Genomic DNA, 115,886 nt, shown 5'->3' with positions numbered 1-115,886 from the left:
TCTATTGAATTTGTAGTTGCATGGGCTGCTCTCTGACACTGGTTACTGACCTGGAAGCTATATTAACGTTAGGGGAGGTGGTGTATGAGCATTAGAGGTATCCTTGCAAGGAAAGACTTGTCTTAACTCAATACGTCTTTTTTTTTGCACACAAGAAAGTCAGTGTTTGAGTCTTCTAAAATCTTCCTATTTCCAAGTTGCAGAGTACCATTGATTCCTAAACAAAGACCTAATTTTTGACTCAGAGACGTGGCAAGGTAGTGAATCACCATTATAATTTAACAATCTTCAAGATAAAATTATCTCTCTGATATTTAGATTTTGCCCAATTATTAAGATATTTGGGTGTTTCGTTAAGAATGGAAGACTCTAGTCTCTTGAGCAGAGACTATAAAGGCCTCAGATGATCATTTTTACTTTTATGCTCTTTTCTTTAACACCTTCAACACAGTTGGAAGCAGCCGATATTCCCCAGAGTTGTTGTGTTTTTTAAACCAAATGCATGGTTCAGTGGTAGAAAACTGGGCTGATCCAAGCTGTTTTCAGGAAACACTTCATTTCAGGTGACCTATTTCATATTAAATAATCTCTAGATCCTGTCTTCAAAACTAGATCAGATAACCTACCCTGGATTTTCTCCTTTTAGGGTCTGTGAGCTGCAGACACTTTTGTGAAAATGATTGCAATGAAAAGATAGAGTTGTAGATGGGGAAAATGTTTTGACTAATTTAAGCATAGTGGTATTTCATATGAGAATTTAAGTTACACACATTTGAAAATTATAATGGAGTCTCTTGGCTGAGCTTTAAAAAAAAATAGCGTTTAGGCTAAACGGGGAACTGCTACCTCTCCTAAAATCAGAAAGATGTTACAGTAATTCTCCATTCTCTAGAATTATCAGGAAGCACCTTTGTGATGATTTACTTTTGTTCTTGGGAGTGTGAGCCCGTGTAGTCTTGGAACCATCAATTAGAATGATGGCTTTCTGATCCCAAAGTCATTCGTTCTGAAAACAATATTTTTCATAAATTTGAAAGTGAGAAGTTTTGATCTTGCCATTCCCAAGTAACTCTCTTAATAAGAGGCATCAGCATGCTTCAGTGTCACTTTCCAGTGCTGAGAGTCATCTTTGAGTTCTCCATTTGACTCCCTACACTCCAATTTAGCTGCAGTTCTCTTGGCTAGTCCTATGAAATACATCCATGGCCTAATGACTTCTCACCACTACTACCACTCATCCTGACAGCATTCTCACCTAAGTCACTACCTTTTTTCTCTGGATTAGAGTAGCCTCCCAATTTATTTGCTCACAAAACCTATTTATTCTACACGGTGCACAAGATACACCCCTTTGAAATGCAAACACAATCATGTTATTCTCTGGTTAAGTTATCTCATATATTCCTATCGCATTTAAAATTAATTCAGAATAATCCCCTGATTATCAAAACCCTACATGCTCTTCCACAATATGGTTTACTTCCAAGATATCTCTTCAACTTTTTTTTCACTGTACTGAATTGGTGACTAATAATCATATTTTTGTTTTTGCACAAAAAGTCTTGACTTGTAAATTTTTCAGTTTCTCCTTTATCCACAGGTAACTCTTTCCTCATAAGGCGAATTGCTTGTTTCCTTGAGTTCTGCTCTCAAAGATACCCTTCATTTTCTACCTAATATTAATAACTTCAATCATTATTCCATTACTATGCTCTATAGTGTATACAATTTCTGTTCTTTGTCATGTTATTAACTAAATTATTTATTTGTTCCAGTAACGTATTCCATAAATATTGTACACATAAAAATTATGTTATTTTTATTGCTGTATGCTCAGCTGCCCAATAACAGTCTGAGGATTAACATATTTGTTAAATGCACAAATACGTTCTTTCACAAATATTAGTTTAATAATTTTATATTAAACTCCCTCTATACTTACAGTATGAATTAGATAATTGAGAATAAACATTCCAGTGGAAAAAACTAAACAATTTGTTGTAAAACATCCTTAAAAGCATCAGAAAGTTAATACAGCAATGAAGAATTACAGGACCAAATTAAGAATGGTATGGAAGCCTGTTTGTGAGGCTTATGTTTGGGTTATCTCTTTACTTAGAGAGACTATAAATCTCAAAAGAGGATTAAATGGAGAAATAACCATATCAACTCACATGGTAAGGGTATTCAAACATCTCTTAGTAATGGAGAAAATTGAAAGAAAAGGAAAAAGAGAAAGGGAGAAAGAGAAACAGAGCGAAAGGGATAATGAAGGAGAGAAAGAAGAAGAGAAAGGAAGAGGAAGAAAAGTAAAAAGGAGGAGGAAGAGGGAGGAAGGTGAAAAGAAAGAATGCTAAAGTTTTCAACAACATAATTTATCCTTCTAGAATATGAACGTTGGTCTATTTGATGATGTCCCACAGATTCCTTAGTCTCTGCTCATTTTTTATCTGTTTCTCAGAGTCAATATTTTCCATTTTCTTATCTTCAAGCTCATGACTTCCTCTGTGTGTGCAAATATACTCTTAAATCCCTCTGGTGATTTTTAAATTTTTATCATTGTAGTTTTCCACTCCAGAATTTCTGCTATCTCTGTTGATATTCCTACTTTTTAATATTTTTTCTGAATCCTTTATTTCTTTGTTTATGCTTTCCTTGCGACATTTGAGTATAATTAAGAGAGTTGTTTTAAAGTCTTTGTCTGGTAAGTTTGAAGTCTGGGTTTCCTTAGAAATATTTTCTGTCAGTTTGTTTTGTTCCTTTGAATGAGCCATACTTTCCCGTTCTTTGTATGCCTTGTAACTTTTTTTGAAAACTGGGCATTATAATAATTATAATTACTATGTGGTTACTCTGTAAATCAGACCCTCCCCTACAAACACAGTAATGTTTTGGGGTTTTAAATTTTCTTTACTTATTATATTGTTAAGGATTTTTTTTTTAGTGAAATTTTCCAAAGTGATTTACAAAACTGTTTGCTTTATAAGGTGTGGTCACCGAAGTCTTTTTGTTTCCTTAACAAATGTTAAGCTAATGTTTTGACAGTGATTTTCTTGTATGTCAGGAAGTAAGCAAAGAGGCAAATACAACAAAAACAAAAAGAAAAACAAGTAATCATTGTCCAGCAAAATATGCTTCTAGGCCATGCAGACTGGCTTTGTGCTGGGTTCTTTAAAGCCGGCACAAAGTGTGTGTTCACTCTTGCACTGAGTGAAGTTCAAGTTCACTCTTGCACAGAGCTTGCACTGAGGGGAGGGATCGGCCAAGGTAAAAGTGTAGGGTCTTCTTATGACATTTGTCAGCATGTGGCTTAACCTATGCATACATGTGACTTTCTAGACTCTCCCATGTACGTGAATAATTTTGAATGTCTTAGTTTTCCAAATACTCTTCTCCAACTTTTCTTCCTGTGCTGAAGGTGATCTACTATATGTGTAAACTCTAATTTTTGCCCTAAGCATCTGTGGTTTGTTAGGTCTCCTTGCAGAGTTCCTTGATAATGTCCATTCCTTATCTGTTCTGTATTCTAGCAACACAGAAAAACAAAAGCCTTTCATGAGTCCTTTAGGTATCCCCCAGACCAGTCAGAACAGACACATAGTAATTTGCGGGTAAGATCTTCTCTTGTTCCTTTGGACCATAGACCAGTGTTCCTCACTGGGAACGTGGGCTTCTGACACTTCAAAACTGCCAATTTGCTGGGGCAAAGGCAAGCTAAAAATGTCATAAAGTTTTCAAGTTGTCTTTTTCTTGAGTCTGCTTTCACTCGGTTGTTGTAATCTTTTGACTGTTTTCCAGAGTTTTGGCAAAGTTTATTTGGACAGTTTCTCTTAGTTGTGTGATGTTTCTGTGGGGAAATGAAAGATTGCAGCTGTCTCCACTGCCATTTTGCTGATGCTCCTCTTTTGTCAATTTTTGCTTCATGTTATTATGCTTTGTTATTAGTTCATGTATTAGTTTCCTAGGGCTGCCATAACCAAGTAACACAAACTGGGTGCCATGAACAACATACATTTATAGTCTTATAGTCCTGGAAGCTAAAAGTCTGAGATTGAGGGGTCAGCAGGGATGGTCCCTTCAAGGGCTATGAGAGAAAGCCTGTTCTGTGCCTTGTTTCTCGCTTCTGATGGTTTAGTGGCAGTCTTTGGCATTCCTTGGCTAATCTCTGTCCTCATAATCACATGGTACTCTCCCTGTGTGTATGTCTCCCTCTACTCAAATCTCTTCTTTTAATAAGGACATCAGTCATATTGAATTCAGGCTCATCTGATTGTATCTTAACTTGATCAGCTGCAAAGAACCTATTTTCCTAATGAGGTCATATTCAGTGGTTAGAATTTCAGCATCTATATAAAGGAAACAATTTAGCTCATATCTGTGCATACATGATTGTAATAGCTATGTCTTCCTAAAGCGTTGACCCCCGTTTTACTACAATATAATTTTTAAAATTCTATTCACATTTTTAATAGTCTATGTTGTGTGTTATGAGTATAATGAGTTCAGTGTTCTTATGATTGCTCTTTGCATGATATTTTTTGTCATCTTTTTACTTTCAATCCATTAGTATCCTTGCATCTCAGCGTATATTGGGATCACTTGTTTTAATCCAGTCTGACTATCTCTGCCTCTGGAATGGATTTTAATCTGCTCACATTTAAGATTATAATTGGTATAATTCTATTTATGTCTGCCATTTTACCGTTTGTTTTATATATTTCTCAAATATTTTTCTTTATTGCTTTATTTTGCAATGAAAGAATATTTTCTAAAATAGGGAACTTTAGATTACTAATGAATTATTTTATTATATATTTTTGAGAATTTTTGTTGTTGTTGTAAGTTTACCATATAGGTATATGGAAAATTAATTATTCAAATCATCTTCCAATTTATACTAGTAAACTTCTGGTAATACATAGAAACATCATTCTTATATAAATCTCTTTTATTTCCTCCATTTTAAAGTATTATCACTTTACACATTACATCTATTAAAGTTACAAAGCCAACAATACATTTTAGTAATTATTACTTTACCATCTAGAGTGATTACCTTATCACAATACATTTTTCTTCCAACTACCTCCTTTTTGATGTTACTGGAAAATATGTTATAGACGTATTACATTTCTACATGTCAAAAACTCAGCAATACATTATACACATATTATTATTATTATCATTGAGACGGAGTCTCCCTCTGTCACCCAGGCTGGAGTGCAGTGGCACAATCTCCGCATACTGCAAGCTCCATTTCCCGGCTTCATGCCATTTTTCTGCTTCAGCCTCCCGAGTAGCTGGGACTACAGGCGCCCGCCATCACGCCCGGCTCATTTTTTGTATTTTTAGTAGAAACGGGGTTTCACTGTGTTAGCCAGGATGGTCTCGATCTCCTGGCCTTGTAATACGCCCGCCTTGGCCTCCCAAAGTGCTCAGATTACAGGTGTGAGCCATCGTGCCCGGCTATTATACACATGTTATTTAATAAACAATTTATGATAAAGAGAAAAAATGCATTTTTACTGTCTTTTATAATGTCAATGTTACCTATACCAGTACTTTTTTAAAAATGTGGATTCAAGTGACTGTCTTCTGTGACTTGCTTTTAGCCTTAGGAATTTATTTTAGCGTTTTTTTTAATGTGGTAGGTCTGCCAGCAACAACTTCAGTTAATATTTCTGTTTATCTGGGTAAGTCTTTGTGTTATCTTCATTTTTGAAAAATAATTGCTGGATAAGGAATTCGTGGCCGAGAGTTTTTTTTCCTTTGCATCTTTTGAATATATTATTCTACTGCCTCTTGCCTTCCATTGTTTCTCTTAAGTCAGCTGTTAATCTTACAAAACATAGGTGCTCAAAAAATAAACATGTGCATGAATATTTACAGCAGTAATATTCATACAGTCAAAAAGTGGAAACAATCCATACGCTTGTTGACTCATAAATGGACACCTAATTTTCAGCTATAACAAAGAATGAAGTACTTATATATGTTATAATATGGGTGAAATTTGAAAGCATTATGTTAAGTGCACAAAAGGACAAATATTACTTGATTTTATTCACATGAAACATCAGGAATTGGCAAATCAATTGGGATATAAATTAGATTAGTGGTCGTTAGGGCTCAGGGAAGCAGAATAGGGTGTAACAACTTTATGCATAATGGGTTTTTGGAAGGGACATGATGAAATTGCCCTGGAACATTGTGAATATACTAAAAGCAAGTGCATTGTATGCTTTAAAATGGTTGTTATTAATTTTATATTATGTGATTTTTACCTTAAAAAAGAAAATAGCCTTACTCTATACATAATAAACTCAAGATATGTTACAAATGTACATGTGAAATCCAAAATATTATAATATTTAAGGAATAGCTAAGTAGAATAACATTGAAATTTAACATAATGAAACATTTCCTTAAAAAAGAAAAAAGCACAGTAATTAAAAAGGGAAATATATTTAATATTTTTTCTCTCCATTAAGCATGCCATTAACTGAGTAACAAATCAAGCTGCAATTATGTAAACTACATTTTCTAAAACCATAAAGAAAAGAAGAAATAAAAAGGTATTTGGGAAAAAAATCCAAAGGTACAGTCAACTACACAAAAAAAGCTTAGTCTCATTAATCATTATGAAAATGCAAATGGTAACTGAAAGAAGATAAAACTACAATTCAAAGAGAAAGCCTAACATTTCAACCCCCCAAAAAGTCTGGGTTTTGGAGATCTGGGATGGAATAGGGTTCCTAACCTGACAACAATGAAAGAACCAAACTAACTTCAAAGTCATGACTTTATTTTTAGAGCAACCAGGTTGCCAAGAACTGAGTCAAAATGTGAGGGAAAACAAGCACCTGCAAGGAGAAAGAGGACAGATGCACTTACATAGGACAGATGCAAATAGACACCACTATGACAAGTAAAGCTGGAATAATCAATAAATTCCTAAAGACAAAGTGGGGCTGGTGAGATTGGGAGACCGCTGACAGTTGCAGAAGTTGGGAAAGATCCATCATCTTGAAAACTTTTTCCCCACAAACCCACTGTGATCTCTCAAGCAATTGGTAAGGAATCCAAGAGAGTCTGTATATGACACAGATCAGGGAGAGCAGAACACTTGGGAGGTGACCAGGTCTTGGGGGCCGAGCCCTTATGAATGGGATTAGTGCCTTTATAAAAGAAGCTCAATGGAGTTCTTGTGTGACTTCCACTGTGTGAGGACATAGAAAGAAGGCACCATCTATGATCCATGAAATGGGCTCTCATCAACACTGAATTTGTGAGCATCTTGACCTGAGATCTTACAGCCTCAAGAAGTGTGAAAAAAGAAATATCTGTTGTTTTTGAGTCACCCAGTTTATGTTATTTTGTTATAAGGGTCCAAATAGACCAAGATATTCCACTTAATATGTAGGGGAAGGCAACAAAAACTGCCACACTTAGAATACTCCTGATGCTGGGAGTATGAAAACAGGAAAAACAAAACAAAACTGCTCTTAAAGGTGAAGGAGGAATATCACTGAGCTCACCAACACAGCCAGGAAAAGAACAGAAGTGTGAGAAGGCTACATTCCTGAGACCCTGAGAAAATGTACCTGCATAAGACTGAGATGAAATTGCCTACTCTAGTTATGATTGAAATCCCAAAAAGAAAAGAGGAAAAAATAATGGAGCAAAAGAAATATATTTCAAAATAACTGCCAAAAATATTCTAAAAGAAGTGACAGAAAATCAAACTTCAGATATAGGAAACTCAGAGAATGTCAAATAGAACAAAAAGAAATAAGAATTCCATCTTGAAAAATCTTTAAAAAATCAAGTCGAAATTTTATATCTTGCTCCAAATATATAGAGATATAAATAGGTTATCATCAAGATATGGAGAAAGCCATATCATGGAAACACTAAAATAAGGCTGTGGAAGGACTACATTGATATTAGACACAACAGAGTTCGGAACAAGAAATAGTATCAGAGATGAGAGATAATAGATAATAGAATAATCAATTCTCAAGAAGATGTAAACATCCTACTAATTAGGGTATGCAGCTAACAACAGAGCCTCCAAATACGTGAGGTAAAACATGAAAGAATCAAAGGTGAACTAGAAAAATCCAAAATTATATTTGCAGACTTCAACACTTTTGTCTTAGTAATGGAAAGACTAGGCACAAACTCAGTAATCATGTGGAAGATAAGAACAACAATATCACCAACAAGACATCCAATCTTCAATGGCAGCTACTCTTTCCTTTCAAGTGAAAAAAAAACAGTATGGCATATTCTCTAACAAACACAGAATTTCTAATGTTTGCGGTCTTCCTTCTTTCCATCTTCCTTTGTCTTCTCTTCCCTTCCCTTGCCTTCTTCCTTCCTTTCTTCTTTTCCTCTTCCTTTTCTTTTCTTTTTTCTTTTCCTTTCTTTCTTTTCTTTTTTCTCCTTCCTTCTTTCCTTCTTTCTTTCTTTCCTCTTATTCTTCCTTCCCTCCTCCCTCCCTTCCTTTCTCCCTCCCTTTTCTTCCTTCTTTTCTCGTATTCTTTCTTTCTTTCTCACGTTCTTGTTTTCTTTCCTTTTTTCTCCCTTCCTCCCGCCCTCCTTTTCTTCCTTCCTCCCTCCCTTCCTTTCCTCTTTTTCCTTCCTTCCTTCGCCTCTTTATTTTCTTTGTTTCTTTGCCTTCCTCCCTTTTACCATTCTCTCTTCCTCCTTTTCTTCCTCCCTTCCTCCTTTCTTTCTTTCTCTCTTTCTCTCTTTCTTTCTGTTTCTTTCTTTCTTTTCTTTCCTTCCCTCTTTCTTTCTTGTGTTCATGTTTTCTTTTTTCTCCCTTCCTGCCTTTCTCCCTCCCTCCCTTCCTTCCCTCATCTCCTCCTTCTTTTCTTTCTTCTTTCTTTATTTCCTTCCTCTTTTTCTTTCTTTGTTTTCTTTTCTTTCTCTTTACTACAATTCATATTATTTTTAAAAAATTAAGAGAGGGAGACAGAAAAATAAAGAACGCTTTAATCTGCAGGTAAATAGATTATGTCTGCTGCAGGCAAAAGAATGGCCTCCCCAAAATTTTCATGTCCTAATTCCCAGAGTCTAACATACAAATATGTTAGGTTGCACGGCAGTGTGAAATTAGATTTCAAGTGAAATTAAGGTTGCGGAAAAATGATAGAGAGATTGTCTTAAATGGGTGGGATCAATGAAATCACAAACTTCCTTATAAGTGAAAGAAGAAGACAGAAGAAATGCAACCTTGGAGGTGGTGGCATGAGAAATTACTCAACATCACTGACTTTTAAGATACAAGAATGAGGACCCAGCGCGGTGGCTCACGCCTAATCCCAGCACTTTGGGAGGCTGGGGTGGGTGGACCACGAGGTCAGGAGATCGAGACCATCCTGCGTAACATGGTGAAACCCCATCCCTACTAAAAATACAAAAAATTAACTGGGCATGGTGGCAAGTGCCTGTAGTCCAAGCTACTCATGAAGCTGAGGCAGAAGAATCACTTGAACCCGGGAGGCAGAGGTTGCAGTGAGCTGAGATCATGCCACCGCACTCCAGCCTGGGTGACAGAAGGAGACTCCATCTCAAAAAAAAAAAAAAAAGAAAAATAGGATATAAGAATGAGGTCATGTTCCAAGGAATAAAGGTGGCCTCTGGATGCTGAAAAAAATCAAGTAATAGATTCTGCCACATAGCCCTCAGAAAGACTGCAGCCCTGCCCAAAACTTGATGTTAGCCCTGTGAGTTTCATTCAAGTCTTCTGAACTACAGAACTGTAGGATTAACGGTCACTTTATTGTAAGATATGAAGTTTGTGGTAATTGGTTACAGCAGCAAGAGGAAGTTTATATTGTAATTGTATCATGAAAATGAGAACCATAATTTACAACTGCTTTTAATACTGCACTTGGATGTTTGAAATCACGTACGTGGAAATGATCTCTATGTGCATGAGGGAGGATAGCAAATTGATGCCAAAATAATGCAAATGCAAATCTTACACACATTTCTATGTAGGTTTCATTTAATCTTTGAAATTAAAATGAAATTAAAAGACTGTGATATTTTGATGAAATTAGACTAAAATGAACAATAACAAAATAAGAACTCACTTATATTCTTTATATGGTCAATAAAGAAGTGATAGTGGAAAAAAACAAGATCAAATGAAGGTGATGATTTAGGAAGCTGGAAAGATAGCTGAAACTACAAAATGGTATATAACCAGTGAACACTTAGACACACTGATTGATGAACTTCAGCTTTAGCTTGGTGAGAGCATAAAATGAGAGCAGCTGAGGTTTGCAAATTTGTAATCTCCTTGTGGAAAAACAGGGGAAAACACATCTCAGCCTAATAAGATTTATCTACTAAGGAGTCTAGACTTGGTCCATTTGTCCTTGTAATTCAAAAGCTAATTCAAATACTGATTTGATGTATTGTGTGAACAACCATTGCTGATTATCATCGCATATCTGGCATTCTCTTTTATCTGATATCTAAAATATTTGGTAATCCCTGGACTTTCTCTTTTCAAACCCAGTACGGTTTAATTTGAGTCTTAGAACAGTTGTCTTTGAGAAATTCTTCCCTCTACTGCATCTGTGAATGGGCATAGCATGGTTACATACATACTGTCACTCCATAGAACATTTGTTAAATTAAAGCCAAAGTTTAAAGCAACAGCTTTAACTCACTGGTTTTACTAATGTTTTCCTCCCCAATAGCCACAACAATATTGATACCCTCACACCTTTTAACATAAAGCTTGGTGTTGTCTATTTTTCAGGTGTTGTCGTCTATATGATCTCAGTATTTTAAAAATCAGCTTCCGGCCCATATGGTGGTTCATGCTTGTAATACCAGCAGTTGAAGAGGCTGAAATGAGAGGATTCCTTGAGCCCAGGAGTTCAAAAGCAACCTGGGCAACATAGCAAGACCCAGTCTCTATCAAAAGTTAAAAAAATAAAAAGTGGGCATGGTGGTGTGCACCTGTTGTCCTAGCTATTTGGGAGGCCAAGGTGGAAGGATTGCTTGAGCTTGGGAGGTTGAGGCTGCAGTGAGCAGTGATTGCACCACTGCACTCCAGCCTGGGCAAAAAACCAAGACCCTATCTCAAAAAATATATATAATAAAAATAAAAATCAGCTCTCATTGATTTCTATGTAAATATGCACAGGTGATGTCCATATAGACATAAATAATAATATTTCTGACAATGGGTCCATATGATCTTCAACATGTAAAATGCTTATCTGTGTAATTGACTGGTTAGTCTCATTAATGAATGTAGATTCAATTCTACTTTCTTGTTCTAGATAAATTATATAATCTAGCTTTTCATTTCACTTATTTACTGATAACAAGAGGAAGAATGACAAGATATCTATTTTGGAAAATTACTCTGGTAGGAGTAAAGATGAAACAATGATAGAATTGCACAGAAAACTAGAAAAAAGTATGGTCTTCTGATATTCTATCACATCACATACTAAAGGCCTCATAAAACTCAGATATTTTATCTAAAAATGTTATTTTCATCATAGGAATGATCAAAGCATGAGACTACAATTGTATTAAAATGTGCTTGTATCACAAGCACTGGTGCTAAAAAGGAGGGGAAAACATCATTACTGATATTTTCAATGTATGTTTTACTTTTCATCAACATGAACCTCAACTTGATATGATGCAAATTGAAGGAAATCACCCATAATTCCATATGAAAAAGGCCTGTGATATTTTATGGGAAAATAAACAGAGAAAATGCTAACAGAAACCCTATTAAGCATGAAGCTTTATGGAGCAAACACAAATCCAGTGGTGAAAGATACACACTCGAGTTCTCTTTGTTGTCTTGGAACAATACGGTTTAGAGGTGACTGGCGGGTGAGGAGAACATATGCGAGTTCACCAAAGAGAAAAGCTGAATGAGGCAATGCCTCTTCCTGACCATATCTCTTACTCAGATAACTATATAATTTATTGTCCAGTAAAGGGAATATTAAAAAATCATATTAAAAGTCATGCAGTGAAGTTGTCCAGGGAAATCAAGACTTAACAGTCTCACTCTGACAATAATGAACAGGGGGATTCCCTCAAGATAGACTAGGACATGACCCCACACTGGCAGATAGTAGTATCAGAAAAGAACCCATGGAAAATCTTTACCTTATGCTTGAGGTAGGGACCAGGCTAAAGTGAAAGCCAGACATAAAATTCTATCTAAAATAAATCCACAATCGAAGAAAATATGTGGTGTACAGGCATAGAATGTCTTTACTGGATCATTGAAATAGTAAGATAAATTCAACTTTTTACATTGTTTTCTTTTCCTCCAGTTAGGGCTTGAGGTTTGTCTCTGGAGAGTGACTGTGAATTGGAGCCCTGCCTTTCTGGGGTTCTGGTCAGGGGGTTGTGGATGCTTAACATGTGCCTTTCACAGGACACTTCCTTACCCCAGCAGTGGCCAGATGTGCATCCCACGACCAAGCCTCCCTCTCACAGAACATCTGTTGAGACTAGGAGATGCCTGGTGACTGTTGCCTGACCTGTGTCCTGTGTATTTCTGACAAGAGCCACTCTCAGAGACCCTGGCCAGGAGGAGAGTTAGGTTCCAGTGTAGGTCAGCTCAGACCCATGGAGGCCACAGAACCAAACATGGGAAATCACAGAAGTAGGTTTATTACTCACAGATCCAGAGAGAAGAGGGTAGCTGAGAAGAGGGCTTAGCTGTGTCCCCAGCCAAATCTCATCTTGAATTCCCACATGTTGTGGGAGGGAACAGGTGGGAGGTAATTGAATCATGGGGGCAGGTCTTTCCCATGCTGTTCTTCTGATAGTGAATAAGTCTCACAAGATCTGATGGTTTTATAAAGGGGAGTTTCCCTGCACAAGCTCTCTTGTCTTGTCTGCTGCCATGTGAGACGTGCCTTTCACCTTGCACCATGATTGTGAGGCCTACCCAGCCATGTGGAACTGTGCGTCTATTAAAACTCTTTCTTCTGGAAATTACACAGTCTTGGGCATGTCTTTACCAGCAGTGTGAAAACGGACTAATACAGTAGCACACCTCATAGGGCTGAACAAAATGGGGAAGATGAGTGGGGAGCAGGAGAGAGAAAAGGGGTCTGTGGGACTCCAGCCTTTATTCGGCCCAGAACATTACCCAAATAAGTTTTCCACGGGGCACTAGTCTGTGGGGTGAGTGCCAGCAGGCACATTTCTTGACTCCCGCTGCAACCGAGCAGGTCACTCTGGCGTGTGGGGGCTGTCCATGTGCGCTGTGAGGTCTGTGGGGTGAGTCAGGTAGGTTGTATCCAACGGTTCCATAGCTGGTAGTCACCAGGAGGAGGCAACTGTGTAGGGTCAATATCTAGGCCAGCCACACTGAGGAACTGTGAGGGTTAGAATTGGAAATTGTCAAGGGAATCTGAACCCAGCTACCATATGAGAGAGTTCAACTTATGTTCAATGTGAATGCCATGGCAATATTAAAAGGTAAGAATTCGCTCCATACGTGCTTGAGGTAAATAGGAGAAACCTAGAATTTATGTAAACAGTGAGAAGATTGGATGCGTTTTCCGTCACATATTTTAATACTAGCAGCATATTATATATGTCAATCCATCAGGCATTCAGAAATACATGCTTATGAAAATTTTTTGCACCATCAGACAAAAGACAAGGGTAGAAGACATTTGTTACCCTATAAACACTAGTAAATTAAAAACAGAAGAACCTTTATGTCCTAACATATCTGTGTTGTGAAAGGCTGCCCTGCGAAATACGGGATATCTTAAACATATTTTAAAAATCATAGGTGTCAATATTTTTTAGAAATCCATTTAAATTTTCTCTTGCTATTTTACAATGCCTATTTATTTATTTAGTGGTTCTGCTGATTTTGATGTATATCCTAAACTTTACATTTTCTTTAAAGGATATTTTATACAACTTTATGTAAAAGTTTCAGTATCTTCACATTCTCTCCCTGTCCTTTTGTTTTGGTCTTATATGGTGGTCTTGAGTCTTTTCTCTGGCTTTTCAAACCTAGTAAGACTAAGAAACTAAAGTAACTTTGCCCGTGGTTTGGTAATGCCTTCCAAAGCACATCCTAAGCTCTCGTGCATACAGGGGTCTCCTTTGAGCTCTGTGCTTTTGAGATCCCATATACCTAAATTCCAGTACTCCAAATCAGTACTGCTCAGTTTTAGTTACTAAGTTTAAAAATGTATTTCAATAGCAAGTTACTTTAGTGCACTCTTGCTTCTTTCTTGACTGCTTGTATACATGTATATTCCTTTAAATGAATCCTGGAATTTATTTAAAAATTTTAAATTATACTAATGAAACTGTATATTGTTGTGAATTCATAAGTGAATTTGGAAATAATTTATCTTTATGATACTAAATCCTTTTTATCCAAGAATAATATGTGTCTTTATATTTATTCCAGTCTATATTTATATCACTGAGTAAATATATAGAAATGTAGATACATACAGCTGTAGTTATAGATACAAATATAGATATAACATGTTAAATCTATATCTATCCCATATAACATATATACATGCTATATATGTGTGTATATATATATATGTTTATGTTATTAAAGAGCTCCCTTAAAATTTTTCTTTTATTTCCTATATAATTTTAGGTCGAGCTTGAATTTTCCTTGTACAAACAAGCAAATATTTATACTAGTTTTAATACTGATGTTTAGACATTGTATCTTATTTTAGCATTGAATATTTTCACAATTATCATAAATATTATCTAATATTAATAATGTACCTGTTAAAAATATTTAAAATTTTACCTTTGAATTATTTTATTGTTGAATTAAAATTCCTTTAATATGATAGTAAATTTCTATTTTATGCTTTCTCTATGCATATGCAAATTAATCTACCCACTTCTCTATCTCTATATAGTAACATATGAAAATCAGGCCTCTCTTCTTCTAATGGACATACACACGTTTGCATATAGAATATCAGACTCTTTACAGCATTTAAAATCTTTACAGACATGAATATTGCCTTTTAACAAATATATTCTAGCATGTACTGAGAATCCCCTATTTATTTTTAATTTGGGCTAATCAATATTATTATTAATATTATTGGATTACCAAATTTGGAAACACACTTTCATCCCCAAGGTGGATATTTGTTTTATTTTTTTTTTGCCAATTTCTTGTCTTACTGTTTCAAACATTGTTGGATATTATTTTTATTTTATTTGGCATTTTAGTATCAACATTTGTAATTGATGTACTCTACATATTTTTTCTTCAATATCTAGTGGGTTTTATAATTACTGCTACATTGGATTTGTAGTAGACATTGACAAAAATTATTCCTGTATGTTTTATAGCTGTATGAAGGAAACTAATATATTTTACCCCTAAATATATTTCCTTGATATATTTCAAAATGGCTATTGAGAAGGGCTGGGAATGCAAACTTAGCTGCAAAGCTGTCTTGGGGAGATTTGCATCGGTAGAGAATCTGCCTTGATGCAGCCAGGCTTTCTCTGAGGTCTGCCCCCTTGTCTGGATCTAGGAAAGGTTAACTGAGCATCGGAGGTCTCCAAAGGTCTGAAAGAAACATTTTCTGTCTATTCTTTCTGAGGACTGCTCCCAGTGAGGTTTCACCTATGTAAAAAGTCCACTGTTGCTAGCCAGGGTCGTTTTCTCACATAACCTTTTTTTTTTTTCCTGTGATCCAAGACCCCATTCTTTCTGTAAACTTCATGTGGTAGATAAGCTTCTGCACGCATCGTGTGTCTGGGTCTTCGTTCTAATGGCTCCAGTGTACACACATTGCAGAAACCTGTATGCCTTTTCTACTATTTATCTGCCTCCTATTAGTGATTTTCAGGGAAACTTCAGAAGGCAAAAGGGACATTCTCCTTTAGCCCATTCTCAGACAAAATCCCCCAACATTTAACTGATTCCTAATAGCTTAAAATCACTCTGACAAATCCATATATTTATAACCTTTTCTTCCCTCTATGATTTCTGGTCAGCTTGGGTTTTGTTTTTCATTCCATTTACTTCATCCTCGAAAAGATCTATTTTACGTCTATTTATTCTCATTTATGGACATTGAGAAAAGAAAATAACTTTCATGTGAGAAATGCAAGTCCTTTTAAATAATCAGGCCCAGAGAGATATTCAAATGAGACAGCAGTTCTGTCCTGCTCCTCTTTGAGCTGTGTGTTCATCTAGGCTGCTTGCTGTTGCCACAGTAGCTATTAATTAACCAATAACGCCACACCAGATAGTATAATCCACACCCAATAATAGTGTAACAGTGTATAGCCAGTCACTAATAAATGCTATTTCCATAAGCCAATGAGAATTTGTGACAAACCTCTTTGCATCATCCCACTTCTGGACCCTTTTTTGCCTTTAAGAAACTGCTTGTTGCAAAGCTCCAAAGGGAGTTCATATCCAAGGATACTTGGGTCTGTTTCTTCCAGGCAGCTGTCCTCATTTTGGCTTAAGTAAACTCTTTGAATTACGTTTTGTGCTTCAGCCCCTTCCACTTAGATTAACAACATGGATTTGTGTCACCATGTACGGCAATTAAAATGTTCACACTTTTCCCCCCGAGGGCACTGATGTGTTTTCCTGAGCACTTGGAATAGCTACGTAGTGTTTACTGTCTAGATTATGGTTTCTCAACCTTGGTGCTACTTACCTTTAGGACCAGAGGATTCTTTGCTGTGGGAGGCTGCCCTAGCAATGCTAGGTGTTTCGTTTGACCTCTAAATTTCACACCTCCACCAGTCTTGACATCCCCACAATAACACTAGACATTGACAAATGTCTCCTGGGGAAAACTCTCCACCAGTTGACAGGCAAAGTTCTGGAAATATTGGAATTGTCAATTGAGATTTTATGTTATCCAAAACAAGTATTTTTCTTTGTTTTCAAACATCTACTTCCATCTACTTATCTATTTATTTTTTACTTTTATTTGTAACTTAATTCCATCAAGGAGAGAGAGTTCATTTTCTGTTATGCTAAATTTTTGAAGAATGTATTGATTTTTTATGACATGATATATGGATGATATGTAGATATTACATGTTTGTATTATCAAATTTCAGGGTGATAATAAAATAAATACTTATAATATTTATATTGTCACTGTATATTAGTTATTTTCTTCCTTCACTACAGGAGTTTTTCAACCTATAGGCTATTTTTCAATTCTAAGTTATCCAATAGATTTTGAAACGTTATGATTAAATATCTACTTCTCAAGCATTCATCTTTGCAAATGAAACAATCCCAAGCTCTTATAATGCACATCATATAAAGGGCAGATTAGTCAATATATGGTTCAGAAATAATTATGTAATATTTATAAGAATATTAAAAATTTAGATCCTTAACTCAGATAAGAATAATCCAAATTAAAATTTGATTTTATTACATAATTTAAAATGACACCAGAATACTAGTAAAAATGTAGATAAGTTTATATAATCTTTTTTAGCTGTAGGACTTTATTAGCATAAATTCAAATACAGGAACCAAAGTAAGATTGAGACCTATAGTCAAAGGTTAAAATGTACACATTATAGGGGCATGATTAAACTAATTTAAAGCATGATAACATGGAGAAATATTGCAAAACATACATTTTACTGAATTAATTGTTAATATCTAATCATTATGTGAGAACAAAATTAAAGAGTAGCTACACACGCACACACCCACACACAAGTGCAATATTGTCAAATAAACGATGTTCAGCTACACTAGAAATCACACCTGTGTTTCCTCCACAAAAAAGATTAAAAATCACAATAATATTTATTGTATATATGGAGGTAAAGATACTGAAAATATTACCCTAAAATACATTGTTTTTTGAGATGGAGTTTTGCTTTTATTGCCCAGGCTAGAGTGCAATGGCACAATCTTGGCCCACTGCAACCTCAGCCTCCCAGGGTCAAGTAATTCTCCTAGCTCAGCCTCCCAAGTAGCTGAGATTACAGGCATGCACCACCACACTCGGCTAATTTTTTGTATTTAGTAGAGACGGGGTTTCACCACGTTGGTCAGGCTGGTCTCCAACTCCTGACTTCAGGTGATCTACCCACTTCAGCCTCCCAAAGTGCTGGGATTACAGGCGTGCGCCTGGGCAGCTTTTTGACATATTTCAAGATGGCTGCTCGGAAGACTGGAGATAGCTTCTTCTACAAGAATAGCTGAAAAGCTGTGTTTGTTGGGGAGATTTGCATTTGTAGAGAAAATCTGCATTGATATAGACAGTCTTTTCCTGAGATACTCCCTTGTGTGGGTTTAGGAAAGATTAACTGAGCCTGGCACGTTTACATTTCTAAAAACCATTTCCTATCTATACTTCCCAAGAGGAGGGCTGCTCCCTGTGAGGTTTCATCCATGGAACAAGACCACCTCTGCTACCAGGCTCCTCTTTCTTCCTTGTCATCACCTGTCTTCCGCAAAGCCTGATTTACCAACCTACAGCTCTGTGTTTTCTGTAACCTCAAGACGGCATAGGCGTGTTGACTACCTTGCCTTTCCTGGAGTTTTTATATATATAGTATATATTTGTATATCTATTTATAATATACAAATATGTGTATAGATATATATATTATGTAAACTCCAAGTGCATACTTGTGCACATATCTGTAAACCTTTTTTTCCTGTTAATTTGTACATTTTTGGTTTGTTTTATAGACTCAAATAATTAAAGTTTCAAGGGAAAAATTTAAACTTTCCTATAGAGAAAAGACAAATATATATGTGACAAATAATATTTAGAGTGTAAGACGCTTTTTAAAGGTATATTTGCAATTTGTGTCAAAACATTTAAATATACATTTGTTATTTTAACTATAAAATTTCAAATAATTTAAGCCAAATACATAGTATATGCAGATAATTTAGCAATATATCTATGTAGCACCTTACTGTGCATTACTGTAACCAGCCGTCTAATATAAAGAATTAATTAAGGTAGCAGCTGCTTTTCAAAGAGCGCATTTTTTCACAGACCTATTAAATAAGACAAATAACATTTAAACTTTATTTTTAAATTTGCAGAATAGTAGTTTTCAGCAGATGGTTTATTTTAGCAAATTCCATCTTCACATAGTGCTATGCTTTTATGAGTTCCAGCTGTTAACTGATAATATTTTACTGCTGAAACTATCATGTGTGATATAATTGCTCATTATGTGCCTTAAAACACAAGCAATATAATTATTTTCAACTTGGAGCAAATTAAAATCTTATCAGCAATTTAAAAACTCTAGAGTCGTCTTCTTCTGGTTAATTATTTTAAACTTGTATTTTTCTCTTTATGTTTTTAGTGAGTTGTCTTATCAAGGAGAAGAACTCAAGCTGATTATTCTTTTTTTTCTCTTCCATCCACCTCGCAGGTGTGTTAATAATTTCATTTATCAGAAAATGTTCTTTCATATCCATCTTACAAGATGAGAGACCTTTTAACATCTTCCATTCGGATGTGATACCAGTAATGGAAAATATTCCAGCTTCATGAATATGGTGATACAAATAGTTATCCGTCTAACCTCTTTCAGTGCCAAATGTTTACTTTACTCAGTGAATTACTCAGTTGACTGGTAATTTCTTCTGAAATCACTAATGAGAGGATCAGAGTTCTGGCTGTTGTCTGTACCTCATATGACTCCCAGTGCAGACAATTGTTTCTATGGAGCACAGACAGTTGAAAGGATTGACTTCCTGCCTAGAATAGTTTCTGCTGTGCGTCTTATCCTTCTTGGGGAGATTTCAGATTATCTGAATTGCTTTTCTATCTTAAGAAAAAACGCAACAATTCTCCCCCGGGAGGAATGTAAACTGTAGTAAGTTAGCAGAACCAATCCGTAAAATTTTTACGTTGTTTGTTGCAAAATGCAGCGTTGGTGTCTCCATCACTAACCTTTTCTATCCCTCATTGCTCTTTCTTTGACTGCAATAGGATACCTGTAGGCAAATCTGTATTCCCGAGACAGAGTGCCCTTTTGGTGAGCTATAAGCACACTCAATGGTAGGCTGAAATACTAGCTTTTATCTATGGCGAAATGGAATCATATAAGTGATTTTTTTAAAAAGGAAATTTAACTCTTGCTATTGTTTGAATGCTTGCCCCTTCCAATCTCATGTTAAAATTTGATCCCCAATGTTGCAGGTGGGGCTTACTGGGAGGTGTTTGTTCATGGGGTTGGACCTTCCTGAATGGATAATACCCTCCCTTACAAATCTAAAGCTATCCTCACTCCTCGGTGCCCTCAGGAATGAGTGTACCATTCTTTATTCATGTATAATTCCCCCACCCATCCTTTTTGAGACATTAATTACATGTATGTTACACTGCTGCATGTTGTCTGACGTATCAGTGAGTTTCTGGCTTTCTTATTTTAGTTTACCCTTGTACTTTAGTTTGTAAAGCTTCTATTTTTTTTCTATAAATTTTCTAATGTTAGGGTAAAATCCATGACATTCTATCTCATGGAATTTTTATTTCAAATATTTATTTTTCATCTATACATGTCACATTTTTCATTTTATAACTTCTATTTTTCTGCTATGTTCAATTTTCATTTAAGTACCTTGACATATACATGTATTTATCTATATGTATTTATAAAATATATTTACTTTAAGGACCTTGAAATTTCCTTCTTTTCTGTCATTTATAAATGACTTATTTTTATCCTGTTAATATATATCTTAATTTTATATATCTTATGGCTTCTTTGCATGTCAGAGTTTTTTTGGGGGGGTATTTTGATGTTATGCTATTGAATATCTAGATTTTTATTGGCTACCTTTGAACAGTGTTGTGGCAGGCAGTTCAGTAACTTCAGGATGCGTATTTGTCTGTTGTTGTTTTAAATCTTCTCTTTAAACTTTGTGGAGTTAGTCTAGAGCCATCTGTAATTTGGAGCTAAATGAGCACTGTCACTAGGGCATGAACCTCCAGTGGTCTTTACTGAATATCCTGGAGGTACAGAGGGGATTCCCTTCTCTGATTAGAATTTGGAATATAAAGAGAAAAGAGAAAAATAGAAAGCTATGCAAAAACACGTGCATTAAAATGAATTTTATGTGGGCTTTTTCATGAAAATGTTCCTAAGGTATTTTATTTTTTTATTGTGGTAAAATACACATAACATAAAATGTACTCTGTTAACCATTTTAAGTGTACAGTTCAGTGGTACTAAATATAGTCATAACATTGTGCAGCCGTCCCTACCATCCATCTCCATAATTCGTTTCATCTTGTAAAACTGAAACTCTATACCCATTAAACAATACTTCCCCATTTCTTCCTCCCCCCAGCTTCTGGCAACCATCATTGTACCATCTCTATAATGCTAATCAAGCATAGTGGCTGTTTTTCTTGCTTCCTCTAGTCCGCAGGTAGCATACAAATGTAATAAACTACTTATTCATGTCACATCTATTTATTTTCTGCCTTATACCAAGCTTGTGGGATTCTCTTAAATACAACATTTTTATACTTACACCTATGCAATACCCATTAGCATCGCCTTCCTAAATCAGGGGAAATTGAGCCTCTGTAAGGTGGAGTAACTTCCTAAGATGTAAAACTCAGCATTGAAGTCCGTATACTTCAATATCCCCCCCTCTTCTCATTTGTCTTTACTGCCTTTTATGTATGTGTTAAATGTTCAATAAATTCTCTTTTTTAAACTGAATTGAAGCCGTGGAGCAGTGTTTTGTTGAACAATAAATATGATATAGGACACTCTTCCTCCCTTTCATTTATGATCCTGTTCATGAAAAAGAGAAATTCTTTCATTGTGCTAGAAGCTTAAAATAATGAAAATGCCACTTTCTACATTAAACAGAAACTGAAGGGAATCAAGGTGAATTGCAAGAGACATAGAAAACAAGTGGGAAAGAAATCTAGTATAATTTGCCCTTTGTGTACCTTTATTACTTAGCGTTTGAGTAAATGATTCCCCCAAATATCTTCCCATCTTAATTCATGTCTCTAAAGTAGACATTTATGTCTCACCTTGTCAAGAAGGGCAAACTCTAACATAAACATTTCCCAAAAATGCTTCCTGCTAAAACATAAGCTCAGTGTGGCTAGAAATGCAGCTCACTTCATAAAGATTAATTGGTAGCTAATTTTGCATGCTGTTCTCTGAACTTCAGTGAAACCTGTCCATCAGGCATACAGGGAATGACGGAAAAGGTGACAACAGAAGATGAATGCTATGTCACTAATCTTCAAAGATGACAATGTGCAAATCGGGACAGCCATAGAAGCCACAACCGAAGGCAAGAAAAGATGACTTGACGCCCTGCGAAGGTTACGTTCAGGTGGTTTTTAGAGGAACGTAATCCAGCTTAGAGGAATGTAATCTTTCTAACCATTTTGCAGCGAACGAACAGAAGTTCGTGTTTGCTCTCCAGCGGGATTCAGATGCACACGCCCAGTATGGGCCGCGCAAGGTGGAGTGAGCAGCTGCGGGTCGCTCCCCACTCCCACCTGGCTCTAGGAGGGCCCTGCGGAGTTGGCCAGGGAACTGGGCGTGGGCGATACTAAAAAAACTGGTGAGGTCCCCTCTCCGCCCAAAGGGGCAGCCAGCGATGTCAGCCTAGAGCCCTCCGCCACTGCCTGATACCTCAGCAGCGCCGACGAGGCCGACAGGTGCCCGCCCAGCACCGCGCCCTTGGTGGGAGCGCAGCCGTTGGCGCAGTCCTCCTGATGCTGCTGCTATTGCTGCAAAATTGTCCGAGCAGCAGCGGCGGCGGACACTTGCAGCAAAGGGGCAGCGGTTTGGGGATGCAACAGGCTTGATGGTCGCTGGAGCAGGTGGCAGTAGCTCCACGCGGTCGGGGACAAACTCTGCGCAGCCCCTGTACCCGCTCCCCTGACCCCTTGCATAATACTCTCAATGCTGAAAGAGAAGCATCCGCCTCCCGGTGGCGACGCCAGACCCTTGCCCTCCTCCCAAGGCTGAGGACCAAGTGAGGGCTGCAGCACGGGAAGGGTGCCGGGGTCGCCAGGTCCGCGCCTTCTGCTTTCTTCGGTGCCCCGGCATAGACGCGGGCCGAGAGCAGTAGGTAGCGAAGAGGATGCGGGTGCAGCAGAGCGTAAGGGCGTCTCCCGGGGGCGGTGTTGGGGTAGGCCCCCGGGACTGGCTGCGGCGGGGCAGGGGCCCCAAGCAGAGGGCCTGGGTGGGGGTTGTGCAGGGCGGCGTGTGCAGCAGGTAGAGGGAAGGGGTGGGGCAGGTGGGCTCCCGGGGTCAGTTGGTGGCGCTTGAAACGCTTCCTACGCCGGAGAAAGCTGCCATTGTCGAACATGTCCTGGGAGGCGGGGTCCAGGCTCCAGTAGTTGCCCTTGCCTGGGTGGCCCGGCTCGCGGGGGATCTTAACGAAGCAGTCGTTCAGCGAGAGGTTGTGGCGGATGCTGTTCTGCCAGGCGGGGAACTTGCGGCGGTAGTATGGGAAGCGGCCACTAATGAAGGCGCAGATGCCGCTGAGCGTGAGGCGCTTGTGCGGGTTTTGCAGGATGGCCATGGTGATGAGCGCGATGTACGAGTAGGGGGGCTTTGCCGGCTGCCGGGCATCTTCAGAGGCCGCCGCAGACCTTGGCGGTGCCCTGAACTTGGTGCCAAACTCTGAAGGGTCACTCGGGCCGCCGCCGCCCTCGATGTGCTCTCGGGGAAGCGCAACCCCGCCCCACCGGGCCACCTGCAGCCCCGGCTGGAGCGACTGCTCTAGGAACTGCTGTCTCGCCTCCTCCTCCTCGTCTTCCACCTCGTCTTCATCTTCCTCCTCTCCCAGGACATCGATTTTACCGTCTTCCCCATCGGAGTCCCGGAGGCTGCGCTGCGGTGTGGAGCGAGGGCGCTCAGCTCTTGGCAGGTTCATGGAGGAGCAGGTGCTTCAGTCGCAGGGGATGTGGCGGCCGATCACCTGGCCTGGGGCGGGCTGAGCTGGAAGCCTGGGATGAATGTTGCAAGAAGCAGGAACGCTAGTGGTTACCCTTTGGGATGTTTTCGTCTGCTTGTTTCTACTCCTTTGCAACAACGTCCGGCAAAGATGCCTTTGCCTTTTATAAAAGCTTCTTCAAGACCATGTGTGGTGGACTCCCCCCTTTATAACCCTTCTTCCCCTACCTCGGAGCGGTGCCACTTCCTCCTAACGTAGTCCAGGGATGATGGTCTTCTGGGCAAACACTGTCCGGAGAAAAGCCCAGGCCCCTCCTCCTCGCACCCACCTGCCACCAAGGAAGATGCTCTACTCATCCGGTGCAGCCAGACAGTTGGCAAGCCTTTGCACGGGTTCTGTTAAGGCGCATTTAAACCCGCGCAAATAAAAGCGAGGTAGGAAAGTATGATACTCAACATTCTATGACCACCTCGACATGCAGCCTTCCCTCCTGGAGAAAAGAAATGGTGGGGCAGGAGGCTGAAATGTACACGGTTGTTTGTAAAGGAATGTGTAACCGTAAAAGTATGTTTTTGTGTTTCACAGCTGGTAATCACCCATTTTCATTGGTAGAGTCTGTCCTTACCCAGAATGGTGAGCTGAATTATATTTAAGGTTCTGACAATATTCCCAGGCTTCAGGGGGGTGTTGCTTTGCTCCTTCTACCTTCCTTCCCACCTCCCCAAGATGCTCTCCCTGACTCAAATTTTCAGAAAAGGTCCAAATGTCCCAGCACTAAATTGTGTAAGTTTATTCAGGGAAGGCAGGAGAGCTCACACGGAGTCCTCTGTCCCCTTGTAGCAATGGTTCTCCAATTTCTTTGAATATTTAACCACAGAAATACATTTTATATAACAATCTTACACATACAGACATAATACATAACTAAGATGGGTTTCACGAAACAATATACTTACACTATAGTGATGACTGATATTTCCTTTTAAAAAAAAATGGCCATAACCAACTAAGTTGATTTCACACGTACCAGTATGGGCCCAGTTTGAAAAATCCTGTTCTTACAAAGTGGCCCCACATACAAGAAATGCACCCACTCTATAAGGGCTTCTCTCTCTCCCTTTCCTCCTTCCTTTCTTCATCCTTTATAACCAATTCATTTTTAGAGACAGGGTCTATGTTGAGCAGGCTGGCTTTGAATTCCTGGGCTCAAGTGATCCTCCCGCCTCAGCCTCCTGAGTAGGTGGGACTACAGGCGTGCCACTATGCCTGGCTCTGGCTCTGGCTCTTCATTCTTTTTCTCCTTTTTTTTTTTTTTGAGACGGAGTCGCTCTGTCGCCCAGGCTGGAGTGCAGTGACACAATCTAGGACCACTGCAAGCTCCGCCTCCCGGGTTCACGCCATTCTCCTGTCTCAGCCTCCTGAGTAGTTGGGACTACAGGCGCCCGCCACCACGCCCAGCTAATTTGGTTGGTTATTTATCTGGGACGGAGTCTCGCTCTGTCGCCCAGGCTGGAGTGCAGTGGGGCGATCTCAGCTCACTGCAAGCTCCGCCTCCTGGGTTCACGCCATTCTCCTGCCTCAGCCTCCCAAGTAGATGGGACTACAGGCGCTCGCCACCACGCCTGGCTAATTTTTTGTATTTTTAGTAGAGACGGGGTTCACCGTGTTAGCCAGGATGGTCTCGATGTCCTGACCTCATGATCCGCTTGCCTCAGCCTCCCAAAGTGCTGGGATTACCGGCGTGAGCCGCCGTGCCCGGCCTCTTCATTCTTTCAGAAATGTCAACATTAAGTGCTTTTACTGTAATAAAACTTGGGACTTCAATGAGGCAAGAAGGGGCTGCAGTGTTGCCTTTAAATCAGTGGGTCCTCATTCACTATCTGCACTGGGGAGGGGCAATATGACAGCACAACTGTTCATCTCACTCGCTCCACATCCTTAGAAGTAACGCGATTTTTAGATTGGCTTCATGAAAATTAGCTCAGAGACTAAAGTAGCACTACAGAGGAATAAAAAAAAATATTTGTTATATAAATAAGGCTCTTATTAAAATACTAAGTAAGATACTATGCCACGGTATATATTCATAATTTAAAACCCACCTACTTGGGAAAACTTTGAGGTGCCATCTAATAAAAAATGCAGCATGAAAGAATATTATGCCCTTGATAGTCACATAGTGTCTATAATTATGACAATGAATGTTCAGTGAGAAATCAAACGCCAACTGCAAGGGCAAAATATAATAAAAAATAGCTTAAAGTAGCTAGTGCCTTCAGGATAAAATCTGGAAAAGAGCTTTCTTGCTGATCTTTTTTTGAAACTTTGCTGCTCCTGAAGTTTTTACCCTTTAGGGCTCCTCAGTTTATATGAAGCTTGGAGGACAAATAACAGACAGGTTTGAGCCTAACAGATTTGTTTGAATCCCAAATTTACCAATGACTGCTTGTGTGACCTACTAAACTAAGCTCCAGGAGGGCCAGGCCAGGTGTCTTATTCAACCACATAATCCCAGACGCCTCCTCCCCAGCGCCCCCCAGCATGTGAGGCAAATTTCCTCCATCAGCATAGGAATCGGATGACCTGGGAAAGGGAGTATTGTTAGTTTTCCTAGCGCCAGCTTCAATAGGGATTGGGGTTATTTAAAAATACAAGAGAAAAATAAGGAGGCGCTCAAAAACAAAACACAAAACCCACATTGATGGGGGTATGTCAAAGGGGGGAACAGGAGATAACTGAAAGAGTTCCCAATGGTCAAAGCTGGGAAAATTTGAGCAACAAAATAAAGTAGTATTAAATTGTAACCCAAAGTATAAAATATTCGTGTCCACACTGATAAACATAAATGATCAAACTAATAAAGCGAAAGGGACAACTGTCCCTTGCAGAAGAATTTCAATTAATTATGTAGACCACTCCCAAGAAAGTACACTACAACTCCCCATTCCTTTAGTGTGGGCTGTGCATAGTGATTTCCTTCCAAAGAGCACAGTATGAAATGGGGGAGAAGAGTAACTTTACAATGCAGAAACCTGACAAACACTCCTTCAGCCAGGTGATCAGGTCGTCAACATCAACATCAATAACAGTCATAACCTTTTATTTCATGTCATAAAATGGTGACACTTACTTGTGTTAAAAAAATTTAATAACAATGTAATCATTATATCTCTGCAATCAGCTGAAGTTCTAAGAAAAAATGACGATGTTGAAAGTTGTATCATCATTATTATAAACTTTCATGTTCAGTATATGTAAACTCCAAAGCCAATTTCAAAAGATATTTTTGTGAAATACCATTCTTTAAAAAAAAGGATATTATATATAATTGTATGAATGTTAAATGTTTTACAGTACTGATTTGCTACATTTTATGTATGCTGTAAAACAAATACCATTTTAAAGTATATTGGAATTCGTAACTAAAGTAATAAATAAATGCTTGAAATATACCCAGTAGAAACTTATTTTTATTATCCAATCCTTTTGATAAGAAATGCCACTAGTGTTATGTACAAACTTGATCTTCTTTGAAATGTGTTGTCCACTGCTTTTCTGTTTCTGTCACAGTAGCTATAAACAGCTGTTTAAGGATATCCTTATCTAAATTTCTGCCTGCAAACAAAACAAAATATGACGTGATTACATTATGCTTATTAAAATGACACAGTTCACCTATCAATTCCAGTTCATTAAATGCTTTATGGTGTTTAGAAATTTACAAAAAGAATAGTAATTGAGTGATTCCATCTTTAACTTTCCAGGTCAGTACATCAAAGTCACATTGGTCCTTGGATTAACCACTTTTCTAAAACTGAAGAAGAACAAAAGTCCTAACAAGCTTTTACGAACGTTGTAACATGATAAAGATGAAACATTGACCACAAGCTTATTTAGTTTTAAAAGAGGACCTGAATGGTTAATCTGTTTAAGTGGCACATGATATCCCTTTCAAATATATTTTTCACTTTGTTTTAAAACTGTGAATCCTTTGAGACTTACCAATGAGGACCAATCGATTTGTTCTCTCAGTGTCATCCTTCCAGCTCACTGGAGTCTCCTCCAGATCATAGAGCTCATGGACACCCTGGACAATCACTTGTTGTGATTTGTCTTTGATTGACACCAATCCCTGCTCAAAGGAGAATTGATTGAACATTGATCAGCCTCAGTTCAAACTTAAAAGCAGAAATAGAGCATCAATGTTAATGGATTAATTACTGATATTCACTTAAAAAATACAAACTCTTAAGCTGAGAAAATTATTTAATTTCAATTATTTGTGAATTACAAGAAGTTTCTTAATGTTTTTAATTTTCAAAAAAGGTTTCTGTGTATTGTTTTTTTTTTGAACAATCCCCTTTTCTAATGATAAAGTTAATACATATATTAGGATGGTTTTTCAGTGTTTTTTATCACAACCAAAACCTGAAACAAAATGATGAAATATGTATCATATCCTATTGATTAAAGATTTTATATAATGTTTCACAGTTTTAGTGGGAAAAGTTGAGAAGTTAAAGGAGTTTGGTTATATTAAATAATTTGTTTTAGAAATGGGTTGCAATCAATGAACAATGTTGAAATAAAGAAAAACTATTATATTTATCTGAATATGAGCTCATTGTGTATTGATTTGCAGAAATGAGAAACGAATTATCTGATAAACTGGCTCCTATGGGGATGAAATTAATTTATTTGAAATAATATTCTTAATTTACCAAAAACTTTGTGTACACTTGTGAACACACAAGAGTAGACACTCAACTGACTGGTTAAGCATACACTTTAGAATCACTGCTTCCTAGAAGAAATACCTTTCATGACTTAAATACCCAAATATCAAGTAATGTGAGTGGGTTTCTAAATACAGAACAAGAATTCTTCTAGTCCTTTGTAACTTTGTTTAGAGTATGACAAATGTTTAGTGTCTGCTAAATGCATCAGGAAGCATAATGTTCAGCAGAAGTGAGATTTGCAACATTATTTCTCTGTACTTGGGAACAGAGAGCAGAAGGTAACATTTCAAAGCGCACAGGTTTGTTCTAGCTGCAACCCTAAAGAAAGTTGTGCAAATAAATCAAGCCTTATGCAGTGATTTCCAAAGCTCCTTTTCAGTCATGAAAATAATAAAGAAAAATGAAAGTAGACAAAGATGATTTGTACTAAAACCAGTGTTTCTGTTTAAAACCAAATATAGTTTTTATAACAGCCAAGAAAAGGACTTTGTCCAAAAGTCTGCAACAGTAAACTGTACCTTCAGCCTTATGACCTCCATGCAGTGATTGTCCTTGTTTCTCACATTCTTTTCCCACAGGAGATTCTGTATCAAGTGACATATTTTAATAAGACCAACCATCGCTAATAGCAACAACTATGTAACAAAACCATTGATAAATCATTAATCAGTTAAAAATTGCATTCACCTGAATAAACATATTAAGATGTTCTTCCTTTGCATTTCCTGGTACTTCAAATGTGATTGTAACAATACTCTGTAAATCAAGGGAAATAATAATAATTCTTTATAGTAATAACAATGTTTTTTAAATCACAAATTTTAAGATGAAAAGGAACATATTCATGGAATTTTACATTGCTTAAACCATATATATTAGGTATTATACTTTCCTCAGCATATGTGCTGTTTTTTTTGGAATTAGCAACTCCATTTCCTACATTCTGCACAGGTACCAATGGATTTAGTATTTACACAAACTACTACCTTGTATTTTAAAAAACTCACTCAAAAACCCTGATGAAAGGGTCCTCATTATTTAATTCATTCTTTCGTGGATTCTCAGCAATAAGAATATATGTAACACATACAATGTACTCACTACACAGGGCCAGGTACTTTTGCCTGAGTCACCTCATTTTATCTTTTGACTTACTCTTCACAACAATCCTGGGGAGTGAAGATAACTATTTCATTTTATAAATTGGGGAAAATAAGGGTCAAAAAAATAAGCTACCCAGAGCCAGGAATAAAACTCAAAACCGAAGTAAATTTGTTCTCTTAAAAAAAAAATACAAAAGAAAGGCTTGGCTTATCTTTAACTGAATAAGCATGTGCCAAGAGGAGAAGAGTTCTTAGCGATGAGAATGATAGGATAATGCCCTCTTTGGCTTTAGTAAGGGTGACATCATCATGTATTGAATATTAACTTTAGGATTTATTTTTCTTCTTTATCTTGATAAATCTCTCACTGTCTACCCCAAAGAAACAGAAGCTTAACATTTCCTGTAACAGGTCACCTAATTAAAACCCAAACCTCCCTTTGCCAATATAACCCCAAATTTCAAACTCAGAGATGAAAATACACAAGGGCTAAGCATAACATTATAAAAACATACACCTCACCTTGGAAAATAGAGGCTCAAAAGCCAAGCTCAAAATGAATTTAAAAAGGTAGAAAATAATATACTAAAGCACATCTTTGAATAACTTCCTAGAACTGCGTATCTGGCCTAGCAATTTTACTCACCATTACATAATCATACAGGCTTACAGCAGAAAATACAAAAAGACCAAAACTATTTTATAGTCCAAACTCAAGAGAATCGCTAAAGTATTAAAGACCAATTTAGGCAGAAACATATGAGACATTTCTTTCTTTCCATAGGTTACTGGGGAACAGGTGGTGTTGGTTAACTTCTTTAGTGGTGATTTGTGAGATTTTGGTACACCCATCACCTGAGCAGTATACACTGCACCCAATTTTTGTCTTTTATTCCTCATCCCCTTCCCACCCTTTCTCCCTGAGTCCCCAAAGTTCATTGTGTCATTCTTATGCCTTTGCATCCTCATAGCTTAGCTCCCACTTATGAGTGAGAACACAGCGATGTTTGGTTTTCCATTCCTGAGTTCTTTCACTTAGAATAATAGTCTCCAATCTTATCCAGGTCACTGCGAATGCCATTAATTCACTCCTTTTTATGGCTGAGGAGTATTCCATTGTATGTATATATATCACAGTTACTTTATCCACGCATTGATTGATGGGCATTTGGGTTGGTTCCACGTTTTTGCAATTGCGAATTGTGCTGCTATAAACATGCGAGTGCACGTATCTTTTTCGTATAATGACTTCTTTTCCTCTGGGTGGATATCTAGTAGTGGGATTGCTGGACCAAATGGTAGTTCTACTTTTAGTTCTTTAAGGAATCTCCACACTGTTTTCCATAGTGGTTGTACTAGTTTACATTCCCACCAGCAGTGTAGAAGTGTTCTGGGTTCACCACATCCATGCCAACATCTACTATTTTTTTGATTTTTTTATTATGGCCATTCTTGCAGAAGTAAGGCGGTATCGCACTGTGGTTTTGATTTGCATTTCCCTGATCATTAGTGATGTTGAGCATTTTTCCATATGTTTATTGGCCATTTGTATATCTCCTTTTAAGAACGGTCTATTCATGTCCTTAGCCCACTTTTTGAGGGGACTGCTTTTCTTGCTGATTTGTTGGAGTTCATTGTAGATTCTGGATATTTGTTCTTTTTCAGATGTATATATTATGAAAGATTTTCTCCTTCTCTGTGGGTTGTCTGTTTACTCTGCTGACTGTTCCTTTTGCTGTGCAAAATTTCTTTAGTTTAATTGAGTCCCAGCTATTTATCTTTGTTTTTATTGCATTTGCTTGAAATCCTTGCCTAAGCCAATGTCTAGAATGATTTTTCCAATGGTATCTTTTAGAATTTTTATAGTTTCAGGTCTTAGATTTAAGTCTTTAATTTATCTTGGGTTGATTTTTGTATACAGTGAGAGATGAGGATCCAGTTTCATTCTCCTACATGTGGCTAGCCAATTATCCCAGCACCATTTGTTGAAAAGGGTATCCTTTTTCCACTTTACGTTTTTGTTTGCTTTGTTGAAGATCAGTTGGCTGTAAGTATTTGGGTTTATTTCTGGGTTCTCTATTCTGTTCCATTGGTCCATGTGCCTATTTTTATAACCGTACCATGCTGTTTTGGTGACTATGGCCTTATAGTATAAGTTTGAAATCAGGTAATGTGATGCCTTCAGATTTGTTCTTTTTGCTTAGTCTTGCTTTGGCTACGCGCATGTGTATGTTAAACCATCCCTGCATCCCTGGTATGAAACCCCTTGATCATGGTGGATTATCTTTTTGATATGTTGTTGGAATCAGTTAGCTAGAATTTTCTTAAGGATTTTAGCATCTATGTTCAAGGATATTGGTCTGTAGTTTTCTTCTTTGGTTATGTCCTTTCCTGGTTTTGGTATTAGGGTGATACTGGCTTCATGATTTAGGGAGGATTCCTTCTTTCTCTCTCTTGTGGAATAGTGTCTTTAAGACTGGTACCAATTCTTCTTTGAATATCTGGTGGAATTCTGTTGTGAATCCGTCTAGTCCTGGACATTTTTTTGTTGGTAATTTTTTAATTACCATTTCAATCTCCCTGCTTGTTACTGGTCTGTTCAGGGTAATTCTTCCTGATTTAAGCTAGGAGGGTTGTATCTGTCCAGGAATTTATCCATCTATTTTAGGTTTTCTAGTTTATGCATGTAAAGGTGTTCATAGTAGCCTTGAATATCTTTTGTATTTCTGTGGTGTCAGTTGTAATATCTCCCGTTTCATTTCTTGAGCTTATTTGGATTTTCTCTCTTTTCTTGGCTAATCTTGCTAACGGTCTATCAATTTTATTTATCTTTTCAAAGAACCAGCTTTTCGTTTCATTTATCTTTTGGATTTTTTTGTTGTTTTGTTTCAATTTCATTTAATTCCGCTCTGATCTTCTTTCTTCTGCTGGGTTTGTTCTTGTTTCTCTAGTTCTTTGAGATGTGACCTTAGATTGTCTGTGCTCTTTCCAACTTTTTGATGGAGGCATTTAGGGCTATGAACTTTCCTCTTAGCACCACCTTTGCTGTATCCCAGAGGTTGATAGGTTGTGTCATTATTGTCATTCAGTTTGAGGAATTTTTACATTTCCATCTTGATTTCATCTTTGACCCAATGATCATTCAGGAGCAGGTTATTCCATGTATCTGCATGGTTTTGAAGGTTCCTTTTGGAGTTGATTTCCAGTTTTATTCCACTGTGGTCTGAGAGAGTGCTTGATATAATTTTAATTTTCTTAAAATTTATTGAGGCTCATTTTGTTGGCTATCATATGGTCTATCTTACAGAAAGTTCATGTGCTGTTGAACAGAACGTATATTCTGTGGTTGTTGGATGGAATATTCTGTATATATCTTTTAACTCCATTTGTTCCAAGGTATAGTTTAAATCCACTGTTTCTTTGTTGACTTTCTGTCTTGATGACCTGTGCAGTGCTGTCAGTGGAGTATTAAAATCCCTCACTATTATTGTGTTGCTGTCTGTCTAATTTTTTAGGTCTATTAGTAATTCTTTTATAAATTTGGGAGCTCCAGTGTTAGGTGCATATGTTTAGGATTGTGATACTTTCCTGTTGGACAAGGCCTTTTTTTCATTATATAATGTCCCTCTTTGTCTTTTTAAACTGCTATTTCTTTAAAGTTTGTTTTGTCTAATATAAGAATGGCAACTCCTGCTCACATTTGGTGTCCGTTTGCATGAAATGTCTTGGTCCATCCCTTTACCTTAAGTTTATGTGAGTCCTTATGTGTTAGGTGAGACTCTTGAAGGCGACAGATAGTTGGTTGGTGAATTCTTACCTATTCTGCAATTCTGTATCTTTTAAGTGGAGCATTTAGGCCATTTATATTCAATGTTAGTATTGAGATGTGAGGTACCACTCTATTCATCATGCTATTTGTTGCCTGTATACCTTGTTTTTTTTGGTTTTTGTTGTTTTTCTAATTGTACTTTTGTTTTATAGGTCCTGTGATATTTATGCTTTAAAGAGGTTCTGTTTTGATATGTTTCCAGGATTTGTTTCAAGATTTAGAGTTCCTTTTAGCATTCTTGCACTGGTGGCTTGGTAGTGGTGAATTCGCTGTTTGTCTGAAAAAGCTGTATCTTGCCTTCATATATGAAGCTTAGTTTTGCTGAATACAAAATTCTCAGCTGATAATTGTTTTGTTTGAGGAGGCTGAAGATAGGGTTCCAATCCCTTCTGGCTTGCAGGGTTTCTGCTGAGAAATGTGCTGTTAATCTGGTAAGTTTTCCTTTATAGGTTACCTGGTGCTTTTGTTTCACAGCTCTTTCTTTCATCTTAACTTCAGATAACCTGACGACAATGTGCCTAGATGACGATCTTTTTGTGATGAATTTCCCAGATGTTCTTTGTGCTTCTTGTATTTGGATCTAGGTCTCTAGCAAAGCTGGGGAAGTTTTCCTCAATTATTCCCCCAAATATGTTTAACAAACGTTTAGATTTCTCTTCTTCCTCAGGAATGCTGGTTATTCTTAGGTTTGGTCATTTAACATAATTCCAGATTTCTTGAAGGCTTTCTTCATATTTTCTTATTCTTTTTTCTTTGTCTTTATTGGATTCGGTTAATTAGAAGACCTTGTCTTCAGGCTCTGAATTTCCTTCTTCTACTTGTTCAATTCTATTGCTAAGACTTTCCAGAGCATTTTATATTTCTATAAGTATGTCCATTATTTCCTAAAGTTTTGATTGTTTTTTATTTATGCTATCTAGTTCATTGAATATTTCTCCCCTTACTTCTTGTATCTTTTTTTTTTTAATATCCTTACATTGGGCTTCACCTTTCTCTGATGCCTTAGCTTAATAACCAACCTAGTGAATTCTTTTTCAAGTAAGTCAGGGATTTCTTCTTAGTTTGGATCCATTGCTGGTGAGCTAGTGTGATTTTTTGGGGGGCGTTAAAGAACCTTGTTTTGTCATATTACCAGGGTCGGTTTTCTGGTTCCTTCTCATTTGGGTAGGCTCTGTCAGAGAGAAGGTCTAGGGCTGAAGGTTGTTGTTCAGATTCTTTCGTCCTACGGGGTGTTCCCTTGATGTAGTACTCTCTCCCTTTTCCTATGGATGTGGCTTCCTGAGAGCTGAGCTGTAGTGATTGCTATCTCTCTTCTGGATCTAGCCACCCAGCAAGTCTACCAGACTCCAGGCTGGTACTGGGGGGTAGTCTGCACAGAGTCGGGAGATGTGAACCATCTGTGGGTCTCTCAGCTGTGGATACCAGCACCTGTTCCAGTGGAGGTGGTAGGAGGGTGAAATGTACTCTTTGACGGTTCTTAGCTTTGCTGGTTTAATGTACTATTTTTGTGCTGGTTGGCCTGCTGCAGGGAGGTGGCACTTTCCAGAGAGTGTCAGTTGTGGTAGTATGGAAAGGAACAGGTGATGTGTTGGGCTCTAGAACGCCCAAAAACATGAGATATTTAATCTCCACTGTTACTAGTAATAGAAAAAGCAGAAAAGTGCTTTCTTGCTTGATAAGAGAAGTGCAAGCAGACTAAAAAAAGGTTCAAATTGAACTTGCAAATGTGAGACTTTTAAAAGTACTTATTTTGTCACAGCAGTCAAGACACTAACAACCACCTAAATGTCCAGGACAGTTGAATGGATAAAATAAATGTGGTAATATACATACAACCAAATATTATGTATCCTTAAAAAAATCCTGTCATATACTACAACATGGATGAATCTTGAGGACATTACACTAAGTGAAATAAGCCAGTCACAGAAGGACAAATATTGCATGAATCCACTAATATCAGGAGTCTAAAACAGTAAAACTCATCAAATCAGAAAGTAAAATGGTGGTTACCAGGGGTCAGAGGGAGACGAAAATTGGGAGGTGCTGTTCAATGGGTATAATTTTAGTCATGCAAGATGAAAAGTTCTAGAGATCTGCTATATAACAATGTACATACAGTTAACAATACTATATTGTACCCTTAAAAATTTGTGGAAGAAGGTAGGTCTCACGTTAAGTGTTTTTTACCACAATAAAAAATATACAGTCATGGATACATAAAGAGAAATGAGCTGTTGGGCAATTTTGTTGTTATACAAACATGATAGTGCACTTACACAAACCTAGATGGTATAACCTACTACACACCTAAGCTATGCTGTATAGCCTGTTGCTCCTAGGCTACAAACCTGTACAGCATATATGTTACTGTACTGAACAGTGTATGGAAATAATAACACAATGGTAAGTATTTGTGTGACAGTAATTTTTCAGCTCCATCGTAATCTTATGCAGTCTGACTAAAACGCTGTTATGCAGTGCATGACTATACTTATTTTTAAATCTTAATAAACATACTCTATTTTAAAACTATTTTTATAGCATAAGGTAATAATAATATGCATTTTTAAATGACAATTATTTTATTTCTTCATTAAAGGAATCACTACAATACCTAAAAGTCCACATAAAATATACAGCAAAAGGTTGTCAAATGAAACATAAATGTCAGTTAAAAAAATTAATTTAGTCTTCAAAAATGTTTAAAATGTATTTTAATGCAAGTTGGAAAACTATATTGAGAATGTCGCAAAATACAACTCAAAATTGCTTTATTGTTAAAGATTTTAACTGAATAAATTTTTTTGAGATGGGGTCTCACTCTGTTGCCCAGGCTGGAGTAGAGTGGCACAATCATGGCTTACTGCAGTTTTGAACTCCCAAGCTAAAGCAATCCTCCCACTTCAGCCTCTCGAGTAGCTGGGATTACAGGTACATGCCACCATACCTGGCTAATTTTTTGTATTTTTTGCAGAAATGGGGTTTCACCATGTTGCCCAGGCTGGTCTACAACTCCTGGGTTTTAAGCAATCCACCCACCTTGGCCTGTCAAAGCGCTAGGATTACAAGCATAAGCCACCACACCCAGCCTAAAGATTTTTATAATGATTTTTGCTTTTATCAGGTTAAATATGTGACTTAATATTTTTAAGGGGTACAATAAACTCCAGTATGAGACACAAAAGGCTTTAAAAATTAAGATAACGCATCATGGGGCTCAAGAAGGATGATCTATATTTTGGAACCAGATGTTTTCCTACACCAATAAACTCTTTTCACGTTAGAAAAACCCTGAAAAAATCTGTAATTCCCAGTGCAGAAGATAAGGGTCACAACTCATAGTTGGTTCTAATAATAAACTAAACATTCTTTGTCACTTGGGTTTTCTCATCTACCTTCCCATTCTCCAAACCCAGGTGTTCCTTATGGGGAATAAACAAAGAATCCATGAAAAATAGATAACTGCATTAAAAATTCAGGGATAGAGCCTTAATAACACATATATACTAGGTCCTAGGTATTACCCATTTCAGACTTTTTTTTTCCAGTTTTTGTTTTGAATCTAAAATTAACTCCTTTTTCCATGTATGCTGACAGAGAAAGAAACAGAAAAGTGAGGCAATAATTGAGAAAACTAAAGCAAAATGAGGAATTGCCTCTAAAATAAAATTTAGGAACAACTTACTCAGGTTTGTTTATTTAGTCTGTTTCTTCTTTAACCCACTGGGTTATTTCTCCATTTTCTACTCTTTTGCAAACAATACCTAACATACAATAACTTTTATATGTTTTCTTCATCCAGAACACTAAGCCCCCTAATGTGCTTAAACTCAAAATCTGTACCTTCACACTCTATCCCTCTGTTCTTCTTTGCCTGTATAATATCTATACTATAATATCTGGCCACCAGGGACAACTGAATATATGGCATTATCATCCAAATCACTTTGCCTTCCCGATTTTTCTATTTCTAGGTTTCTCTAGTCAATCTAGGCTTGTTTCCCATCACCCCTTCTTTTCTTTCTGATCCATAATCAGTCAGACAGGATATTCAGGCAAGTCTACTGGTGAAACAGCTCTGGATTTATCCCATTTCTAGTCTCACTGTAACCAACATGTTTCAGGCCCTTATCACACAGTATCTTCCCGCATGGTCTCCTGACTCTAAAGTCCAATCTAGCTTACATAACACTCCTAGACAGCACTGCTTGAGTTCTCTTTGTCTAGCAAATTAAAACCTAATACCTTAGACCAGGATTCCAGTACCAACTCTCCACTAAGACTTCTGTACCAGAGACCTACTCATCTATAAGATTCTCACCTTCTCATTTTTAAACATCCGTATTGCTCTTTTCCTTACTTCTTCCCGTCAAAAAAAATCCTACCGTCAAAAAAAATCCTACCAGTTCAAGGTTATTTTTTGTTAAGTAAGTCAGAATAGCACTTACCCCTTCTTTGACTAGGAAGGGGCAAAAAGGAACTCTTTACAATTTTGGATATCTTTTGTATCTTGACCTGAGTGGGAGTTAGAAGGATATGTGTTTGAATGTGCATATAGACAGATATATAGGTACAAATATATGTAAAAATACATTGAGGCCGGGCACAGTGGCTCACGCCTGTAATCCCAGCACTTTGGGAGGCCGAAGCAGGTGGATCACCTGAAGTCAGGAGTTTGAGACCAGCTTGGCCAACATGGTGAAACCCCATCTCTACTAAAAAAAAAAAAAAAAAAAAAAAAAAAAAAAAAAAATTAGCTAGGCATGGTGGTACATGCCTGTAATCCCAGCTACTCAGGAGGCTGAGGCATGAGAATCACTTGAATCTAGAAGGAGGAAGTTGCAGTGAGCCAAGGTCACACCACTGCACTCCAGCCTGGGTGAGACTCTAGCCGGAGTGAGACTCCGTCTCAAAAAAAACCAAAAAAACAAAAACAAAAACAAAACCCAAACATTGAATTGTACACTAAAATTACACATTTGCATGCTTTACTGTATGCAAATAAATAAACCAAAACCAAAAGAAACAAATGAAAAACTATCCTCATGAAGCATTTGATGGGGTTCAGGACATGCTATCCCAAAATATGGCAACTCAATATTTGAGAAAATGGCAGAATCAGGAAGGTCACTCTCACCTTCTCTCCTGAAGCAGGTCATAAAACCTAGGAAAGATTTTCTGACCTTCCGCTGATGCAGGTCATAAGACCCTCATTTAAGAGGTGCCCTCTCTATACACAGAGGAAAAGAACATCCTTAAGTCTGAATATGAAGGGTCACAGAGAAAAATCTGAGCAAACAGGCCTTGCTAAGTTCTTCCCAGTTTATTATTAGATCATACTGTTTTATCTAATTATGCTTCTCCATTACTATCCTCTTCCATATCATAACTAACAGAAAACATACACAGGTATGTTTTATGAAGGCTCCTGTGTCAAGTAAAACTTACTAAATAAATTTCTATGTTGAAATTTCTCTTGATAGTTGGTCTTCTGTTAGAGAGACCTCAGCCATGAATCTAGTGATAGGCGAGGAAAAGATAAATTTCCTCCCTTACACCTCAGATCCACTAAACCAAATGAAATTGTTCATGCCTCTGAATCCCATAGCCCTTTGGCTGTGATACTATTTTTCCCTATGTTTATATTATCTAAAGCAGGACAGTGCATCAGAATCTCCTACAGAGGCTACAAAAATATAGATATGCCCTATTTAGTAGTAAAGTGACATAATGTCTGGAATTTGCTTTAATACACTACACCAAGGGCAATAGGTACATAAAGGCTCATTATACTATTCTACTCTTATGTACGTTTGAAATTTCCTATTAAAATACATTTGTTTTTTTTAAATACTCCAGGCAAAAGAAATGTTGGGAGGATAGGTGAAATAAAATCAGCTAAATGTTGATGCCATTTAAACTGGGTGATGCATACAAGGAGTTTACTTTACTATTCTGTTTATTCTTTTATATCTTTGAAATCTTCCATAATAAAATGTTAAAAATATACATTAATATACACATACCCAAGTCCCAATCCTGGAGACTGAGGGGTGAGAACTACTGAGTTATCGAATTTTTTTTAAAAAAGCTCCACATGTGATTCTGATTTATACCCCATTTGAGAAACACAGCTTTTCATTCTTTTAACAAATATTCACTGAGTATCCACCAAGCCCTGTACTGAGCAATAAAGATTTTATATTTAAGGAATTTATAGACTAATGCAAGGCAAAAGCATTTCAACCAAACTACAAGGCATCATAACTGCCACAATAGGGGTTCATTCGAGATTCTATGGATGGAGACACTGGCTGCTCCAAATGTTCATGGTAAGTGAGTACTGCGTTTTCTTCATCTTTTCATCCCTATGATTCTTGGCATCACGTTCTTTACCCAGAAGCTCAAATGTGCTTCATGTTCAACTATATGACAGATACCGACTATCATAAAGAACTGGGTTTTTTTTTTTTTTTTTACCATAAATTCTATCTCCAAGGACTTGTATTTCTCTCATTTATTCATTTTAAAGATAAGTGAAGAGGAATATCCTATTAACAAAAGTTTCACAGGGAAAGGTGCCACAAACATAGTAGCAAACCTGCTCATAAATATGAACCAAAATGAATACAAATGCAAGTAGCTGTTATCTTGGCCCTATTACAACCAATAGCAATTCAAAAATTGAGTGATCACTTGAGAGAGAGGAAGGAAGATTAGGCACACTGCTCACTTACACATCCCCCACTCCACCCCTCAGGGTTTTAAGAGGAACAAAGAAGTTATCCTAAAGCTCTACGATCTATGATCTGCTTAACAGAAACGCAGGTACAGTAAAATTATATTTAAATTGTTCCTAGCATCTTAGATATTTACCTTAGGGATTAGAATTTTAGAGCATGAAAAACATCTTAAGGAGTTCAAATTTATAGTGCTACCTGAAGGTGAAACTCCAAGTCAATTTTTATTTAAATAAGCCATGCTTATATCAGACCTTTCCTTAAACAATTCAACATACTTAAAAACAGACTGCCTATAGAACCCCCAGGCTGCTTTTAAGGAGTAATCCCTATCAGAACTAACCAATATGCTAAGCAAGCTACAGAATGGAAAGGCTAGAAAGCATGATTTCCTCAGATTCTAAAACAAATCTGGTTTGATGAATTCCTATTATGTGTTAAGAAATAGAATTAGACTATGTCAAAAGCATTTAAGATTCCAAAAATTATCAACACAGTTCAAAAATACCATTTTAGAAAAAGTTTATAATAAAATAGTCCTAAACATAGCCTATCTAGTTAAAGAGGTCCTTTAAAAACATTGATTAGGAATTTTAGATTTAGATTTTTTTTCTTTACCTGATCAAGGTGAGGTTGTGTTCCTGGCACATGCTGAAGTTTTTTCTGCAAACTAAAAACAACTGATTAGAAATTCAGAGATTAATACACTTCTGATTTAACTTTATACGTTTAGTGACACAAGGATAATGAAGTGACTTTCCATAACTGACTATTCTAATATTCTGTAATTCCAATTTTACAAGTTGTTTGCAAATTCCAATAGAGAAAAGCTGGCAGATTAAGTTTTTTTAAAATTTCTTAAAAAAAACACACATTCATATATATACATATGCACAGAATAAAGAGAAAAACTAGTCTTTTAGCAACACTATTTTGTATGGTTAAATATGTCAGTAAATTTCTTTACCATTCCAACAGGTTTAATACAAACTTAAATATATATATAACCATTCTAGTATTGCTTAGAGTTCCTTAACTTTCTCCTGCTTCCTAATATGAAAATAATGCTGGCACCTAAAGAAAGTTGAAAGGATAAATTTTCCTTTATCAATGTTTTCCCTTGAACTTATTAAAAAAGAAATAGTATCCATAAATATAAATTTTCTATATAGTCAGTTACCAATTGAGAGAAAAAGAAAGTCAGAATGTTAAAAATGCATTGTTCTGATATGAAAAGCACAAGAAGATCAACATGGCATAACAAATTACAACCATAATAACTGTAGCATACATTTCAACACTGATGGGGACAGGACGGGAGGGGGAAAGGACTTAAAACCTTGCAGAGGCTTTGCCTTGAAAACAGTGAGGGGTAAATTAGTAACAGCAAGTTTAGGAAAGAGAAAGAACTTGTAGGAACTATTGGAGGGAATGAGTCTCTTTGGGGGGGTCCTAGTAGGGAGAATGTCAAATTAAATCCTTCCCAACTGGTTGCTCAGGAAAAGATTCTCCTGTTTAGCAGTTAAGCACACACAAAAAAGTCATGCAACGGCCTTCCCTATAGTGGTGAGATCACATTAAAAAGCTACTTCAAGTGTCACTAAAGCATTATAACTGCTCTTAAGTGTATGTAGAATGAGATTACTTTAGAAAAACATTTTGAAAAATCATATGCTTTTCCCATATGTTCAGTATTTAATGTTGTTGGACAATGACTGCCTAAAACTTCATATGCAGCAAAAAAAAAAAAAAAAAAAAATCTAACAACGAACATTTAAGTTTAGTTCCCATAAGTCTCAGAATTTCATGCCCTCGATTTTTTCCCTATCATACACATTTTTAAAAGACTAATCTAGTGGATAAGGATATGCTATCAAAACCTGAAACTCATGAATCGGAAATCATCTTGCACATTAACTTGTAATCTTATAACAATTTTTGTCTCTGCACACATAAAATGTAAATTCTGCACACATAAAATGTAAAAAATCTCAAACAGTTTAGTGTTTTGTATATTTAAATCATTATGTTCTATAACAAACAATAATTTAGGTATTGTCAGTAAGATGGAATTAGCAACATTTCTATTTCTCCCAAGTAAAAATATAGAATGATATAAAGAACTGGATGCCTTGATGAAAGTACCTGTATTACAGCAAATTATAGCAAAAGACAGAAGTAGAAAGGAAAAACAAAAATTGATATACTGAATATAGAGGTGGGAAATGATTGCATACTATAATTCTTATTAGTGAAATAAAGCACTAAAGGATACAATATGTAAAGGGAAAAAATAAAATTTCAACTAAAAAATATTCTAGTGTTTAACATATTAAATGACAACCAACTTGTAAGCTCTTGGACCCAACAGAGATAAATTAGTTTAAGAAAGGCAAATTTTGCTGGGTTCAGTGGCTCAGGCTTATAATCCCAGCACTTTGAGAGGCCAAGTAGGAGAATCACTTGAGGCCAGGAGTTCAAGATGAGCCTGAGCAACGTAGCGAGAGCCTGTCACTACAAAAAAGTAAAAATAAAAAAATTAGCCAGGCATGGGCGCAAGCCTGTAGTCCCAGCTACTCAGGAGGCTGAGATGGGAGGATCACTTGAGTCCAGGAGTTCACGACTGCAGAGAGCCATGATAGCCACTGCATTCCAGCCCAGGTGTCAGAGTGAGACTCTGTCTCAATAAAATAAAATAATTAAATAAATATAAAAAAAAGAAAAGGCCAAGTGTGGTGGCTCATGCCTATAATCCCATTACTTTGGGAGGCTGAGGTGGGCAGATCACTTAAGCCCAGGAGTTTAAGATCAGCTTCAGCAACATGGCAAAACCTCATCTTCTACCAAAATAAAAAATTAGCCAGGCATGGTAGTGCGTGCCTATAGTCCCAGCTACTCATGAGTCTGAGGTGGGAAGATGGCTTAAGCCCAGGACACAGAGGCTATAGGGAGCTGACATCGCACCACTGCACTCTAGCCTGGGCAATAGACCCAGACCCTGTCTCCAAGGGGAAGAAAAAAAAAATGAAAGGCAAATTTCATGCAGCATTGTTTCATTTGTTCCCCTTGTAAACACATTTAAATGTATCACAGGATCTGTAACTATCAAAACTGCCCACAGCATCAAATTAAAAATACAGTTCTAATCCAGACACGGAGGATGAAAGGGATCATGGCTAACTAGTGAACAGCACTGATAGTCAAATGAAGGGCTGGAACCTTGAAGTAAAAAGAAGAAAAGGATCATCGAGAGGAAAGTTAGGATGGGCTAGACTTCTGGTTATTTCAGAAATGGGTAGCAAAAGACAAAGGCTCTTAACCTCCCAGAATTAGGTGACAACCTCAGCCAATCTATCTCCCTAGTAAAGCCAGAAATAAGATGGGAAAAAAAGACCATTTTTAAATGAACAAACCAAATTTATGCTTAGGGCTGTATTCGCTTAATGGAGGAACAGTTATTTCAAAATTAGTAAAACAAAAGCTTTATATGAAAAAACATAGTATAATTCTGAATGATTTTCATACAATCATTATCAAGCATAAGTGATACTGGATACCTGAAGCTGACATGAGGGAAAAAGGCTCAGGGAGATTTCACAACTTTGTACAGCAGTGGCTTGAAAGGATATAACTATATTTACCATAAAACAAGAAGTAGTCATTTTTACCTTACACAATTTATAAGAATTTTTAGAAAAATAGAAATAACTCACATGTAATTCAGGTATACCAAACTTTCCTGCCTTCCTACTAAATGGAACTAGAAAAGCAAAATGCTGATTTTTTCCAGGTACTCCAAAAATACCTTTATAATTTTAACTGTAATTTGTTTAGTCTAAAAAGGTACTGCTCCAATACCAGAAGCTACAGGTGAAAAACATATCTCTCAACTGAAGACAACTTCTTGAATAACTGTGTCACTGACAAGTTTACTCTCTGAGCTTCAGTTTCCAAACTGAGAAGGAGGAATAACTGCCCTGCCTGTCCCACACTTCTGGCTGCTGAAATAATCTCAATCAATTTCTTTTTTCTTTATTTTTTTTTTTACAAACTACATGCAAATTTAATTTTTCCAATTCATAAAGTAAAAGGGGTCCAATAAAACACTATCATGTCCTACCTCACAGGTTACTGTAGGTATTGTTTTCAAAATGTGAACAATACCACAGACTGAAGGTGGAAAAAAAAACTAGTTGAAAGTATAATTAGTTTTTAAGGGCATGGCTAAGGCAAAATTAGAAATACATATATAAGGCTGGGTGTGGTGGCCTACACATGTAATCCCAGCACTTTGGGAGGCTGAGGCATGAGGATCACTTGAGCCCAGGAGTTTGAGACCAGCCTAGGCAACATAGCAAGACCCCATGCTTACAGAAAATTAAAAAAAAATTAGTCAGGCATGGTGACACATGCCTGTGGTCCCAGCTTCTTGGGAGGCTGAGATGGGAGTATCACTTGAGCCCAGGAGGTTGAGACTGCAGTAAGCCATGTTTGTGCCACTGCACTCCAGCCTGAGTGACAGAGAACCCCATCTCAAAAAAATAAATAAATAAAAAGAAAAGAAATATATATAGGAATGGGAATTAGAACTCTCAAATGTAGAGCCACCCACTATGCCTACCCTTAAGCAAAATTGTCCCACCAATTCAAAATACCCAGAGACATGTCCATTTTCATGATCTTGTATGGACATATACGAGACTTATGAGATATTCATTGCAGCATTATTTGCAATAGCCAAGCTGTGAGAACAAGTTAAATGTCCACTAACAGAAAAAGGGATAAAGTAAATGTGGTATATGTAGAAAATGGAATATTATTCAGACTTAAAAAGGAAACCTTGCCATATGCAAAAACATGGATGAACCTTGATGACTTTATGCTACATGAAATAAACCAGTCACAGAAAGACAAATAATGCATGATTCCACTTGTGTCAGGTAATTAAAATAGTCAACCCCATAGAAAGAGTGTAGAATGGTGGATGCCAGGGGCTATGAAGACTGGGAAATGGGAAACTGCGATTCAAGGGGTATAAAGCTTCAGTTATAAAGAGTGAAACGTTCCAGAGATCTGCTGCACATCCTCATGCCTATAGTTAGCAATACTGTATTGTACACTTAAAAAATTGTTAAGAGGGTAGATCTCATGTTAGATGTTCTTACTACAATAAAAAAAGAAAAAGATACCGATGCACAAGAATAACTAATCTTTCTTCTCTCCCTTACCAAAAAGATTCCCCACAGCAGAAGGCAGAAAACTAATCCATTATTAAAGTGAAGAGAGGAGAGAGGAGCCAAGATGGCCGAATAGGAACAGCTCCGGTCTACAGCTCCCAGCGTGAGAGACGCAGAAGACAGGCGATTTCTCCATTTCCATCTGAGGTACCGGGTTCATCTCACTAGGGAGTGCCAGACAGTGGGCGCAGGTCAGTGGGTGCATGCTCCATCCGCGAGCCGAAGCAGGGCGAGGCATTGTCTCACTTGGGAAGCACGGGGGTCAGGGAGTTCCCTTTCCTAGTCAAAGAAAGGGGTGACAGACGGCACCTGGAAGATTGGGTCACTCCCACCAGAATACTGCGCTTTTCCGACGGGCTTGAAAAACGGCGCACCAGGAGATTGTGTCCCACACCTGGCTCGGAGAGTCCCACGCCCACGGAGTCTCGCTGATTGCTAGCACAGCAGTCTGAGATCAAACTGCAAGGCGGCAGCGAGGCTGGGGGAGGGGCGCCCGCCATTGCCCAGGCTTGCTTAGGTAAACAAAGCAGCCAGGAAGCTCCAACTGGGTGGAGCCCACCACAGCTCAAGGAAGCCTGCCTGCCTCTGTAGGCTCCACCTCTGGGGGCAGGGCACAGACACACAAAAAGACAGCAGTAACCTCCGCAGACTTAAGTGTCCCTGTCTGACAGCTTTGAAGAGAGCAGTGGTTCTCCCAGCACACAGCTGGAGATCTGAGAACGGGCAGACTGCCTCCTCAAGTGGGTCCCTGACCCCTGACCCCCTGGGAGGTCACCCCCTGGGAGGTAACTGGGAGGCACCCCCTAGCAGAGGCAGGCTGACACCTCACACGGCCGGGTACTCCAACAGACCTGCAGCTGAAGGTCCTGTCTGTTAGAAGGAAAACTAACAAACAGAAAGGACATCCACACCAAAAACCCATCTGTACATCACCATCATCAAAGACCAAAAGTAGATGAAAACTGCAAAGATGGGGAAAAAACAGAGCAGAAAACCTGGAAACTCTAAAAAGCAGAGCGCCTCTCCTCCTCCAAAGGAACGCAGCGCCTCTCCTCCTCCAAAGAAACGCAGTTCCTCACCAACAACAGAACAAAGCTGGACGGAGAATGACTTTGACGAGCTGAGAAAAGAAGGCTTCAGACGATCAAATTACTCCAAGCTACGGGAGGACATTCAAACCAAAGGCAAAGAAGTTGAAAACTTTGGAAAAAATTTTGAAGAATGTATAACTAGAATAACCAATACAGAGAAGTGCTTAAAGGAGCTGATGGAGCTGAAAACCAAGGCTCGAGAACTACGTGAAGAATGCAGAAGCCTCAGGAGCCGATGCGATCAACTGGAAGAAAGGGTATCAGCGATGGAAGATGAAATGAATGAAATGAAGCAAGAAGGGAAGTTTAGAGAAAAAAGAATAAAAAGAAACAAACAAAGCCTCCAAGAAATATGGGACTATGTGAAAAGACCAAATCTACGTCTGATTGGTGTACCTGAAAGTGACGGGGAGAATGGAACCAAGTTGGAAAACACTCTGCAGGATATCATCCAGGAGAACTTCCCCAATCTAGCAAGGCAGGCCAACATTCAGATTCAGGAAATACAGAGAATGCCACAAAGATACTCCTCGAGAAGAGCAACTCCAAGACACATAATTGTCAGATTCACCAAAGTTGAAATGAAGGGAAAAATGTTAAGGGCAGCCAGAGAGAAAGGTCGGGTTACCCTCAAAGGGAAGCCCATCAGACTAACAGCGGATCTCTTGGCAGAAACTCTACAAGCCAGAAGAGAGTGGGGGCCAATATTCAACATTCTTAAAGAAAAGAATTTTCAACCCAGAATTTCATATCCAGCCAAACTAAGCTTCATAAGTGAAGGAGAAATAAAATACTTTACAGACAAGCAAATGCTGAGAGATTTTGTCACCACCAGGCTTGCCCTAAAAGAGCTCCTGAAGGAAGCGCTAAACATGGAAAGGAATAACTGGTACCAGCCGCTGCAAAATCATGCCAAAATGTAAAGACCATCGAGACTAGGAAGAAACTGCATCAACTAACGAGCAAAATAACCAGCTAACATCATAATGACAGGATCAAATTCACACATAACGATATTAACTTTAAATGTAAATGGACTAAATGCTCCAATTAAAAGACACAGACTGGCAAATTGGATAAAGAGTCAAGACCCATCAGTGTGCTGTATTCAGGAAACCCATCTCACGTGCAGAGACACACATAGGCTCAAAATAAAGGGATGGAGGAAAATCTACCAAGCAAATGGAAAACAAAAAAAGGCAGGGGTTGCAATCCTAGTCTCTGATAAAACAGACTTTCAACCAACAAAGATCAAAAGAGACAAAGAAGGCCATTACATAATGGTAAAGGGATCAATTCAACAAGAAGAGCTAACTATCCTAAATATATATGCACCCAATACAGGAGCACCCAGATTCATAAAGCAAGTCCTGAGTGACCTACAAAGAGACTTAGACTCCCACACAATAATAATGGGAGACTTTAACACCCCACTGTCAACATTAGACAGATCAATGAGACAGAAAGTCAACAAGGATACCCAGGAATTGAACTCAGCTCTGCACCAAGCAGACCTAATAGACATCTACAGAACTCTCCACCCCAAATCAACAGAATATACATTTTTTTCAGCACCACACCACACCTATTCCAAAATTGACCACATACTTGGAAGTAAAGCTCTCCTCAGCAAATGTAAAAGAACAGAAATTATAACAAACTATCTCTCAGACCACAGTACAATCAAACTAGAACTCAGGATTAAGAATCTCACTCAAAACCGCTCAACTACATGGAAACTGAACAACCTGCTCCTGAATGACTACTGGGTACATAACGAAATGAAGGCAGAAATAAAGATGTTCTTTGAAACCAACGAGAACAAAGACACAACATACCAGAATCTCTGGGACACATTCAAAGCAGTGTGTAGAGGGAAATTTATAGCACTAAATGCCCACAAGAGAAAGCAGGAAAGATCCAAAATTGACACCCTAACATCACAATTAAAAGAACTAGAAAAGCAAGAGCAAACACATTCAAAAGCTAGCAGAAGGCAAGAAATAACTAAAATCAGAGCAGAACTGAAGGAAATAGAGACACAAAAAACCCTTCAAAAAATTAATGAATCCAGGAGCTGGTTTTTTGAAAGGATCAACAAAATTGATAGACCGCTAGCAAGACTAATAAAGAAAAAAAGAGAGAAGAATCAAATAGACGCAATAAAAAATGATAAAGGGGATATCACCACCGATCCCACAGAAATACAAACTACCATCAGAGAATACTAAAAACACCTCTACGCAAATAAACTAGAAAATCTAGAAGAAATGGATAAATTCCTTGACACATACACCCTCCAAAGACTAAACCAGGAAGAAGTTGAATCTCTGAATAGACCAATAACAGGATCTGAAATTGTGGCAATAATCAATAGCTTACCAACCAAAAAGAGTCCAGGACCAGATAGATTCACAGCCGAATTCTACCAGAGGTACAAGGAGGAACTGGTACCATTCCTTCTGAAACTATTCCAATCAATAGAAAAAGAGGGAGTCCTCCCTAACTCATTTGATGAGGCCAGCATCATCCTGATACCAAAGCCGGGCAGAGACACAACCAAAAAAGAGAATTTTAGACCAATATCCTTGATGAACATTGATGCAAAAATCCTCAATAAAATACTGGCAAACCGAATCCAGCAGCACATCAAAAAGCTTATCCACCATGATCAAGTGGGCTTCATCCCTGGGATGCAAGGCTGGTTCAATATATGCAAATCAATACATGTAATCCAGCATATAAACAGAACCAAAGACAAAAACCACATGATTATCTCAATAGATGCAGAAAAGGCCTTTGACAAAATTCAACAACCCGTCATGCTAAAAACTCTCAATAAATTAGGTATTGATGGGACGTATTTCAAAATAATAAGAGCTATCTATGACAAACCCACAGCCAATATCATACTAAATGGGCAAAAACTGGAAGCATTCCCTTTGAAAACTGGCACAAGACAGGGATGTCCTCTCTCACCACTCCTATTCAACATAGTGTTGGAAGTTCTGGCCAGGGCAATTAGGCAGGAGAAGGAAATAAAGGGTATTCAATTAGGAAAAGAGGAAGTCAAATTGTCCCTGTTTGCAGATGACATGATTGTATATCTAGAAAACCCCATCATCTCATCCCAAAATCTCCTTAAGCTGATAAGCAACTTCAGCAAAGTCTCAGGATACAAAATCAATGTACAAAAATCACAAGCATTCTTATACACCAACAACAGACAAAGAGAGCCAAATCATGAGTGAACTCCCATTCACAATTGCTTCAAAGAGAATAAAATACCTAGGAATCCAACTTACTAGGGATGTGAAGTACCTCTTCAAGGAGAACTACAAACCACTTCTCAAGGAAATAAAAGAGGATACAAACAAATGGAAGAACATTCCATGCTCATGGGTAGGAAGAATCAATATCGTGAAAATGGCCATACTACCCAAGGTAATTTACAGATTCAATGCCATCCCCATCAAGCTACCAATGACTTTCTTCACACAATTGGAAAAAACTACTTTAAAGTTCATATGGAACCAAAAAAGAGCCCGCATCGCCAAGTCAATCCTAAGCCAAAAGAACAAAGCTGGAGGCATCACACTACCTGACTTCAAACTATACTACAAGGCTACAGTAACCAAAACAGCATGGTACTGGTACCAAAACAGAGATATAGATCAATGGAACAGAACAGAGCCCTCAGAAATAACGCCGCATATCTACAACTATCTGATCTTTGACAAACCTGAGAAAAACAAGCAGTGGGGAAAGGATTCCGTATTTAATAAATGGTTCTGGGAAAACTGGCTAGCCGTATGTAGAAAGCTGAAACCGGATCCCTTCCTTACACCTTATACAAAAATCAATTCAAGATGGATTAAAGACTTAAACGTTTGACCTAAAACCATAAAAACCCTAGAAGAAAACCTAGGCATTACCATTCAGGACATAGGCATGGGCAAGGACTTCATGTCTAAAACACCAAAAGCAATGGCAACAAAAGCCAAAATTGACAGATGGGATCTAATTAAACTAAACAGCTTCTGCACAGCAAAAGAAACTACCATCAGAGTGAACAGGCAACCTACAAAATGGGAGAAAATTTTTGCAACCTACTCATCTGACAAAGGGCTAATATCCAGAATCTACAATGAACTCAAACAAATTTACAAGAAAAAACCAAACAACCCCATCAAAAAGTGGGTGAAGGACATGAACAGACACTTCTCAAAAGAAGACATTTATGCAGCCAAAAAACACATGAAAAAATGCTCACCATCACTGGCCATCAGAGAAATGCACATCAAAACCACAATGAGATACTATCTCACACCAGTTAGAATGGCAATCATTAAAAAGTCAGGAAACAACACGTGCTGGAGAGGATGTGGAGAAATAGGAACACTTTTACACTGTTGGCGGGACTGTAAACTAGTTCAACCATTGTGGAAGTCAGTGTGGTGATTCCTCAGGGATCTAGAACTAGAAATACCATTTGACCCAGCCATCCCATTACTGGGTATATAACCTAAAGGACTATAAATCATGCTGCTATAAAGACACATGCACACGTATGTTTATTGCGGCATTATTCACAATAGCAAAGACTTGGAACCAACCCAAATGTCCAACAATGATAGACTGGATTAAGAAAATGTGGCACATATACACCATGGAATACTATGCAGCCATAAAAAAGGATGAGTTCATGTCCTTTGTAGGGACATGGATGAAATTGGAAATCATCATTCTCAGTAAACTATCGCAAGAACAAAAAACCAAACACCGCATATTCTCACTCATAGGTGGGAATTGAACAATGAGAACACATGGACACAGGAAGGGGAACATCACACTCTGGGGACTGTTGTGGGTTGGGGGGAGGGGGGAGGGATAGCATTGGGAGATATAACTAATGCTAGATGACGAGTTAGTGGGTGCAGCCCACCAGCATGGCACATGTATACATATGTAACTAACCTGCACATTGTGCACATGTACCCTAAACCTTAAAGTATAATAATAATAAATAAATAAATTTAAAAAAAAACTCAAGAAAAAATAAAAAATAAAAAAATAAAGTGAAGAGAGTTATTTGTGTGAAAACGCTAAGCTAAAATTTTCCATGTATTTCATGCATTTTCTCATAGAAAGAGTATTAGACATAGTGTTTGGTGTAGAAGTGTTAACGATTAGCCTCTAAAGTTAACTATCATTTACACTATAATTTCTACAGGAAAATGCAATATGATTTCCAAACAACCAATTAGTAAAACTTCCAAGAATATACCTCATTAAGAATGGTCTTGTAAGCCAAAGGAATGGCAGGAAGCTTAAATCATGGATGCAATTGTGCAAATCATTCCTGTTAACTATGGGGAAAAAAGGTACATAACAATAAAAGTAACCAAATTATACAAAACATACCTTATTCCAGAGAGACTATCAAAGGCATGAAGATCTAATACATTAGAGAGATCAACTCTAAAAGGAAGAAAACTAACGTGAGCAGTTGGAAATTCTGTGAAATACATCCAATTAATCAAGAAAAAAAAACTCTGACTCTTAAAAAATTTTATACATAAAATTCATAGAAGTGGGCAAATGGTGTAAGATTTGAATCACAGTTGAATCAAGATTGAAAATTATTTGGTTATTACTTCAATGAATTAGGTTTTTTTTAAACTTCCAATTATCTTTTCAATCCTGAAATTTATGAGCTTTTCAAATACATTTTTATAGCTAAAAAATCAGCTAAAGAACAGAAACTTTTCCAAGCAGCTTATTACTCAAAAGATGAAACAAAAGAAATGACAAATAGAATTAACAAATAGGTACATTCCAGATACCTCTGCAATTTTTGTATTTCTTTTATACCCCCTCCCTTGATATAACATTTAATATAAAAATGAGGAGTCAAATAACCAATGTACAAAATATTAGGTTACTCTAGGACCCTGATCTTCACATGATTTGATTTCATTCATTCAGAATGGGGCTGCATGTAGAAAGAAAATTCCCACCATCCGAATAGACATTATTTCTCTTAGAATTATTTAATGATAATTAAACTCATTTAATTGAATCCAATGATTCAAATCAGGTGAGAATAAATAACATATCACAATTAGCATTAGGTTTGGTTTAAATATAAAAAAGCAAATTTATAAAGACTGGTGATTGAGTTATAATTTTAACATAAGCCCAGAAAACCACAGAGGACAGGCCGGGCACGGTGGCTCATGCCTGCAATCCCAGCACTTTGGGAGGCCGAGGCGGGCGGATCACAAGGTCAAGATCAAGACCATCCTGGCCATGGACAACGTGGTGAAACCCTGTCTCTACCAAAAATACAAAAATTAGCTGGGTGTGGTGGCATGCACCTGTAGTCCCAGCTACTCGGGAGGCTGCGGCAGGAGAATCATTTGAACCCAGGAAGTGGAGGTTGCAGTGAGCCGAGATTGCACCACTGCACTCCAGCCTGGCACAGAGTGAGACTCCGCCTCAAAAGAAAAAAAAAAAAAAAGAACAGCAGAGGACAGTGATTTCTCATAATCAAAGCTAAGGTGAAGAAATATTTAAAGAAAATGACAAATGTATAATTTCAAATTTAGATTCCAGAAGCTTGCCAAACATTTGTTAAATTTTCTTACAAGGAAAAAAAACATCATTGGTCAGATTCAAGATTTTTTTTTCTTTAATGCACAAACATATAAGAAAAAACATCTCCTTTATCTTAGGACTGACCAACTGTGCCTGCTTTCTTTATTCTCAACAGTCTATCACATACTCGTACTCGTGGCAACAATACTGTGTTAGATTACGAATACTTGTCTTGGCAAAAGAGAGACAAATTCCCATCTTATTACTCCAAAGTTCTATGTTAGTAGACTATAACAGCAACTCAAATTCTGGGCATTTTAGATGTACAGAATTAGAAAAATGATCAAGCAAAGAAGCAAATGTTCTATGAAGAAATTTTTGAATATCAGTTTACACTAAAAGGCCAAAGTCTTAATATTAAACATATTTCCTTTTTCACCCCCCACCCCTCCCCCCGCTACTGAGCATATTTATATTGACAGGTCACAAACAAGGGGCACGGGGGCTCCACTTTGGGAGGCCAAGGTGGGCGGATCACTTTGAGGCCAGGAGTTTGACACCAACCTAGCCAATGTGGCGAAACCGTCTCTACTAAAAATACAAAAATTAGCTGGGTGTGGTGGTGCACACCTGTAATCCCAGCTACTCGGAGGGTGAAGCAGGAGAATCGCTTGAACCCAGGAGGCAGTGGTTTCAGTGAGCCGAGATCGCACCACCGCACTCCAACTTGGGGGACACAGTGAGATTCTGTCTCAAACCAGAGTGAGATTCTGTCTCAAAAAGATAAATAAAAATAAAAATAAAAATAAACCAAATGAATGAAGTTTCCCTCCAAGTTTGTCATCTTCATCTTAGGAAATAGCTTAAAGTTTAATAAAGTTTACACATGCCAATTTTGTGAATATCAAATTCAACAGTTTGGAAACACAAGCTTCTAAATAAACTGTTTCACTATGACAGTGTCCTTGAGAATACATGCCATCCAGAGGTAATTCTGCTTTATACTCAGATTCTTTCCATACTTCCAAAAAAGGATCAATATTAGACCTGTACAACAAATTACACTCTTTTACAGAAAATAATAAAATATCCAAGTCTCTCACCAAATTTTCAAAAAAGAGGAAAAGTGTAAGCTTCCAGATGAAAGTTTCTATAGCTTTCCCCAAATTTAGTACCACCATGAAAAAGAAATTCTTCACTCATTCAAGGCATACGACTAGAAAACTAATTTCCATGGCATCAAATTAATTTCCTCCTTTGGAGATAAAAGCATGAGATCTTTTCCAAAGCATTAAAATCGCCAAGAAAAAAAAAAAAAAGAAAAAAAAGACCATTACCAGCATTTTAAAACTGAGTAAGAGAATGAAGTAAACAAAAAAGGGAAAGAAAAAGCTTCAAAAGTTCATTTTTCTCCTAATTTCTTGAACTCTCTATTCCAGAAGTACCTAATGTTTTTCTTAAAAGAGAGGCTTTCAATTTTTCCCTATGTCTAAAGGCTGCTTTAAGTAGCTTAAGACCAAGGACAGGAGAGTGAAAACGAAGAGGGTTTTGGCTCTCCAAGGTGGGGGTGGAATTGCAGCTACTGCTTAGGGATATTTTCCAGTGGTCATCTCTTCAAACTCCAGTGAGTCTCACAAACAGGGTGCACCAGCCAATCCAAGTATCCAGTATCTACAATGCAAACTGTAGATACTATCCAAATTGACAGTAGATAGCTCAGTAAATAGCTGAGCAAACTGCAATGATAGCTCAGTCTTCAACTCTGGAAATAAATTTCCAAAAGCCTTCCCCAGTGGCAATTCAAACTCAAAAACGTTTACAAAACTAATCACATTTTCCAAACCTGCTTCCACCACTACCCGACCTGTTGCTCCTCCTTCCTGTATTTCCTGTACCTCGGAGATTAGCCTCACATTGAATCTACCTCCCAAGAGTCATTTTGCTTTTAAAATCCTTCACTAACTCCTTGCTCCCTACAGAAGAAAATCCAAACTATGTATCATGGCATTCAAGACCCTTTGTGGTAAGTTCTCTATCTCTTCAGTCATACCACTTTTTCTGTGCTACATAATACCAAGTTTTCTAGCCATTCTAAAATATTCAAAGGTCCCTGGAATACAAAATCTTCCTTATACCTGGAAAGTTATCCCTACCCTACTCCATCTGTAAAAACCTTATTCATTCTTTAAGACTCAGGTCAATGACTGCCTTCTCGGTCAATATTTTCCTGACTCTTTTTCAAGAAAAGTTGAGCAATCATTCCCTCTATTTTCCTATTATTATAGAACTCTGTGCTTTTAAAATTCTTGTATTAATATTAATATCTATTATGTTGCCTTTTTGTTTGTTTGCTTCTGTTTCCCCCCAATGACTGATCTCCTTAAAGGCAGAGTTTTCGCCTTATCCATTGCTTATATAGTCCTTAAAATGCTATGAAATGCATAGCAGGCAGTTTGTCAAATTAATTTAACTTATTATTGACCAGCTGTGTTTTGGTTTTCCTCTGTTCAGTCCACTTACATTTCTAAAAATTAAGAAAAAGTCTAGAGAAGATTAAAATGACACATCTTCTAACCTTTTACTCCTACTTCTGAAATCTATGTGGTTCACTAGTACTTCCATTTGCTACTAAATCAACTTAAGTCTTACCACTAAGACGATGCTACACACTATTCCTTTTCCTTAATCTTAACTACTCAAGGTGAGCCTTTTTCTACACATGCTTATAGCAGTTTATTGTCAGTACTTGTCAGCTACAAAATGGTAAAAAAATTTAAAAAAACAAAAAATAAAACAAAACTTCTATAAGAGTGACTTTGACTATTTTGTTAACCAAATCTCCGGTTTTTTTGTTTGTTTTTTTTTTTTTTTTGAGACAGAGTCTCGCTCTGTCACCCAGGCTGGAGTGCAGTGGTGCGATCTCAGCTCACTGCAAGCTCCGCCTCCCGGGTTCACGCCATTCTCCTGCCTCAGCCTCCTGAGTAGCTGGGACTACAGGCGCCCACCACCAGGCTCAGCTAATTTTTTGTATTTTTAGTAGAGATGGGTTTCACAGTGTTAGCCAGGATGGTCTCCATCTCCTGACCTCGTGATCCGCCCACCTTGGCCTCCCAAAGTGCTGGGATTACAGGCATGAGCCACCGCACCCAGCCCAAATCTCCAGTTTCTAAACTGGTAAGCTCAAGTTGCTATGCCTCAAGGAATTTGAGAGAATATTTAATGTAAGATTCAGGACCCAATAGTAAGAATTCTACTCAGGACATCTGATCTTCATTGAAACGGATTCTAATCCAACTTCAGTCCTCATAGCAAGGAAGTACTATTTCAGAAAGTCCCTAGATTCTCAGATGCATTGGCAAGAACCATACACTGAAGAATTCACAGAAGATTTTAGTCACTTGCTCACTCATCCACTTGAAGTAAGAAAAATCAATCACTGCATGTTTATTGTTCTATAATAAAGCAAATGTTAGAAATAAAAGTTAGAAATGTCAAACACACTAAATTGTTACATAATAAACTAATCAAGACACAACTTTTATTCAGGACATGGATATTTCTGAAATGAAAACAAAAGAAGAGAATTGACTTAAAATGTTTATAAATACGAATATTATGACAGAACCAAAGCTATTTATGAGCATTATTTTTAAAAGCTTGTTTAAGTATTATGCACTTGTCTGTGTGACATTTTGTAAAGCGGAGAAAAATTAAGGAGAAAGGAATTGTAGAACACTAACAGGAAGAGGACAGATACTGAGGAATGGCTCATGGTATAAGTGAGATTATCAGAGACTTTCTACAATGGAATTTGAAATGCAGGGAGCACATTTGGTGTATGGTTGTAGAGGACTTACACTAAAGGGCATTCTTCGGCTACCTCTGCCAGCAGATGAGCGGCTCCTGAGAATGCATACCAAATTAATTCCCCAGCTGTTCACATGCATATAAGCAGCTGCTGCTGTTACTGCCTAACACTTAATGGCAGTCTGGCAGCACCTCTAATCTCTGCCATAGCAGACAAGCCACTCATCTAAGGCCTCTGCTGTACTTCCAAAGAAAGAATTTCTCAAGTAGAGACTGAGTAGAACTAGACTGCCAGCTGTGAGCCTCAGAGCTCCTGGCTGCCTGTTGCTGAGTCTATCAGCTGCTGAGCCTTTCTCACCACAAAAAAAAAAAAAAAAAAAAAAAAAAAAATGAGCTTAATAAAATATCCCTGCACAGAAATTTTCTGAAATTAAGATAACATTCAATGGAAAACAGAATTTAATCTACAGAAATACACTTCACAGATGTTTTAGGAACAGAACCTAGAGAAAATGAAAGTCAAAATTTAATAAAAGAATTTGTCAGGAACTTCAAGGTAAAGACTCCATGTATTTTTTGGCAACTATAAAACACTAAGAAGGCTTTTTAAATATTAAAATGCCATTTAAACACTTCAAATTAAGATTCCTCAATATACTTCAGATTTCTGTACTGAGTTACCCTCTCGAGTGTTTGGAAGTCTTTTCTTCCTCATTAAGCAAACACTTACACAGTGTTACCATGGCTTTGTAATCTTAGTTTTGAAGACAGGCAAATGTACTAGCCAAATATGCCAAACTAACTTATTAAGAGCATTCCAAACAACATTTTGGATCCAATTCTTTTTAAATGAACTTAGATCTTTCTTATATCAGAATCAAGCATATTTGTCAATTACTTAATGTTTATTATTAATAACTAAAATGATTTGTTATTAATAGGAATAGCTTTTTTAAAGTACCTTGATCTTTGTGTTTCTAAGATTTGTCCTAGTCCATTTATGGATCTGAAATAAATAATAAATGAGGAAGACAAAGTTTAAAAGTAAAAATTAACTTTTTAAAAAAGTATACAAAGTATATTGTTTCTAAAACAGGAAATAAGCATACCCAAATACATCTGGAACCAGAAAAAAATTAAAAACAGAAAAACAAAACTTGCTTTAAAAAATAATTATGATTTTCCTTCAAACAATAAATCACATATATTCCACTCATACATCAATAAAACATATATGCAAAAATTCGCACAACTGTCAGATTAAGGGCTACTTTGTGGTTAATAAAAAGACGCTTCACTTTAGAAAAAATCATTCATAAATAGTCAGTTATCCTAGTGATCTTAAAAATGAGTAGATACTCAAAATTTTTACGGTGGTCACTTTTTTCCTCAGGCATACATGGTAGAAATGGCTATATACACACTAAAAATAAAAACCTAGTTGTAAGTTGCTTTGCCCCCAGTCTGTCCTTAGTATTCACAGTAATTCTAAGTCACACATCCCAGGTTCCTTTATAGAATAACCTCGTCAGTTCCCTAATTAGGCTCTCTACCCGTTATGCCTATTCTCCCTCTTTTGATACTATAGAATATGGCTTTGTATGGCACCAAAAAGTACCTGTTAAATTCTTTTCAGCACACTGTACACCTCATCTATTTATCTTTTCCATTGCCTATCATCAATCATCAATTCTCTATCATGAATTCAATTGTCTTTAGGGTTACTTACCCAAGATTCTTGCTACTTGTTCAAGGTTGTTCTCATGGGTAAGGCTTCCCACATATAATGATTCTGAGGCAAGTCTCTCCACTATTTTACAAAATTCTTAAATCTTCTTTTTTGAATACACTCTAGTCTGATGGCTAATTCCTCTCAAACATGTTTACCTTTTTTCACCTCCCCAAATATCATTCTGAGTCAGTCACAAGTCTGATATAAAGGGAGGGTAAAAGCCAAAAGGGTGTGTAATTTATCAAATTGCTTCTTCCAAATTCATTTCTAGTACTGTTAACAAGCTGGCTAATAGTCAATATTGTCAGTGTCAGAGATTTAGCTTAGGTCTCTATAAGGATATAAAAGTCAAGTAATAATTATCATTCCTTTTATGCCAAAAACGTTTGCTAAATAGATTGTGTTCTTCTTAGCAATCACAATGGTGCACAAGATTTATGAAGGAAACAAGATTAGAAGACCAGTGTCAAAAAATGTAAAAGCAATCTTCATTCATCACTTTCTCCTTTTCAAAATCAGCCATCTTTTTCTTTCTTCCCTTTTTTACTATACCTTGAACTTACTATGTAAGCTAAGAAAAAAATTACATAATAATAGCTAACAGAGCACTTACTATGTGTCAGCACTGTGCAAAGTTTACCAACATTGTCTCATGTAATACTCAAAGCAAACTTATGATAGGCATTATGCCTTTTACAGAGGAGGCTTTAAAAGGGTAAATAAGCTCCCTAAGAAGACAATGAGAAACAGACCAAGGATTAGAACCCAAGCAGATTCCAAGGTCTGTGATCTTCAACACTAGGCAACAATACCTACCCTCCACATGGAGACATTATATTTTTTTATAGTAAAGTTTAAGGACATTACTATTAAAATAAGATGAAATATGTGGAAAAAATGTGAATTTCTTTCTTCCACAATCATTAATCATGGCAAATAATCTCCTAATGAGCCTTACCTTTATTGATTCAATTTATAATATATACTATATGAACTGAGATGACAGATTCAAAATCTAATGTCAGTAGAACTTATAAATACTAAGAATAGTAATTTTGAGCCACCATCACGCTCAAAGCATTGTACACATTAAAGATAACCAATAATAATAGCTACCGAATGTCTCTCTGTATAGGGCTTTTATTAGTTCAGGTCTTACAAAATAATTCAAAACAAAGTCCCTGAACTATAACTTCATTTGAAAAGTCCATCTTTGTTTTCAAAAGGAATGGGAGTCTCCAGAACAGTCAGCAAAATGACTGTTAGCACATATTTGAGCATCATTCATATTGTCCTGATTGTCCTATGCTGATCAGCCTTGGCTATGGACAAAGAAGATATACAAGCAAGCTGGAAGACAAGGCATGGTTGACAGTTAAGGAAGATGAAGTCAACAAGAGTTCAGGGAAAACTGAGACCACTTGAGTCAGGGAAGACTTCACATAGGAAGCGGGGAGAGACAGAATAGGCTCTATAGAATAAATTTAAAAAAAAAAAAACAGAACAAGAAAGAACTCAGGGATTGGCAGAGTGAGAATACATTATGAGTAAAGACAGGAACTGAGAGGATGCATCCATGGGAAAGTGAATTAACCATCCTGGGTAAAGTTAGGGAAGACTGACATTAGGAAAGAGTCAAAGAGAAGACAGGAAAAGAAAGATGGAGTGCGAAGACCCTGAATATCAGTCTATTAACTGTGAACTATATTCTGCAAGCACTGAGGACTAATTTTATGTATTACCATTTATATAACAATTAGCCATCAACAATATATGTGATTCCCTAACGTTCTTGAAGCAGGTCAACCTTATACCTTAAGTTTCTACAGGGCAACAATCAGAGTAAAAAATATTCTGTGTATACAATATGGATCTGTAGGCACTTAACACACTTATCATTTTGTACCTAATTGTCGTTCTTAATTTCTTTACATCTTCTTCTGGAACCAAGTCTGTTTTATTAATGAGAATGATATCTGCCAAAGCAACTTGCCTAAAATAGCAAACAAAAAGAAATGTTAAGAAATTTTAAATAATATACACGCATGCAGATTAATACATCAAAAGAGAAATGTTAACAAATTAAAAATAAATAAAAACACCTCATGTAGATCAATATATCAGTTAAGAATTATATAGTGCTCTATAGGAGTGATTCAGTTTACTCCTAATCCGCTAACTTTTCAATGTGAATGAATTGTATTCATTACTATGCAAGTTCAGATTTCACATTACCCATTTGCAAAGTATTTACTAAGTTCTGTTACTTGCTACTCTTGCGCTACAAAGATAAGTCTCAAAAAGTTTACAATCAAAAGGATGATTTTAAACTCATAATTTTCTTTGTGAAGAAAAGCATAAAATTCAGATATCCAATATGGTAAAAAGAAGAAGAGTTTACCTACTAAAATACTGTAATATTTACCAAAATTTTCAAAGAAATAGAATAACTTCACTTAATACTAAAAACTGTATTAAACAGGTTTTTTAAAACTATACTTCAGAGCTGGGCATGGTAGAGCACACCTGTAGTCCTGGCTACTTAGGAGGCTGAGGAGGGAGGATCCCTTAAGCCCAGGAGTTCAAGTCCAACCTGGGCAACATAGCAAGACTCCATTTCTTAAAAAAAATAAGCTATACTTCAGAAGATATATCAGGATATTGCACAAATGTCTTCTTTATCACTATAAATATACTGTATATTATCTCTGTAAAGAATCCAGTTGACTGAATGCTAGATAACAAAGTAGATGATAATAATCAGAAGCTCTATTTTCTATTAACAGGATAGTAAAACTGGAAATTCTTTCAATTTTCCTCAATTATTCAGGGTCTTATGCTTTATCTCAAAGAATACAACTAAATTCTCAAAACTAAATTAACTTTAGTTCACTGAAAGAGCAGGTTTCAACAGTATGTACATCACAAATCCAATTTGGCTATTTTCTATTTGGCTTATTTATATTTTCTATAATAACCATATTTTCATAAGGAAAAAAGTTACAAAAATACTTAAGTTCAGCCAGGCGCAGTGGATTCATGCCTGTAATCCCAGCACTTTGGGAGGCCGAGGCGGGTGGATCACCTGAGGTCAGGAGCTCGAGACCAGCCTGGCCAACATGGTGAAACCCCATCTCTACTAAAAAAAAATAAAATAAAATAAAATAAATAAAATAAAAAAATGCAAAAATTAGCTGGGCATGGTGGCGGGTGCCTGTAATCCCAGCTACTTGGGAGGCTGAGGCAGGAGAATCGCTTGAACCTGGGAGGCAGAGGTTGCAGTGAGCCTGCACTTCAGCCTGGGTGACAGAGTGAGATTCTGTCTCAAAAAATAATAATAATAATTATTATTACACATATATATATATATAAAAAATCTTCAATCCCAAAGAAATTGTATAACAAGAAAATATTTCTAAATGTTAATATTTCCCGAGTTCCTCAAAATTACAGAACTCCTGTGTTCAGCATTCACTTTATGCTACGACAAAAATGACTTCAAGTAAAAGTTTAGTTATGAGATCATTATAAATAGATAGCAATAATTCAACTAAGGGAAAAAAAGAAAACAAATTTTCCTTGACTATGTTTTAAAATTTCTTAGTTTGTTTTTGGTTTTCATCTTAGTGATTTTTCTCTTTACAATTAGCCAGCAATCAATATATACTTTAAATATGAATACCTAGTAGCTTCATTGATAAGGCCATCAGGTTTCTCTTCTGTTAAATGCTAAACAAAAAAAAGTTTGAATAAAGTTACTATAATACAATAAAAAATCTAATGTCAACACAAAGGATTTTACTTTAGAGACATTTTCTTGCATTTAATAAAAACTTCAACATGTTCTGTTACTGAATACACAAATCCAAAACTAACTTTTCTAGCTGAAAGCATTTTTCTTCCTCATTTGCAATTTTTTTCTACAAGTGAACCTGTGGGGTTTTATAGGGGGAGGAAGAGGGCTTAGGATTTCATACTCCTGACCTTTTCTTTTACTTAAAAGGAAAACCCCTTTGATTCACATAATGTCATAAAAACATAGAAGATTACAGTTCAGATTTTAGGTATTTTCCTTCTTACAAAACTGTTCTGGTTCTAAATATTCATTATTACTTATTTTAAAAAAAGGATAACCACTGAAATATAGTTTCTTAGAATCTAATATACTTCCCTTCACACCAAACCCCCATATTAGAATCTAAAATACTTCCCTGCACCCCAGCCCACAATCATGCACCACGTGAACTCAGTACTAGGCCTTTCAAACACCCTAGAAACAAATAAGTGGTGGGAAGGCTGATTCAGCCCTGATTCTAGCCTAAAAGCAGTTTATCATTTAGAAACCCATACTTGCTAATCTGGCCTCTCAGTGCAACTGTTTATTTTACTGACCTCTCCAGAGTCAGGCTAACTCCAAAAAATATTTTGACACTGACTTAGAGCCCAAGTGGTAGTTTCCATCTCTCTGGAGGCAAGTTTTGTTGTCTGTTTTTTTTTTTCCCCCTCATAATCCTGTTTACATCCCTAACGTCATCAACATCACAAGCTTCTTCTCTGGGAAATTACACTTTTACCCTCATTACCTCAAACCTCAATAGAGGTTCCCTGTCACAATAAAAAGCTGGCTACTGAGGTTTAGAGGCAACTAGATTATAGTAATACTCTATATTTGAAGCCAACTTTACAAATGAATTAAATCCTTGAATCTAACTTTATAAATTATATACATTTTTCTCATTTAGCTTTCATAATAATTATGGGAGATGGCTATTTTCATTTATAAAGGAAGAAACTAAATCTAACACCCTCATCATCACAGGATACTATATTTTATATACAATCACAGGGACTTTTTTTTTAATTGAACACACACCCATCAAGTAAAATGAACATAATTTTAAAGCCTTTGTGAAATCTTTTATGCCACATAAAATCAGTCTGTGTACAATGCTACACAAATGTCAATAACCATATATCAGAGCCAAACCAGTTTCATAATTCATGGGGAGATGATCATTAGGGGTATCTGAATAGTTTGGAACCTCAGAGCAAGCAGGTAATAATTTTATTTAACACGCTTGATTAGTTCTATAGAAGAAACATTTTTTCCTTCTAAAAGTTCAGCAAATTCTATTTTGAGGAAAACAAAACTGAAATAAAATCATGGCAATGATACTTCTACTTCAGGCAAAATCTTGTTCAATTCAACTGCAGACCCACTCTGCAATTATGGAAGTCACAGAACTTGACAAGTATTGTATCAAAAATCATTCCATGCCAAAAGATCAAGTTTAATATTTTTTTCATAATTCATCTTGGCCTGAGGCTACAACAAGTCCTATTGTTATATACTCTGCCTCTAGAGAATGAGGCTGCTAACAGACCTTGGAATGGTGCCTGGCACAAAGGCTCAAGAAATATTTGTTGAATGAATTGTAATTAACACCTCCTGTTGTGGGGATACATAAAAGATGTTACATGAAAAATGCCATCTAACATGCAGCAACAAATCTCTTCCCATTAAGCAGTAAATCTACTTAACAATGATATATTTTTGGCAAGGCATCTGCCTCTGAATGATCCTATAGTACTGAAAATTCTTTTTAAACTGAAATATTTTTCAAGATATTATATTATTGACCTTATGAAAGCTTTTTTAACATATGAAATTGGGGTTATTTGGCTATGAGTTTGTGAGGCATAAAAATGATATGACAGAAGAATTACAGATTTGTTTTTGCATTTCCATGCCTAAATGTAACTAATACAATGTTAGTTTCACAAGGTAATGTGCAATGTTTTAAATGCATTTACCTCTCCAAAATATTAGAATTCTTCACTCAAAGCTAACAGTGGTAGACTAACGTTTTACTACTTCCAGGCAGTCAGAAAGTATCAAATATAAAAATAAATGAAAATCACCCCAAATGAGAGCCTGCCAATATTTACAGCTGTATTAAAATTATATGTAATCATATACAATTATAGCAGAAGAGATAAATGTCCTCTTCTATGCCCATAGGAAAGCTATACAAACATTTAAAAAAATAAGTGCATATTAACATTTATTTTCTTTAGACATCAGCCCTGCATTTCCCTCATGTGACTTCCTACCTTCCCAAGTCAAACTCTGCAAAAAGTATAAAATCAATGTCTTCTATTCAAAAGAACATTCTCCAATAATACATTATATACCATTTGGTCGTTAAGTCAGATGACTTTCATTTATAAAATAAAACAAAATGGAAAGTTTGGCATTCTATTCCACCTGTATAAGTAAATGAAGAAAAAAATTTTGCAAAATATTTTTTAAATATTTTATATTACATAGATGTCCAAAGTATTCCTTATCTCTGCTTAACAACTATGGCTTTTGCTTATATATCAAAAAAGACAAAAATAATTTTGATACTAATTAATCCAACATATTCAAAAGGCTAAGGATCAAAACCCCAATTTAACTTATCACAAGAAACAAAGGAAATTAAAGGGGAGTGGTGTGAGATGTTGGTCAAAGAATACAAAGTTTGTTATACAAGATGCATAAGTCATGGAGAGCTAATTACAGCATGATGACTGTAGTTAATTCTATTGTATACTTGAATCTGCTAAAACATAGATCTTAATTGTTCTTACCACCCCCTCTCAAAAAAATAGCAATGTGAGGTGATGGATAGGTTAACTAGCTCGATTGTTTGATAATGTAATTCACACACTGTATACCTTAAATATATATAGTTTTTACTTGTCAATTATACCTCAATAAAGCTGGGGGGTTAGGGAGAGAAACAAAGGAACTCTCTGAAATAACACCACTGTAGACCTAACTTCATGAAGGGCTATAGGGTGTCCTTTTCTGCAGAAATAAAGAAAGAAGCCGGACCGAAAAAAGAGAAAGAAAGAAAAGAAAAAACTGTCTTAAAACCCACTGGCTATGAAAGAACACTGCTGTTGACCAGAGTGGAAATAAATCTAGTGTCAAAGATGTCTGGTGTCATTTTTAAAAAGCAGCAGCAGGAACTATTTCTTTCAAATGGATTGGTTACAGATGTAACACTATTTTAGTTTTTAAAAAATTATTGCATAATGTCAGTCTATTTATTGTTCTGGCCTTTTCCAAGCTAACTGTTTTCTGACTGAATTGTTTCAACAGATTGTGCAATATAACAGAGGAACCAAGAAGAAACCTCTCACTTGACCTTCTCTGGGTAACTTCATTCATTGCTTCTATTGCATTAAATGCTGTCACATTTGTAGAACTGAAAAGAACAATGTCAGTAGCCCGGGTGTCAAGTCCTCAGAATAGAGAGCTGTCATTTTAAGTTGTCCAATTCTTTGCCTATGATTAAAAAATGAATATTTCAGATCAATGGGTGACAATCCCATTAGAGTGATACCCCATGATATCAATTACCACTTCAGTTTCAATTTGGCTGGCTGGCCACAGGGTACCATTTCTCAGCTTTACTTGTCATGGGCTGGCTCTGTGAAGCATGACATTCTTAAATTGCTGCCCATTATCCAAGTGTCATTACTTGTACTGCCTCAGAATTCTCTGAATCACAAGCAGCTACTGAGGTCAAGCTTTGCAACCAGAGGAATTGGACAAGTTGGAAAATTCTTTATATCAAGGCAAAGTTATTTATCTGGCATCCGACTTAGAAAATTTAAAGTTTCCATTATCCTGACAGTGTGTCAGTTTCGTGTAGGTATATTGATTTAATAATTTAAGAGGTTTTATCAAGGTAGCAGAAGGTTAAACGTTTACTGTGTTTGCATTATTCAGAATGTTGCTTTGTTTTTTTGGCCTCCATCATGCTGATAATAGATTCTATTTAACTCTTCTCCATACCCAACTATACATATAAAATTTTTCCTATAATCATAAAATACATAAACAGTTTGACTTTTAGCATGGCATTTTCAGTCTATCAAAATAAAAAAAAAACAAAATGTCTTAGCAGTTATCTGTCACATAGGTATATCAAATTTTGTAATAAATTTATGGAAGAGGTAGATTCAAACATGCCTATAATAAACATTCAAAATGAATAATTTGGGGCTTTTTTGCTACCTCCATAAGCATTTTTCAAGAAATATGATTTCCAACAGTCATTGGAATTTTTCTGCGTGAAACTGTAATACTGTATTTGGGATCATTCTTTGATTCTTAAATTATATTCATAAATTCATAAATTGAGATTTTAAACTCTAAAAAAGGAGTTTTCTTCCAAACTTTTCAAATTAGGGCACTCTATCAACGAGGGAGAGAAGGCCCAGTGAAGAGGTATTGGTAGCTATTTGACAAACCTGACATATCCCCTTAGAGCATAATTTCAGCAAAGATTTGGGAAAAAAAAAAGCAAACTTAAACATTAACAAGTTCAGGCCGGGCGTGGTGGCTCATGCCTGTAATCCCAGCACTTTGGGAGGCTGAGGCAAGTGGATCACTTGAGGTCAGGAGTTCATGACCAGGCTGGTCAACATGGTAAAATCCTGTCTCTACTAAAAATACAAAATTAGCTGGGCATGGTGGTGTGCACCTGTAATCCCAGATACTCAGGAGGCTGAGACAAGGGAATCGCTTGAACCTGGGAGGTGGAGGTTGCAGTGAGCCAAGATGGTGCCACTGCACTCCAGCCTGGGCAACAGAGTGAGACTCTGTCTCAAAAAAAAAAAAAAAAAAAAAAATTAACATGTTCAGATATGAGGTTGGATACAAAACAGTCACTAATTTTTAAACACTGAATTTAAACTTCTAAGAACTTACTGCTTTGGGCCCTATCCATATGCTCAGATTGGGAACGGGTCAGTGGGTGGGATGATTTCATTCTCTTCTGCCTTTAGTGGTATTTCACCTGGGAAGTTGAGAAACGTCATTTTACTGTATGTAACAACATACTTTTAAAGATCTTACTAAATGCATTTTATAAATTAAACCTCATTTAAATGCATTCTAGGACCTTAGAAGTTAACAAAAACATTCATAGCAGGATGTCTTTTACACTTGATCTTAGCCAAAAGACCAAGAAGCGATGCAAGATGCCTTTTAATGGAGAGAGTCTTCTTACTAATCCTATGTGTATATCCTGATTTTCTTCAATATGTACTTTTTAAATTTTAAGTTCCAGGGTACATGCTCACGATGTGCAGGTTTGTTACATAGGTAAACGCGTGCCATGGTGGTTTCCTGCACCTATTAACCCATCACCTAGGTCTTCAATATTTTTTAAAAACTCATTTCCAGTGTGTGTTTAATAGTAATTTAACAAGAAAAATAAGATCTCAGATGCTTTATCAAGCTCAGCTTCTTCTATGGAACAGAAAAACTTACCAATATTGGGGTTGAATCCTTGTGAAGAGCTATACATACCAAACTCTATCCTAACCCCATATGCTTATTACAAATTATAATTCCAAATTTTATCACCAAATCAAACTCAGAGTAATAGAAAAGAAATATTTAACACAAACTAATAATTAAAACACAAATTTCACCTATTGTTCAGGATATCTTTTTGAGAAAGGTTTTTGTTAAAGAAAATTTCAGATACAAACATAAAGAAAATTAAACAATCAATCCCCATATTCCCAGCTCTCAATAATGAGCCACTCATAGCAATCTTTCAACTTACTTTTAATCCATATTTTGAATCCACAATAGTTATGATACCTACAAAGGAAAAAACATTTTAATCACTTTTTAAAAAGAATGCTTATTAATACTTGTGCAACCATACTTCAGAATGAAAATTAAAACTAACCTATTTCAGTTCACAAATACTACTCAATAAAACAATGTACTGTTTTTTTCTCTTGCCAGTGCTGCCATTTAATTAAATTCCAGTAATAAGTCAATGCATTTCCTGAGTGGCTAGCACTATTTTAAGGCACTAGAGAAGATATAAAACAAATAAAAATTTTAAATTAAATAAATAAGAAAATAAGATTTCCTTGGCACTGAAAAAGCTTACAATCCAAAATATAAGTCAAATTTCATAACATAGTCAAATGTGATAAGTACATAAGACAGGTTATTTCTAGTTTATTTTCACATAATCAAAAAAAAGACTTTTCTTAAGATTTAAATTATTGCCTAAAGAATGAGACATCTTAAGGTATCATTCCTAACATCTCTCACCAAATCCAAATCCAACTCATAAATGTTTTACATAACATATGCCTAAGTTTCCAAACTACCAATTCATTTTGCAGTCTCTGAATATATGCTGATAACAAAAGAATGAGTTTAATTATGCCTAAGGAATTCAACCAGTTACCCGCCACATATATTAGAGCTCAATGATGGGGCCCAGCTTAATAATTCTTAAATTTCTTAATGATTATTACTTTTGAAAAAGTAAGAAAATTTCGACTGGTTTTTAAAAAGGTGAAAAAGGGAAAGAGAAAGGGAGAAAACATAGTCGCTTAACTAAGAAAGTTTCTAATATATTTTAAATGAAGGCATATCATTGCCCAAAAGTGTTCAGGTAAATAAAGTAAGGGAGGAGTGTTTAATTCTTATCTTCAAGAGAAAATAAAAGCAAAAATATGATCCTCATATTGCCTGGAGGATAAAAATAAAAGGCTCTAACATTACATTAAGGACATAAATCAAACAACAGAGGATACAGAAAACCTACAAAGCATTGTTTTTTTTAAAGAAAACCTTAGTGGAAGCACTAAATTGGAAGTTGAGTGACATCGAGTTCCACCACTGTCTGGGGTTTTTTAATCTATATGAACAAAGATTTCATCATTAAACTAAAGTGTGAAAAGAACCACAATGCAAGGAATTAAAGTTATAACATGAATGAACAACAATAAGCTTAACCATAAAGATTTTACTAAAAAACAAAAGAGGCAGGGTGTGGTGGCTCAGCCTGTAATCCCAGCACTTTGGGAGGCCGAGGCTGGCGGATCACCTGAAGTCAGGGGTTCAAGACCAGTCAGGCCAACATGGCGAAACCCCGTCTCTACTAAAAATCCAAAAATTAACCAGGTACGATGGTGCACGCCTGTAGTCCCAGCTACTCGGGAGGCTGAGGCAGGAGAATCACTTGAACCCAGGAGGTAAAGGTTGCAGTGAGCCGAGATCATGCCACTGCACTCCATGCACTCCAGTCTGGGCAACAAAGTGAGACTCTGTCTCAGAAAAAAAAAAACAAAAACAAAAAAAAAACAAGAAAGATAAAAGAAAACTGTTTTTTAACTTACCATCAAGGTAAATATCACTCCCTAATTCAGCATCAACCCAAAACATAGAAGTCACTGCACCTGAAAATATATAATATTCATCAAATAAAAATATTTCTTCACACTGAGAAACATGATTCTATCCATGTTTTAATTTGCCCTGATAAAATTAACAGGTAAACACATATATCTTCTTATGGAAATTATAGTGATAGAAGCTTTAACTATTTAGAGCAAAAGGGAATTATAGTGATAGAACCTTTTACTATTTATACCCATTCCATTTCCATCTCTCTTGTTATTTCCTTTAAAAAAGACCAATTCTAACCACATATAAACAAAACATCATTCTTCTACCGATGCCATAATAATTTAATTAACAGATATTATCAAACAATTTGAGCAGTATGGCTTTGTGCACATCAGACTTATTTTTATTTTCTCACCTCTTTAATATGATAATCATTCAATCATAAATAGTGAATTATCACTCTAAAGGAAAAGGAAAACAAAACATAGATAATTCCAAAATCACTTGCCCAAAAAAAATTTACTTGTAATCTGTGTAGAACTAGAAGTAAAATTATATACTCTATGGCATTACTAATTATTCCTCACACTATTTATTTAGGACTGTATAAAACCTGGGTCTTAGGAAAAATTTTTCCTAAATAATAAATTAAAACTTGCTTTTGACAGAAATTGGTTCAGTACCAAACCACATACCCTGATTAGTATGCCACAACGCAAGAAAAAGAAAACTGACAGCAAGGAAAGTATTTGATTTTTGAAAGCATCACAGGCCCAGTTAGTGACAGGGCTGTCTAAAAGAATGAGTGTAGGAGAAAAACAAGGATAATCAAACTCATTCCAACGTCTAAAGCTGTCCACCTGCTCTGAAAAGATGTGGTCCCCCAAGCATCACTCTGTGTCAACAATGAAATACCTGTCAGCTGTTTACAGTGATTACTCATGCAAGATATAGCAAGGGCCACAAGATCTAATGGTTTCCTGATACCTATTGATTTTTTTCCCAAAAACTTAATAGTTTTCCAATTTGACTCAAATAGCATTTGTGAGTAACAGGGGCTGAATCAATGTCCGTTCTTTTCAAGGAAATTACTTTACCATGACAATTATTTAACTTAGAACTGGAGAGTGTCAGTCTCCAAAACGGGAAACAACTGAATTGCCAATAAGAATTTTGTTCACTTTCTTGGCTAAAACATAATTTTAATTAATGAGGGGGAAAATTAAATCTACTGTATCACTACTCCAAACAATAAGTCATTTAAAAAAGCATGAATTTTTTCACTCAGTAAAATATCTAACATACATAAATCATTTTGTAATTTTTAAAAATTCATTGATTTTTAGTCTAATAAATAGTTTACAAATCCTACTGTTAATATTTGCCTCTTAAGTTGAAATGTAAGAGTATATTAATGCTTTATTCTAAAACTGGTATTTATCTTTGATATAATACTTGCCAGACTACATGAGAAAGATCTATTTAAAATTTGGATGTAGGTATTTAGGAGGAGTAAAGATGAATGGACAAAATTGATCAGTGGCTCTCAAACCAGGGTGCTTTTCTCCCCAGGGAATATTTGGCAATGTCTGAAGATGTTTTTGGTTGTCTTAACTAGGGGAATGCTACTGGCAACTAGTGGGTAGAAGCCAGGGATGTTGTTAAATATCCTACTCTGCACAGGGCAACCCCCTCACAACAAATAATTATCCAACCCAAAATGTTATTTGTGCTGACACTGAGAAAACCTGAACTACATTTTAGAATCTCCCTTCTTCAAAATCTAATAAAACAAAAAATAAAAATAAAAAATAAAACAAAAAGGCCAACATTTTATTAGCAGCAACCAAATATAAAAGGGCCTGCCATAAATTTTGAAGACTGATAGTCAAAATAAGAAACAAAGTTATATGTGATTGATGGTCATTCCCAACTCTACCCCTACCTCCAATAAGAGGTTGTAGGGAAATAGTTTACAAAATCCTAAACACTTACCAGAAATACACTCCAAAATGGCAAAAAGTAGAGCCGAGGAATGAATAAGCAACACAGGGAAAAGTCAACAAAAAAATTTCAAGAGTGAGTTTTAACCATCTCCATGCTTTGGGAAGGAGAAGGTCAGGTCACATTCTAGGGCTCAGAACAAAGAGAAATGAGAGGTCTGAGGTCGAATGATGTCCCCATACAAGGCAAAGGAATTTTATTCATAAGCACTTGGGCAGACCCAAGAGTGAAATACTTGGTACTTCAAGAGAGCAGAGCCTAAAAGCCACATTGCCCCATTTGGCTCTCTGAATCACCACTTTTCCCTTCTCTTTCCCTCCACTCCAACAATATACAGCTTTCAAACTAGGGCTCAGGAGAAAAACAAACTTGGGTAAGGAGAGTGGAGTATTAAAAATATTTCCCATCAGCACCACATAGAAGTTCTCCCATATCAAGAAGAAACATGTATGCATATGTATTACAGCCTGACAAAAAGAAACACACACATACAGGGAATAAAAAGCAAGAAAGAACACAAAATGAAGAAATGAATAGGGCATACAAATGGCAAAGAACCAACCCATTCTGGAAGGATACATAACCCAATAAAAACTAAAGAAAATTCTCAACAACTTCATCATAATGAAGAACTTGAAAACAATACAACCTTATAATAAACAAGCTCAAAAGCAAGAAGAAGCAGAATAAGATGAAAATGCAGTTTGTAGTGCTAAAGAAACTTAGAGCCTATATGACTTAACCAATTAATTATTTTTAATTATTGACTTAACCAATTAATTAATAATTATTAATAATTTAATTATTGACTTAACCAATTAATTAATAATTAATGACTTAACCAATTAATTCATTTAAAATATCAAAAACAGGACAGACACTGGAGAAAACAGAATTACTGACAAAAAGAAAGGCTTCAGATGATCACAGTAAATGCAAAGGTAAAAGACACATCAAAGCAATTAGAATACATACGAAGAACAAAAGAAAATTCAGTATTAAAAAAACTGGTGTCATGAAGTAGAGGATCTAATAATTTGACCAAAAAAAAAGTATTCATGGTAATAAACAAGGAAAATGTTCTTAGAAGAACTAAGGGCATATTATAATTTAGGGAAAAATGATTATAAGTGACACTTAGATATACCTTGTTTATATTACTGAATTTCAAAAATAAAGAAGAAAACTCTCAGGCATTTTAGATTAAAAAAAAAAAAAGTGCCTTCAAGGAGGGAGGGAGAAAAATCAGACTTTTCTACAGTAACACTAGATGTCCCAAAATAATAAAACAGTGACCACAAAGTTCTAATGAAAGTGTTCCCAAACAAGTTATTTTTCAGGAACGAAAGCAATAGACAGACATTCTCAAGCATTAAAGAAAACAGCAAGCATTGAAACTCAGAGACTATAATACTCACAAATTCTTCCTAATAAAAGGAGAAAACATTGGACAAAGAAATCCAGCCAATCAAACACTAGGAGATTATGGAACAACATTTACAAAGTTTGGGGGAAAAAAGTGTGACTGATAAATTTTATACCTAGCCAAGTAATCCTTCAAGTAATATAAAAACAAAAGACAAATATTTTGAATCAATGAAGTGTATAAGAACCCAAAGAATGCATGCAGTACCTGTAACTTGAAAAGACTGCCTGACAATGAAATTCAATCAGGAGATGGACTAACTCGGGAATGGAGAAGCAACAGTACTGGTAATGAGCACCAAAACTATTAAAACATAGAACTAAAAGAATTATGACAGAACCATGACAACATAAAGAATATGATCAACACGAAACTAGGCCAATTAATATCCTACAATGGCCTCTAAGTGTTCAAGTGAAAGGAACAGTCACCTGTTTCTCACTTTAAATCAAGAGCTAGAAATGATTATGCTTAGTGAGGAAGTTATGTTGAAAGCCAAGATACGCCAAAAGCTAGGTCTCTTGAGCCAGTTAGCTAAGTTGTGAATGCAAAGGAAAAGTTCTTGAAGGAAATTAAAAGTGCTACTCCAGTAAACACACAAATGATAATAAAACAGCCTTATTGCTGATATGAAGTGGTCTGGATAGATGATCAAACAAGCCACAATGTTCCCTTAAGCCAAAGCCTAATTCAGAGCAACCCTAACTCTCTTCAGTTCTGTGAAGGCTGAGAGAGGTGAGGAAGCTAGAGAAGAAAAGTTGGAAGGTAGCAGAGGTTGGTTCACAAGATTTAAAGAAAGAAGCCATCTCCATAACATAAAAGTGCAAGGGGAAGCAGCAAATGCTGATATAGAAGCTGTAGTAAACTACCTAGAAGATGTAGCTAACATCATTCGTGAAAGTAGCTACACTAAGTAACAGACTTATTTTTTATTTATTTATTTATTTATTTTGAGATGGAGTCTCGCTCTGTCACCCAGGCTGGAGTGCAATGTGCAATCTCAGCTCACTGCCACCTCCGCCTCCCGGGTTCAAGCCATTCTCCTGCCTCAGCCTCCCAAGTAACTGGGATTACAGGCTCCCACCACCAAGCCAGGCTAATTTTTGGTATTTTTAGTCGAGATGGGGTTTCACTATGTTGGCCAGGCTGGTCTTGAACTCCTGAACTCGTGATCTGCCCATCTCGGCCTCCCAAAGTGCTGAGATTACAGGCATGAGCCACCGAGCCCGGCCAGCAACAGATTTTTAATGGAGATGAAATGGCCTCCTTTTGGAAGAAGATGCCATTTAGGACTTTCATAGCTATAGAGAAGTCAATGCCTGGCTTCAAAGATTCAAAGGACAGGCTGACTCTCTTGTTAGAGGCTAAAGCAGCTGGTGACTTCAAGTTGAAGCCAATAATCATTTACCATCCTGAAAATTCTAGGGCCATTAAGAATTATGCTAAATCTCCTCTGCCTGTTTTCTATAAATAATAAAGCCTAGATGACAGCACATCTGTTTACAGCATGGTTTATTTTAAGCCCACCATTGAGATCTACTGCTTAGAAAAAAAAAGATTCCTTCAAAATATTATTGCTCATTGACAACGCACCTGATCACCCAAGAGCTGTGATGGAGATGTACAAGGAGATTAATGTTGTTTTCATGCCTGCTAACACAACATCCATTCTGCAGCCCACTGATCAAGGAGTAACTTTGACTTTTAAGTCTTATTTAAGAAATATATTTCATAAGGCTATAGCTACCATAGATAGTGATTCCTCTGATGGATCTAGGCAAAGTAAATTCATCATTCTAGATGCCATTAAGAACATTCGTGATTCATGGGAGATCAAAGTATCAACATGAATAGGAGTTTGAAAGATGATTCCAGCCCTCACAGATGACTTTGAGGGATTTCAGACTTCAATGGAGGAAATAACTGCAGATATGGTGGAAACAGTAAGAGAACTAGAATTAGAAGGGGAGTCTGAAGATGTGACTCAATTCCTGCAATCTCATAAGAAAACTTTAACTAATGAGAAGTTGTTTCTTATGGACGGGAAAAGAACGTGGTTTCTTGAGATGGAATCTACTCCTGGTGAAGATGCTATGAACACTGTCAAAATGACAACAAAGGATTTAAAATATGACAGAAGCTTAATTGATAAAGCAGGGTTTGAGAGGACTGACTCCAATTTTGAAAGAAGTCATACTGTGGGTAAAATGCTATCAAATAGCATCATGTGCTATAGAGACATCTTTTATGAAAGGGAGAGTCAACTAATGCAGCAAACTTCATTATTATCTTATGAAATTGCCATAGCCACCCCAACCTTCAGTAACTACTACCCTGATTGGTCAGCACCCATCAACATTGTGACAAGACCCTCTACCAGCAAAAAGATTATGACTTGCTGAAAGCTGAGATGATTGTTAGCATTTTTTAGCCATAAATATTTTTAATTAAGGTATGTATGTTTTTTAGACAATTCTATTACACATTTTATAGACTACAGTATAGTATAAACACAGCTTTTTTTTTTTTTTTTTTTTTTTTTTAAGAAATGGGGTCTCATGCTGTCATCCAGGCTGGAGTGCAGTGGTGCAATCATGACTCACTGCAGCCTCAAACTCCTGAGCTCAAGTGATCCTCCCAAGTAGCTGGGACTACAGGCCTGTCACATCACACCCGGCCAAAACGCATAACTTTTATATGCAATGGGAAACAAAAAAATGTGTGTGACTCACTCTATTGTGATATTCAGTTTACTGCAGTGATATGGAACTAAGCCCACAATATCCCTGCAGTATGGCTGTACAGTATAAGAATCACCTGAAGGGCTTATTAAAAACAGCTTGCTTGACCCCCTCCCTTAGAGATTCCGATTCAGTAGATCTGGGTTGGTCAAGAATTTGCATTTCTAACAAGCTCCCAGCTGAGGCTGAGGCTGCCATTCAACATACTACCAAGTAGCACTGGCATAGAGAGATCCCTGGAATAAAATTTACCTACTTGTGTGTGTGTGTATGAATGTGTGTGTGTGTGTGTGTGCGTGCGTGTGTGTGTGTATACAGTCTTGCTCTGTTGCCTGGGCTGGAGTGCAGTGGCGTGATCTCGGCTCACCGCAACCTCCGCCTCCCAGCTTTCAAGCGATTCTCATGCCTTAGCCTCCTGAGTAGCTGGGATTATGGGGTGCGCCACAACGCCTGGCTAGTTTTTGAATTTTCAGTAGAGACTGGATTTCACCATGTTGGCTAGGCTGGTCTTGAACTCCTGGCCTCAAGGGATCCACCTGCCTCAGCCTCCCAAAGTGCTGGGATTACAGGCATGAGCCACCATGCCCAGCCCTTACTTGTATATCACAATAGTGAGATGATTACTTTTCAACTTTCTTCTTTGTATTTTTTAGGTATTTAAATTTTTTTACAATGAATGTTCCATCTTTACCCAAACAATAAAATCTTTATTGTAAAGAAAGTTAGAAGCAAGAAACATTAACATTTTTTATAACTACAATTTGTATAAAAGCTTTCTCTGTGATCTTTAGTTTTTCTTTCTTCCTCTGAAAAGCTGAATCGTGTTTAATTAAACTCTCAAAAGTGTCAAGTTTTTGTCTATAAAATGGCAAAACTGGCTATGATGAAATAAACTGATATTTGCTATTTCTAATAAAAGCATACAATATATTTTTCTTTCTTACCAGATTCAAATAATATTTAACGCCAACATATTAGTCCAAGTCCTATCATCAGTCAGATTTATCAGAAAGGTATGAAAACCCATGCTTACTATAAGGACCAAAATAGCCTAATTCAATACTACTTTGAAAACATGGGGATGATGTTACTACGTAATTGTTTTAAGTACAATAACCACTGATCACATTTGAACTCTCAGGATACTTCAATATTTCTTTTGGACAACTATGACCTGTTTAGTAAATTACCCCCAAATACTTTAATATAGTTTTACAAATCGCCCCAATGCCAGAGACCCAGATCAAAAAGAAAATAATGGTATGGGTCAGATTCACAGAATAAGCACTAACTTTTATGCAAACTGAAAATAAAGATTTTATCTAAAAGTTATTTGGGGAAAATAAGCAGACTTTATCAAGAATTAGAGCTTGGTAAGAAGGTAACAGAAACCCATTGTGAGAAACAGGTTGACTCTGTGTAGCTTTCCATAGTAGAGTTTAGAGTTTCTTGTCATGATTACCTTATCAATGCAGTATAATAACTACTTACACAGCACTTACATTGCATTAGGTATTATAAGTAATCTACAGATGATTTAAAGTATATGGGAGGATGTGCATAGGTTATAGGCAAATACTACACCATTTTATGTAAGGGACTTGAACATTAATAGATTTTGGTATCCTCAGAGGTTCTGGAACTAATACGCCATGGATGCCAAGGGACAACTGTACTTAGAGGTAGAACGTCTCTGCTCTTCCTACATGTCCTTATTTTTAACAACTTCTGTTCTTACAAATAATCCTAAGTCAATCAATAAAACTTCAAATTCTATTAACAGCTTAAAAGCACCAAGAAATACTCTGATCATTCATTCAACTGCCAAAGAAAATGACAACCAAGTACTTTTCCTCTTTTAAACCAAAAAAAGTTTTTGGTTTAATACTAACAAAAGCTTTAATACTCATTTTAGATATTCCTCTAATACATCTATTTACAATATATCACAGAACTATATTCTGGTTATTAATAATCTCACTTCTTACCAGGGTCTGCTAATCCAGTGGTCTCTAACAGTATGTCATCAAATTTCCCCTTCTTTTGCATCAAATTCTCAATAGCTCTAAGGCCATTGTCCCTGGAGAATACCAAAACATAATTTACAGTTAATTACCTAAATATTTTGAAGTGATTATTATAAACACTTTAAAATGTATTCAACAACCCGAGACAAAAGTATCCTTAGGAATGTGAAAATTTAACTCACTTCTAACCTTCTAACAAAATGTCTGTCCCATATTTACCAGGGAGAAAACAATAGATGCATATATATAATAGGTAAAAAGAAATCATATACATAATAATACTTTATTAAAATTAAAAGCAGAGGAAACTTTATCTGACCAAGTATCTTTTTATAGCTTTATGAAATTGTTAAAAACCAACATACAAAATAATGATAAAATTTATTAACTATAGTAGTTTAATATAATAGCTAAAGGGACACTGATATTAAACACCATATAATTCTATTTTACATTAGGATGCAAGGTTTTAAATTCCTTTTTTCTTATTTTATCAAAAGTGAAGGAAAATCCTTAATAGATTACATTTTGGTTGTTCAAGAAAGTCTGTTATAATTTTATCCTTGCCAAAACATTTGACACAAAGTCAAATACCTAAGGGAGTAAATGATGCCGAAGAGATTTAATTCACTAGAATACACAAAATTAACAATACAAGTAGTCATTTTTATAATTCATTCAACAAATATTTGAGTGCTACTATGTGTTGGGTAACTCTTCTAGGGTCTATGGTAGACTAGTGAACACTGTCCTTGGAAACTTAACTACTAGAACATAATGTAAGGTTTTTCTTTTTTGATAGTCATTTATTTTTTATAAGGTTGAACACTTAGAAGTATGACCAATGACAGATTAAATTCAGAATAATCATTTTTTACATATGAGACTTTCATGCACTAGAGATTAAATAAGCCCTGACATCAAAAGCAATAAAAACTCAATAAAAGGACCAAAACATTAGAGCAGATAGAAAAGACAGCAAAAACACTTTAAGAAAATGCTTCCTAATAAGTTTATTTTCTATTTGTTTGAAAATACAATGAAGCAAACTGTGTAAATTCAGTTAAATTACTCAAGAAAATTAAAGCTGGAAATATAATCAATAAACATTTCTAGTAAACCATGTACACAGTAAACACATTCCTCACTTCACTGAACAGCAGAGGCAACCGTTTCTAAGTTCCAGCCACTCTTCATAGAGCTCTCCACCTTGGCTGACAGCTAAGGATTTCTCCAGCGCACTTCCTAGAATAAATAACAAACAGCACTCTTTAGCTTATGTCCATTAGCCAACAAAAAACAAAGATGAGGATAACTCAATAATGGAGATCTTAAAGCAGAAACTGCATTTTATAACTTATATTCTTTCATTTTATTCATGCAGCCTTGATATCTAAATTACAGTACACTACATTATTTTAGCTTTTATTTAAGATGACTTAAGCCCTGAAAAAAGACACATCCTAAACTGATAAACATACCTACTTCCTCCTTAGGCCTCTTACTTGGCCACCCCCATTTCTTAATGAAGGCATTTTTTTCTTGTCCAGGGTAAACTTTCTAAATCGACTAGTATGTTTTATATACTGGATTCTGTATGCCCTTCAACCTCTTAAGAGACTGCCTTATCTATCTTTTTCTTTTCATTCTTCTTCTAAATTGTTTCTGTTAGACAAACTGCTGAATATTCCCAATGAGTAAAAACCCTAGTTCATCCTAAGGAAGGTTTTTGGCCAGTGTACCGTGTGCTCATTTAAAAATTAAACTTATAGGGAGGCCAAGGCGGGCGGATCACGAGGTCAGGAGATCGAGACCACCCTCGCTAACACAATGAAACCTCATCTCTACTAAAATTACAAAAAATTAGCCAGGTGTGGTAGCGGGCACCTGTAGTCCCAGCTACTCAGGCGGCTGAGGCAGGAGAATGGCGTGAACCCGGGAGGCGGAGGTTGCAGTGACCCGAGACTGTGCCACTGCACTCCAGCCTGGGCAACACAGTGAGACTCCATCTCAAAAAAAAAAAAACCTAAACTTTTAGTCAAATTCACATATTTTCCTAGCAATACTTACTTAAGAAAGAATAAACTATATTTGAAATGCTTGTTATCTATAAGAATTACTTTAAATGTTTTACTTTTCCTCTAATACAGAAATATACCAAACGGTGAAGTTCTAAAAGTCCACTAAGCAAATGAGCTCCCATAAAATCGAGTAGTTTTACACTTACATATTTTTTATATTTCAGCTAGGTATTAATAAAGAGCTTCTAAAGAGGTTGCTACAGAATTCGGACTATATACAGAACATTAATGAAACATGAAGAAAAGTATTGAGAATGCTGTGAAAAATAAAATTGTGAAAATGATCCAGGAAAAAATAAAGAAAATAGTAAGAATAAATGTAATCAGTGTGCAATAGGTTATTTAATAAGATGATGAAAAAAACAGTCTGTTATTAGAAATCTCAGGATTTTTGCCTAAAAAGCACTTTTCTCTTTAGTTTATTAAAACCAGAAATCGAATATAACTGGAATATAACTGGCTTCCCATCCTGTTCATAAAACCTAGCTCTTTTACTTTTTACAACTGAAAAAAATAGTACATTTTAAAAGAAATCGTCTAATAGATATTGTTTTTTGGCTAGAAGTGAGCTTTGATTACAATTCATACTTATGAAGAAAAACTCCTATAAAGATAACAGAAGTATTGTGTCTAGAGCTATTTTTTTTTACTACAGTTTAATATTTGAGTTGAGAAGTTAAGCACACTTATTTTCACAGATAAAATACATGAGGATAAAGACCATATGTTTACCTTCTTTTTAAAATATTGAGTTTTAACTGCATTGCAGATAATAAACATTAAACAAAGTTAACTAATAACAGAAGCATTTTCAAATATTTTTCATGAGTTGCAATAGAGTCCATACAAAACTGCCTTTCTAATTCCTAAAAAAGACATTTTTTGGCCAGGCATGGTGCCTCACGCCTGTAATCCCAGCAACTTTGGGAGGCCGAGGCGGGTGGATCATAAGGCCAGGAGCTCAAGACCATCCTGGCCAACATGGTGAAACCCTGTCTCTACTAAAAATACAAAAATTATCTGGGCATGGTGGCGCATGCCTGTAGTCCCAGCTACTCGAGAGGCTGAGGCAGGAGAATCACTTTAACCCGGGAGACAGAGGTGGCAGTGAGCTGAGATTGCACCACTGCACTCCAGCCTGGCGACAGAGAGAGACTCCATCTCAAAAAAAATAAAATAAAATAAAAAATAAACGTTTTTTCATATGTCCAGATTTTTACTTCTGGAGTCATTTATTTCATGTAAAAATGTAGTTTAATTCTGTTAATAAGAATTCCAAAGTTATACAAAATAAAATTTTATTAAAACTAATTTCAGTATCTCAACCCATATAAATCTTAACAGAAATTAATCTAATTTTTCTAAAGCTATCCACATCAATACAATACCTTGCATTTTCATTTTTAAATATGGAATATCAATTCACCAGAGGAATAAACAGTCACACAAAATCTTGCAACATGACATTTATTGAACTTTACTTACCTTCCCCAGATTCATTTAAAATGACCGCTACTCTTTTACTATGTTGCTCTGTCAAAATATAGTTCAGAAGTGTTGTCTTCCCAGCACCTATAAAACATATTTTTTGTAAATAAAAAAATTCAAAATAATTTTAAAGATACAAAAAACATATAAAGAATCCTAACGTTTTTGAGAATTTGCATGCTATTTTTCATATATTATTTTAGTATAGAATATCCTAGAGGATAAGATTAAAGCATCCTTTGAAACCTGTTGCAAAATACTTTATGTAGACATAAAATTTTATAAATATTTACAAACACTCCTACAAGTTGAAACAGTTTCTTCAACCTAGCCTAACCTTCCCTAAAATTGACACACAATCTTTTATTTACAGTGACCTTTTATTTCAACATTAACGAGACGCAACTTCAGGCTGACTATATGGCTACTTATAGTATGCTTTAAACAATCTATAAAAGTTTTTATGAAATGGGGAATAGAACCAGGTAGTGTCAACAATGAACAGAATGTTCAGTTAAGATAAATTCATAAAGCTATACCAACTTTATCCAGCAGGTGGCATATGAAACCCAATATGTCAATCTCCAGTAGAAAAAAAAGTCTTGTGAACCGTACACACTAAAATTCATAGAGGAAAAAAAGAAAATCCTAACTGCATAGTATTGTAGTTCAACTGTATGACTATATCATTTCTTTATCTTTTTTTTTTTTGTTGGACATTTGGTTTGTTTCCAGTGTTTTACTATTACAGTGCTGCTAAAAACTTTTACATGTAGGCTATACATGTCTTCTGAAATAAAGTTTTCTAGTATATAACTAGATCTTCCTACAACTAGGAAGATTTTACGGAGTATTAGGGTATTAATATCTTTTAGGTCATATTCCTTTCAAAGCTTTTTAAGAGATGAAGGCTTATATTTAGAGTACTTTAGGAAGCTCAACATCACAAAAATATGAAGTATAGTATGGAAGAGAGAGACTTAGGGCAATGAGGAAGATCTTAAAACCAGTCCAAGCCTGAGACAGAGGCCCTGAACATGAGTGTTTCACAGGGCAGTGATGTGAAAACTGAAAGGAAAGGGTGAATGTAAGAAATCTTCTAAGAGAAGATTTACTAGGGCTTTTTAACCATATTATGAAAAAAAAAAAAAAAACACTTTAAGACATAGTTCATTCATTCAAAGGTTTCTAATACGTTACAGATTTATGCTGGGCCTTGGTGAAAAAGTGAACAAGATAGTCTCTGCCTTCATAGAGCTTAGAAATATTAAGGGAAGGGGGGAATGGAGGGGAATTCAGTGAATAAGGAGGCAATTATGTCTCAGGGTGACATATTCAATAGGAGATGCACAAAATGCTATGGAGAACCTAAGAGGGACATCTAGCCAGAGGAGTCACAGTAAAAAAGTACCTATTCCAAGGGGCTAAAACACTTGGCACCTTTGAAGTAACCTTAGTTTATTGTGCGGGGCCAATTTGGCAGGCTGGAAAGGTTGGCAAGATCCAGATCCTACAGGTCCTTGTAATTCATGTTAAGGAATTTGAATTTTAACCCATAGGGACGCCACTGAAAGGTGTGACGCAGTCGGATTGACATTTATAAAGATCATTAAGGCTAACATGCAACGAATAAATTAAAGGGCAGCAAGACTCCAGATTAGTCAGGAGGCTTTTGGAGTATTCCAAATGGTTGGGATCACAGAAGCAGGATTTGGGGGAATGGTAACAGACGAAGTTTCAGACATGTTAAGTTTTAAGTTGTAGGACATCAAAATAGAAATTACACAGGTGTGTAGCTAAAGATGGACAAAGGGGGAAGGAGGAGGGAGCCTTAAAAAGAAGCCAGAGAAGCAGGTGGAAAAATCAGAAGAAAAATGTAATAGAAGCCAAAGGAACAGTGTTTCAAAAAGGGAAAATGGTCAGGGATAGGAGTGAAACTATCCCTAGATTCAGCAACAAGGTTGCTGGTATTAATTCTCACTCCTGAGCTTCAGATCATTTTCTCCAATGATCTACTGACCTACCAGTGAGCAACACGGGAAAGGCCCGAGGGGCACGTTTGAAATACATTGTTTTGGACAAGAAATTTGTTCATCTTCTCAGTAGAGCAGCCTTTGAATAACTGTGGGGAAACGCCAAAAATAAATTCCTTTATAAAATTACTTCCGAGCAAAAAACGAGAATAAACTTACAGTCTACAAAGTTTTTTAAAAAAAAAAGCAGTTATTTCTTATTTTTACATAAAAGGTCACGAAGTGGCCCAAGTCTGTACCTGTCTCTAGCACACAACTAGGAATATTATTTCCCGGAAACAGTATTATTTTATTTACATTTCTTAACTTTTTCCAAACTTCTAATACAGTCATATATTTGTTCTAGCCCTTCTATTTAACTGTAAGGTTTAAAAATATATTTCTCAAACTTTTCCAGTAAGAAACTTCTAGTGTAAGTGCATAAACCGCCCTTCACGAAACTACCAAGTTCACAAACTTGTGGTTTCGAGTATCCCTGTACACTCTAAACGTTCTTAGTTTGAGAAATAGTCTTGGAGGACAGAGATTTTATTCTTACTTCCTACGCAGTGGTTTACAAACAGACCTCAAAAAAAAAGTGTTTAAGATAGGAGCACTTCCTGCCAACTGGCTGGAGGACTTTGGCTCCTGGGGAAGGGGAATCTGCTGACGAAAGCCCCACGTGTCGGACATTTTACAGACGGGACATCCTTTAATGGCAATAGGTAGGTTGTTCCGGCCCTATTTCACAGGTGACAGGTATTTTTCCATTTTCAGGTGAGGTAGATGAGCGTCAGGAAGGTAAGATAACTTGGTAAGAGGTCACAGAGACAATTAGGGGGGCGTGTCTTAGCTTCAAAGCCTTGTTTCAAAGGCTAACTTTCCATCTCACTTGAGAAATGGGAATCTAACGCAGAGGGGACCGGGCATCATTAACTCCCAAGATGAGAGGTAACCCATACGAGAAGCAAGTGACCCAGCCCCTACCTCAAAGACATTTGCTCTTGATCATGAGGCCCCAATGCCTCAGGAGAAGAGGCACCGGCAGCCCGCAAAATCCCATGACACCAGAGTTCACGGCATTTTGTGACTGGGATGGTTAGTTACCTAAATACCCGGTGATAATTGTGACTGGGATCTTGGCGCCGAGGCCAGACTTTTCCTCCTCCTCGCTTTGCGTCGTCTCAATGGGAACCAATTCAGGACAATCCTCCTCCGCAGGATCCTCTTCCTCATCCACAGATCCAACAGCCGGTAACATTCCGGCCTACGGCACGTCCCTACCTCAGCTGAACCGCTGGGACCAACACGCCGTACCGCAGCCGCGCACGCCCAGCACGCCACTCCCGGCCTGGCCGGGGCCTGACGTCATCACATCGCGACGCTAGCTGATCCCGCCCGGATTACCTGGGCTCTGGACGAGAACTGCCTCGTCCCTTAGCCACACCCCCCGGGGAGGTGGGCTCTCCCCGACGACAGCTGGACACGCCCCTGGGCGTGTTCTGTGAACCTGAGCGACGCTGCGGAGAGCCCTTAGGGCGCACTAACCACCTGTCTGAAGGTGTCACTGGCGCCTAGAGCCTTAATAAGCTACTGGCTGTAGGTAGAGCTGAGGCTAGCCTGCTGGAAATCTGGAGTGGGTAACCTGACCTAACCAGTTCCCACAGGGCATAGATTTTATCAACTTGATTTTTTAGTCTCGTTAAAAAAAAAAGTTTTAATTCATAGGGGAAAGAATGGAAGGTTATAACATTACAATTTTAATTGTAATTTTTATACCTGAAGGATAACCAGTGACAATTTTTTCTTTTTTTATTATTACATATTATATATGTAATTCCAAATTTTTAGTATTCATGCATCACTTTTATTTACTTTTTCCTCATTATTTATTTGGACCTCAGGTAATCTAAGTTCATTAATCATATTTGCTGGTGCATGACACTCTCATCACTAATCCATAGATAGCCCTTCTTTCTAATATAAATTTATAGTGAACTCCTTTGACCTCATTCCTGACGTAAAAGCATTACCAGTAAGTTACACGTACCTATGTGCACCGCCCCCGCTTCCAATCCACAGCCTGCCCCATAAGATAGTAACAACAGTCATGAATTGGTTCTGGATTGCTGATCATTCCCTGTTTTCTTTTTAGTTTTATCACATATCCCACGTATGTACTTAGAGAATATGTTGTTTAATTTTGGGTGTTTTTGAGCTTCATAAAATTATCCATATAATATATAAACTCCTGAGGCTTGCTATATTTTTCAGCATCACTGCTGTCTTGTATTCTATTGTGTGGCTACACGGCAATTTATTCATTTCCTCTCAATTGTTCCAGGTTTTGCTCTTATGAACAGGGCTGCTATGAACATTTTTCCTGACATATGTGTGTGCAACTTCCTCTTGAGTGTCTGTGTAAGAGTTGAATTGCTGGGTCCTAGATTATTCAAATGTTTTACTTCACAAGAAAATGCACAATTATTTTTCAAAATGTTTGTACAAATTGATACATTTTCCCAGCAAATTATAAGAGATCTCATTGGTCTGTATGTCAATATTATCAGGCATGCATTTTTCACCAATCAATTGAGTACAAAAGAAGACTTCATTGTGATCTTCATTTGCATTTCCTTGATTACTAACAAGGTTGAGAATCTTTTCATGTGTTTTGGCAATATTTAATTCTTAGAATGACCCTGTAGAGTGTTATCCCTCTTTCAAACATGAGGCACCAAGAGTTAAGTTACTTGTCCAGGTTAGGTCATAAAAATCTATCTGATGCACAAGTAGAATGTTTTACTACTATCCTGATGCCAGATAAAAGGTTGACTTTTCCTTCCTTCTCTGAAATTCCCCATAAAATATACTGTGTGTATTCCATTAGTTCTACTGATAAGTACATATAACTTGAAAGTATTTATCACGCCTTTTGCAGAACACAGTTAAGACAGAGGGTTTATATTTGTGCAAATGAGTATATTATATTCACACATACACTCGGTCTGAGAAATCAGGTCTTGAATGCTTTGCCAGCTTTGACAATGTAACCATGAACCAGCTGAGGAAGAAATAAGGCAAATACCTTAGGCGTGATGGTTCAGTTCACTTTATTCTACCAAAGGAGAGAAGCTGTGATGGGTAGCCCAAAATAGATAGCTTACACCCTAAACACAATGGTTCATAAGCTTTTTCGTTTCAGGAATGCTATGAAGTATTGATTTTTTTGGCAACCTAAGGGAAGGAGTAACATTGCACCCACAGTCATCACACTATTTGCTTGATGTCCCTTCAGCACTGCATTACTGCCTGAATAGCAGCTATTACAGCCCTCACCACCTTCTTTGACATATTTTTAAAAGTACATTCTTGTGGGTTCCCAATATGGCACTGGCTGAATGTTATACTAAAATCCCTCTTTCTGTTTTTTGAGACAGGGTCTCACTCTGTCGCCCAGCAGGGATTGCATTGGCACGATCACAGCTCACTGCAGTCCTAAACTCCTGGGCTCAAGTGATCCTCCCATCTCAGCCTCCCAAGTAGCTGGGACTCCAGTCATATGCCATTACATCTGGCTAATTTTTCTTTTTCTTTTTGGTAGAGACAGGGTCTCACTATGTTGTCCAGTCTGGTCTAAAGTCTCATCTCTAACAATGAGCAACCTGTAACCTATGAGGCCAGCTCAGTCAGGTTGACCAAATAGCATTGTTGTAACAGTATGTAGCCTCAATGAGAGCAAAATAAGTTTTACACATTGGCCAAAAATTAAATGCACCACAAATATCTATCAACTGATAGACAACCAAAATGTGACAAATGGATAAACAAAATATGATCTATCCGTACAATGGAAAATTATTTGGCAATAAACAGGAAAAAGGACTGATACCTGCTACAAAATGAATCAATCTTGAAAACATTATGGTAAGTGAAAAAAGCTATTCACAAAAGACCACATGTTGTATGATTCCATTTATATAAAATAACCAAAATAGGCAAATCTATAGAGACAGAAAGTACATTAATGGTTCCCAGGAGTGGAGGACTGGGGAGAGACTACAGTGGTTTTTGGGCGGTGATGAAAATGTTCTAAAATTGATTATGGTGATGGTAGTACAACTCTGATTATACTGAAAACCATTGACTTGTACACTTTAAATTGGTGAATTGTATCATATGTGAAATTTATCTCAATAAAGCTGCTATTCTTAAAAGAAATAAACACCTATCTGTGCATCAAAATGGGGTGCCTGTGTGCATTTGTAGAGAAACACTGTCTTCAGCAGTTTCAAGTTCTGGCCTTAGGCACAAGTATAAAGATTACAGCTTGATAAAATTTTTCCTTTAGTCTGTTCCATATTCCTCTTCAGTTAAGTTTTTATCTATGGATTCTGTGGAGTCCTGTCATTTTATTTTCTCAGATAGAGTTGTAATTTCAGTTCTCCCAAAATAGCTGGGCATGACTTTTTATTTTTATTTCTTTTTTCTTTTTGAGATGGAGTCTTACTCTGTTGCCGAGGCTGGAGTGCAGTGGCACGATCTTGGCTCACTGCAACCTCTGCCTCTGGGTTCAAGCGATTCTCCTGCCTCAGCTTCCTGAGTAGCTGGGATTACAGGTATGCACCACCACGCCCAGCTAATTTTTGTATTTTTAGTAGAGACGAGGTTTCACCACGTTAGCCAGGCTGGTCTTGAACTCCTGACCTCCTGATCCATCCACCTTAGCCTCCTAAAGAGCTGGGATTACAGGCGTGAGCCACTGTGCCGGGCTTTTTTTTTTTTTTTAACTTATAAGAAGGTTAAATTGTTAAATTGTTAAATTGAAAATGCCTTTTTAAATAAGTATGAAATTTCTTAATTATAATATTTTAGAATCTATTACAGTTTCTGATGTAACTTAAAAATTCCTCCTCATTTAGCTTTGCTATTTTGTCTCATTTACTTTAGGGTAAAACAACAACAACAACAATAGTAATGTTTTGAGCCCCTAAGCATCTGATAGGCACTGTGTTAAGCACATTAAATGCATTATCCCATTTAACTCTCCAAGGTAAATACTATTTGTGTGCCCATTTTATAGATGAGGAAATTGAGGCTTAGAAAAGATAAATACCTTGCTCAAAGTCATACAATCAGTAAATGGCAGCCCTTGGGCTCAATCCAAACCTGCCTGACACTAAATCTCCTGCTCTTTTAAACCAGAAGATCTGCAAACTCTTCTGTAAAACTAGATGATAAATATCTTAGTCTTTACAGATCAAAAAGCAAATTTGAGGACATTGTGTAGGTACTTATATAATAAGAGAGAGAGCAAATGTCTACAAGTTTGAAATTTGAATTTCATGTATTAAACAAAATTATGAGAGGCCATTGTTTTGGACTGAGCTCCTGCACTAATCCCAAGCAGACCAGACCAAACCAAAATGGAGTCGCTCATGCTAAGCACCACAAAATCAAACTAAAACTTTAAAAAACAGGTCCCAAAATAGACGAGTTTTTTTTTTTCTTCTCCTGAAGACAGAAGATTCCAGTATAATAAGGAAGTCCCCTCTGCTCTATCCCTTACAGAAAAGTAACCCAAAGTAACAACAGATTACTTAGAAAAAAGCAATCTCAGCCAGACACAGTGGCTCATGCCTGTAATCCCAGCACTTTGGAAAGCCAGGGCGGGTGGATCACCTGAGGTCAGGAGCTTGAGATCAGCTTGGCCAACGTGGCAAAACCCCATCTATACTAAAAATACAAAAATTAGCTGGGTGTGGTGGCACACGCCTGTAGTCCCAGCTACTCGGGAGGTTGAGGCAAAAGAATTGCTTGAACCCGAAAGGTGAGGTTGAAGTGAGCCAAGATTGTGCCACTGCACTCCATCCTGGGTGACAAAAAAATAAAAAAGTAATCTGATGTTAACCAATCAGTTTTTTTTTTCTATACTGTTTCCTTGTTCCCACCTTACAAAATCCAGTGTTCTGCTATTTTCCAATGGGATTAGAGACCAAATAACTCTATTTATGATGATAAAAAGTGATGTCAATGCCTAAAGTTTTGGGCAACCTCAAAATTAATCATCCTCTCAAAATTGACAGGTTGACCAAAAGGAGGAATTGTTAAATTCATTGTGGCCTAAAGCTGCCTCCTTACATATTTTAAGTTTACCCTAAAGGTTTCCCAGTACATAAAAAACTATATTTCAACTTGATATGTAAAACTTGATATGTAACCTACTCTTGTAACAAGTAGTGAGTCTCAGCCAATCACAGCAGCTGAACTTCAGCCAACCACAGGCAGGCAACTCTTCAAACCAGGTTCAAATAAGGCAAATGCTCAGCTGTAACCAACCCTACTCTGGTTCTGGGGGCTGCCTAATTCACAGATCATTCTTTACTCAATTAAACTCTAAAGTTTTCCTTTCAACATGTATAATTTTCACATCACGAAATAATAATCTTCTTTAATTTTTTTTCCAATGTATTAAAAATGTAAAAACCATTTGCAGGCTACACAATAAATGGTAGCAGGCTATAGATTCCCAACTCCTGATCTAAGCTAATATAATATACTGTTTTCTTAAGCAGAGTTAATGAAATTTTGCAAAATTGGATCCTCCTTGCTCTTTTAAACTCAGTTTGTAAATCACTCACCATTAAAACAATCCTGGACCCTCAAAGGGTTAGGTACCACTGTGCCAATTACCACAGTGCTAATATTCAGAGGAAGATCTGAAGCTGAGAAGCTTAAACTTTTTTCCCAAGGTCACTAATACCTGGCCTGGGAAAGACCTAATTAAGGTGAAACTTGAGTCTTTGCATTGTAGTAGGAGTCCTCCTAGGTGGGAGCAGAGCAGAGCAGATAAGCTCTTAAACTGTCTGGATTTCAGCAGCTCAGCTTTCTGACAATAACCTTGCCATATGTCCTTTGGCACAATTCCCTACTAATTCCCTACTACTCCCCTTTGCTTGGTTCTTCTCTCTTGAATAGTTATGTTAATCACCATAAGAAAAAGAACTGTAGCTATATCCAAATAAGAAGAAAGCTAAAAATAATACCAACTTGGTTTTGTTTTTCGTTTTTTTCTTTCTCATTTTTGCAACTTCCTGCAAAGGAAACAACATACTAGTGGCCAGCAATAGCTACTGGTTTAGAGGAAAGGAAACTGAGAGTTTCAAAATTAACCCAGTTCCTCTTATCTAGCTGTGGCAAGTAAATAAATAAAATATTTTTAAATGTTTAAAGTTTATCAGTTTATTTAACATTTTTCATTGGGTACACATGAACTTGTTGGGAACATATCTAAAAGGCCAGAGGCCAATGGCTTGTATTCTTGTGACTGCTTTGGTTAAGGTTGAATATCAATATTCAAGTGTCATATAGTCGTCTTTTAAGATATACAACCACTGTAAGGACAGGAAAGAATATTTCCTCTCCAGAATACTGAAGATGACTAGCAGGTGAAAAATGTACATTTCAATGTTTTTAGGGGCTGTGACATTAAAGGCTGTAAGTAACATTGTTTGAATTCATTATCTTTGGTGGTTAAACCATGCTATTAATAAGTCTTAGCTTACAGTTGAGTCACTTGTAAGTCAGCTTGCCATGAAATTTAAAAAAAAAAGAAAACACCATTCAAAGCCCTCAAGCTGACAAGTTGAGTGGTGCACCAATCTCTCTAAAAGAAACTATATTTTAGATACTATAGGAGTGGTGGAATGACAGGAGTGGAGGTTGGGCAAAATGAAAAAAAATGTTTTGCAATGATGTATGGTGTAATAGTATAGGAGAGAGTCTAAATAATTTCTTCCATTGTCATTAGAAATTTTAAATGGACATTTGTGGCTATAAGTTTCACTTTCTAATTTTTATAGTGTTAGAGAAGCATATTCCAAAATCCATAGGCACCTGCTCATAATTCCTTACACGTAAGTAAAAGGCATGAAACAAATGATCCATCTCCATTCTTCCTTCCCCTTTCTATTCCCTCGAAGAGTGTTTAATCATACTTAATTGAAATACCATGCTACTGGCAAAGCCAGGTCTTTCTGGCTTCAAGACCAGGGTCTTTTGAGTCCTATAGCTCCGTCTTTCAGTCATTGTCTTAGACCTTTTGTGCTGCTATAACAAAATATCCAATACAGGGTAATTTATAAATAATAAAAATTTATTTCTCACAGTTCTAGAGGCTATGAAGTCCAAAATCAACGTGCCAGGAAGTTTGTGTCTAGTGAGGGCTGGTCTCTGCTTCCAAGATGGTACCTCAAAAGCTGTGTCCTCCTGAGGGGATGAACACTGTGTGTTCACCTGGCAGAAGGAGACAGAAATAAGCTTTCACATTGTTTAAGTTTCTGTTTATGCCACTGAAACTAATCCTAACCAACTTATTTGATTAATTGTTTTTTAAATAATATAAGTAGGCTGTGCACAGTGGCTCATGCCTGTAATACAAGCACTTTGGGAGGCTGAGGGGAAAGGATCTCTTGAGGCCAGGAGTTCAAGGTCAACCTGGGCAACATAGCAAGACCCTGTTTCTACAAAAATTTTAAAACTTAGCTGGGCATGGTGGCATGCACCAGTAGTCCCAGCTACTCAGGAGGCTGAGGTGGGAGGATCACGCAAGCCTAGGAGTTTGAGGTTACAGTGAGCTATGATCACTGCACTGCACTCCAGCCTGGGTGAGAGAGAAAGACCTTGTTTCTTATTAAAATATATATACACACACATATATATATATGTGTGTGTATGTATATATATATAGTATTTATATATAAATTATGTATTATACCTGAATGTATTATAACTATAAAAAATTCAAACAGTAGAAAAGTATTAGGATAAAACGTGGAGTATCTTTCACTAACCTCAATTTTACTTCCCTTCACCGATATTACATAAACACTGTGAGCAATTTAATAGACATAGGTCCAGATTTTTTTGGTCCAATATTACCTTTGCCCCTGCCATGTTAGGTATTTTTCTGTAGGAGAAGCAAGATTCCCTCCTGAAAGAATATTCCTGTTTAGACTAAGTCTCATGTATATGAATATATGTATTTGCATACATGTGCATTCATAAAATTATAACAGAAAGATAGAGTACATTTGTATACATATGTGGCTTTTGTTTTTAATAAATAGGAACATACATAGGCTTTGTTCTGGAGCTTGCTTTCTTCACTTGACAATATGCACTGATACTCTTTCCTTCTCACTAGAATTAGAAATACATCATTCATCATTTTTTTTTTTTTGAGACGAAGTTTTGCTCATGGTGTCCAGGCTGGAGTACAATGGTGCAGTCTTGGCTCACTGCAACCTCTGCCTCCAAGGTTCAGGCAATTCTCTTGCCTCAGCCTCCCAAGTAGCTGGGATTACAGGCACCCGCCACAACGCCTGGCTAATTTTTGTATTTTTAGTACAGATGGGGTTTCACCACATTGGCCAGGCTGGTCTTGAACTCCTGACATCAGATAATCCACCTGCCTCGGCCTCCCAAAGTGCTGGGATTACAGGTGTGAGCCACCATGCCAGACCATACATCACTCATTTTTTAAACCACTTCATGTTATTCCATAATAGAGATGTAACTATTTCATCATATCTTCAAAAGGGACATAAAGATTGACTAACTACCTCTTCAAAACATGCTCGAAAGTAAATTCAACATATTATCAAGAAATATAAGAAAGTATGTTGATTAGCCATAGCTTGTATGTTTAATAATAAACTTTATTCTTATTCTCCTTTGATATTTTAGACTGGTTAGCTTCGCTTATTAAACTAGTTTACTTCAGTTATGGAAATATCAAATTCAATATATTTTAATATTAATTTCTTATTAACAGTTCTGGTTACTTATAATTAATATGATTCTACCCATATACTTTATTTTTATAGCAAACTCATATTTTGGATTGTGTATTGCTATCCATAAATTTACACATGTACTTTCATAATTTAATTGTGGTTAATGAGTTTTTGGCAGCAGTATACAATACACAGATTAAAATTAATTCTGAACTGATGCTAGAAGAAAGATGAGTTCACATATTGCATCTTGATAATAGTGCTGGTTTGTGCCTAAAGTATAGCTTAGCTATTCATATCCCTGGGTAATACCACTGGTGGGCCGGGTACGGTGGCTCACATGTGTAATCCCAGCACTTTGGGAGACCAAGACAGGTGGATCACCTGAGGTCAGGAGTTTGAGAACAGCCTGACCGACATGGTGAAACCGTGTCCCTACTAATAATACAAAAATCTGCCGAGTGTGATAGCACACTCCTGTAATCCCAGCTACTCGGGAGGCTGAGGCAGGAGAATCGCTTGAACCTAGGAGATGGAGGTTGCAGTGAGCCAAGATCGTGCCATTGCATTCCAGCCTGGGCGATAACAGAGAAACTCCATCTCCAAAGGAAAAAAAAAAGAAAAAAGAAACTGTTAGTAAGCAGAATATTATTAATCTATATGCTTTTACATCATAATGGTTCCTTTTACTTCATGTATTTTTGTTCATGAAATTCTGTAAATCATACAAGCTACAGATGGTGACAGCAGTAGAAATATAAATTTTAGCACACTTGTGTATGCATTAATATGTTCAAAATATATAAAGAAATGGTATTTATATAAATAAATACATATAATTATTTGATCATAATCAGAGGTTAACATGGGTTACCTTTTGGGGAGAGGAAACAGCAGAGGTGATATGGTTGGCAGACAAAGAGGGTATGGAGAAGTAATCTCCCACTGTATTAGTCTGTTTTCACATTGCTGGGCAATTTGCAAAAGAAAGAGGTTTATTGGACTTACAGTTCCACATGGCTGGAGAGGCCTCACAATCATGGCAGAAGGTGAAAGGCATGTCTCACCTGGAAGCAGACAAGAGAAGAGAGCTTGTGCAGGGAAACTCCCCTTTTCAAAACCATCAGATCTCATGAGACTTATTCACTATCACAAAAACAGCATGAGAAAGGCCTGCCCCCATGATTCAGTTACCTCCCACCGGGTCCCTCCCACAATACATGGGAATCCAAGATAAGATTTGGGTGGGGACACAGCCAAACCATACCATTCCACCCCAGCCCCTCCCAAATCTCATGTTCTCACATTTTAAAATGAGTCATGGCTTCTCAACCGTCTCCCAAAGTCTTAATTCATTTCAGCATTAATTCATTTCAGTGTTAACTCAAAAGTCCACAGTCCAAAGTCCAAAGTCTCATCTGAGACAAGGCAAGTCCCTTCCACCTATGGGCCTGTAAAATCAAAAGCGAGTTAGTTACTTCCTAGATATAATGGGGGTACAGCATTGGTAAATACAGCCATCCCAAATGGGAGAAATTGGCCAAAACAAAGGGGATACAGGCCCCATGAAAGTCTGAAATCCAGTGGGACAGTCAAATCTTAAAGCTCCAAAATGATCTCCTTTGCCTCCATGTCTCACATCCAGGTCATGCTGATGCAAGGGGTTGGTTCCTATGGTCTTGGGCAGCTCTGCCCCTGAGGTTTTGCAGGGTACAGCCTCTCTCCAGGTTGCTTTCACAGGCTGGCATTGAGTGTCTGTGGCTTTTCTAGGTGCACAGTGCAAGCCGTCCATGGATCTACCATTCCAGGGTCTAAAGAACAGTGGCCCTCTTCTCACTGCTCCACTAGATGGTGCCCCAGTAGGGACTCTGTTTGGGGGCTCCAATCTCACATTTCCCTTTCACACTGCCCTAGCAGAGGTTCTCCATGAGGGACCCACCCCTACAGCAAACTTCTACATCTTCTGATATCTAGGCGGAGTTTCCCAAACCTCAATTCTTGACTTCTGTGCACCCGCAGGCTCAAAGCCATGTGGAAGCTGCCAAGGCTTGGGGCTTGCACCCTCTGAAGCAACAGACAGAGCTGTACTTTGGCTCCTTTCATTCATGGCTGGGATGCAGGGTATGAAGTCCCTAGACTGCATACAGCAGAGGGACCCTGGGCCCAGCCCACGAAACCACTTTTTCCTCCTAAACCTCTGGGCCTGTGATGGGAGGGGCTGCCATGAAGAACTCTGACATGCCCTGGAGACACTTTCCCCATTGTCTTGGGGATTAACATTCAGCTCCTTGTTACTTATGCAAATTTCTGCAGCCAGCTTGAATTTCTCCTCAGAAAATGGGATTTTCTTTTCTAGCACATTGTCAGGCTGCAAATTTTCCAAACTTTTGTGCTCTGCTTCCCTTATAAAACTGAATACCTTTAACAGCACCCAAGTCACCTCTTGAATGCTTTGCTGCTTAGAAATTTCTTCTGCCAGGTACCCTAAATCATCTCTCTCAAGTTAAAAGTTTCACATATATCTATGGCAGGGGCAAAATGCCCCTAGTATCTTTACTAAAACATAAGAAGAGTCACCATTGCTCCAGTTCCCAACAAGTTTCTTGTTTCCATCTAAGACCACCTCAGCCTGGACTTTATTGTCCATATCACTATCAGCATTTTGGGCAAAGTCGTTCAACAGGTCTCTAGGAAGCTCCAAACTTTCCCACATATTCCTGTCTTCTGAGCCCTCAAAACTGTTCCAACCTCTGCTTGTTGCCCAGTTCCAAAGTTTCTTCCACATTTTCAGGTATCTTTTCAGCAGCGCCCCACTCTACTTGTACCAATTTACTGTATTGTTTCATTTTTATGCTGCTGATAAAGACATACCTGAGACTGGGCAATTTGCAAAAGAAAGAGGTTTATTGGACTTACAGTTCCACATGGCTGGGGAGGCCTCACAATCATGGCGGAAGGCAAAAGGCACATCTCACATGGAACCAGACAGGAGAAGAGAGATTATGCAGGGAAACTCATCTTTTTAAAACCATCAGATCTTGTGAGACTTTTTCACTATCCCGAGAACAGCACAGGAAAGACCTGCCCCCATAATTCAATTACCTCCCACCGGGTCCCCCCACAACACATGGGAATTCAAGATGAGATTTGGGTGGGGACACAGCCAAACCATATCACCCCCCCCAAAAAAAATCCCGTTTAGATTAAGTTTTATGTTTATGAATATATGTATATGCATACATGTGCATGCAGAAAATTATAACAGAAAGATAGAGTATTACATATGTAAATATGTATTTTTTATATGTACTGATTTGTAGAATAACAATTATAAGTGATATAAGGTGAAAGAAGCAATTTGTTCATAAGTATGCAGTATGATTCCATTTCAGTAAAAATTAACAAAAACATGCTTGTATGTGCATGGGCATATATTAATATGTGCTCATATATATATATGCTATACATATATATATATGTATGCTGATATATGTATGTGGAAGCAATATGTTTGTGATGATACACACCCTTGCAATAACATGAACTACCTCAGGGAGTACTATAGATGACAGAGACAATGGGGGAAGAGGAGCAATGTTACCTTAAAAAAAACTTTGCATCCTATTACTGGTTACAAGAGGCATATAAAATTATTTTTAAAATTTTAAATAAATATGTTAGCAACCTTTGTATGGATGGAAAATTTTAAATATGTATGAAAATACTGATTGCGTATACCTTTTGAAATTCTACTGATAGGGATTTATCCTACATATTTACATATACAAACATTTATGACATTCATAGCACTATTGTTTTAAAGGTGAGATGTTGGAAACATCCTAGCTATTTAACTATAGGGGAATGGCTAAATAAGTTTGGCTCACTCAAAGGATACCATGGAAGAGCAAGGCTTTGCATCGTATTTCGATATGAAACTGTTAGAAGCACCTTTATTTTGAATAGCCTCTAAGAAAAAGTTGGATAGAAAGAGTCTAAATGAAATATTCTGATTAATAACAGAACCTATACTATAAGATGGTGAATTTCTGATCAGAAAGGTGAAAAGTTCATCTACAGCTTAAGTGGACAAATTTAATTTTCTATAACATTCATATCTGATAGATTAAATAAACAGGTACAATTTCCTTAAGAAACATGCTTTATAAGTTTTATGGTCACTACATTCTTTAAAGTTAAGGGTTACATTCCTGGGAGATTAAATAAAAACTGCAAAGTTAACAGTTGACTTGCCTGAGGAGCTACTTGTTCTTCCTCAGTAAACATTGGAGAGAAAAGCAATATAATATAACAGAAACAGAGCACTCATCTGATAAACATTTAACAGCAAAAGGGGGTTCACAGGCCTTTGCCCTACCTGGCTGGTGTCCTTTGTTCGTTGTACTTCTGAGGTTGCCAGAATGTAAATGTTCATTTCACTATCTTAAATGAGCAGAGTAATAACCAGAATCAGACTTTGAATTCTAAAAGCTCTTGGATCAAGAAGATTCTGTCTTTCCAACGTTTGCATCAAATAACATCGTGACCTATACTATCTTTTTTAATATTAAGTGAAGCTTAATCAAAATTTTAGGTTTAAAATACAAGAGTCATTAAAAAGATACATTGTTAGGTAGAAAAACATGCAGAATAGTATGCTGTTTCATTTGGAGGGGAGGAAAAGAAAATAGAAAATGCTTAACATAACAATTTTTATTTTTATTACTTCATGTAAGAACTTCTCTACAACCACTGATTTTCTTACTTGCTTTCTAAGCAATGTAGAATTTTCGTCACCACTTCACCATTAATTTCTTGTTATTAATCCATTGCCGTTTTCCCAGCTGAAAGAGAAAACTTCCTTTTAATTTTCTAACTCATTTTGAAACAATTTCAACTTACAAAAGCTACAAAAATAGTAGAGGTTCCCATATACCCTTCACTGTGCTTTCCTGAATGTTAATATCTTACTATCACTACCATGATCAAAAGCAGGTAATGAGCGTCGATACGCTACCATTCACAAAACCAGAGACCTTATTCACATTTTGCCAGTTGTCCCACCGAAGACCTGTTTCTGGGCCAAGACCTAATCCAGAATCCCACATTGCATTCAGTTGTCACCTCTCAGTCTACTTTAATCAGAAGCATTGCTCAGTCTTTGTCTTCCAGGACCTTGACACTCTTGAGGAGTACTGGTCAGTTGTTTTGTAGAATGTTCCTTCACTTGGATTTGTCTTATGTTTCAGCATGGTTAAATTCAGGTTTTATATTTTTGGCAGGGATACTACAAGTTGATGTTGCATCCTTCTCTGTGCATCACTTCAGGAGGCACATGACATCCACCTGTGCTTTTACTAGAATGTTAACTTTGTCAGCAGGGTTCTGCCACAAGAAAATTACTGTTTCCCTGATGCAGTTAATAAGTACCTGATGGGGAGATACTTTGAAACTATGTAAATGTCTTGTGTTTTCATCATACTCTAGCCCACAGTTGATCATCCATTATTCTTTTTCAAAATTACAGCTTTATTAAAGCACAACTTAGCCACTCATTTAAGTGTACAACTCAATGAGTTTTAATAACATTTATACAGTTGTGCCACAATCATCCCAATCCAGTTTTAGAACACTTTCACCATCCCAAAAAATTCCTTTGTGTCTGTGTACAATTAATCTCTTTAGCTTAGGCCCCAGGTAACCATTGGTCTGCCTTCTGTCTTTGTTTATACAATACACTGAATTTTTTCTCATTATTTACTTGCTTGACTTTTTACTCTGAACAAATATTAGTTTATGAGTGAGAAGACAATTTCTAACACATTGTTTGGTATATGACACAGGAAAGACACTGACCAGCCTGGAAGTCAAGAGAAATAATGGATTCTTTAGTGTCAGACTAAACATAAACTTTGAATATTCTAGATATTAGCAGAACCTAAATTATCCAGTTGCCTTAGATCTTCAGTTAATTCATAAAAATAATTCCAATTAAATTCTTTCTCTGAATTTATAAAGTCAAAAGCATAACCTTTGATCCTTATAAGCACAAAGCAATTTTGATTTTATCATGTCAACATGCCTTAGAAAAATGGTAAGGTCCAGGGGTTTTGTTTCTTTGTTTTTTTCTTGTTGTCATTTTGTTTTGTTTTCCTTTGGTTTGTTAGTTTTGAAGGCCTTCACTTTTTGGTTTGCTGTTTAAAATTATTTTCTTCCGGAGCCAATTTTATTAACCTAGTGAAATATAATTTCAAGGACATTGTGTCTTACCCACACCCTCCAAGGTATGTTTTATATAATAAGGCAATGTTGTTAAAATCAGGATAATTTTATTTTTAAAAAACGTATATATCTAGCATCTCTCAAAAGAAAATCCTTAGATCTAGCAGTACATGGCCCAAGTTTCCACAGCTGGAGCAAGTTGTGGCCATCCACTTTAGATAGAATATGTTTTTTGGTTTGCCAAGGCCCCACCTATTCCCTATTGAATCACATCACAACTGCTTCATTCTTGTAAGCTCCTTATCTAGCCCTGTTGGACACTTGAGTTTGTTTATGTATTTATTTATATATAAATTTTTATTTTATATATATATATATATATATATATATCTGTATAACCACAACCACAGATGTGTGCATATTAAAATTTAACTATTTTCCATAGTTAAATTTTGGCAGGGATACTACAAATTGATGTTGTAGTATCAATTGGCAGGGATACTACAAATTGATGTTGCCAAGGCCCCACCTATTCCCTATTGAATCACACCACAATAGCTTCATTCTTGTAAGCTTCTTCTCTAGCCTTTCTGGACACTTGAGTTTGTTTATTTAGCCTTAGTAAAGTAAAGCTCACTAATGTTAAAGTTACAGGTATCCTCCCCAACACATAAATACCGAATACACTCTACCATTTCTATCTCCCCACACTTCCAACGTTTAATTTTGGTTAGATTATTTCTTTTTCATTATCATGACTATGTAAACAATATCCACAGATGAGCTTTATAGTATCCTCTGATTCTTTTTTCATTCCTACTCAACTTTTTATTTTCCCTGAAATTAATAATTTTATGAGTTATAATTTTTAATGAGTTTTTATTGTAGTTTTGGTTGCATAATACCATATATATTATCATTAATTCATTCCCAAGCTCTTAAAAAGTTGCTTAAATCTCCTTTTCATATGTTCAGATGAATCCAGTATTCTTTTAATTTCATTTTCTTCAAGAAATCTATCCTAGGGTCTTGTGATCTGCTCTGTGTTGGAAATTGTTGCCCTTTATGTTACATGCACAGCTCAGGGATCTTGCTGCAGATTCCCTTTTCTTCTGTCTTGTGCTGAATTCCCTTGATTCCTAAATCCTATGTTTTCCTCTTTCACAATTTATACCTTTATTTTTTGTGGAGCACATCCTCTAGTAGCTTCCTGAGAAAAAGTGTGCATCGAGTGAACTCTTTGAGACCTTGCATATCTTAAAATGTTTTTAGTATATACATAGATTCAGTTGATGGGGTGGCTCGTTCAGTAATCAGGCTACATTAGGCTATGCTACAGCAACATATCCCTAAAGTCTTAGTGGCTTAATATGAGAGGAGTTTATTTCTACTTGCATCCCAGACCAAAGCAGGCCAGCTAACACTCACACAAGGCTACTTTCATTGGGCAGTTCCAGAAGTTGGGAGTCCTTCACTTCAGCTGTCAGAATGAGGGGGTGAGAGTGCAGAGAAGGCACTACTACTCTTAATTGTCTCAGACTAGAAGTGGCTTCTTATCCCATTCATACTCCTTTTGTGACTATTATTTATACTATCTGGCCTAAGTCCACAGGGACTGGCAAATGTAGAGATGAATATTTGTTTACTTCATATCCTCTGACACAGTGAAGTTGAGAATTCTGGGTTGGAATTCTTTTCTCTCTCTTTTTTTTTTTTTTTTTTTTGAGACGGAGTCTCATTCTGTCACCCAGGATGGAGTGCAGTGGCATGATCTCGGCTCACTGCAACCTCCACCTCCTGGGTTCAAGTGATTCTTCTGTCTCAGCCTTCTGAGTAGCTGGGATTACAGGCATGCGCCACCACGCCTGGCTAATTTTTGTATTTTTAGTAGAGACAGCGTTTCACCATGTTGGTCAGGCTGGTCTTGAACACCTGACCTGGTGATCCATCCTCCTCGCCTCCTAAAGTTCTGGGATTACAGGCGTGAGCCACCATGCCTGGCCTCTTTTCTCTTTTGAATGTGGTAGGCACTGCTCTGTGTCTTCCAACTTCCAGTCTCCCAAATTGCTGGTGAGAAACCAGTTTAATTATTGACTCTTGGGTATGAGTACTTCCTGTCTTCTGAGCACGGAAACACATAGGATTTTCACTTTGTTTCCAGTTTTTGTAGGCTGAATTGTGTCCCCTGCCCCACTTTCCACCAAAATTCACTCAGTGAAGCCCTAACCCCCAGTAGTTTAGAATATGACTGTATTTAGACGTGGGGCCTTTAAAGAGGTAATTAAGGTAAAATGAGGTCTAATGGGCAATTCTTAACCTAATATGACTGGTGTCCCTTTAAGAAGAGGAGACGAGGACACAGACAACACTGACCAAGGGAAGACAGTATGAGGACACAACTAGAAGGCAGCCATCTGTGAGCTAAGGAGAGAAGCGTCAGGAAAAACGAAACTGCTGTCACCTCGATCTTAGACTTCTAGCATCCAGAACCATGAGAAAACAAATTTCTGCTGTTCAAGCCACCCAGTCTGTGGTGTTTTGTTACTGCAGCTCTAGCAAACTAATATATCGGTATTTTAAAATCGCACAAATAATGTGCCTTGGGATGGGTCTAACTCCATTCTTTTTTTTTTTTTTTCACTCAAGTAGTCTCTTACAATCTGAGAACTCATGTCCTTGGATTTTCTTGAATTATTTTATTGATTATTTCCTTTCTTCTCTTATCTCTGTTGCTCTTTGTGGATCTCCTCTTATTTAGATGTTGGACTTCTTATTTTAGTCCTTTAATTTTTTTCTTTTTCTTTTCTAACTCTCATTTTCTATATTTTTGCTCTGCTTACTGGGAGATTGGCTCAAATTTATCATCCAAACTTTCTCTGAATTTTTTATTCTACTATTATTTATTGTTCAAATTTCCAAGAGCTCCCTTTTTGTTTCTTGAATGTCCCTTTCTGAAATAGCATAAGACTGGTTCGTGGGTGCAATACAATATCTCCTCTTACGCCTCTGTGGATATTTTTTAAAGTTGTGAATCAATTGAAACTTTTTACTTTTTACTTTTATTGGTACATAATAGGTATTTATATTTATGGGGAACATAAGTTTTTTTTTTTTTTTTTGAGACGGAGTTTTGCTCTTGTTGCCCAGGCTGGAGTGCAATGGTGCGGTCTCGGCTCACTGCAACCTCCGCCTCCCAGGTTCAAGTGATTCTCCTGCCTCAGCCTCCCGAGTAGCTTGGATTACAGGAATGAGCCGCCATGCCCAGCTAACTTTGTATTTTTAGTAGAGATGGGTTTCTCCATGTTAGTCAGGCTGGTCTCAAACTCCCGACCTCAGGTGATCTGCCCGCCTCAGCCTCCCAAAGTGCTGGGATTACAGGCATGAGCCATGTGCCCGGCAGGCATTTTAATGCAAGTATACAATGTGTGATAACCAAATTCAGGTAAATGGTATATCCGTTGCCTCAAGCATTTATCCTTTTTTTGTGTAACTAACATGCCAATTATACTCTTTTAGTTATTTTAAATGTATGGTAAATTATTGTTGACTGTAGTCACCCTGTTGTGCTAGCAACTATTAGATTTATTCATTCTATCTAACTATATTTTTGTACTCATTAACCACCCACCTCCCACCACAACTACCCTTCCAGCCTCTGGTAACCATCATCCTACTCTATCTCCCTGAGTTCAACTGTTTTCATTTTTAGGTCCCACAAATGAGTGAGAACATGTGAAATTTGTTTTTTTGGGCCTGGCTTATTTCACTTAACATAAGGTCCTCCAGTTCCAACCATGTTGTTGCAAATGACATTTCTCATTCTTTTTTATGGCTGAATAGTACTCCATTGTGTATATGTACCACATTTTAAAAAAATCTATTCATCTGTTGATGGACACTTAAGTTGCTTCCAAATCTTGGCTATTATGAATAGTGCTACAGTAAACATGAGAGTGCAGATATCTTTTCAATATACTGATTTCCTTTCTTTGGGGTATATATCTAGCAGTGGGATTGTTGAATTATATGATGGTTCTATTTTTAGTCTTTACAGGAACCTCCATACTGTTCTCCATAGTGGCTGTACTACGCTCTGTGGATATTAATAATAGTTTTCTTCTCCCAGCATAGTCTTGGTTAGTTCCAAATTATTTTCTTTGTTTGTTTGTTTGCTTTGGTCTCTACCTTTCATGCTGGTAGTTCCCCTTAGATGTCTGATAATCTTTGGTAGTCTATTCAAATTTAGGAGTGAGGTACTAAAAGACCTTATTGGAAGTTCTGATTCCATGAATGAAACTTCTTGTCCACCAGCTTCAACTGGGTCATCTGGCTGGGCCATTTAGTTGGGTCATTCTCGACATCAGCATCTTTATGTCTTTCCTCTGGAAGTGGTCAGATACCCCAGAGAATAATTTTCTAATCTCTAGTGGTCTGGAATTAGAATGGGGTAAAAGACATGGGGTTCTGTTAGCTTATAAATGTTCCCATAAATTTTCACTACCCCTTCATTTATATTACTGAACTCCATCCCCAAATGTGCCAAATGTTCTCCAGGAAGTAAGTTTCTCTATTTACCTTTTCCAGCCTCTGCCAGGCTGGGAGAGGGACCATTATCTGGCTATACAGGTTTGAAGAGAGGATGTAGGGATCTAACAACTTCTTATACAGACTTATAACCCAATCCTCCTATTTTTGACCCTACCTTTATCCCCATTTTCAGTGGTATCTGACATTTGGAAGCTGTTTGGGAGGTCTATGATGTAGTCAGGTACTTCTGAGTTTTCTCCAAGACAAATTTAGGGATCATCTTTCTCAGGTGTGTTACCTCTTGTCTATATGGCTTCTGAATTCCACAACCTTGTTGTTCTTGTCTTCCTTTCTAATTTCATCATCATTGTGGGTTTCTGCCTTAAAAAAATAATCCCTTTACTGTCATTTTATTAGGTTTCAGAAGAAAGCCAAAGTAAGTGCATTTCTGTAATTGATCACCTCTACTCAGTAGTCTATTTTGCATTTTTACAAGGAAATGACAAGTTTACTCAGGAGTGTTTGAAGACAAACAGGCCTGCTTTATAATTTTGTTACTGGCCATCCCTACCTTCAGTGCACTTGGTCAACAATTACGTCCACAAAACAGAAATTACAACTCTGACTCGTGCTTTTATCTGAGGAACCACAAGTCATTCACTTGTATGGTTCACTTGTCAACTGTAAGGGAAACTCTAACTGCTAATAACTTTAACTATATAGCCAAAAGGATCTTGTAAAACTCTTCCTATCTTCCTAGCTTTAGTCTTTGCATATAGTTCAAGGTTACTACTAACACTCCCCGACACCTGATTTTCTTCTGAAATACCAAAACCTCCCATTTTTGAGTGTTCAGTGTGTGCTAGAGACTGGGATAGGCGCATTTACATGGATGATCCCATTTAATCCTCCCCAAAACTTACAGTGTCTGGGCCAGGTGCGGTGGCTCACGCCTGTAATCCCAGCACTTTGGGAGGCCAAGGCAGGCGGATCATCTGAGATCAGGAGTTCGAGACCAGCCTGGCCAATATGGTGAAACCCCGTCTCTACAAAAAATACAAAAATTAGCCAGGCATGGTGGCGTGCGCCTGTAGTCCCAGCTACTCTGGAAGCTGAGGCAGGAGAATCGCTTGAACCCAGGAGGCAGAGGTTGCAGTGAGCCAAGATCGAGGCACTGCACTCCAGCCTGGGCAACAGAGCAAGACTCCGTCTCAAAACAACAACAACAACAACAAAACCCTTATAGTGTCCATGTTATTATCTGTATTTTACAAAGAGGAAAATTGAGGCTCTGAAAAGTTAAAGGATTTGTTCAACTTAACACGTCTATTAAGTGGTGAAACTAGGGTTTGAATCCAAGTCAGCCTTACTCCCAACCACTTTCCACTTCATTATGTTGTCTTATTGATGACTTCCTGCCAGGACTTCCCAAGTGTTCATTTTCATGTCTGCAGCTCATTTAATTACTTTTAGTTCCTTTTTCATTTTCCAATCCAGTCATCTATACTATTACCCTATGTCAGTGAATGACATCCAGTTGGTTCAGTATTTCAAAATTTCTGGCCCACCTTCTCTTCTCATCTGTATCTGGTTACCTTTTTATCCACCTTATATATCATTTCCTAGGAAAGATTCCATGACCTCCCAAGGATTGACTTTGTACTTTTCATGTGCTTTTACAGCACAAACAGAATCCTCTTTGCCCTATCAAGGTAGTAATTACCAGGTATAGAAATTATCTGTTTGCTTATTTACTCCCCAACTACACTAGGCTCCTAAGGACTGTGGCAATATTAATCTTATTTATGAGTCATATCTACAGCCTAGCACAGTGCCTGGCACATAGCAGGTGCTCACTACATATTTTGTTGAATGAATGCATAAATGAATGAGGTTACACACATACCTCTATGACATAGTTTGGATATTAGTTCCCTCCAAATATCATGTTGAAATTTCATCCCTAATGTGGGAGGTGGGGCCTAGTTGGAGGTGTTTGGGTCAGGGGGGCAGATCCCTCATGAGTTGCTTGGTGTCATTATGTTAGGATTGAGTGAATTCTCACTCTTAGTTCCTGTGGGATCTGGCTGCCTAAAAGAGCATGGCACTCCTCCCCTCTCTCTTGCTCCCTCCCTTGCCATGTGACATGCCTGCTCTCTCTTGGCCTCCCCCCATGGTTAGAAACTTCATGAGGTCCTCACCAGAAGCAGATGCTGGTGCCATGCTTCTTGCAGAGCCTGAAGAACCGTGAGTCAAATAAATGTCTTATTTTATTAAATTACCCAGCCTCAGATATTCCTTTATAACAATGCAAAATGGATTAAGACACTCGTATTTATTAGTCCATTCTCACAGTGCTCGGCTATTTATAAACGAAAGAGATTTAATTGACTCATAGTTCGGGGAGGCCTCAGGAAACTTACAATCATGGCGGAACGGGAAGCAAACACATCCTTCTTCACATGGCAGCAGCAAGGAGAGGTGCTGAGCAAAAGGGGGAAAAGTCCTGGATAAAACCATCAGATCTCATGAGAACTCACTCACTATCATGAGAATAGCAGCATGGGCTAACCGCCCCCATGATTCAATTACCTCCCACTGGGTAACATGTGGGGATTATGGGAACTACAATTCAAGATGAGATTTGGGGGGGACACAGCCAAACCATATCACACTCTGTCTGAATTATTAATAAAATATTTTCTAATCTAAAGTAATGTTCCAATGATATTTTAGCATTTGACACTAAGTTTCAAAAATTTAAATTTAAATGAAAGAGGGTCTTAAATCTCTATTGCAAAAAGGACTCAGCTGAATAATCTGCGGCACAGGTTTAAATCGCCTTGGACCACACCGCCATGTTCCAGGGCTCACCGGGAGCCATCGAGATGAGAGACCACCCAGCCCTTGTGACTTGACTAAGAAATTAAATCCATATTATCAGCACGTTTTTAACTGGATGTGATATAAGGTTAACATATTTTGTAATCATTGTATTTATAAATATTTTGTCTAAATGTTATTGTATTCCAAGTTTTCCAAAAGAATCAACCAAATACAAGTTATAAATAAACACTATATTTGTTACGGGAGTTAAGCTAACCAAATTTATAACCCAGATTTAGATACACAAGAAAATCAGTTTTTAAAGTTTTGTTTAATAGAAAGCAGTGTAATACATCAAACATTAAACAACGAAAAATGTGTATGAATATTTATTTATTTATTTATTTTTTAAGCAGAGTCTGGCTCTGTCGCCCAGGCTGGAGTGCAGTGGCACGATCTCGGCTCACTGCAAGCTCTGCCTCCCTGGTTCATGCCATTCTCTTGCCTCAGCCTCCCGAGTAGCTGGGACTACAGGTGCCCGCCACCACACCCGGCTAATTTTTTGTATTTTTAGTAGAGACGGGGTTTCACCATGTTAGCCAGGATGGTCTCGATCTCCTGACCTCGTGATCCACCCGCCTCGGCCTCCCAAAGTGCTAGGATTACAGGCGTGAGCCACCGCGCCCGGCCATGAATATTTATTTTCACACACAAAAGTCCCTCAGACATTGATTCTTAAATTCAAAACACCAAAGGCATTGTATATGCCTTTTCATGTTTTCTAATTGTGAAGAAAATAAATTTTACTTAAAATGCTAATATTTGAATAAAGTATGCATTCATAATTATGTTCTTGTCTTTAAAGTTAATTTTTCAAACAGAACTAAATCAGTTTTATCTTCAGTAGATCTTTTAGAAAGGAAGCAATCCTACCTCATCTAATTAGAGTTTAGTCCTACTAGGAAGATACACTACAAATATTTATTGTGGCAATCTTTGAAAGCAAAATGAAAGGTGATTTTGGTTTCCTTTTCTATATGTTCTTGTATTACATTTTTCAGGTTTTTCTCTAAGTTCTTTTCTGTGATTTTTAAATCAGGGAGGAAAAATTCATTCAGTCTAAACACTTAATATTTCTTCTACAAGAAGTATCCTCATGGCTATTTTGTTATTTTGTTTCACTTAGGGGAAAATGGATTTGTTGGCCTCAAATAGCTGCTTTATTAGATGCAATGAAGCAGGGGACATAGAAGCAAAAAGTAAAACAGCAGGAGAAGAAGAAATGATGAAGGTAATGATGACATTTTATACAGATGACTGCATTCACACATGCGATGTGACTGTATCTCTTTAAAATGTTAAGTCATCATTTACTGTCACTTTGAAGATTTACTTAATAGCTTTTTATAATGTGGTGTTTCAAATAGACTCATTTTTAATTACAAATCGCATAGTTGATGGCTTGTTTATACAGTGTGGTAGAGAAATCAGTGCATCTAGGAGCTACCTTGCCATTATCTCCATGGATTAGTATCTTTTACTGGTAGTTCCACATGCTCTTTTTATGCTTTCATTTTCTTGTTTTCTTGCTTGTATTTTAAAATCTAATTTTTAAAATAGATAACATGTACACGTGGTCCAACATTTTTAAATAAAAGCATAAGAAGATGAAGACATATGCCTGCCATGCATCTTGCTCACCTATGTCCCAGCTCCTGTTCCTCTTTCCCTTTGTTTTGTTTTTTTATAGCCTCCTAAAATTTCTTTATAAACATATGAATATATTTATAATTTTCAACTGTCTTACACTAAAGGCAGCCTCCTCTATAGTTTTCTCGACTTTGATTTTTTTTTCTTTAAAATTGTATCTTGGAGAGTTTTCTACTATTAGTTTGAATGTAGAAAGCTTTCTCTTTTTCTTGCTTCTCCTCTCTTTCTCTCTCTCTCTTTTTTAACGCCACATAATATTCCATTTTAGGGATGTACCTTTATTTATTTAGTCTTTTATAGATGGAAATTTAGGCTGTTTCCAGTCTTTTGCTCTTATAAACAGTGCTGCAGTACATAACATTGAATATGCATCAATTTGTAGATGTGCGGGTGGACCTGAAGATAAATTTCAAGAAGCAGAATTACCAGGTCGGGGTACACGCATTTGTATTTATGTAATGCTTGAGCTTCTGTGATGATAATCACTCTATGAAACATAAAAAATCATAGCAGAACTTCTGGGGCCTTAGCCCTTACATTTTAAAAATATTTTTAGTAATAGTACCCGTCTTCTTTGCATTAGGAGAAACATGAATCACATAAAACATGATTTTTATTTTATTTTTAAAATTTGTGTGCGTCACTAAGCTGGAAATAAAAGTTCCTTATTCCAGGCTAAATTCCCTCATCCGTAGTCAGACGCGTTATCCATTGCACCAGTGGCCTGTGCCCTCCCTAACCCTACTCTTTGTTTTACATCATTGTAAAAGTTACACAGACATCTTCATATCAAGGTGAAATTCTAAATAATACTGTTAATATAACCTAGATAAATCAGGTAGTTAACTGGAATTTGATGAAAACATTTAAGGCTTAATTTTTTAGACTCACAAAAGCCACTGATCTTTAATGATAAACATATATCAGGATGTGTCTAAAGAATAACTCCCCCCTTCTTGACACATGGCTTTTCTGTGTCTTGGCATTCCATCGCAGTACTGAGCATCCTGAACCTTGCTTTGTTTGTCTCTTTTGGGAATCACTGGTTGCATCCAGTCTGACCCAGATTTACTCTGTCAGGCATTGTGGGGGCCAGAGTGGAAGGCTCTAAGAGAGGGGGCAAATGCCTTTTCTAAAACGGCCTTCGTTCTTATAATCAGAGCATAAAAATTTATGTTACGTTTTTCTCTACTACCAGTGTAATTTAAAAGCATCTATCAATTCTCTGTATGTGCTTCATGTTAGATTTCCGGTCATATGTTTGATTTTCTTTTTAGAATAGTCTTGATTTCAGATAATTTCAAATCTAAAGCTCAAACAATTTCAATCTAAAATGTAGGTATTTTCTTACAGTTAGAGAAGTGAAGTGTTATATTTTTTCGTTGCATGCATCCGGCACATGCGTTGCAGTCTTGAATTTCCATAATGCTCCTGTGAGGTGGATGTGAGCTCAGCCTTACAGACAGTAAGACAGCCTCTGACCCTCCTTACATCCTCGTGGTTTTTGTCAGTCAGTTCATGGAAATCACAGTGATTTCAAGGTGTGGTAAGACAGGATGTGTACCCAGGCCCAGCTGACTCCAGAGGCCAGTCTCAGTATTTCATAGCACATTGCTTCTCAGGAAACAGGTCATGGAGGAAATGCAGATGGGTTTGTGACTTACATTTAATTTAATTTATTTATATTTTATTGTATCATGTTTAAATTATTTTTCATCTGGATATCATCACAAAAGTGTTATTGAAGGCAACAATTGCAAATATATGTGCAGTGCTTTGCACTTATACAAAGATACAAAGATACTTACACAAAGATTGCATTTTTCACTGTTTAAAGCAATTTTCAGATGAAATACAAAGTTTTCTGGGTCTCTTTGGTTAGTCAAGTACTTGGAAGCTCTGAACAGTGATTATTTAGGACTCTTTTCGTACCATTTAATTGCAGGCTCTCCTAATCTCTGTCAGCCCTTCACCTTTATGACCTTGCCTTATCTACCAGAACACAGATCCCTCTTACTAAAGGTAGCATTGTGCTACAGGCCCTAGCAGGGAATGTTTTCAGGTCTGGGACCCCTCTAATAAAAACTGTCACAAAGATGTCATTGGCACAAACACGTTATTTGTCATCACTTTCTGAGCAGCCCTGGAACTAGACTCTGGCCACAGAGATCCCTTAGGAGACATGAGTCCTTACCATTGCCAATTACCTGTTCTGTGGGCGATCCTAATTGTTGAATGCAGATCAATTAACTTATGACATGTGATAGTAAACATCTATCCAAACTTAGGAGGATATAAGAGCTAGTAAAAGAGGTGGGTTCCAATTAATTAAAAACAAGTTGTGTAATGTTAAAAGTTTTAATACTTTGGTAATAGTCTGTGCAATCTAAAATAGCTATTAAGCTTTCAATCTGATCAAATGAACACTTGTCTACTAGGGATAATTTGATCCTAGTGTATTGACTTGGAGGACAAAATTAAATTAGTTAATGATTGCTTTACTGCCTAACAGATCTGATGTGTAAAATTTTTCTGAAATAATTTTGTCTGTAGTGTTTCTGACACAAGGGCTGCGGAGGAAGCATGTGATAGCACTTACTCATATAGATTATATATATGAAGTAAAAACACATAGCCAGAACCTGTCTTTTTCTGAATATAGTTGCTCAGTTAATTTTTTCTTCTGCATAAGAAATCATCTCGAATGTTCTTATGTGATACGTAAAGTGGGGAAGGTGGAAGATAAACATATAACCCATTGGATTCTCTTTTCCAATATCTAGATTAGATCCTGTGCTGAAAGAGAAACCAAGAAAAAAGATGACATTCCAGAAGACAAAGGAAATGTAAAACAATGTGAAATCAATTATGTGTATGTATGCTTTTCCTTTTAGACCTACAGATTTGACAGTGAAGTGCTTCTCAAAGTGCTTTCAAAATAAATTACCTAATTAGCTGGGGATGGTGGTGCATGCATGTAGGCCCAGCTACTCGGGAGGCTGAGACAGGAGGATTGTTTGAGCCCAGGAGTTCAAGGCTGCAGTGAGCTCTGATCACCACTGCATTCCAGCCTGGGTGACAGAGCAAGACCCTGTCTGAAAAAATGAAAACTGATGGACAAGAAGAGGCAACACAATGTAGCCTCTGGGACAGAGCACTGAGCTAAATGCTTTTCTTTTCTTGAGGGTTCAGTTTTCCTAATCATCCTACCAGCTCCCAAAACTAGTCAGTCGGGTTAGTCAATCTCTCTATTCATTCATACAATGGGAGTGATGCCAGTCAAAGGCTGTGCTATGGCCAGGACACAGGGGACTCCAGCCAGCATGCCCTAATAGAAATGGGGCCTTGTGCTACCCAGTCAATGAGTGGCCCTCCTCTTGAGAGGTCACCTTTGTTGTTCAAAAGCTCCAGCTTATTTAAAAAAATATAATTAGACTTTTTTTTTTTCTCCCCCAAGACGGAGTCTCGCTCTGTCCCCCAGACTGGAGTGCAGTGCCATGATCTCGGCTCATCGCAACCTCTGCCTCCCAGGTTCATGTGATTCTCCTGCCTCAGCCTCCCGAGTAGCTGGGACTACAGGCACACGCCACTACGCTCGGCTAATTTTTGTATTTTTAGTAGAGACGGGGTTTCACCATGTTGGCCAGGCTGTTCTCGAACTCCTGACCTCGAGTGATCTGCCTGCCTTGGCCTCCCAAAGTGCTGGGATTGCAGGCATGAGCCACTGTGCCTGGCCTACAATTAGACTTTTTTAATAAGTGAAAAAGAAATTAACAGTATTTATAAATTTAATAGTAAATATGTATAATCAGAGTTTGAGGTTTTTTCAATGAAGGCATTTTCTTTGCAGAAAGAAATTTCAGAGCTTCCAAGACCACAAACTTAAAATAAGTCAAGAAGCAGTAAAATTCTTAAAAAGACGCAGAAAGATGGATTTTTGCATGAGACGCTTCTGGACAGGTAGCTATTTATGTACTTATTTCCACTATTTTCAGTAGCCAATAGAAATGGCATATAGAAAACCTACATTCTCTTAAATTACTGTAGTTTTCACATTTTTGTCTTTATTTCTAATTTATGAGTGTGGCAATATTACCTAGAGAGGACATCATGAGTTTGGGAAAAGACTTTCAAGAAAGAATATCTAAAAATTATAACCGATTCTAAACATATACTTTAAGAAATTCAGGTTTGACTGTATCTACTTCATAAATTTATCATTATATTTTTATAACTATTAGAACCAGAGTTAGAAAGAAGCAGTTTGACTAATATAAAAATTATGTGGATTCTGTTAGAGTAGTTCAGGTTCCTTAAAATAAGCATAGATCAACTAAAAAACTAAGTATAAAAGCTAAACAAGTGAAATTGAAGCAGTTTTATTGTAAGATTTGGAAGAGTGCAGGATGTTTATCATAGCACATTATTAATATTTATTACTATTCCTATGTAGATAAGTGATGTCCTAGATTTACAACATAGAAAAACAGGTAGAGACGTTTAGCTGTGAGTGTACAAGTATAAATCAATTAAGTGTCAGATTTTGATAATCACCAGCCGCTCATTCAAGTCCTATGTTGGAAAGTTACTCTTACCCTTTTTTTACATTACTTGATAAAGTCAATGTTTAATTACATATTTCCTGTTAACTAGCTGGTAGAGTTCATACCTAAAGTCAGTAAATAACGTTAAGAACTTTTTCCAGCTGAGCAAATGAGTATGTATCTAGTTGTAAGAAATCAAGAAGAGGATATAAAATATAATCAGGATGTGGAGTCTAAAACGGAATAAGCTCTATGTCCTGTAACTTTTTTCACTTGTAATAATACAGCGTTCTCACCCTGTTAAATGGAAATTTAGAGCACCCTTAAATTCCAGAATAATTAAAATTGCTATTTGGATTGAAAAAGCCCTTAGGCAACATTTATTGAATATTAGGAAATAACTTTTATAAGATTAGAATCCATTTTTTATAGAAACCAAATTTAAAAGTATACATATTTTAATATAAGTGTTGTGGTAATACACTAACCAAAATTGAACACACAGTTTTAAAGCTTTTTATATTTAGTAGCAGTTGAATATATATGACATGTTTTACATAGATTAATTTTACTATTTTTCTTTATTTAAACAAGAGAACCAAATTGAAAGCTGACAGATACTGCAAATGACTGGGATTTTTGTTTCTGCCTTATCTTTTTGTGTTTTTTTCTGAATAAAATATTCAGAGGAAATGCTTTTACAGAGTTCTTGAGTTGTTGTGAACTTATTGTTTAGCTAGTAGCTAGTTTAACCAGGATTAAACAAGTTTAATCAGGATTCTTCATGGATGTACTTTTTAGCTAACTACAGTTTTTCACATGGAAATGAAACTTACAGTAAACACTTAACGTACCACAGAATTTTTTTCTGGATTTCTGGTCCTGAAGCATGAAGTGTACTAGAAACCAATTCTTCCTGCGCTACTTGTGGAATCTTTCTTACTGGATCATAATCTTACTTTACTTTATACAATAGATGCTTAATCAGTGCCTTTAATAGGAAGTTAGAAACTCCCAATCCAATCAACAAGGCTTTGATTCTACCTCCTAAGTACTACCCAGATCACAGACAATCCAAATATCAGAACTAGGGGGCTGGGCAGAGAGGACAAATCATCTATTAGGGAGTGGGACAGAAAGTGGAAACATTACAAAGGAGCAAGTAGGCTCAGAACAGAGGGGAGAGTAATACTGGGGAAACTCCCTACTGAGGACAGGTTTGCCACAGTGGATATGTATGTGATGCTTTTGTCCTCATGGGCTGGAATGGAAGCTGATAAAGAAGTTCAGACGCTACGTGTTGCTTAGGTCTGCTTTGTTGAAGCATGTCTCTTTCAGAGTTCCTAAACACAATATTCCCGTGGCATCTAATCCCAGTGAGTGCTCCAAATCCAGGCTGTGTATCAGATGCCACGGGAAATTCTGCCTCAGGACTGAGGTTGGTTCAAGCATCTGGATGATGTCAAAAGTCCACGTTGCGTGCTGGCCTAACCTGAAAGACCCTATCTAGTTCTAGCCTTTAAATTCCTTCTGTCACCAAATCTAGAGTTACATGGCATCTGTACAAGCTAGGTAGCTGAGGCATGGGATCAGCTCTATAAAGGAGCTTTTGGAGCTTTTGTTGTAGGTCTAGCTCCAACTTGGCACTCCAGTTCCAATAGCTGGACTTTCTCTCATCGTGTGTTCTGATCCTTGGATTGGGAACAAAGTAACCACTCTGATCTCACAAAGCAGTGGTTCCAGTTCCCAACTGGTGACTATTTTGCCTCCCAGGGGACATTTTCGTTTTCACAACTGGAATACGGTCTTAGAGAGTAGAGGCTAGGGATGCTGCGAAGCATGTGGCAGAATCCTGTTCCGCCCAGAATGCTAACAGTGCCAAGGTTATGGAGCCTTCCCACCCGAGGGCTTGGTCTATTCCTTGCTTTTGCCAGCTCCCTAACCCTTAAACACAACAGTTCAAATCTATATGCATAAGCATCTCCTAGGGACCTGCACGTTTCCAATATCGACTACTGAGACCCATCTGTAGAGATGCAGGCTTAGGAGGTCTAGGATTGGGCTCAAAATTTGCATTTTAACAAGTACTCCAGGTCATTCTGAAGCAAGTGATACAAACCACAGAATGAGGAACACCGCCTTCAAGAGACTGAATCTTGCTTCCCAACACTAGCTTGGTATCTGAGACCATCTGCCTGCTGACTGGCTTTCCTGGCACAAACATTCTGCATGTAGGCACAGTGTGTTCCTGGACTCCACGTCAACCCGTTCACCCTCATGTTCCCTTGGTTCCTGTCCCCAGTCCAGCAAGCAGAACTGATTATAGATCTTGACAACAGAAGATACAGATTTAAAATAACTTGCCTGTTCCCGTGGACTTTATCCACTAGTGAAGGAGGACAAGTGGACAAGGGGAGAGG

At 37.1% G+C, this 115,886-nt stretch overlaps 2 protein-coding genes and 1 pseudogene across 28 annotated transcripts, besides 6 other annotated features; 1 reads left to right on the top strand and 2 right to left on the bottom strand.

The window, feature by feature from the left end:
* Positions 22,653-23,189: an enhancer, noted in NCBI's record as "H3K27ac-H3K4me1 hESC enhancer chr9:70427620-70428156 (GRCh37/hg19 assembly coordinates)". NCBI's record gives its function as "activates a minimal SCP1, AML or CMV promoter by ChIP-STARR-seq in primed H9 embryonic stem cells {active_cell/tissue: H9 hESC(primed)}" and the evidence as "EXISTENCE:reporter gene assay evidence [ECO:0000049][PMID:30033119]".
* FOXD4L4 (forkhead box D4 like 4) lies at positions 22,682-23,932 on the bottom strand. Its single transcript, NM_199244.3, has one exon. The coding sequence runs from the start codon at positions 23,930-23,932 to the stop codon at positions 22,682-22,684; it is 1,251 nt and encodes a 416-aa protein (NP_954714.2).
* A 3,104-nt stretch (positions 23,933-27,036) lies between these two features.
* ZNG1E (Zn regulated GTPase metalloprotein activator 1E) lies at positions 27,037-108,099 on the bottom strand. 26 transcript variants are annotated; one of them, XM_047422963.1, is made up of 18 exons: positions 98,403-108,099; positions 96,554-98,080; positions 94,646-95,088; positions 92,007-92,135; positions 81,826-81,912; positions 79,408-79,504; positions 78,221-78,312; positions 70,052-70,111; positions 68,470-68,507; positions 62,517-62,563; positions 60,741-60,827; positions 58,064-58,108; positions 52,120-52,176; positions 40,986-41,037; positions 29,380-29,448; positions 29,211-29,276; positions 27,956-28,085; positions 27,037-27,568 (listed from the first exon to the last, which is right to left on the bottom strand). In XM_047422963.1, exons 7-18 carry the CDS (start codon positions 78,279-78,281, stop codon positions 27,462-27,464), a joined length of 819 nt encoding a protein of 272 aa, XP_047278919.1. In that variant the 5' UTR covers positions 78,282-78,312; positions 79,408-79,504; positions 81,826-81,912; positions 92,007-92,135; positions 94,646-95,088; positions 96,554-98,080; positions 98,403-108,099; the 3' UTR covers positions 27,037-27,461. The 26 variants fall into 26 exon arrangements, 19 of the variants coding, with proteins under 19 accessions (XP_047278919.1, XP_016869945.1, NP_001273764.1 ...); XM_017014456.2 differs by having other exon boundaries at positions 96,554-98,481; positions 104,125-108,099; NM_001286835.2 differs by lacking the exons at positions 92,007-92,135; positions 94,646-95,088; positions 96,554-98,080; positions 98,403-108,099 and adding exons at positions 56,490-56,747; positions 67,605-67,692; positions 84,948-85,150 and having other exon boundaries at positions 52,120-52,938.
* Positions 45,968-46,577: an enhancer, noted in NCBI's record as "NANOG-H3K27ac-H3K4me1 hESC enhancer chr9:70450935-70451544 (GRCh37/hg19 assembly coordinates)". NCBI's record gives its function as "activates a minimal SCP1, AML or CMV promoter by ChIP-STARR-seq in primed H9 embryonic stem cells {active_cell/tissue: H9 hESC(primed)}" and the evidence as "EXISTENCE:reporter gene assay evidence [ECO:0000049][PMID:30033119]".
* Positions 84,276-84,866: an enhancer, noted in NCBI's record as "H3K27ac hESC enhancer chr9:70489243-70489833 (GRCh37/hg19 assembly coordinates)". NCBI's record gives its function as "activates a minimal SCP1, AML or CMV promoter by ChIP-STARR-seq in primed H9 embryonic stem cells {active_cell/tissue: H9 hESC(primed)}" and the evidence as "EXISTENCE:reporter gene assay evidence [ECO:0000049][PMID:30033119]".
* Positions 84,867-85,456: an enhancer, noted in NCBI's record as "H3K27ac hESC enhancer chr9:70489834-70490423 (GRCh37/hg19 assembly coordinates)". NCBI's record gives its function as "activates a minimal SCP1, AML or CMV promoter by ChIP-STARR-seq in primed H9 embryonic stem cells {active_cell/tissue: H9 hESC(primed)}" and the evidence as "EXISTENCE:reporter gene assay evidence [ECO:0000049][PMID:30033119]".
* Positions 84,867-85,576: a biological region, named in NCBI's record as "Sharpr-MPRA regulatory region 13873".
* Positions 85,282-85,576: a silencer, noted in NCBI's record as "tiled region #13873; K562 Repressive DNase unmatched - State 1:Tss". NCBI's record gives its function as "represses a minimal TATA promoter and a strong SV40 promoter by Sharpr-MPRA in K562 cells {active_cell/tissue: K562}" and the evidence as "EXISTENCE:reporter gene assay evidence [ECO:0000049][PMID:27701403]".
* Positions 108,100-108,416: 317 nt separating the features above from the next.
* On the top strand, positions 108,417-114,170 carry FRG1KP (FSHD region gene 1 family member K, pseudogene; annotated as a pseudogene). The gene is made up of 4 exons (NR_189594.1): positions 108,417-108,503; positions 111,706-111,794; positions 112,773-112,882; positions 114,061-114,170. The product of NR_189594.1 is annotated as an FSHD region gene 1 family member K, pseudogene (transcript).
* The last annotated feature ends 1,716 nt before the right edge of the window (positions 114,171-115,886 follow it).

Source organism: Homo sapiens, chromosome 9, assembly GCF_000001405.40.
Source record: "Homo sapiens chromosome 9, GRCh38.p14 Primary Assembly".
Lineage (NCBI taxonomy): Eukaryota > Metazoa > Chordata > Mammalia > Primates > Hominidae > Homo > Homo sapiens.
Note: the sequence above shows the minus strand (reverse complement) of the source record. Positions and strands in the feature narration are given on the sequence as shown.

Excerpts from the sequence above, each read along its gene's own strand:
- ZNG1E (NM_001330668.2), bottom strand. The coding sequence starts at position 85,101 with ATGTTACCGGCTGTTGGATCTGTGGATGAGGAAGAGGATCCTGCGGAG. Across the intron at positions 58,109-60,740 it reads AAATTAAGAACGACAATTAG|ATCCATAAATGGACTAGGAC; the intron begins GTACAAAATGAT and ends TATTTATTTCAG. Across the intron at positions 28,086-29,210 it reads TGGAGGTCATAAGGCTGAAG|GGATTGGTGTCAATCAAAGA; the intron begins GTACAGTTTACT and ends TCCTTTGAGCAG.
- FOXD4L4 (NM_199244.3), bottom strand. The coding sequence starts at position 23,932 with ATGAACCTGCCAAGAGCTGAGCGCCCTCGCTCCACACCGCAGCGCAGC.